Raw genomic sequence first — 144,179 nt, forward strand, 5'->3', positions numbered from 1 at the left:
CCCTGATACTACCACTCCGGGTGGGATGTAATAGAGATCTGCCGGAGGTGCGGCATAAGACTGATATTATTGTTGTTTAAAGTTGCAGTCTTTTAAAAGGCAAAGCCAACCTGTCTTTGCCTTGTAAATGACTGCAACTTTTAAAAAACAATTGAGATCAGTCTGCATCCCGCACCTCCGGCAGACTCGATCTTTATTACATCCCTCCCTTCATCACCAAAGGAGTTTAAACATTGTTTGTAATAATAAAGTTTTTCAATAAAGTTTGTATATGTTATGAACAACACTTTATTTTATTTACATTTAGTGTCTGTCAACATTTACTACATATTTACTAGTAAAACGGGCTGCTTACTATCCCACAAGCGCCGGTCATTATCTTTATAAAATCAATAACATCAATGTCCAGTCTTTTCCAGTCAATTTTGACCACCTCACAACTCACAAAATTGTTTCCACCACTATTGGCAATGGTTGCACTAAGCTACAGTAGCTGGCTGACTAAGCTACGTGACAGCAGTGGCACAAACACATGGCAGTTAAACTTCAAATATGGTACTCTTGGGGCTGAAGGTATTAGTGTGCACGTTGTAAAAAAATTTGATTTTAGTGCTAAACTCAAATTTTTTACAACTATCATATGTAATAGGGTGTAAAAACATGCAAGCTAGCATGATTCTTGCATTCCTGCAACTCACAATGGGAAAACTCGCATCTAGATGTTTTCCCTTGGAAAACATACAACTCAGCCAGTGTAATAGAGTACAAGATTTTAACTTGAACAGAATGAGTTACATAAAACTCGTAAAATAATAGACCTGCTTCAGGCAAGCCAGTTTAGTCTGAGCAGGTGCAGGTTTCACAGAAGCCTTCGCAGATCCATGAGGGCTTCTTTGTGTAACAGCTATTAAGGTGCTAAAATAAATAAAATAAAATGATGTATCCCCCCCATGAAAGCACAACCATCACCGGGCTGCGTGGACCAGTCCTGGTTGTGAAAATACAGGGGGAAAAGACATAGGGGTCCCCCATATTTTCAACAAACTCATTTTTTATTTTAACATTTTTTTTTAGCTTTTATGCACAGAAACATGCATGGATCTTAATGATCTGTGCATACTTCGGTCAAATTTGCACCTTGTAATGAAAGTCGCATTACAGTTTAACTCGCATGGCAGTCAAACTTGCACACACAAACTCGCAACCTATTACATTGTGAGTTGCGGGACAAACTTGCACCATCAAAGTGTGTAAGATGGTGCTGCTTTGTTACAATAAATCTAAATGTGTACAAAAAAAATTATAAAAAATTATTCAGAGACCAAAAAAAAAAAGAGATGGTTTTGGAAGCTACAGAACACCAGTAAAGTACTGTAATATGTGCTTGCTGTCAAACACACACACATACACAGTCCATAATGAAAAGTGGTGCACAATGGAATTGTCCTTGGGCCCTAACACCCACCCTTATGTTGTATATTATAAAGGAAATGCACAATTTAACAAACCAAGCAGATCAGCGACAGGGGCTGCCACTTTTGTGGCTGAATAGCTTGGTTTCTTTGGATCACCACAAAACAAGCTACCAATGGGCTTAAGGCGGCTAACAGTTTTGTTAATCATCACTATACTGGGAAGATGTCATTATCATCCTTATCCTCCTCACCCTCATCAGTGTTGTTATTATCATCATCATCATCATCATCATCATCATCATCATCACACAATATTAGCTCATACCCACTGGAATTCATCAATACAGAAGTCTCTGCACTTGGTTGCACTTGGCGGCAAAGGTTTTCCAATTGCTCACAAGGTTCCTGGTTGTGCTAAACACTCTTTTTCAGTACAGACTGGAGGGTGGGCAGCTTTAGTACATCAAAGCTAGTTTGAAAAAGGGTCTCCAAATTTCCTTTCTTTTCCACCCAGTAATCAAAAGGACTGTGTGACATGTAAATTCATACATTGTCATTAAAATAATCCTCCACTATTCGATTGATGTTTAGTTTATCAGATTGAGTCACAGTAGAGGTGTCACTGTTAGGAATTTTACATTATTCGGCAGCAAATTTTCCCTTTCTTATTAGAGGTGATCTTTTCTTTAACATTTGAAAAATATTGTTTGAATCTCTGGTGCCCTTTCTTAAACCTTATTTCAACCAGACCACCTTTAGTAGATCTTGAAGTACTATCATGAATGCTGGCAGCATAAACAGCACTAGTACTGGGTTGCTGCTCCTGCTCTTCTAATGACAGATCCATATCGACTCACAGCGCCCCCAGCATAAGCCGGATGGCACCCTAATGATGTTATATTTTTTAACAGACAAGTTTTATTGAAATTTTTTTTAACTGTGCCTGAAAGTCCTGAACACAAAAACAATGCCTTGCAATGCCCTTATTATAAGCCGGATGGCACCCTAATAATGACATTATATTTTTAAACACAAGTTTTATTGTAATTTTTTAAACTATGCCTGAAGACTTTGAACACACAATAAACTGCCTCATAACACTCCTAGTATAAGAGTGACAACCTAATGACATTATATTTTTAACACAGAAGTTTTATTGTAATTATTTTTTACTCTGCCTGAACACACAACAAACTGCTTCAGAGCACTCCTATTATAAGCATGACAAAGTTGTTATATATTTTAACAATAAAGTTTTACTGTAAAATGTTAAACTGTTTCTGAAGGCCGTGAACATACAACAAACTGCCTCACAGTGCTACTAGTATAAGCCAGGTGGCACCCTAATAATGACATTATATATTTTAACACACAAGGTTTATATTACATTTTTTTAACAGTGCCTGAAGGCCCTGTATGTCACAACCATAGTTATTGTACCTGGCGGTTCGCAGTCTCTGCCTGTGGGGGTGTTTTGGCGCGGTCCTAATGGTGGGGGTGCTGGTGTGTGGAGGTTGGCGTGACGTGCGTATGGTTGTTCCTAGGGTAAAGGCCATCTGGCGACAGGTGAGACTGGCATCGGTGCTGCGCTGGGGACTGCTTGGCACCACCATCTTGGTTTTGGGCAAGTGACCTGAATGGGCTAATCAGGTTGGAGCTTCTGCATGTGACTCTCAGCAGCCTATTATGCACTTTCCCATGGTACTTAAGGGTGTTCTGCATGCCCTCTAGTTGCCAGTGCAACTTGTGCACAGCGCAAGCTGTGTGAGAGTTCTCTGTGCTCCTTAGCTCAGTGTGATTATTGCAGTCCCAGCAGTGTTCCGTTTCCTGCTCTGTCTCCACCTCAGGCTGTTCCCAGACACCTGCATCTACCCTGCTATACCCCATTACTCACCCCATGGTATGTGATCCCTCCAGCTCTCTGGACTCAGTGCCCACTCCAGTACTTCAGACCTCTGTTCCTCAGTCACACCTCCATTGGACTTTGTTTTCTCTGCCTGACACCTGTTTCCAGCATCATTAATTGTACTTTGTTTTACCTGCCAGTCACTTGTTATTCAGCCACACATCACTTGGACTTTTTTAGTTTCTGCCAGTTTATACATTTATCACCGTTTCATGACTCATAATATTCCTATTAAACCTGCTGCATTTCAATACTGCAAACCTGTTCCAGTTTTCTCTCCTGCATCCACCCCGGGTTCAAAAAATAATCCAAACCTGACACTGTACAGTGTACACACAACAAACTGTCTCACAGTGGTCCTAATATAACAGTGACACCCTAATGCAAGGACAGACTAGGGCTCCAGAAAAGCCCTGGCAGTCCCCATGCTGTGTTGGCTTGCAAAAGGGATGTGGCTTAGTTGCTAAAGGGGAATGGTTAAGTTTTGGGAAGGTTTGCCAGGAGTCATAGGGGACTGGCCTCACTGCATGCCCCATTTTTCAGTATCCCAGCAGAACAGAGCACCAGTAGGTGGAGCCGATCGACCACATTTTAAGACCGCACCAGCCCACCAGGCCATCAGCCCTACTGGCATTTACCAGAAGAGCCAGAGGGCCAGTCTGTCCCTGCCTTAATTACGTTATAATAATTTTTCTTTTTGATTTATAAAAAAGTGCTACAGTAGGCTTTTTTTATATTAGTCACCCACAAAAAGCTAAAAATTAGGACTGCACTATAAAATATAATATCTCATAATATTTTATAGTGCAGTCCTAATTTGTAGCTTTTTGTGGGTGACTTTATTGCGACCAGGTGGTACTGGTCTATTTGGACTAGCAGCTTGAATTGTTTTATTTACACACCTATTTTATTAGCGCAAGGAGCTAGTTGGCGTTTTTGCTCCAACTAGATTTCAGTTTTCTTTTTTTATTTTAGTACAAGGCACAGTGCTGAAGTCCACTCCTATGGTGTTTTTTTTTTGCCTCACAGTGCTTCAGCAGCACACAGTGGCCCTGATTCAGACCTGCTCGCAGGTCTGAATGGTGTTTTATTTTATTTTTTTTGAGTCCGGCCTTCTGGCTGCTCGCTAAGCTGTGGGTGACCATCGGGCTTGCAACAAGACCCTTGTGGTAGGGTCTCGTCTGCCACAAGCCCCAGTGAGCTTTCGGCTCTAATAGAGCCATAAGCTCACTACTGACATCACTCGTGATGTCAGTAAGGCCACCCACAAATGGCAGGCGTTCCTTCAACATCGACAGCTGCCCATTTGTAGCGAGCCTTGGATTGCGTATGCGCAATTCCCCAACATCGACCCGCTTGCGAGCGGGTCTGAATCAGGCCCAGTGTCTCTATCATTCCTTTTTAACACAGTGCTCCTAATATTTTTATTTTTTTAGAAAAAAGTGCCCCAGTAGGCTTTTTTTTAGCAACAAACACAGTGCTGCAGTTCACTCCCATGGCATTTTTTTGTGCCTCACAGAGTGCTGCAGCTAACCCACAGTACACAGTGCTCCTGCCTTAGCAGTGCTCCTAACAGTTTTTTTGTATAGAAAGTGCCCCTACACCCACACCCTCTCCCTCCAGTCTCCAGTGTGAAATGGTGCCTGATCGCTCGGAAGGGCTTTACTATGCAATCCAACATACCCAAGATTAGACACCAGGAAGATGACATTTTACCTCATTTTTAGATCTGAACAAGGTAGGAAGACATAAAATCCAGCTCGGTTCGACTCGTAACCCCTAAGTTTAAGTGTGTTCAGTTTCCATGGAAACCTAACCACACATCTGTAGTTAAAAGTGCACAGTTTAAATGTCAGCTGTGGAAAGCATCTATTGTGTAAAAACTTTTATTATTATTTCAATAAAACACATACTTTTGCATATGGGTAAATTACATTTTCACTTAATAAACAATAAGGGGCATATTCAATTGGGGGAACTTCACACCTCTCATGCCAAATTTTGGATTACCGCGGGTATGCATGCTTCCGTCACCCATGGTATCCAATTTAAAACAAAGTGGTCATGGGGTTTTCAGAGCAGAAAACCCCACACCACGTAAAAAAGTAAATATAATAAAATTACACTTACTTGCCCAGGGGTCTCCGGTGGTCTCTATGGCTCCTGGTGGCCTCCCCTCTATTTTCTCACTGGGGAGGGGGCTGTTGGAGGCTCCAGGGGCTGCTGGGAGGCACAAGGGCTGCTGGGAGATGTAGTTCTCCCAGCACCCATTACGGGGGTGCATACTTACACTTGGGACTTACACACAAGGGGTCACACACACTCATGCACACACACTCACTCATAAACACTCACAAATACTCACACACTTGACATAATCACCGCTGCTGCAGGAGACTGGGTCCCGACGCTGAAGGGAGAAGACAGCTCTTCAGAAGGTTAGTATTACTGACTAATTAAGCTAATTGGAAACTTTCAATTGCTTAATTAGTCATTAGGAGGGGTGCCACCGGGGTCCCAGAGCATTTCCCAACCATTTTTCCTAAAATAATGGCTTTTAGGAAGAATTGGTCGTGCTCTGGAGGTGCACAAAAAAAACCTCCAAGCACTCAAAAAATCTAAAACCCTGCACCTAATTGAATAGCAAAAATCACGCACCAGCAGGCAAAACCCTGTGGGTGTAGGATTTTTGCTATTCTGCTATGTACTTCATATAAAATAATAATACATAAAATATTTCATTCACTGAACAAATAGAAAAAAGTATTTATTTTGGTCAAATATTCCAAAAATGACTGTAACATAGATGTAGGGTTTAACACTTTTGTGTTTCTAAATATATGGTAGTCCTATATGAAGAGTGCCGCAGAGAATTTGACCCAAAGTGTGATCCATTTGGCCAGGTGCCACCATCTTGGCAGAGGCAGACATATCCAACCCCCCAGTGATGGCCACGACAACCAACTGCGGTACATGAGTACTGTGGACAGGTTGCTCTGGGACTCCATGCCAAGCCCTGGACCTCGAAATCGAGGTCAGATGACATGCCCCTCAACTACTAGCATCCTCAGCCTGTGAAGATGGGGAGACGTCCCAAAAGTGGGCTCACTGTCTGGTTGCACACTTGGGGGACATAGCTATTTCACAGAAGGTAACAGTAATCAATAAAAAGGGAGAAAAACAATAAAAACATTAATTGATATATAAAATCACAAGCATGGGAAACAATTCATTTTACACTCAACTGTCCTTCAAGAGGTTTAAAAAAAATACTAAAACTGGGGACACACTGAAACGATGTTGGGCCAATATATGCCATTTCATAATGACATATCACCTACATTGATCAGTGTGTGTGCATTTTTGCATTCACCCATGGTCGTTAGCTATGGGCACCAGGTTTGATGTTCTGCGCATCAAACCTACTGATATCGCTAGAGGCCAGTGCATTGTTAATGAGTGATGTAACGGTGATTGTTACATCGTTCATTAAAGTCATCCATTATGGACGCACAATCACTGCTGACAGGCATTTGTTTAGATGTCGAATGCCCTTCGCTCCAGTGTGTACCTAGTATAAAAATTACATTATTTTTAACCACACTAGAAACCTAGTTTACATACTTGTTGCCCAGCCTTAAATGATTTAAGAAATTGTAATTTAATTTTACCAACCATTCTCTACAGAATAGTACTGTAGTATTACTATAGAGTGTATATTGGAGACTATAATTTACGACATTGCCCAACAATGTGTTTTTTTCTGTACAACTTCATCTAAAAAGTACCAAGCAGGATTTTAGCGTCTAAAGATGTAAAAGTGGGCGTACCTGTCTTTGCACTTTCAATTGCACACTTCTACACCAAAGAAAATGCTGATACTAGCATTAGCATAAAGTTGTAGATACAACTATGGCAAAATACGCTAGAGCAGTGTGGAACTCAACAGTAGCCTCATGGTGTCAGAGCAGAGCCAGTGCAAGGTTTCCAGGTACCCTAGGCAAAACTTCAGGTCATAAGACTGTGCAATTCCATGTGTCTGTACAGCCCCCTCCCAGTCACAGCCCAGGAACCTCAATACATTTCATGCCCCATGTATCTCAATCACAACTGCATACACTCTGTGCGGTTGCCGGACTATAGATAGACAGTAAAAAGGTTGACAATGACACCAGATGTTAGACAGTCAATAGGTCGACTGGGACAAAAGGTCGACACTAAAGGTCGTCATGTAAGAAGATCGGCATGTACAAATGGTCGACATAGTCAAAAGGTTGACATGAATATGGTCTACACAAAAATGGTTGACACATGATTTTTTTGTTTGTTAGGGTTAGGTTTAGGGTTAAGGTTAGACACTTACCAAAGGGTTAGGGTTAGGCACTTACCCCAATGATTAGGGTTAGGCATTTACCCTGATGGTTAGGGTTAGGCTCAAGGAGGGAGGGTTAGGGTTAGGCACTTACCGGAGGGTTAGGGTTAGGCACTAGAGGGGACGTTTAGGGAGAGGCACCTACCTTAATGGATAGGGTTAGGCACCAGGAGGGAGGATTATGATTAGGCACCAAAGGGAGGGTTAGGGTGCAGATTAGGGCAAAAACAAACAAACACATGTGTCGACTATTTTTGTGTCATCCACTTTCATGTCGACCTTTTGATCCTGTTTCAGACCTACTCGCTAAGCCGCAATCGCTTGCTGTCAAAAGGGGCTGTGTATGCAGATTCTGCGATTGCACTGTGTGGGGTAAGGACGCCCTCTATGTCTTAGAGAGCGGTGGCAGTAAGCGCACACTGGTGTATAAAGACGTCCACTTTTCTTTCTTAATACACGTCATCTCCCAGAAGTGTATGAATAATCGGTGACATCGAGAACCATCGGAGCTGCTCGCAGCTCTTGAAGTAGACCCTACCCCACTGCAAGCACTGCGATCAGTTCTGGCAAAAATACAACCAAGTGATGTGTTCAATGACACTTTTTTACTAATTATGCACACCCATTAAACTCAGTTTTGACGCTCAGACACGCCTGTGTTTGCACATCCACTCCCCGTTCACAAGCACCTTCCCCTGTCACCACCCACAAAGGTTGCTGTCACTCAAAGTAGCATCCAGTCTGTGTGCTACGAGCACACGATTCCCGGCCACAGTGATTGGTTCATGCATGCGTACTTTGACGCATACGCATGCGCAGATGTGCCATAATCGCCCCTAGCGACACATGTACCATACAAGTTTTCAGGGATGTTTATGAAGGCACAATAGCAAAACAAGGCTCAAAACTGTGAACATCTACATTGCGTGTGAAGTATTGGCAGAGGGAGAATACTTTGACAAACTGCGGTGAACTCATATTTAATTCATTCACTTATTGTTATTCATCATCTCTATGGGAAATAAAACCATCCTGGGAAATTGATCACATGCATTGAGTAGTCTAATACACAGAAAATTCTCCATTATGTTGTGATAGCTATGGAACCTACAGTAATAGTATATGTCAAATATCATGACCTATACATCTTTTAAAAAAACTCTTTTATTGAATAGATTCTCTTTATGTGGTTTCTTGCTATGGGTGGATTAGCAGGTGCAGCAGCTAATATAAGTATGACTCAAGGAAGTAAACTAAATTATTAGAATAGAAATGAACATGAAGTATCACAGTATAGCCCTGCTGCTGGTTTTCTGTGAGTGTGCTTCAGCATGGACCTTAACAACATCTTCCCCGCCTACAGGTTCCAGTGGTATGTATTTTTTTATATATAAATAGTTAATAATTTGAAAGCTCTTTAACTATTAGCATTAAATACTGATTTGGAATGTCTATTATACAGCACTGTAGCAGAGCCTTATTGCAGTCCTTAATGGGGATATACTATAATAAGCCCATCATGTTAGACTTTGGTACACCATCATCACCAATATACATGCACACTTCTATGGGTGGCAAAGAAAAATTTGTGATGTTAGTGAATGTAAAGTGCTGAGAAACTTTTTGATATCATCAACAATTGAATACCAGCGAATTAGGATAGAAGGTGACTTATTATAAGAACTTTAAGCCAACCAGCATATAGTTGTATGATTGTTTGAAAAAGAACCAGTGCACCAATTAAGTAACAGTATTATTATTATTATTATTATTATTATTATTATTATTATTATTATTAATTAGTTAGATTGATTCAAGTCCTCTCAAACACTATACAATTGTGACTGTATATTTTATTATGTAATATCAGATTTAATAATACAATTAAATTATGTTTTAATTTATCTAAATTAAACTAATTGTTTTTTTTTAAATATTTGTTTAACAGATAATCTTTGCTAATGCTTATTTATTCTCCATTATTAATGTAAACATTGTTTTAGATTAGTTCAGATTGGAACCATGCACTTTTGGGGTTTATACATATTTATATATATTTCAAGATTTCTTATTGGTGTAAGTTTACAATGGATATCGTCACCTAGTTTATGAAAGGCTCCAAAATATAGTAATTAATGCAGATTTTTTTTTTTATCATTGATTAAATAGTTCTTGTTGCTCACGATGTTAAAGAGCTCTACATGATGAACAAGGTGATCAGAACAAATTACACTTTACCTTGCTGATTTCAGTGATTTCACTTATACCTCTTTTCCACCAAAAACCCAAGTCCAACCTGGGTTTTCAGACATGGTTCCAACCTAGGTCAGACCCAGGTCAGACACTATTTACACAGCACCAACGATCTGGGTTATTCTCAGGTCAGCCCAATTCACACTGAACCCTGGTCTGCCCTGTTAAACTTGTGAGGCCATAAAAAGTGACTGCTCCACAACCACCAATCAGCTAATTTTAGGCATGACCCAGGACGTATAACCCTGGGTTTGACCCTGGTAGCTACCTGGGTTGGATTGCCGGGTCACTTGACCCGGGTTATTTTTCAGGGGCCCTTTTACACTGAGCTCGTAGACCCAGCAATAACCTGTGTTTTAGCTCTGGTGTAAAAGGGGCGAAACACAAAATAAATCAATTTGTCCTCTAATACAATGTAAACTGAATAGACCCCAAATTATCTCTTTAACAATGGTTGCTGCTCCTAACAGAATAATTCTGAACTATTCCCATTCATAAGCAAAATATAACAAGTCTCCTTAAGAGTGCAAGAATTGTCAAATGAGGGTAAATACTGTACATTATATTTATTAATAAAAAATAAGCATGCAATATATGATAACAATTTTTAATTCCTTATAGATATATGTAAAATATAAAATCTGGCTCCAAAGTGTACAGATGAGACCTCACACATACATGTACAGTATATATCAGATGATAACATTCCAAATGGAAATAAGAATGTTAGCGCTGTATGCCTTAAAGGTAACTCTTAATCCTGGAGGAATCCTGGTAATAGAGGTTTAAGGCTGATTTGATTCATCATATTGATCCTGTGTGTAGAATAGTGTTGTTTTGCCTTATTAGCTTAAAAACTCACATGTGATCCACGGCCAGTCAGTTAATTAGTAATGGTGTGTTAATAAACACAATAAGCTTTTGCTTGTAATGTGCCAAATGCCACTTCAAAAAATCCAGAGTATGAAGTTAGTAACACTGTCAAATATGTATGTGTGGCTGAGCCTACTTTATTAAAGTCTGTATCCCACAAGCTAGTGAGCTGCTTTATCTTCTTATCGCAACTAAGCTTTACAGCTTGTAGTGGGAATGCTGTCATACTGTAGATTGAGTGCGCTGTCATTGATGAATTGAAGGATCTCCTTTCACACACTGATGCTAAGAGGAAATGGGACTGTGGCCCTCAGAGCTATTTGCAATAAATATCTGTGATAAAGTATATCCTGCATAAAGCTATTGTTACATACTGCAGCCCAATACTTAAACTCATTTAGAAATTGCAATTTCCACATGATGTATGTAAAAAAGGGGCTTGAGACATATGTCCATAAATGACAGTAAATGACAAGTGTATAGTATGCACTATAAAATACCTTTTAAATGGAAAAATGACATTTTTCCTGATTCAGCACGGATCGCTATTGCGATTGTGCCTGCGTAATCTCACGTAATGCTGCTGCAAAAATATGCTACTGTCTGCAACTGTTCAGCAGCATAGAGAGGCCTACTGCTGCCTTCTCACATCTGTAATACCACGCAGTCCTGCGTATACATCGGTACCATAGAGGAACAATGGGCCATCACACACAGTTACAGCAGCCCTGACCTGCCGCAGAAATTGCAAGTCTCATTGTGCGCAGTGAGTACTCATGCTGCGTATGCAATCGCAGTGGCTAATTTATGCACGCCCATGCAATGGCATTCAAATGGACAGGCACGCCTGAGTTTCTCCGACCACTCTCCTGTCACCTCCCCAAATGCTCACGGCCTGTCACTCACTCTGCGATGGTTTCCTTTGTGCGTCCGTAATTACACTGCAATCATGGTACTCGCATAATGTGGTACATTTGCATGTGCAGTACTCAACCATCGGCCAATCTGCATAAGCAGTTGCAATTGAGATCAGTGCTGAATCAGGCCCATTGTCTGTTGTCTTCTTCTAATATTAATCCAGGTCACAATGAGTTCCCAGTGAGATTTCTCTTAATTGAGTAAATCGACTGACAGTGATAGAGAAACATGTACAAGATATCTGTTTATATCAGTATGTAACTGAACAAGGTGCAATAAATGATTACTAGTGAACATACAATATTGCTAATCATTCCTTTAAAATGTAGTTGTTACATTCACACAATGAAAATCATTTACAAAGCAAAAAATGCCCTCGGGACAATTCCCTTTCAATGTTTTGTGAACAAACTGATGAGATGAGTTGGGCAGAGTGACTGCATTCTTTGCTAAGTGAAGAGTACAGTATGGCCCTCATTCAGAGCCGTACGCTCTGAGCAGAGCGCACGCTCTGAATGAGGGCCGGGCTCCATTTTCATGGAGCGTCCTCCTGGACGCTCGTATAGCTGTGGGTCACCACCCACAGGCTATACGAGCGTGCATTTTGATGGCCGCGATGGTTGTGACCATCGCGACCATCGAAATTGCGAGCCGGAGCCTGCGGTTGAGGTTTTCAATCGCAAGCTCCGGAGTGATTTTGGCTCTATCAGAGCCAAAATCACTCCCATTGACATCACTAGTGATGTCAGTGGGCCGGCTTCTGACGGGAGGCGTTCCCGTGGGAACGCCCCCATCAGGGAGGCACGCCCCCGGCACGCCCACCAAAGGGGGCGTGCTGTCAATCAACATTGACAGCACGCCCCCTTTGATCGGACACAACGAGCGAAGGAAAGTCCTTCGCTCGTCGTGTCTGGCGCATGCGCACGACGGAGCTCCCTCCGTCGTGCACATGCTCAGTGCAGACCATCGACCCACTTGCGAGCGGACAGCCGCTCGCGAGTGGGTCTGAATCAGGCCCTATGTTCACTATTGTGATCAGTGTGGTACCCTGCTTACGGTGAATATATGGAGTGCATAAAGTGGTTGCAAGTTGGAGTTACATCTCTGATAGATCAATCTTCTGGATTCTTTGTTTGAAGGCACCTACTTATACCATGCCCCAGAAGAAAGGCAAGAGTTCTTCCACCGGACAAAGTAAATGCAAAAACAGGCTTGCGTGCACAAGAATGGACTATTTAATTTAACCGTCCCCAGCAGAGAACTGGGCAGCAGTATTACTATAAAACTACAGAATGTTTCTTGAAATTGTTTAAACCTACATCAAAACTGGATATTCACATAAACCTAACATAATATGCATTCTGCAAGCACTCCACAAATGTCATGTTAAGGAATGGAGGTTCATTTAAACCAATTACAAATGTATAGAGTGATATGAATTCTAATGAAAACTTTCTAAATTACCTGAACAGCAGTAATTCAGGTCACATCTTAGCCTTCATATGCACCTTGAAGTGTATATACAACTAGGAATAAGATAGCAATATTGCAGCGCTGATATGTATATAAAGGTCATAAGAAACAGGAGAGGGGAAGGTGGGAACTGAGATTCTGCACAGAGAAACAAAAAGTAAGTATTATAAATATGATTATGAAAATAAATAGATAGATAAACCAACCATATTGATATGTGCTTTGGAAGAAATACTTTGCAGTGATAATGGTGTTGATGGTGCACCCAATAGTCAGAAACAACAAATTGAAAAAAATTCCTACACAGGCAGGCCAAAGAGACTATTGTGTGTGGCACTCTTAGTTAATGAATTATAATAGTAGAGAAATTTAATAGTTTGTTCATTTAAAACATAAACTTTTAATAATACTTGTTAAAATAATAGTGTGCCAGACACCCAGAAAAATATGGTAAGGTGTCCACTATAAATATATAAAAAATATATTTTTTTGGATTGAAAAATCACTAGTTTTAATAGCAAAGCCCTGCTTTACAGAGAAAAACTTGATTTATAGCAGGAAAGATTAGGCGAAAGTAATATGAGCTATCTCTCTATCCCATATATGGAGAAAGAAAAGAGACTCACATATAGATATTTTGTCGTATAGATATATATATGTATAATAACAGCTACAAAATAACACTGGTAATATATAGTATCTTTTTTATGCATGGGATTACGATGAATAATCTAAATAATTACTATAAGACACCAAAGATTGTAAATCAGCTCAAAATATTGTAAAATAATGCGATTAATTTTTTCTAGTCAGAATTTGCAAGAAAATTGTATCAGGTCTATTATTTGTATCAACTCAGAATACTCTGCGAATAGTCTGAATCAAAATTATATTCAAGTGTCACACAATAAAAATGTGTACATATAAAAATTGATGAGAAATTGATATCATACAATTAAATTGTGTACATATAAAAATGAGAAGTTGGTACATAAATCACTTGCATATGTGGCACAAAAATAGACTTATGAGTGAAAAAATGTAAATAAATAAGAAAAGTCAAAACACTGCTAAGTGTCACCCCCACTTCTGCTTTTACATGGAAATAGTGCAAGCCGTGCAATGAGAGAGTGAGGAGACTGGTGTCTATAGAAGCAACAGCAATGGTAAGGTCTGTTAGGGCTCTGCCAGGTGTTAGATAGACCTTGTTACCATAAAGGCATTGCAGGGTTAAATGCGCCCAGGAGCAATCAGACCACTACCAGGAGAGATAGAGAAATATCTATTAGACCATGCACATAGTGTTTAAATACAAATAATTAGTCCAATACTATGCTGCTGTGTTCTCTTCCTGTCAGCAATGCACAAATCTATTAATCAAAAGCACAGTAGCGTCTACTTAGAATCGCACAGCGGCGATCACATGTCTCTATGCAGTACACCCAGCGGTTAAATGCACATCTCCCAAGTCAGATATAGAGGAATGCCCATAGTGAATCGCACAATAGTAATCATACATTGATACTCAGCTGACAAGCGCTGTAGTCAGGGCTGTAAGTCTCCAGCTCTCAGATAAGGCTTCCAGTCCGACTTAGGGAAAACCGACTCTGCAGACAAACATGCAGTTGCTGTCATGTGACCGTAATCAGCTGACAGGTACTCAGGTGGTAGGTGATTCAATAGCAAAGCCTAATTATTAAGATTATTCATCGTAACCCCATGCATAAAAAAGATACTATATATATTACCAGTGTTAACTTTGTAGCTGCTATTATACATATATATATATATATATATATATATATATATATATATATATCTATACGATAAAATATCTATATGTGAGTCTCTTTTCTTTTCTTTCTCCATATATGGGATGAGAGATAGCTCATATTACTTTCGCGTAATCTTTCCTGCTATTAATCAAGTTTTTCTCTGTAAAGCAGGGCTTTGCTATTAAAACTAGTGATTTTTCAATCCAAAAAAATATATTTTTTATATATTTATAGTGGACACCTTACCATATTTTTCAGGGTGTCTGGCACACTATTATTTTAACAAGTATTATTAAAAGTTTATGTTTTAAATGAACAAACTATTCAATTTCTCTACTATTATAATTCATTAACTAAGAGTGCCCCACACAATAGTCTCTTTGGCCTGCCTGTGCAGGAATTTTTTTCAATATGTATATAAAGGTATCACGGACTATGGGGTAAGTTTACTAAGATGGGAGTTCTATTAAGAAGTGATGTTGCCCATAGCAACTAATCAGATACCAGGTATTATCTTCTAGAAGGTGCTAGATAAATGAGAAGTAGAATCTAAATTGTTTGCTATGGGCAACATCATTCCTTAAATAGAACTCCCATCTTAGTAAATTTACCCCTATGTCTCTACAACAATGGACTTACCAATGGTTTTATTTCACAAATATACTATACTTAGTCAGGATGCTACTTCCCTTCCAATAGCTAAGTACAGACCTCACTCCAATGGGGCTCTCTGCATGAAACCATAAGTCTCAGCAAGTCTTCTTGTTTCAATCTCTCTCTGCTGCTTAGTGCTTTGTGTGCCTCACACTGCTCAATGGCATCCTCCAGCTCTCCTCTCTCCACAGCTCCATCTGTCATCCCTCCAATTTTTTTTTAATCATCTTTTTTTTAAATGTCTCTGGCGCTATGCAGTGTATTATCTGTGAGTGGAATAGGTCTTTACATAATACATTTAAGGTATTTAAATGATACCTTGCAACTGCAGGGTATCACATTAGTTTTACAGATCAGTGTAAAAATAAAATCTGATAATAAAAATAAATGGGGTGGAAGATTATAGAGATATTTCCAGTTTTTAAAAGGTCTTAACCTTTGCACTAGTTCAGAGTTCATGGCGATCAGGTTTTGTCTTATTCATTGATTGTAACACATTTTGCATTTTCATAGACTTAAGATGAAAATGCGTTTCAGGTCGAGTTATTATGTCTAATGTAAATAAAATATCTTTAAATACCCACAAGTGCTATATTTAATAATGACAGTATTAATGTCCCAACACTGTTTTGATTAGCTCAAATAATAAGGGAGTCTAAACTAAAGATGTGTGCAGACCCATGGCCCTCATTCAGACCCACTCGCAAGCGCCTATGCACTCGCAAGCAGGTTGATGGTGAGGGCCTGTACACAAACATAATGGCACTACAGTGGCAGACAGGAAGGCAGTTTAATAAACATTTTGACCCTATAGAATGTTTTCATTAATCAAGAACTAATAGCCTAAAAGTAAAAGCCTTATAGAAAATATAATATATTGGCAACACACTTCTCTAAAGCCGCTAATTTGTATGCTGCTAGTATTGTAGCAGCAAATAGTTACACTTTAAAAATATGAGTGGGGTCCTCCCCAAAACTAAATACCATTGCTGGACCTCTGAGCATGGTCTGGTATTTGTAAATCAGGGGAATAATGGTGCGAAGTTCCCCCTATTTTCCAATGACAAGCCCTGGGCTGAACTAGCCAGGGGCTAATGCTATAGCAAGGACACACAGCATGGGGTCCCCTGCCATTATGTTATTGAGCCCCAATCTGGTCAGCTCAGGGCCAGAATCCCTCAAAATGTTGGAACCATCCAAAAATGGAGTCCCTACCTCTGCATCTTTTTGGTGGTATTTGCAGGGGTAATGATAAATAAAGAGTTAATATTTTTTTACAGGCAGCCTACAAGTCCTAGCAAGCTTGATCTGGCATAATGGTACTTGTAAAAACAACAAGTGCCAACATGCCCGACATTAAGGGCCTGGTGGTGCTTGTAGTCCACCTGTCAACAAAATATTAAAATAAACACAAAGCACACACTTCCCCATTCATTTCTATGGAATGGGGAGTGCCCCCCAGTGGTAAAAATAACACATACAATTGTCCCCACACAGAGCCCATTCATGTTATGCCACACAGAGCCCATTTAGATTATGACACTCAGTAGTACCATTTATACACATTATGCCATGCAGTATAAGAGCCACTTATACATTATGCCACACAGTCATGCCCTTTACACTATACTGTAGTGCCCCTTACACATTATACCACACAGTAATGCCCTTTACAGATATGCCACATTGTAGTAGTACCCCAAATAACACATTATTCCACATAATAGTAGTGCCCCTTACACATTATGCCCCCCAGCAACTCACCTCCCCATGTCCCTAGAGCAGCCTCTCACCTCTCTCTGTGTGTCATCAGCAGCCAGCAGGTGTGGATATGGGGCCGGACCACCAGCTTAGTACAGCTGGCACACTGGCAGGCAGCGACAGACATGGACAGACAGCGATGGTGCTATTTGAATCTTGCGCCGGTTGATAGCCAATCAGAGATTGCAGACTGGCAGCCAATCAGGACCCTCCACTGCTGATTGACTGCCAGCCCATTAGCTCTGACTACCTCGTGACCTGTGGCACTGTCACTCCATGACTGCCTGCCAGTGTGCCAGCTGTAATCAGCTGGCAGGCCTGCACCAAATCAACATTGCTGACATCTGGGCCCCCCTCAACGGCCCTGACTGGACCAACCCACCTTGTGTGCGTGACTGTGTGCAGGGGGGGTGGCGAGCTACAGAGGCACCATAGCAGCCGCACCCCTTACACCCACGGTAGTTACACTACTGTTTGCAAGCATGTTAGAAAACAGTGGGGTTATTTTCAGGATCAATGGATTGGGGTTGTAATGGTTGTGCCTGTACATAGAATATTTTTTTTGGAGAAATGTACTCCTTGGGACTATGTAAGAACTATGGAGATGAAAAATGTTTTTCTGAATTTTTGTTTGTCTCTCTGTCTGTTTATTCCGACATCACACAAAAACTACGGGATGAATTTGGATTGCATTTTCAATATTGTATAGCTTAGTCACATAGAAAGAAACTGAGGTATGTATTATCGCAATGTGACATTAGGTAGAGGAGCAATAAAGGAAAAACCAGATGTTTGACACTCAGCACTGGCAGTGTGCAGGCTCTTCAAGCCAAAGATGACTACTGTAGATTTATAAAAATATATTTTTTGGGACACATATACTTTTAGGGACTGTTTATGAACTATAGAGATTAAAACAATGTTTTATTAGAATTTCCACTGGCTTCTCAAGTCCAAAATGACTATATATATATATATATATATATATATATATATTTTGCACACCGCTAACACAAACAGTTTTATATGTATGCTTATAGAAATACACACATATATATATATATATATATATATATATATATATATATTCAAGATCTCTTTTGTAGGAAAATCCAACTATATGTGAATCCAGTAGATGGCACACCAGGCCAAATACTACATCTCATAGAGTAACTGCTCATGGTGTTACTGTCTTTGATAAATTAGTCTGACTGAGCAATAACAGACATTCACGTGAGCGAAGCTGTGGGCAAAGTCTAGTTTTAAATATAATCTATACCATGTATAAAGTCCTCCTTTATTTAATATTTGATAAGGTATTGGATCTCCTTTTTATACATATTGGTTAATGAATTCTCAAGACACAAATTTATTATACTATTGAAGGTTTACTATAATATATATAATAAAAAAACAACGGAAACACACAGAATGATAATTGTTTTTATTACACATTTTTAGAGTTATGACATTCTATCTTTACCTATATATCTTTGTTTCAAACATATTTTGCTGACATTTGTCAACTATTGGACATCTTTTTAGTGTATGCAATGAAAACCACTTATATGTGTGCACCATTCTGAAACAACACTTTTCTTCTTCTTTTTCATGATTATTGATTATCTAGTATCTGATATCCATAATACAGGGTCCAAAAGACTAAGATAACTTATAATGAATACATGAAATTTAATAATGTGTGCAGATGATTGTACTTCTACATTGCTAGGGATAGGAAGTAGAAGTAATATGACAGGAAGTAACATATATGTAATACAAAACACATGAGATCCGACATTTCCGGGATTATGATGTTTTGCCTCACTTTGAGATCCAAATTTGCTGTGAGGAACTGAGCCAAACAATACCTCGGTTTCATTTGGAACCCCCAAATATGGGTGTTTTAAGAATTCACAGAATTTGTACCATTTATCTCTAGTTTGTGGAGGTGCTTCATTGAAGTGGACAAGCATCTTAAATTGCATCGGGAGAACAGAAGACCAAAGTGATGCACCACTGTAAAACCACAGTGTTTTGTGGTGAGCATCCAGTAAGCTTTATAAATGTGGTCCAGTGATGGCTGACCTGAGATTTCTGAGATTGTATGAATTCACTATAGGTACTTACCAATATTAGAAATAACTAAATACTTAATTATTTCTCAAATATCATCCTTCATAATTGTGCAACATTTAGACAATAGAAGATTGCTGATTATCACAATTATACATTAAATTTCTGCATATAATTCTAAGAATTTATTTCTGCTCAGAAGAGGGAATGAGGGTAAATAGCATTTATATCATTGTTATTTATTTTATCAGCTAAATTAAGATTTAAAAAATTGCAATTAAAAATGTAATCATATAAAAGTCCTTTTTTGGTAAATTAGGATTTGCTTCCATCATTATATTTTTCTGTTTCATTTTTATATAATTTGCATTGTTTAAAAATCTTACAGTATTGAGTATGTTCCAGAAATAAAATTCATTTAACTCATATATTTTTATATGTATCCTTTTCCCCTAGAATTCCCATCATTGACCTATGTTGTGGACACAAGCGGCTCAACTACTCTGTCTTTGCTACAAGAAGCCACCAGGATTCTTACTAACAGTCTTTTGGCATCATCTGACAATGTAACACGACAGTATACCTTGGTGGAATTCAATGATCCAAGTATGGAATTTTTACACAGTGAATAAATTACCATACACACACACAGGATACACATATATGGTTTGCAAAGGAAACATGATCAACTTTTACAGTTGAATGAAGATGACACAATGGCAGGACCGGACTGCCCATCTGGCATTTCTGGCAAATGTCAGAAGGGCTGATGGGCCAGTCTGGCTGCAAACCCCGGCCAAGCAGCTCCGCCTCCTAACACTCTGCTCAGCTGGGGATACTGAAAGACTGGCCATGAGGCATTGTCACGCCCCTTTTCAGTGAGACCACGACCCTTTTGTGGTACTGTTCTGCAGAAAACAGAAGAAATAAAATTAAGGTGCACACTTTAAGCACTAGAATACTGATAATCAAAACAGTTATAATATGGAATTTAAATAGGTTCTTAGTACATTTTTGGCCAAAAATGTATGTCTAATATCCCTAATACTGACACATTATATAAATTTATCCAGGACTTACCTATAATAGTGCCCATTACAATGTGTAGACTGCAATGCAAGTACCTATACAAACTTAAATCACTTAGGGACAGGAAGTAGGGGTGTTAGTCCAGGTAGAAGGAGTCTTGGCCTCCAGTTTACATTATGCACACATACAGAGGAAAAGGAGTATTAGATCACTAAACTCCTAGATGGGTGTGGCTGAACCAGATACAACTACACAAGGACAAATAGGGACTGCCTGATGGCACGGCATGTTTCTATGTACTTTTATTATGCTACAAGATCAGCTAAACATCACAAAACCAAACACAACAATACACAACACAGTGTGAGCAGTGTACTAGTGTGGCACATGTAGTCTGCAATTTTGCTTTGTAGTGTTACACACTGCAGACTTGCTCATTACAAGGAGTCTGTCAAACAATAATTAATGACAGAGACATAGTGGTGAGGGATAGAAGCACATCACTAAACCTGTTGTAGGTGTATCTTTTAATGTCTCTAGTGGCAAAGGCACTGGTATTCCTGGGCCATGAGGTATAAGGTGGATCACAGATGGGAGGTTTGTGTAGAAAATGATTTACTATTCTTTACATTGTAACCTTTTACATTGCAATAGCAAAAGTAATAGTCATCACTATAATTTCTGGGTTCCCTCCTAATCATAGAGACCCCAATATGGAAACTCTTTACATAGCTTTGACTACACAAATAGAACATACCTTATGTGGACTTATCCTGATCACCATGTTTCAACTTTTTCACATAGTTAGTAATGTTCCTCTGATGCTTTTTGATTGCAATTTCCCCACATATGTACTATAACAAAAGAAGGAAAGAAAAAGGATGCAACTGGGCAGGAAACACAGAAAGGGGCAGTAATACATTTGATAGATCATCACTGACAAACTGGATAAAAATTATATTTCTGATAGATTCTCTCCATGATGACTCATGGCTTAGTCACCGCACTGTCACTTACCCATCCACAAGTCTTTTTTATTAAAAAAAAAAATTATAGTAGATTTATCAAATTACTGTATATTAAATACTGTAAATACTGTAAACAAAGTGTAAAAAATAAAATATTAGGATACTACGCAATAATTTTAAAATTTTTGTATTTTTTAAATGAAATGTGTTACATTTATCCCAAGTTTGTGTAGGCATCATTTTACAATATCAGCACAAAAAATGATTATACCAATAAACCTCCCAGTGTCCCTTGCTCTGTACATTAATGGCACCCCGTAGCATAACAGAGTAGACTAACAGCATGGTGTGTAGCAGAATGATGCTGGGTGTAAATTTTGTCCAGTCAATTTACCAACCAGGAGAGAATACTCTCGGCCAGAGTGTATGTGATGCTAAGTGTGCTGCACAGTTGTGTGGTGTTGGTGGCAGCAAGTCCACACGTGGTAAAGCTTAATCAGTTCTTAGAAACCAGGTAGAAACAACAAGCAGACTAAAGACACAGATAACACAGGTGTAAAAGTAGTAATGATGCAGCCTGGAGCTTAAGGGTACTGCTGGACATTGAAGTGCACTGGTATTCTGAGTGGTAAATGCAACATCTGATCATAGTACTACAGTATGCCCCTTAACTATAGCAATGGAGATATAGTGTACTTGTGGTGAGCTAGTTGCATGGCTATTAGTTTGGGAGAATCTCAGAGTTGCGTCCATTTGGCAAGAACATTGAGAAAGACACGCCAACAGGGTCATACCTCCTGCTGAGCTATGACATATCCTAGAGAGTGCCAGCTCAGTTTCCTTGTATGCAGTGTGGATAGAGGCAGCGCAGGAGCCCTCCTCATCCAACATTTTAGTTTAATTTTGTAGAAAGATGGCTAATAACTGCAACAGCATGTACTCAACTGGACAGCATAATAGAAATACAGTTCATGTTCTGCCAAGGTTTGGGAACTTTTGCACATACACTGTATTTGAGAAAGTTCTAAAGATGGAGTTTCAATTTAATAAAGAAACATATCATAAAAGTGATGTGTTTTATATAGTGATTGTAATTATACAGTAACTGATTACAACTATTATGACTTCTATTTTCTTCAGGTGTCGGACCCCTCCGTGCCACCTGCTCCACCACAGACTTTGTCAATTACGTAAATTCGCTTTATGCCAGTGACGGTGGTGACTGTCCTGAATATGCAATGGCTGGACTGCTGCAAGCATTGGAAAATATTCCATCTGGTTCAGTGGTTGCATTAATCACAGATGCCTCAGCAAAGGATAGCAATGACAGTTACACAGTAAATCGCATATTTTCTCTTCTAGATTCTAAACAAGCAAAGGTAAGATAATTACACATTGACAAACTGGGACTTATGTAATAGGGTGCGATCTGGTGCCGCTGTGGGAACTCCTGTGGATCTTCCCATATTTTTAAAGTTGAAGACAGGCAGGCATTCCTGCAGCGGCACCACATCACACCCTACAAGAAGAAACATTATCTGTGAATAAAATGTGAAAAAGTGGGGGAATAATATCTAGAATGTTGATATTAACAATAACATACAAAATGATCATTCTTAAGTAAAAATCTGAATTTCAATCTTACAAATATTTTTTTATTTTTGTTATGAAGCTAGCAAAAGAGATCCAGTCGATTTCTGGTGTATGAATGAACTGTGCATGTACTGTAGCAGTGTGCAGGGCCGTAACAAGGGGTGTGCAACTGGTGGCACCACACATTGCGCAAGGCTCTGTAGGCTGCACAATCGCCAGTCCACAATCCTTGCTGTGCAGTGACACTACTGCAGTGAAGCTGTAGCAACTTTTAGATACTCCAGATGGGCACCCTGCAGTTTTTGCAGTAATCAAAGAGTCATTAGGAAGCTCTATTCACCACGGAAATTCCCCAATGCTGTCGGCCCCTCCCTCTCTGTGTGATGTAAAGAAATCATGCACGTGACATCATGACAACGGACACAGAGGGGGCTTTCCAGCACAAGGCAAATCTTAGCCCTGTTACAGTGCTGGCAGTGTGTTATGTGCAAGACTTTATTTCATATATTTCTATGTGTACATGCAAGTCATTTGTTTTTAGTGTCCTTAGTGTTTCTGTTTCTTTGTATGTGAATATTATTGTATGTATACATGTTAGATAAAAAGTAGCAAGAAAGTATGTGAGTCCTTTGGAATTACCTGGATTTCTGCATAAGTTGTTCAAAAAATGTAATCTACAGTAATTTTTATCTAAGTCATAAGAATAGACAAACAGTCTGCTCTAACTAATAACACACTAAAATATACATTTTGATGTCTATATTGAACGTACCATCTAAACATTTACAGTGCAGAGTGGCAAAATTATGTGGACCTTTGGATTTAATTACTGGTCTACTTTTGGTAGATAGAAACTCAACCAAATATTTCCGGTAGCTGAGAACATGTACAGTGTTTAGGAGGAATTTTGGACCATTCTTCCCTGGGCTACTCTAGAAGGCTAATTTTGTTCTGTTGAAGCCATTAAGTCGTTGATTTACTTTTGTTGATTATGTGATTTTCCTAATGCATCAAAAAATTTGTGTTGAACTTCAAATTACACACTCCTGCAAAATGTCTAGATACATTTTGGAATTAATATATCCATCAATGAGAGCAAATGGTGCAGACCTTGAGGCACCAGAGCAGACACAAACCGTGCGGCTCTCTCACCATACTATAATTTTGGTATAATGTTTTAATTTTGGTGTGCTGTACCTTTTCTTTTCTCCACACTGTTTATGTTACCTTTAACAGGTGTTGTTCCATAATAAGTAATATTCTCCAAACCAGTATACTTAAGAATTTGTCATTTTATTAATTAATTAAATAATTAGATCAAGCCCTTTTAACTGGGACATAGTCTCCCAGGGTTATAATGCAGGAATAACCATGATTGACATTGTCACACAGTACTTATACATTATTACAATATTCAGATTATACGCCCCTTTCATACACCCACTAACATTATCAGATAGACAAAGCTTATTTTTGTTAACTCCTCCTTAGCAATCAGACTCGAAACTGAATTCCTTTTGAGTGATACTCATGGAGTGCTGCATCCGATATTTAGTCAAAATAGTTTCCCCAGCACAAGGACACATATATGGGCATGATCTTGTTCACTTTGTTAGATAAACAGTTTCCCTAGGGTGCGGCCTTAAAGACATCACACTAGTTTCCATTTAAATCTGACTTTGGACAGAGAAACAAAATGGAAGTACCAATGCCCTATTAAATCTCATGTACTGCTTCATTATACAGCATAAAGCATATGTAAATATGGAATTATGTAAATTAGTCTTCGACAGCTCCACCCTTAGATAAGCACATTAATTACATGTGCTATATCTCGTCTCCATCTCTTGTATGTTTTCATTTTTAAAGTAGCCATCTGAATACAGCATAGGCCAACTACAAAGAAAAATCAGGATTAAGATTTCAAGAACAAACTTTGTCTGTACATAAAATATGTTAAAAAAAAATTTCTAAACCTGAAAATCAAAAGTTAGTATCTAATCATGATCATCATAAATCACTTTAGAGTCTCTATCACAATGTATTCATAGAAATTCTTCTTTTATAACATAAACCTCATTTATGCAATTGATAAGAATGGTTTCTTCATCTGTGGTGTCATTGGTCAAATAACTTCAACATTGAATTCCAAGATTTGAATAAAAGGTTCGATAAGATCCTCCAGTCTGTATAATCAAGCAGTCAATTATGTCCGGTGTTGTAGTAATAGTTCATTCCAGAATATTTTTAATAAATGCCCAACATATATGAATGTCTTATCATATAAAGTCCAGTATCATTGTTAATAAATTTGTCCAGTTCAATAATTTCATGTTGATTATACAAATATCCCCAATTATCATACGTAAGGATGTTAGCAAAGGTGTTTCCAACATGATGTCTTACTGAAGTATCAATCAGAGAAATTTATTTTTATTCACTGGATCAATATCCCTTATAAAACGTCAGGCATCCTGCAAAAGATCTTATCACAAATTATTATGAGTTATAACATAAAATTGTAGTATCAGTTTGCCTAAAAAAGAAATATCTTTTGAATTAATTGGCAATAATTTTTAAGCATACTTTCCTCATAGGTAATAAAGATTATCTGGTAACAAGAAAATAACATCAAACCCAAATATGGTAGTAATTAGCATTACTAACATGTCTGAACTATATGATCTGTATCACTATTTGGAACACTCAATATTGGAACTAATCCCTAGTAGTGTATAATCAAATTCCTCATTGTAAAAAATACATTGTACTTAATAAGTATTTAGTCCTTTTAAAATCTTCCTTACATTGTTCATTATAGCAAGGAATTTAAGGTTTGTACATAGTAAAGATTTTATTACAATATTATGACTCAACATTTTCTACTTGTATTGGACTAGTAAACATTCCTGTAGTTATTCAGATCTGAGGTGTAGTCTGCTTCATTTCATATACCTTCTTATTAAAACAAAATGGAATGCATTCACTTACATATGGAAATAACATAATTATTAGTGGATTTGTTAAGTTATAGTTATCAGTAACCCTTTTTCCTGTTTACAACCTTTTTTCACAATTCTCACATGTTTTTATGTTAATTATCTTAGTATTTTCAGTATATTTCAACTCAAGAATGGTTCCAGTTAATACTTTACTCATCAATGAATATTTTTGTAGAATTGGATACTCTTTTGAATAATATCCATACACCATAGTATACATCTTGCTTCTGGTTTAGTACAGTAAATGCCAATGCACTTTTTCAATAGATGATAAATCAGATTTCTGATACCGATCATTTTCCCTGCTTAGAAAAGAGGAAGGAAAGGACTTATTAGAATAACCCCATCATCCACACTACTGGATGTGTAGTCATACCAGACCATGAACCCTTGCTCGCCCTCTCTCCAAAATAAAAATAAGTCTCAATGTTGCAATAAACACGATTGTTTCCATCATGCAGCTAAGAAAAATGATGGTTCCGTTGTCATCAGTCTATATCATAGTCTATTGTGAGCAATAATCTCCATCTTCATTGAAGAGTTCTCATAGTCTTATATCACAGTCTTTATATCAGCACTTGAGTCTGAGAATAAGTCCCCTTTAAGCTCAGATCTCTCTCTGACCTTTTCTAATGTGAGCCGTGAATCCAGGTGTCCTTCTCAGCAACCTTTATAGCTGTATCTGTTGTCAGCATCACTTTGCCATGCCAAGGACCATCCCATTGATCTGTAAGGGAACCAGAATGTAATAAACTTCTCATCATACCATCATAGTCTCTAGACTGTATTTCATCTTCTGCATCAAATTATGTTAGTTGAATATCCTGTTGAGCTTCCCCAAAAGTCTTCTTGTTGTAGCTGCTTAGACAATTGTAAAAAATATTGCACAGTCAACTCATGTTGTAATCTTAAATCAGTCTTTCGTTTAGTAACATATCTTGATTGTAGTTCAAAAAAATTAATAATAAGGAGAGATTAAGATAAGGCTCAGGTTTGATTCTATTACTATGAAGCACCAACTGTAGGCCTTCAAACAATGCCATTCCTGTCTCTTTTGTAAGTTTAACTCATTTGTTTTTTATAACACCATTGTGTGTAACTTTCATTTTATTTCCATCATTTCACTTATTTGAAAAACTTCACCTGTATCTTTCAATAACACTTACAGTAAGCAAACTATACCTTACATACAAATTCCTCCAAAATGTCTTCTCTTAGCATTATGGAGCTATAAATTCAGTAAACTCCAAGAACATGCTAACACTATATTTTGAAACATCCTAAAACCTTAACAAGAACATACTTTAATCCTCTTTTTCGACATGCCCCACTCCTTTCTAATCGACATACTCCAAATCCTTCTCATCGACATACTTCAATCCTTCTTTTTTCTTCATTGGTAACTGAATAATATCAATTATCAATAGTACTTTGAAAATGTTTTAGTAGGTATCATTTTCTCTTCATTATTTATCATCTGATTTACATAAACATTCACATTTTCACTTTATCTCTGGCTCGAGCATACCAGTAAGATTGTACAATGTGATTCATATTATCTGCTCTTAAATGTACTAACCCATGAACATCTCTATATGGCTTGTATTCATTTCAATTCTACTCAAATACCCATTATTATCTTCTCTTGTAACAATGCTCTAATTTCCAGACATTGACCTTATTGTGAGAAGAATTTTCCTCATATTGTCTTAATTGATCAAATGTGATATCCTTAAACACCATCAACTGAGTTTCTATAACTGATTCATCATATGTACTTAAAATTACCTTTCATACTACCCTGTAAGCTAATATGTTACCTATGAGTTTGTACCCAACACTTAATTACTGCAACTTATTTTTAGTAAACATAATGCTTCTTTTAGTTCTTTAACTGTTTGTACATGTAAAATTGTAGTTCCCAAAAGCTATGCGGTAACCCCTATGCTTCCAATTGCTATAATCAATACTGTACATTACATCCAGCTAACTACGTTGATTGTAGTAGTCACTGTAATGCATACCCTGTAACCAAAAAAAACATTATGTCTCCGTCTGTAACAGTTATGATCAGTAAAGAGAACTAAGTCAGGATTATCTAATGACACTTTCCATTACTGAAAAATATTTTTATATTTCATTATTGCAAACATGTTCATTGTCTTCCTTTTTACTCACCATTAACCATAATCAACCATAATCCCCCCTGTTGAGGATAAAGAAGATCAATGTAATACGACATATGTAAGATTGATATGAGTCTAACATATTATCTCCCATTGAGAAAATCTGACTATAGGAACATGTTTAAGTTGAGCATTATTAAATATCTGCATAAAAGTATGTAACACAAATAGATGCAATTCAACTTAACAATAAATGCCACCCTTTAAGGATATAAATGTCTTCGAGCTGGTGGTAAACAACGTCCTGTATATTTAAAATTATCAGTATACAGTTGGATTTTGTCCCATTAAACTTTCAACTTGCTTCTGCAAAAGAAACATAATTGTTTGTTAATAGCTCTTATTGAAGTTTAAAATAACTTTGAATATAACCATAGATCACTGTTAGATAAGGACTGCGTCATCTGTAAGAATCATAAAAAATTTCAAATTATTTTGAAAATATTGTAAACTGTTTGTAAACTTTTTCAGAATATATCCTTTTGCTTTATTAAAACATTATGTAGATACTACGTATATACTAAAAAGTATGTCTCATAACCTTCTTTTATTAGTACTCTAGTTGAGGTACAAAAGAAACCTATGATGCAAGAATACAGACACATTTTCATGCTCTGAGATAGTTAAAGCATTTCCTTGAAAACTTATTTTTCCTTCTCCTCGGTGCAGCTTTTCGATCTGGGAGGGGTAGAGAGAGAGTTAAACTCACACTGATGCACAAAGTACACAGACAGACAGTTTCTCACTCTGAAAATATTGAAAGAACAAGTTAAACAGTTTGTCATTACAAAAGTTTGCAATCCTGCTCTGAACATAGGAAGTATATAGGATCATATTTATTAGACCCCTCTAATATAGATGAAGTATCTACACTCTTCTTATCTCATTCCTAATACTCCACAGAAACAGCATTCTCTTCAAACATTATATGCAAACATTATAATCCCTAGGTTTTCAAGACACATCCCTTCTTGATTGACATCCTACTTATATAATAATTCTTATACTGTGCACTTTTTTTGATTTTACCTCCATTCTTAGCTAACTAATCTGCTCCTTTGATTTTCAATATCATCTGTATGCAGACAATACTCAAATTTTCCCTATTCTCCCCAGATTTGTCACTAACTGTGCTCATGTGTGTCACTGTATATCTCTCCACCATTACATCTTGGAATGTCATCTCGCCACCTAAAAATTACTGTATCCACAACAGAATTAATTATATATCTACCAGCCAATAATAGTTACCATCCTGATATCTCTATAACTATTGACAACTTGATAACTCGACAATCAACCCCACTTCACAAGCTCACTGCCTTGGTGTCATCCTTGACTATAAACTGTCTAATGTTTCTCACATTCAACTGTCTCTAAATCCTGTTACATACATCCAAAAAACATAGCCAAAATTCGACCATATCTTACACAAGACAATGCAACAAATCTAGCACATGGAGTCATTATTTCCTCATTGACAATTGTAATAGTCTCATTATTGGTTTTCCCCACAATACAGCATTTTGAATATAGCTGTGAAGTTGAAATTTCTCAACAAACATTCAGTGTCTGCTAATCTAGTCTGTCTGACTCTCTATTGGCTGCCGGTCTTCTACCGTATTTAATTTAAAATACTTACACTCACAAATGACGCTATTAACCAAACCAAACCAACATACATCTCTTCACTTATATCCAAATATCTTCCAACCCAACATCTCTGTTCTGCACAAGATCTGTGTCTGTCCTCTCCTTGTTAAGTTGGCAATTATGTTAAAGTATTGTTCTTCCCACTCTAGATATTAAAATGCTGCCCTATTACGTTATGCATCATTCAACCTAGCCTTAAAAAGTCCCTTAAGCATGTAATCATGTGGAATCCTTTATGATTAGCAGCAACTGTCTTATTCTTATTTAGTCTGGTATAACGTAGCATTAAACATTTTGCTTATGGTCATTAATAACATCAACACTATTTTATCTCAAAAATCACATTTCTCTAAAAATTAGCTGTTTCCAAACTTTCTCTATTGGTTTATGTAACAATGATAATGTAATAAATATATGAGCCTTTATAGTTCTCTTGCTTTTGTAAACTCTGTCTTTTGTCTGGGACATTCTGAACTTATAAGAACTTTTCTTGGCAAACAATAACGTAAACTCTGCCTGTACTTTTCAGATACTGTGACAGCGCTTTGTTTTACAGATACTAAACACTATTTTAAAGATTTTTAAGAATATTTTTTTAAACATTACTGACACAATTATAGAAATAGCAATAGCAGCTGCAGCCTGCCATGGTGTTCCTAACAACATACATTTGTTTAAGAAATTTGTAGAGATTTAAAGACATACTTTATGCACGCGCACGGACTGATCTCTGCATTTAATTTAGAATTACTTATACTAATTACGTAAACATTACAAATTAACACTTAACGTTGCACTTTTTTTTTATTTCCATCCACTGGAATACACATTTTATCATCTCTTGTCATTTTAACACTCACCATAGAAACGCACATAGTCAGAATTAGCTTCCTAAGATCACCTGTTTTTCTTCAAGCAAATACAACCACATTTGTATTACCTCTTGCGACACGTCTGTCTGTCGAAAAACAGGTACATCTCCACATTTCATACATTCATGCTTCATACATTCTTCACTACACAAATATTAAATAAACCAAGAACTGTGAGTGATCAGATCACAGTATAAATTATTAAAGCATCTTAAACCAGTTAACTCTATTTTTTAGCAATATTACTTAAATGCAACAACACACAATATAAAATCATCTCTGAGTTCAACTTTAGCTAAACCACCTTCATCGCGTGGTACACCATTTCCTCTCATTACATAACATCTCGGAGCACAGAAACATACTTATATATACACATAATGTATATATATAATTAATTCTGATACTCACGAAGATTTTGGAGATTGGATGTCCCAGCTGCTGGCCAGACAGCAGGTACAGCCACTCCTCTCCCATTGTTGAGGTAGTGAGGAAATCTGACAGGTGCACAGGTAGATGATGGATGTCATAAAGTCGTAAGCAAGTGCCTCCAACTGTCTATGTTACCTTTAACAGGTGTTGTTCCATAATAAGTAATATTCTCCAAACCAGTATACTTAAGAATTTGTCATTTTATTAATTAATTAAATAATTAGATCAAGCCCTTTTAACTGGAACATATTCTCCCAGGGTTATAATGCAGGAATAACCATGATTGACATTGTCACACAGTACTTATACATTATTACAATATTCAGATTATACGCCCCTTTCATACACCCACTAACATTATCAGATAGACAAAGCTTATTTTTGTTAACTCCTCCTTAGCAATCAGACTCAAAATTGAATTCCTTTTGAGTGATACTCATGGAGTGCTGCATCCCATATTTAGTCAAAATAGTTTCCCCAGCACAAGGACACATATATGGGCATGATTTGTTAGATAAACAGTTTCCCTAGGGTGCGGCCTTAAAGACATCACACTAGTTTCCATTTAAATCTGAGTTTGGACAGAGAAACAAAATGGAAGTACCAATGCCCTGTTAAATCTCATGTACTGCTTCATTATACAGCATAAAGCATATGTAAATATGGAATTATGTAAATTAGTCTTTGACAACACATACAAGGGCAGTGTGTTCCTTCAAACAATTCAACTTACGTTTCATCTGTCCACAGAATATTTTGTCAGAAGAGCTGTGGAACATGCAGATGCTCTTTAGCAAACATCTAAAGTGCCACAATTTTTTCAAAGCACGGGATACCCCGACTTCAAGTTTGTATCTCTGGAAATTTTTCCTAGACACCATACTGATTTACTAGTACCCACAGGGGTCTAGTTGATTACATTACTAGCCACATATGGATGGTAGTTTTTTGTCTAGATACAAAACATAGGGAGCATTTGTCTCTACCTTTGCTTTCTAATTATCTATGTATTTTCTGTGGAATATTATAACAACTATTTCAGTGTAGTCTTGTTCAGAATACCACACTATTTATCTGTTTGAAATATGCAGACTGCTATTGTAAATATTAGGTGTGTGAATTACTAGATGTGCCCAATTAACTGCATGTGTCTGATGATCTCTGCGGATGTAGACACATGCTGTGATATCTATTATTTGACTACTATGTTTCTCACACCATCTGCATTAATAATTCTGTGAATATTCCAATTAGAAGAATTTTCCATGGACCATTAGCATATGTTGATATGTTGGATAAGAAATATCACTCCAGTTATATTATATATAAACATTATTTAGTAGTTCAGTCCTTCGATGGGACATTAAGGCATTTATGCTATAAATATTGACTGTGATTTATCATTCCCACTATAATCTGTATTGACATCTTTTCAGCATCCTTGAGGCATGTTTTGTGGGAGATCACAATGAATGATGTTCCTATTTAAGAGTGATTAAATGTGTTCCTAAACTCATGAGTCACACTTTTTCAATTCATGATTTTAGATAAGAAAATGTTTATGCAGACTGTTGATATGGTGCTTTATTGAGCACAATAGCTAATTTTCTCTTATTTTCTCTTATTAATGCATGGGAAACAATTGCAGTCTTGCAGCTATATAATCGTGAAGCTTTGTGATCATTTATGCCTAATCTGAGATGACTATAATGTTTTGTATGTTTCATTGGGCTCGATTCTATTCTGCGCAATGTGAATAGCTCCGGGAATCAGCTCCCGGAGCTATTCAATACACCGCACAGCTAACCCCAACTGAGGATTTTTTCTCGCACCCCTCTGGAGATGTGAGCAGAAATCCAACAAAAGTCTCGGCGCAAGGATGTTTTCTGCCCTTAGCGTTGGGAAAACAGCATCACGCCGGAAAGTTAGGTCGGGGATTGCCTGTTCTTGCTCCTTAAACAGGGTGTTTAGTTGTGATAATGGGTATTCTCCGACTAAACACTGCGCACAATTGAATAGCTCCAGGAGCTATCTCCCGGCGCTATTTACATCGCGGTCTATTGAATCGAGCCCATTGACTGTAACAATTTAATGTATCATTTTGGAACTGAGAAGGTGTAACATTTCTGACACTGGGATAGAAACAAAATATGAGTAGATAGCATTACCATCTCTGCATTGTAAGTAAAACCTTTGGCAGTACAGTTTATGACTATTGCCTGAGTTCTTCTGGAATACAAACTAATTGTTAATTAATATTATTATCTGTATCTGTAACATCAACACCTTTTCTATTTCTCTATTAACTGCTGACTATCTCAGGTTAAATAATTCTCTCATTGTGGGTCCAATGCAAATTGGTAAGACCTTCAACAGCAGAAATGAACACCTGAGCAACATCACTGTTACACTGTTGTTTCTAAGGGCAACCTGCCCTTCAATGATCTCTCACTCCTCATAGATGAGCTTAGGCCCAAGAGAGGATCAGCATAATTAGAAGTAGCAGCTTCTCTACCCTGACCATCCTTATTGTCTCCTAAAGATTATTTAATGTGGAGACAAACTGAAGTCCTGGGATTTCAGCAATCCTAGCATTATATCTATTTACTGTTTAACTGTTTGATATTTCGCCCTCAATAACTAGGTAAGGGGAACTAATACCTTTTAAATTTACACTTATGTTTATTTACTTAACTTGACATTTTTGTATACAACGTCAGTGATATTTGTTTGGTAGCAATCTGTATACTATTCAAACCAAATATCGGTTGTATGATTACCGTTATACACAGTGCATGTATTTACAAGGAATAGTGTGTACAGCAACTTTTTAAACTCATATTTAGTAAATCATTTTTGTCTATTATGACAGAGTAATACTTTAATAATTATATATTAAAAGTTAATTTTTAATACAATCATATCACATTCTTCAGAGTGCTCACCCAACAGAGTTCTTTTCTTTCTATCCTTATCTTGACACGTGGTTATGGAGTGCACAACACAGTCACACAGGCATGTTTTCTTTGTTAATGCATTGTGTGTTAGAGACTACACTGTGTTAATAAGAATAGTATGTATGATTTTTTTTTTGTTAAAGTAGTGTATAGAACAGGTGCATTTACTTATCATAAATACAAAAGGAATGAAAAAAGTACTCCTGGTCAATGGGACACACCTCAAATCAATTCATAAAATGTAACCTTTACTTAATACATTAAAAAGTGGGAATCAGCAAAATAGATGCATATGAAATAAGCAAAATATATCATATATAATAAATAATATATCATATATTGATCAAAAAAGAAGAAGAAAAAGTATGAATCGAATACAAATGTGGAAGTGGAAAACAAAGTGATGAAAACTGCAATAAATAGAAGTTCTACAAAATGTTTATATGTGATAATATAATGTGAAAAACACACAGGTTAAAACAGGAGGTTATTCCATTGCAGAGCATATACTTTCTGGACTTCATGTTATTCTCCCATTTTTTTCAGCAGTGTGTTTTTTGCTGCATTTCATATAAATGGATGTGATTACCACCATGAATGATCAGGGATCTAACTTATTTATTTTCTAAAATAAAGAATAGCTTGCAAAATTATGAATATACATGTAGTAATGTCACTAAATGTACTACTGATTAAATAAATAGTTTTAATGAAACATATTAAATCTATTCATTCAAAGGTCTTCATTTTTGGTGCCTACCCATGTGGCAGTACATCTGATTATGATTTTCAGGTTTACAATGACATTGCTTCTCATAGCTACGGACATGTTTTTCAAAATGTATACTCAAGCACCAAAGTAAGTAACATTTGTTTATATATTAGTTAACTGGCAGACAAATGTACCCCATCATTCCCTCTCCCCACCATCAGAATAAGTGCACAGATACAACATTTAAAATTATTACTAAATAATACATTGTGAGTGTTTCTGTGTTGAATCCCACTCAACTGGTTTTCTACAGTTTTATTGAACAAAGATTATATGGCAAAAATATAGGATAAAAATCTTTAACGCCCCTATTTTTATCCTATATTTTTGTATATTGTTCACTCAGGTCTGGGGTAGACCTATTAATTGTCTTTTAGGCTGCTTACTTAATTTTTGTGCACTGTTTCATTCGCTATATATATATATATAACTTTTGATAAAAGATTATATGGCAACCACAGGATCCAGGTGGCTTGGTCAAGAGTAAGTATATTCATATAATGTTTTTACAATCCTAATAAAACATTAGGAAGGGAGGATAAAGGGGTTCTCCCATTCTCCTTTGCCTCACAATAATTGATGTAAAATGTGTTGCATTTCTAATGCTGGGCATACACTATACAATTTTTTGTCAGATATCTGTCCAATCTGGCTGGTTGGAATGAAAACATGGTAATGTATGAGAGCAAATGACAGTTGATCATATGGTCTTAAAACCTGGAAAATGGCCAAAAACGATTGTTAAAATTTGTTAAATTCATGTGTTTTTAAGTTAACCAATTTGTCTGAATGACCATTTTTGTGTTTTCCAGTGTTTGTGAGCAAATGGTCGATTGTCATTTGCTCCTATATATTACCAGATTTTCATTCAAACCAGCCAGATTGGACAGATATCTGACATATTATTGTATAGTGTATGCCCTGCATAACTAATGGTAAGGAAAAGCTCAGAACCATGGTGAGAAGAACATAACTCATATGGCATCCAATTGTCAATGAAAAATGTAAAATATTGTCCCACAATAAGCAAAAATAAAAATTCCAAAGTGTTGGCGTTAAACTTATAAAGAAAAAACATTCATTGGGTGGATTTAAAACCCTTGATTTTTTATATATAGATGTATTTAGAGAGGCTGCACTCACTCATCCATTTGGCAGAATGCACGGCACACAAAAGTCTATTTCTGTATGCAACAAAGAGCCATCACATCCTATCGTATTTTAAAGATGTAATGTTTATCAAAAGTTTTAAAAAACATATTGTGTAAAACATAAATCCACTGATAAGTGGTAATTACAGGAATGACAGCATAGTTGTAAGCATTTATGATCAAATACTTATTAATCACAAATACTGTATAAGGTTGGTCATAGTGTGAGGCATCAAAGCATGTCACAACACAAATAAACCTCAGCGCTTATCCATACCTAGTGTTAGTAAGTGATTGTAAATGTAACAGTAGCCAGAGAACAACAAGTGTGGTATGCCAGTCCTCACAATTAGAAAGGTATAGAGCAAAGCACACTTATAACATTACACAAGCACTACACATTTAATAAAAAACAAAATGTTTATTCATTAAAAATAATATATACTTAAGAAACTAATTACTCCCAGGAGGATACAATAAAAAACAATAAACAATTATTTGTACCTAGTGACACTCTCACAAGAAATAATTAAAAGCAGTATGACATAAAAAAGGTAGCACTACAATATATAAACATTGTGTAATCTATAAACATTGTGTAAACTTCAGTCAACAAAAAACACATTGTTAATAAAAATCCATACAGTATAGTAAGTTCTCCAGCACTTAAATAACAGAAACAATAAGCAATAATTTGCAAATAAATAATCAACCGTATGCAACTTGCATATGTAGATAATTCAGAATCCAATAGTAGTGTTAGAGAACTTGAAATAACAGCTAGCCATGTTGGCCATAAAAAGACAGTATAAGTGCACCCACTCTGTTATAGAGATGTTTAGTGGCTGCTCCTTTAAAGCCTTACTCATGCAAGAGAGTCCTCCGGTTCCAGTCACATCCAATGTTATATAGGTGGATAGTAGCCGCAGGAATGTATCAGCATCAGATGGGGGCCCTTTCCGCTGTAAAATAAATAAGGCAGCAGCCAGCCGGTAGAGCCCTGCTGTGTATGACAGTCACACTGAAGCATCATATCAGTGTCAGGGTAGGAGTATACTACACCGTAATGAAGCAGATAGCAGCCAGTAAAAGAAGGATAAGTGTGTTAATCAGTACAGAGCGGTAGAGATGAAATGTGTAATCCAGCAGTCAGCAGCAATGGTTGAATAGGGAGATGTAAAGTCGGCAACAAACTGCAATGATGGCCTTTTTAAGAAACAGGTGTAAAAAGTCATCATAGGTACTGTTAAACGCTTTGAAGATAATCCCACACTAGGCTGGCAGAAACAAGATGACCACTTTAAAAAAATCAGAAACAGAATGGATCTACATCCTAAAAACTCTAAAAGCACATGGTCTGAATATAGACAGTGAATTAAATGCATTTCTAACATATTAGTTGTATATTATACAAGCAACATAAACAAGGCACTTAAAAGAATAAATAAAAAAACAAGGCATGAAAGAAACACCTTTTAATATTTTTATTCCATCATATACTAATGGGCAATCTGACATGAGCTATGGAACCTGCAGATATATTTTTTATATTTCTTTATTTTGTATTTATTTAAGCGCTGACCTTATTTTATTTCTTTTTTATGTATTTGATAGAATGTTCATTTAGAAAATAAACCAATTTAGATATGAGTACATTTTATGTGAGTCTTATTACATATATTTCTAGATCAATGATCACTAATATGCTAACACTAATGTAAATACATTGTTTTTTTAAACTAATTTTACATATTTCTTTTATTTTAGGTAGCAGATTTCCTTAACTTCTTCCTCCAGATTCCAATTAACAGCACAACACAATTGTTCTCCATTGATCAAGAAATTTACTATTATAGTACTTTTAATTTCTTTGTATCGATTAATTTTAGTTCACTAATAGTATCTACATCTTGTTCAAGCTGTTCATTCACCATTTACACACCTACTGGTAAGATTTCATTGTCTAGTTAAGTTTCAATGCTATAGTTTTAATCCTAAAGTTATGTGCTGTACAGTGACTAAGGGGGAGATGTACAGTAAGTAGAGATGGTAAGTGCCAAATGTGGTATAACTAGCGCTATTTGACTCTCACAACACACCTCAGTATGTATGAAAGCAGTTAACGTAGAGAAGAATTACTTTTCTCTAGGTTATCTGTAAAACCTCTGATGATTTTGCCATCACCAAATTATTGTATAAAGATGGAAAATCATCCAGACGTTATTAAAAATTATAACCGCACTTTTGTGGTTTATCGATTTTTCACATTACTTGCTGGCATCCCCGGGATCTCAGGCTGCGCACAAAATCTTGCAATGTTTGCAATATCTCATATGTGCACACTGGGGCCGGTCAGGTGAGACATAGCACTTTAGCACTAGGTAGATGTACTGTGGGTCTTGCATGGATCACCAGAGGGGGTAGTTAATACATATCTGCTTTCTGTTTTGCCTCGATAGCGGCATGATAAGTGGAGTTTTAGTAAATTTCCCCCTAAGTGACAATAGTTGAATAATGCTGCACGTTTCATCTACCACATAAGTTCAGCACCAAGATTTCTTACAAATTCCTATAAAGGACCAGTCTCTACTGCAAATAAATCAAGCAAATAATTCCACAGAGCATCTATACATAGGAATGTACTGCACTCATATTTAATATTACTTGTTTATACAAATGAATTCATAAAACCACAAGTTGATTCCACACTTGGAACTGAGTGAATATACCAGTTTGCCTTACCTATCCTACCAACAATCTCAGTATTTACGCAAGACCAAGCATCAGAATAGAAAAAAAAACAAATAGAGGCAAATGTAATAGGGTGAGAGTTTAGAAAATGTGAGAGTTTAGCAGTAACCTCTCACACTATTACATTGGACATGTTGTATTTTCAAAATGGGAAAACATCTGGATGAGAGTTTAAATCGCAAGAGTTTTTTGAGTCTGAAAAACATGTGAATTTGCATGTTCTCGGACTCTATTACAGTAGGTGAGTTTAGGAAATGTGAGAGTAAACTCTCATACTTTTTATGTTCCATGAACATTTGTGCTCTAGGCACATGCTGTGACACTTTGTACTTGTGTGACCAGGGCAGGTATAGGTTTCACGTGTTCTGCTAGTGCTAAGCACTCTAATTACATGAAGGTTTAATGCCTTGAATGAATTACCGTATATACTCGAGTATAAGTTGACCCGAATATAAGCCGAGGTACCTAATTTTACCACAAGAAACTGGGAAAACTTATTGACTCTAGTATAAGCCTAGGGTGGGAAATGCAGCAGCTGGTAGTGCCCCCAGTAGTAATCCCCCCTGGTAGTGCCCCCAGAAGTAATTCCCCCTGGTAGTGACCCCAGAAGTAATTCCCCCTGGTAGTGCCTGGTAGTGCCCCCAGAAGTAATTCCCCCTGGTAGTGCCTGGTAGTGCCCCCAGAAGTAATTCCCCCTGGTAGTGCCCCCAGTAGTAATCCCCCCCTGGTAGTGCCCCCAGTAGCAATCCCCCCCTGGTAGTGCCCCAGAAGTAATCCCCCCTGGTAATCCCCCCCTGGTAGTGCCCCCGTAATCCTAATAAAAATAAAAAAAAACACTTACCTGAAACCCCGCTCCTGGTCCGGCCACTTTGCATTATGGGAGAGACGTCATCATGATGTGTCTCCCATTACCCACTGCGGGAGCCGGAATATGGCTCCCGCAGTGGGAGCAGCAGTCGATGAGAGTCTGACAGACTCTCATCGGCTGCTGATTACAACAAACACACAGCTGCCAGCTCCAGTGGCTGTGTGTTTGGCAGTGTGTAGTGCTGACCGATCTCCGTCTGGTCAGTGCTACACACATGGTGCAACTGTGTCACAGAGACACAGTCTGCACCGCGGCCCGCATGGTACGCTACTCAGCTGCGTACCATACGGGCATCACTTGAGTATAAGCCGAGGGGGTGCTTTTTCAGCACATAAAATGTGCTGAAAAGCTCGGCTTATACACAAGTATATACGGTAGTTCCCACCTGACCCCAATAACTACTGCCTGTTGTTCACCTGTGGGTTGCAAGAGTATCAGGTCTTTTCTTGATGCCAGTCATTTGGCTCAGCAGATACTGTACAGGCTCCAACTCTGGTAATCATCTGTGTATCTGTGTATTCCCTCTGCTGCCTCAGACTCTGTTCCTGTATTCTTCACCTGGTGATGCTTGATCTTGGCCATTTAAGGACTCTTCCTGGCTGCCTCTGGTGATTACTGATCTAGTCCATTGCCTGGCCCTGCTCATTTGCCTCTCATATTTGCTCTCTTGGCTGTGACCTTGACCTCTCTTGTGCCAGTGTTTGTGTATGGCTGTATACTGTCTCAGAATTCCTTTGATATAGATATACCTTCAATTCTGTTATTTGACTTTGTAGTGCTGATTACTCTGCCTAGAGTTTCCATAAACTACTGGACATTACAGCATTTCTGTGTGTTTAGTTTTATAGTCTTAGGGGTCTATTTACTAAGCCTTGGAGGGAGATAAAGTGAACGGAGATAAAGTTCCAACCAATCAGCTCCTAACTGCCATGTCACAGGTGTTTGAAAAATTGTAGTTAGGAGCTGATTTATCTCCATTCACTTTATCTCCACCAAAGGCTTAGTAAATAGACCCATAGTTTCACATTCCTTGTTACATTTGTTATTTGGCTAATGCAATAGTATACTATGATTTTGCAAGTACTGTATACTATTGTTAGTCAGCATTGTTGTTCTTGTTATTCTTGTTATAACCCCTTAGATGCCTCACACCTGCAGTGCCTCTAACCGCATTATGGTTTTGTCAATTGCTTAGAATAGTTTTGCTTTAGTCTTAGAATAGTTTATATTTGGTTAGGTAAGTTAGCTCAGGTAGATATGGTAAGTCCAAAATAAGTTTAGCTTTGGTTAAGTAGTTTAGCCAAGGTAGAAAGTCTTAGGTCAGTTTATCTCTCTGTTAGGCAGTTTAGCCTAGGTAAATACGTTTTAGATCAGTTTAGCTTTGGTTAGGCAGATTAGAGCAGGTAGATAAATTTTAAGTTAGATCAGTTTAGCTTTGGATAGGAAGATTAGAGCAGGTAGATAAGTCTTAAATTAGATGAGTTTAGCTTTAGTTAGGCAGATTAGAGCAGATAGATACATCTTAGATCAGTTTTGCTTTGGTTAGGCAGATTAGAGCAGATAGATACATCTTAGATTGGTTTAGCTTTGGTTAGGCAGATTAGAGCAGATAGATACATCTTAAATAAATTTAGCTTTAGTTAGGCAGATAAGAGCTGGTAGATATCTTATAATAATTTAGCTTCGGGTTGACAGTTTAGATAGGGTTATTTGTATACACTGCTGTGTCATTCTGCATTGTGTATTGTAGCACATTCAACAATTTGAAATATTTATGTTACTCCTTACCAATGACCTAATACAGGAGCTGTGACGTGGTCAATAAAGCAGACAAGTACATTCTGCCTCGTGTCGGCCTCTTGTGGATACATTGCCTGGCTTATTATCCACATCCTATAGTAGGAGGTTGTTCACTATAGTAAATAAATATATTGTTTTAGTGTAAAACATCTCTGGTCATGACACACAGCTTCAATAAATACAGGAATGACTTGGACAACAACCATTTATGTACCTCTATGTATGTTTTATCACTGCACCCATGGGACCCATTGTACAGCTCTTACCATTATGTATATGTATTGTTACAGCACTTACATAGTTTTAAAATAAAACCTGATGTTACCTGAGCTATATAACTATATTGCTCTATGTTAGGTAGACCTAGTCTAATTGATAATCAATTAAACTTACATAATTTATTTTGTACAATTGATCTTATTATTATTATTATTATTATTATTATTATTAAGTATTTTTTATTAAAGTGACCAATCCATTCACTTTTACATATTTTTATGCTAACGATTAATATTTTTCTGAGTTTAAAGCTCCAAACATTGAAAACTTCAAATAAAGACAAATAAATTCAAATATACAGTAGTTTTGAATCTTTACATAATGTAGCAGCAATGCTAATTTATAACTACTATCAGCTGAAGGAATCATAGCACAAGCAGCCAAAAGCAGCCAATCAGATGCTACTAGACCATGCTATGGTGTCATCATCATCATCATCATCATGTATCCTTATACCAGGCCTCTAATACCCACAACAAATACATTAATTAAGGAATGTACCTGGAGATACGTCCAAGTCTCACCAGGTTAAATCTACAGGGGGCGTATTATGCTAACATAAACTGTTCTCAATTTACACTTGCACTCTCATATACAAACTGTTCAAACCTTCTGTGTTTATAGGTGTCCAAGCAGATGGCAATACTATTTTGTCAGAATACTGGGGTTCATTATTGTATGTGGAAAATCCTAGCATTGGACTTTGGACAATCAGTGTATATGCAGGAGGTTCTTATTCTTTACGTGTTTTGGGATTCACAGGTACTTTACAAAAACAGATTAATTAAGTTCAGTATCAATTGTGAAAGTCACAGAATAACTATGATTTTTTTATTATTGATTCCACCTTTAATTCTACACATTGAAAAGTATTCTCCTCCTTTTCCCATTACTAGAACTATGGGTCATATTTACTAAAGTGCTGGTTTTTAGAAGTGGAGATGTTGCCCATAGCAACCAATCAGATTCTGTTTTTTATCGAAGGTGCTAGTTAAATGATAAGTAGAATCTGATTGGTTGCTATGGGCAGCAATTCCACTTCTAAAAACTCACACTTTAGTAAATATACCCCTATGAGAGGATTACATGTATATCCCACTTTTTTTCTTCTCTATAATTAACTTATTGAACTACAGTATAGTGCAAAATAAATAACATTTTCAATTCCTCCCAGATTAATTCAATTTATCATATATGGGAATAACAGGAACAGCACTTTGCAGATCACATCTGTACCTAAAAACTGATGCCATGTCGAACCATTGGTGAATGTTTTGCAGAACACTCCTTTATACAGTATAGTTTTAATTTTTTATAGATATACATTATAAGATATTAGTCCTCATTACTTGACTAACTGGAACATGCGATAATAACAAAGCATATTTATATCTAGAGAAAAACAGTGGGGAATATTTATCATGTAATTTATCTTATAATTACATATTGTTGAAAAAAGACATTATGTTTAGCACCCATTTATCATAAAAATTCTTGCTGGCGAAAAGGTTTGCAATAAAGTGATCGCCAGAGGGGAGGACTGTGGAGTCTGTTGGTGAGCGATCTTTGGATCCCTCTCTGGAAATGTCCTCTTCATAGGACAACAATGCTAATACCATCTTTTGATGACCTTAACTTATTTGGCTAATTTTTGTTAAGCTTAGCTTTTCAGACCTTGTTAAATTGTCCAGACCACTGTTTGTAGTGGGTAGGAGATAAGTATTCCTAGGGGGTCATCATCCTGATACCCCCCTCCCCACATGAATCTGCCACTATGCCTAACACGGGAGATATTTCTGAATTTTCAGTATTATCCATTTCTTGGATTGCATTACTTAAACCAAGTATAAACAGCCATTCCTTTATGGTTTTAGCTTTAAAAAATAGTCCCCAATAACATTTTTAAAAAGGTAATTTTTTGTACATTTTAGAGAGTGAGAAATGATAGATGATTTTAAAACCAGTGACATAAAAATAACTAATTTTCAGTGAATAAGTTCTTTACAAGGAGTCAGAGCAGAGCTGGTAATGACCAGTGTATTGTCCTAGGCAAAATTTTAGTTAGTTCCCATTAAATTATATTGTGCATGGAATGGCATGACGATTGGTTCCCCCTTGAAGCAATGGCACCTTATATATTTGTATATATGACTTATGCTCAGTGCTGGCTCTGAGGCAGAGCTCTTCCAGTGGTGGATGGGAGGGATGAGGGTCACAATTATTGCGCTTGAAATTACTTTTTTTCTGTTCTCTCTTCTTTTTTTTTAGATAACAACAACATTACATCAAGTAAGTTTTTTACATTACATATTTTAAAGTTGAACAAATAAATACAAAAATATGTAATTTAAGATAAATAAATACAGCTTAGTATTATTTTACATCTTCATTGTGGCTCCATTCAATGGATGCATGTACACATTTCACAGTCCATTAAAACTCTGTTAGTAATTGGGTTGCTAATCATTTGACTGCAGAAATAATTTTATTTAATTCTAAAATTATATTTGACTCCTTAAAAATACTACTTACATTTATTTTGGATTACTGGCAACTGACACTTTGTTTGAGATGTGTCTGTATTCCTAAATTACCTCCGTTATCCAGTCTTGTTTTATGGTTGTATTACTTCTCTGTACCTTAAGATTGTCATCTTAATTAATATTGTGGCATATAGTACCATAGTACCATTATTGTTTCTTCTGGAAAAAAAAAAAACAGATTTTATATATACACATATATATATATATATATATATATATATATATATATATACTGTATATTTTACCAATAAATACTAATTTTATTTTTTCTACTTTTTTTTGAAGATGTCATCACAACATGTAAGTATTTATCCGTGTAAATTTAATACATGTACATTCACAAGCTCCCCAGCCCACTTTCCAACAGCTATCAGAACTATGGGGTACTATGACAGTGTCCTCTGTAGTTCTAGAGTATTCACCTCCACTGATGCTGCACTATATCCTCTCCCTACTGTACTTTGACAGCAACGGTAAGAGGAGATGGAAAAGCATTGTGTTAGTCTCTAATACAGGTTCGAATTGTCCAGAGCTTTGGCTCTATCCAATCAGCACCTGTAATAGAAATACTTCAAACAGAGCAGGTGCTTTGTCAAGACTCCAGAGTTGTAGATGTGGAAGCAGACCAAGTGCCATCTGAATTACAATGGGACCCCACATGTCTGCTAAATGGCAGGAGAGGGTCTGGTGACTATAAATTCTTTATTTGTGACCAAATAAATAATTTAAATTGTAGTGTGATTGTTTCCCAAAACAATATAACTTGCCTTTACATAGCATTACATCCATATAACATACAGTAGGTGACACTGAAGGGCAGTATGACGTGACATGTACTAATAAAGAACTACTGTACATTTTGGGCTGCTAAGCCAGGGCTGAGTTTCAAGAGTGCTTATATTTTAAGTGTAACTAGAATTTTTAAATTGAAGCCGGAGTTATTCAGGAGTTATTACTAACTATACTTCTACCTGGGAAAGACTGTGATGTGATTTTTAATTTCTTATCATCCACAGGTAATCTAACTACTGCTCCCTACATATCTTGCTGCTTGGTGTTTCTTTAACACAGCCTTTAAAATTGCTAGGTAATCTAACTACTGCTCCCTACATATCTTGCTGCTTGGTGTTTCTTTAACACAGCCTTTAAAATTGCTAGGTAATCTAACTACTGCTCCCTACATATCTTGCTGCTTGGTGTTTCATTTACACAGCCTTTAAAATTGCTAGGTAATCTAACTATAGAGAAATTCATATAGTTTTAAAATCTGTACCAAGGCAGGAAGTTACTCTGTATCTGTGTTTGCGGGTTTATCCTCTCAACATTTGTTTATTTGCTTGCTGACCCTTTACTGTTTGGGGTGGGGTAGAATCAGTGTGGACACCTGGTATCAGCCATACTTATTACTTACATTTTGGGCTGCTAAGCCAGGGCTGTGTTTGCAAGAGTGCTTATATTTTAAGTGCTTAATTTAAAGTGTAACTAGAATTTTTAAATTGAAACCGGAGTTATTCAGGAGTTAAACATGAGGAGAACAGAAGGAGAACCTGAATTCCCAATGCTGCTCACATCCCTCCTGACCTCCTCATGCAATCTGCTTATCCACCCCAACTATGCCATACTGAACGACGCAGCAAATTGACCCCTCTGATGGACCTTGGTTGTGGCCCCAAATATTGAGGCTTGGTGAAATTTGGATCAACTCATTGTCCTTTCCTCTTAAGTTTAAACTAACCTTTCCATAAATGTTATACTACTGTCACCCTTGTATCCAGCCCCTGTGTCACCCCTGTCTGTCTGCCCCCTCCCCTTAGAATGTAAGCTATCACGAGCAGGGCCCTCTTCCCTCATGTGCTTCTCCTTCACTTGATTATACTTTAATATACAACAGTACCCCACCCTTGGTTGCTGACACCATGCTGCTTATCTAAGTGTTATGCTGCAATGTATTAATAATGTATCTGTCCTGCATTGTTTGTACTTTTAATAACAGTTTTCTTGTGTGCTCATTTGTTTATGTAAATTGTAAGGTGCTGCGGAACCCTTGTGGCACCATATAAATAAAGGATAATAATAATAAAGTCCTGAGAACACCCTCTAGATGGATAAAAATGAACAATGACACATTGTAAGGTACAGACAGTAAATTTCAGCTACAGTACTGTAGTTATGGGATCTTTAATCAAGGAACCTATTATCTGGAAATGTACTAAAAATTTAAAACAACACGTAAATAATTTACTGCTCTGATTATAACAAACACACCAAAACTAATCTTCAAGTGTTTCCTCTTAAAATCACTGTGAAGAGCACTACTATACAATGCAATGTGGAAGCTAAAGTCAGTGGCTGTGTTGTGAAAAACAGCCCACAACCCACATATTCATAATTTTATATTAGAAAAATGGACCTGTCATATGCAAGGTCACTTCAGCTCAACCCACTCAACCACATCATCCCATACCCCCCACCCCTGTTGCTGTACTTTCCTGTCCACCTATCCTTTCATGGTGGTCTGTCCTATCTCCATAGCTGTAGTGGGAGCCATTGGGTGGGCTCTCCATAGCATCTTACCATGCATGACTGAGATGGGTCAAATAACTCTGATTTAATTCATTCATATAGACTAAAAAAATATCCACATCAATCTGACTTTATATTTCTAATTATCATTATACTTTATTTGTCATTTGTAACAGATATTTGCTCAAAGTGTGACATCAATGCTTCTTGTAGAAAAAACCTACTTTCCCATACATGTGTCTGCAATGAGGGCTTCAGTGGTGATGGACATGTATGTTATGACATTAATGAATGTAACTACTACTATTACTACTGGATGAGTCCTTGCAGCCCTGGTTATTGCATCAATACTTATGGCTCATACGACTGTGTATGCCCATCTGGCTATATATCAGTAAATAAAACATGTGTCGATGTAGATGAGTGTTCAAGACCAGAATTAAATGGCTGCCATGCGTTAGCCAATTGTTCTAATTACTATGGATCCTATTCATGCTTTTGCCCAGCTGGATATTTTGGAGATGGATTTTATTGTGAGATAGATGAATGCACAAGAGATGTCTGTGGGTTTGCCAGAGAATGCACTAAATCCAAAGGGTCCCATACCTGCCGTGATCCATGTGACGGCTATACTACACTAAATGAGCCTTCCAGGAGCACATCTTATTATGACTACTACTTTTACTACTACTATTATTGGTATTATGGACGATCAGACTATTACCTTAATGGATGGTACCGTTTTGAAGGCAGTGGAGGAATCCGTATGCCAGAGTTCTGTCCCTCTCCAAATAGTTGCTACACCAGGAGCCCCATATGGTTAAATGGAACACATCCTGATCAATCTGATGGCATTGTAAATCAAACAGCTTGTATTATGAACAGTGATCTTTGCTGCTATTGGACATCAAATGTACAGATTAAAGCCTGTCCCGGAAACTATCATATATATAAGCTCAGTGGAATTCCAAACTATTATGCCGGATATTGTACAGGTAAGTAAAGTCAGCTATGTTTATAATGGATATGTGCTATTAGTACTTATTTAAAGTGACAGAGATAAAAATAATTTCATCAAGGTGTTGATTTTTGGACATCAATGCTAGAAACTGTAACTCTACTATCTCAGTGACTGCAGCCATAGATTACCATCCACAATAAATTAAGGGTAGTCTTTCAGTATAATTCTGGCCCCCCCACTTGACCCTACCAAAGCTCCAGCCCCCATGTCAGAGAAAGCTACAAAGTTATAGCACAAATCAATTACATCTATACTTTCCTTACTTAAAATTGATGTATTAATTAACAAAAAGTATACCAAAACAAAATTTTAAAAACATTGTAATAAAAATATTTTTTTGTTGTTGTTAGGACAGCTCCTCATGTGCTATAAGGAGTATTGAAAACGATGAGTTTTCATATGCAAAAAACTATTTACCTCTTTGGGGGTCTATTTATCAAGCGTCTGAATATTGTTAGTGTGATTTCTGTCTCACACTTGCACAGCAATGATGAAAGTGTATTTATTGGGCAGTTCACACATGCCCAGTATGGAGACAAGTACAGCTATTTGTTGCTCATATGTGGGCTCTCCTGCTAACACGAGCACTGTAAACTCTATGATTGGAGAAAAGCCTTACACTGGAAAATGATGTTTCCCTCAAGGGCTCATTAGAACTTTGCAGGGGGATCAGATTTCCTAACAGTACATTGAAAGACATCTCAAGGTGGGTGTCTGGTAATACAGGTTGAGTTTCCCATATCCAAAATGCTTGGCACCAGGGGTATTTTGGATATTGGAATATTCAGTATTTTGGATATTTGCATATCATAATGAAATATCTTGGGAATGAGACCCAAATCTAAACAAAGAATGCATTTATGATTTATATACACCTTCTACACACAGCCTGCAGGTAATTTTATACAATAGTTTTAATAATTTTGTGGCTCAAACAAAGTTTGTGTACATACATTAATTTAATGTATGTTTCATATACACTTTATGCACACTGACTGAAGGTTAAACAAAGTTGACTGCCTTAAACAAAGTTTGTGTACATTGAACCATCAAAAAGCAAAGGTTTCACTTTCTCAGTCATGCTAAAAATATTCCGTATTTCGGTATATTGCGTATTTCGGAATATTTGGATATGGGAGACTCAACCTGTAATTTGCTGTGACACTTATTTCTGTATCACTGTGATACATACTGTAATAAATTGTACCACTGAAAGAGAGCTATACTAGCAATAGACAACATTACAATTAAGACACCTACTTGGTTCTGTAAAACCCTGGTCCAAAGCAGTCGTGGACTAAAGTAAGCAGTCAGTAGGATTTAGCTAGAGTGACCAGCAATAAGGTACTGCAGCAGCTACACATTACACAGAATCCTAAGCAGCTCCAGGTGAAGAAGAAGGCATCTGGTGGTGGCAGAGATTCTTCTCCAACAACTGTGGCACCGCAATGAAGCAATTGACACTTAGGCATAAATTTGCTAAAGTGAGAATTTTTAGAAGTGAGTTTTAGAAGAGATGTTGCCCAAAGCAACCAATCAGATTCTAGCTATTATCTTCTAGAAGGTGCTAGTTAAATGTTAAGTAGAATCTGATTGGTTGCTATGGGCAACATCTCTACTAATACTTCTAAAACTCTCACTTTAGTAAATTAACCCCTTAGAGAGGAATTACATTTGCACCAATAAGGCGATAACTTTTTGTGCGTTAATGAAGAAATATGTCTGTAGCCCCCGAAAAGACAAAGTGACTTAGGATAACAGTATAGAAGTGTATTAGTGGCCACAATAAACATTTTGGGAGTTTTTAAATTGTGTCAAATGGCTGTTATATGCATTTTTCTAAATCAGTCAAATAATGATAGAAAGCAAGAGTGTTTTAGCAAAATAAATGTTTATGTAAATTGGTGGTGCATACAAATGCCTATACCTATATATTTGTGTCATTGAAAGACACTTTTAAAAATCATTAAAATTACGCTTCTAACACCCACCTGCAATCTTAAATACACCTATCCCATTCTTTGAAGGACCCCCATATACATGTCCCACATCAATTAACCCATTTTCCTGCACCTTGAACTTCATCACCCCATAAATTAAGTAATTACTTGCCAAATTAAGCTAATTAACAAATTATTTTTACATAATTAGTCATTAAGGAGGTTGTCCAAGTGTTTTTTACATTAAAATAGAGATTTTCCCTAACTTATCACCTGCTCAGGAGGTGGTGATAATAACTAATTAGCGATAAATGCTATGGAGAATTTGCACCAGCGAAAACGGCAGCTAATAGGATTGTGCGATCAGTATTTAGTCGCACGATAAAATTGTTTTGAGAAAAGCGGGATATCGCGGCTAATTGAATTACCCCTTAGTGGGAAATTCAATTAAATGTGAAATTGGTAATGTGCCCTTGGTATGGCTTGAAATGGTAGCACATCACATTCACATTGCAAATGCTTTACTTTCAGTTTTGGACCTGGCAAAGTTACCCAGCATATGTTGCCATTGGGCCATGCATCTGCAAGTGGCCATTACTTGACCGGGATCTAAAGGCTCCTTTCATAAAAAAATATATATATTCTAGTCTATAGGCTGCAATGGCTAATGCCATCAAAATATGGCATTAGCTATCGTGAGGAAGATCTGAAAATCTAACCTTTGCAGAGCTTGATACATTTTGCCCTATTGCAGTCCCCCAAGATATCTATGGGGACTTCTGTGGCAGTGAAAAATAGATCATAGCAGATTTCTCAGCTATCTACTATATGTATATATAGTGTATGTTAATACATACAGGGGAAACTTAGAGGCTTATTTAGTCACAGACGCAGTTAGTTGCTATTGACCAATGTTTTTGGGACTGTGCATGCACCAAAGCTGCAGTGTCCATGTGCTGTGATGCTGCTGTGGCTATGATGACAGTTTCAGGGTGGGATGGGTGCATGCTTAAGAAAATGGTGGCATGTTACCTCCATTTCTGGTGCATGCTGAAGCCAGCGACTGACTTATCAGACTTCTCTGGCCTTGGCAAGTGGGCATTCTGAGCAACCTTAGAGTTGTGCAAATAATTGATGGTCTTACTGATTTGATCCGAAGCTCCGTCTTTGGACACAGGTAGCCGATCTGAGAAGCCAGCAGTTGGCACCATTTTACAAAAGATGCCTCCTGCTGCATTAACATAACTTTCTCAGATCCACTACACCCGAAGTCAAACAGTAGCACTGATCACTTCTGGGTCAATCTCTGAATCAGGACCTTAAGGCCTGATTCAAAGATGGACACAATGCTGATGTTTATGAAGTTGAACAATTATCAGTGGTCTGAGTCGCACTACACATGCATCAAGTTAATTTACCGTTAGCTGTTTCAGCAAATATTTTCCCATAGTGTGATTGACAGATAGGGAGCATTTGGGGGAGGAAATGGGGGAGTGTTGGCAAAAACACAGGCATGTTGCTACCAATTTAGGAGCATGACGGATATAGCAACTGTGAACCCAAACACAGTAAAAATTAGCTGCGGGGTAAACCCTGTTGCTAATTGAAATCCTGCCTTAGATTATATTTGTATGGTATATGGTATCAATGATTTGATGAGTCCATGCTGTGCCTGTAGTGGCACAAATTTAAAAGGTAATTTGCTATTTTTACACTTTTGATTCATTTGCTTCTTACTTTAATGTTCTGTTTGATGTTTGCCAGCTGATCAAACTAAATAGTCAAAAATAAATTACGTTTTCTATATTATTCAGATGTGTGTCTATATAATTATTTTTAAATTAATTTTAACAGTACTGTTTTTCAAATTAATTAAGCTTAATAAAACATGTTCCTCTTAAGATGCAGCTACAGTGGCAGATTCTTGCTCATGTGCTGATGACGAAGAATGTAAACTAGTTGGTGGGCGATACAGTTGCTACTGCAAACATACTGCTGATGAATATGGCAAGTATAAAAAAAAAATATCTGTAAAGAACATAAAACATAGCAATATGTCTTTCAATGCATTCCCAGAAGTGGTGTTGTAGTACAATTGGTAAAAGAAAAAGTGGAAACTCAATGCACTGTCACGAATCACTTAGGATGGGGATAGCAATGAGATATATGCATACTTGCTGACCTTTTGGCTGTCTCCTCCGAGACATTATGAAGGCGAGCTTGGTGGAGGTGGGAAGGTGTGAGTATGATGGTGGGCAGGGCTCGGCTGATTTTGGTTGGTCTGGGGGCATGATGAACCAATACCATCATCATAGCCCCACCCCCACTATGCAATCCTGAAATTAACGGAATTATTGAGTGGGGGTGGAGCCATGATGACACGATACAACTTGAAGTGCTGGCCTGTGCTGCCCACTTCACTGGGGAAGTGAGAGGCTGTGGCCAGGTGTCCCCAAACCCGGGAGACTTGTCCACCCCTCCAGGTGGCTGGGATTTCCACTTGATTTTCAGGAGCCTCCAGGCCATTCCGTATCAATATTTGTAAGAGGAAATCTTCAATCAAACATAAAATTACAAATGAAAATAAATTTGTACACTTCTGCTGCTTTTAGAAATAGGGTAGTCACCCAAATCACATCAGAGAGCAATCAATATGTAGCAAAAGGTAACAGTGCAATATTGTGCAAAGACAAAAAAACAATGAAAAGACAATGAAAAAGAACCATGTGAGATAAGCACTCATTGGTGTATATTTAATAAATGTCTAGGACATATAATTTAAAAGCAATAATAAAACATGCATATACATAGTTAACATATAGGAAATAAATTTTGTAGTAATATGTGCCAGATAATTATAGATTACTTATTCTAGAGTCCACTAAAAGAGCTTGAAAATTGGTGTTAGTAGTGTAAATTTGCGAATGTAATGGAACTTTTATGGCACCTTATAAATAAAAACATTATACAACTTAAGATGGCATTACAATGGAGATCAGAGTTTCCTCAGTGACTACAGAGGACTACTCTTCCCTACAGTATGTGTCACTCACTGGCCAGTCACACACGCTTCCTCAGGCTCTGGTGGGTGGAGTTGTGGCTCTGGGTTACAGGGTGTCACTTGCTGGCTGGAGGGGTGAATGTATCTGGAGCTTACATTCTGCAGTTTTGGAGGTTTGCTGGTCACGTGACAGCTGCAACCTATAATATTCTCTCCTAGGAAAGGCAGCCTATGTAAATCTGCTGTTTCTACAGCACATTGTCAGACCCTTGTCTGCCACTTTGGGGTATATTTACTAAAGTGCGAGTTTTTTAAAAGTGGAACTGTTGCCCACAGCAACCAATCAGATTCTACTTATCATTTATCTAGCACCTTTTAAAAGATAAAAGCTTGAGTCTGATTGTTTGGTATGGGCAACAACTCCACTTCTAAAAACCCACACTTTAGTAAATATACCCCTTTGTGTCAAGAGGTTCTGATTACCAAGCTCCTATTCTGTTGCTTTGGTTTTTCCTTCCTTGTTCCTGTGATTCCTCCAGAGTTCTCAGCTTTCTCTGGTCGCTCTATTTTATATCCAGCTGTCTGCACCATTGGATACAAATTCTTCAGTGGTTCCCTCTGTTTCTTCCTGTGAGTAATGCAATTCATCCTGACACTGGGCCTGATTCAGAGGTGGTCTCAATGTCGATGTCAAATGTACAGTAGTGGAGTGATATTTTGGTAATTCACCAATGCTGCACAGTGCATGGACGCGCACGGTGATGGATAAGAGGTGACGGATGCAGTATGGATTTATTCACAAAGAGAGTGACAGGTAGTCAGCATTTGGTATAGGTAATGGGAAGTGACTGTTGTGACCATTTTCTAGCAGCACCATAGTGAGCCTCTGCAAATTTGATCGCAGTTGGAGAGTCCCTTGCGTCTCAGTTGAGAGGGACATTCTGAGAGAGCATAGGGCTGCTCAGTAGTTTGGTATCACCCAATGTTTCTTCCTCTTTTGTACATAAGCAGCGGATACTGTGTGAGACACTTGAGGTGGGCCTCTCTGTGCACAAGACATCAGATGCTAGGCAGATGCAAGTCCCCGGAGACTTGTGCCAGCACTGTCGACTCCACCTCTGTGACAGGAGCCGAGTGATGCAGGAGAATATGACACTGCAGCACTCAGCTCTTGTCACTGTGGAAGAGCAGGCATTTCAGTGTCATGTTCCCACACCCCCATTGTGATGCCACTGAGCATGATTACAATGGCCCTGATTCAGAGCTGCACACAATGCCAATGTTAGCACAGGTGAGCAATTATTTGCTACTGTGCATGCGCAAAGATTTAGCAAACTCCTTTGGCGCATGCATTCCACTGAGTGTACACTGTTTCCTATGGGAGCACAGGCATTTGGAATGGTGAAGCAAAATCATGGAAATTCCTAGGTGGTGACTGTTAGGAAGGCCTGAAATGCATGCAAAACAAGACTGTCTCATGGGTGTGTTATGGGAGAGTCACGGGCTTGTCAGTGAAAGTGGATGTGTTTTCAAATGCAGAGCCACAGCCACTGAGGCCATGTTTACATGAATTTAAGGAGACATTGCGTCTGCCATAGGATGGTGCAAGGTTCGATGTTGCATGTGATCGTTTGCTGATGTTGAAGTGTTCAGAACCACTGGTGGAGCTGCACCCTTCATGGTCATTGAAAGTGGGTGTCCCAGGTGTCTGGTGTATGCTATCACAAAAGAGAAAGACTAATACTCGCATTTGCAGATTATTGCTGCACAATCTTGGCTGCATTAGCTTCCAGCTCTGAATCAGGCTTAATAAGTTTACTTATTTAACCAGTCTAGCTGATACCAGTACCCAATGAGTATGGATGGGGTTTCCTAGGGAAATGGTGTTACTATTTAGACTAATCTGGGAAGGGAGGGGTTACTGGGAGATGAATATGTCTCCTTCATTTACACTAAGCATTGTCTGACTTGTCCTAGTTGGGCAAACAGTTCCAGTCATGAACACACATGGTGGACAGTGCTTTGGTAGCACCTGGTGGTGGTGGTTGGGGTTGTGTGTGTGTTGGGGGTCTTTGGTATTTCCCTAGTTTTAGCCATTGCTGGACAACTATGATTTCATCTACATGTGAATCAGAAGCCCCTTTTGCAGCTGTTCCCCTGAATGACACTCATCAGAGCTGCAGCACCTGAATGGATTCCACTGCATCTACGTATTAAATAAGTAGATACGATTTAAGTAAGGGGTGGAGAGAGGAGTAAATACGGTAGGGAGTAAAACTATTTCTTAAAGGGGAACCAATGTAAAATATTTCTTTAAAGTGATTATTATTGGTTGAGCTTCACATTACATTCATTTGACAGTCAGCACATTCTGTTTATTTAGATTCAGTTATTTATTCTTCCTGTGCTTTGGAAGCTGTCAGGCATAAAATAAATCACTATCCAACATGACTCTCTCTCTGCAGTCTTACAGAAGCATTACTTCTTATTTAGCAAGTTCTTTCTGCTGATTATCAGCAGACTGTGCATGTACCTCATACAGCAATTTCTAACTGGTAATGCACTGCATCATGCACCTTGACAGAGGATCTGAGAGTGAACAGTCCTCTACATATGAGCCCAGAGGACTCAGTTCATGAACAGGCATTTCTTGGAGCCAACTGGGCTACTACTTTCAAAATACATAAAAAAAGATCCATGTTGGGGAGTGTAATAATAATGTCATGGATGTGTAGCCAGACTTCTGGGCTTGTTTGAGGAATGTGTACAGAGAAAGGATGTATGTTTATGGCAGATCTTTTGCATCCAGCATGGGCTAGAGGGTGTGGCATGTTAGGACGACATTTATCATGTCGACGTGCATCAGGTCAACATGATAATGTCAACATGGTTGAAATGTTGACTTGGTTATCATGTCGACAGTGACCATGTCGACAGTATTCATGTCTACACGAATAACATATTGACATTATAGAATGCCGACCTAGCATCCCTGGTGTCCCAGTGGTCACATACCTAGTCTCGGTGACTGCAGTGGCTCCAGCGCATTTCTGGTGGACATGTCAGCAGTACTTCAGATGGAGACCTCTGAGGAGTGGCAGTTCTAGTAAGTATTATTCCCCTAATCATTAATCCTAATCCCTAACTTTCCCCCTAGTGTCTATCCCTAACCCCCATTTTTCCCCACAGCCTAAGCCTAACCTCCACCTACAGCCTAACCCTAACCCTCCTGGTGATACCTAACACTAAACGTTGCCATTCTGAGAATGCTTACATTTCACATGGCAACTTTTCACTTGTTAACATTGTGAACATGTCGACATGTTGAACCATGTTGACATTGTGGTGTCGACATAATCACTGTTACCAGATTCTAGGCTAGATGTAAGTGCCTATACTAATGATGATGGTTGCAGCTGTGGGCAGGAAAAATGTGGGTCAGGGGACCATATGCAAGGAGAAGGTTGAATACTCCTATAGACAGATGGATACTTGTTCTAACATAAAGCAGTATTTTAGACTGCCACAGTTGTTCACATTTGTGGCACTTTCGATTCAACACAAGCCAATGCTAAGCATATTCTAAGCTTTTATTGCAAAAGAAACATTACAGAAAAATAAAAAGGATTTATTTTTCAGTATACTGAGTGAGATAGAAATAATGCCAATTGTTGATTAAAACATGTCCAGAACACCATATTAACATAGTCTCACAATGTTGTGCTTTCTTTTTCTAGCCTTACAAGACTTGCGTCCTGAGCTGACATGTGGGAATCAGGAAATAAAAGCTACTCTCCAGAAGTGTCACCTGCAAAAGTTCAATTTGAACACCAAAAACGTGCACCTGAGAGACAGGAGCTGCACAGGATTTTCAGATTTTCACATGAAAAATACCATAACTGTAGTATCTGTCTTAAAACATGGAGTGTGTGGAAATGAGTTGATGGTAAGTGTTTCCAGGGCTGTATTATAGGCGGGGTGGACATGGTGACACACTTTGGGGGCACCCACACTGCCGTGAACATTCCGGGCCACTGTACAACGTCTCTGGCCAACTCCCGGCTGGCAGCAGACATCACTGCAGTGACAGCACACTCCATCACTGATAGACAGCGGCTGACAATGGCAGTGTATTGGCAGGGGGCAGGGTCTAATGCCGTGAAGTGTCTGCCCCCATTAGAAGCCTCCCCTTCTACCTGATGATGTACATAGAGGTAGGGAAGTGTGTTTGCACTCATCCGACTGTCCCTTCCTCCCTCCCTCTCTCTCTCCCTCTGTCTCTCTCCCCCTCCTCTTTCTCTAACTCTCTCATGACTTCACTCTCTATCTTCCTCCCTGTCTCTATCTCCCTTTCTCTCTCTCTCTCTCTCTCTCTCTCTCTCTCTATCTCTCAATATCTATCTTGTTCTCTCTCTCCCTCCCCCTCCCTTCCTCTTTTCCTCTATCTCACTCTCGCTCCCATCTCCCTCTCTATGGGCGGCATGTACTAAAGGGGAAAATGCAAAAAAAAAAACCGTTTTTGGGGGTTTTACCACATTCCCATATGTACAATGCATCAGAATGTGATGCATTCCGGTGCTTCATCCTGATGGGTAATGCCATCTTCAGGTGGCATTACCCCATAGAACCCTATTGGCTTCTAATCAAATGCGGTATGTACCTAAAGATAGGTGGGATGTACCACATCATTGCTGTGATGCTTAGTACATCCCACCCTATGTCTCACTCCCTCCCCTCTCTGTCTCCCTCCCTGTCCCTCTCTCTCTCTCTCTAACCCCCCCATCCAAAATCCTGCATTTGCCCCTAGCAATGTACTAGATCATGTCCGCTAAACTGATGGGAGTCAGTTCCCAGTAGTGTTGTGGACATAATATAGTTTACTGCGATCTTTGCTGGTCATTGGAGAGTCTAGAGACAAGGTAAGGGGCATAGTAGTCATTGTGTGGGGCCATAGCAAATTTATTGATGGGCCGCCCATAACTTAGTTGCCCCAGAACCCCACAAGCCTAAATTAGGCCATGAATGTTTCCCATAAATTAAATAATCTAAAAGAGTTTGGCATACATAAAAGCTACTAAATTATGGACCAGATTACTTTTTTTTCACAAAAACTCCCTTGATTTGTGATAACCCAAACTAATTTGCTGCTTTATTGTTTCACACTATAACCCAAACAGTAACTGTAACAGTACTTTACAACTTTTTGGATCTTCCCTCTGGGAGATCCTGGAGAGGCGTTCCAAGGGCCAAGTGCAGGGAGTGTGGTGACACAAATCATGTCATCATGGCCCTGCCTCCATGATATAATGCAGCAAATCACAACATCATGCCAGGGGAAGTGGAGCCATGATGCAGCAAATCACACAATTGATGTAAGTGGCCAGCTTTTAGGAGGGTTCCCTGCTCTCCAAGAGTCATTGAGCCTTGACACCTGGTTTGGCCTTTTGCCTGTTTAGCACATTTGTCCAATACTTGCTGATTTGTTACTGTTTAACTGATCTTAAAAGGTTGACTGTTTGATTGCATTTGCCTCGTGTTTCCCATTTGCTGTAGCCACAATGATCAGTGACTACAATTGTATGTACAAGACATAGGGGCAGTGGAGCACCTACATAAGGGAAAGAGGACACTATAGGCTAAGACAATGACTAATCTGGCTATTATTGTGTGAGTACCAGCAGTCATGTATACAGCTAGCCTGCCTCCAACAGTCAGCAGGCCACTGATTGCTGGCCTTCCCAGTTAGAATCCTTAACAGGACCCAGCTGGTCCCAGCCTCAGGTTAGAGATGATATAACACACCTCTGAGGTGTTACCACCAACCTCTAGCATCAATGCCTCATGCTGGGAATCACCTATCATCCAGCTATGACAAGAACCTGCTGAGTGCACTCCTCCAGTGCCTGAGTATCAATTGTGTTCTACATAGGTGCTCCTGCTCCAGATCTATACTCTCCAGTAACGTTTCCAGTGTTGTTTAAACTCCAGTGTACCATTTCTTTGACAGCAGCACATCCATACCCGCCTTTCCATCTGCAGTGTTTCCTCATACCAGCTAAATCTGGGTACATTTTAAATGATATGTGTACCCAGCGATGTGATGGGTGACTGCATGGGTGACGGGCTAACATACAGATGTGTCCTCTTACATCCTTTCCAATCACACTACAAACATGCACATGCATAATGCCATACGATTACCTGCAGAGGTATCCGCTATGGTACGCTGTGGCACACTGGAATCGTACCATGCAATCCTATGGAGTCGCAGTGCGCTTATGCACTCATGGGTGCATGCCTCGTGCCATGTGTGGCACAATTTGCCACATACGCAGCCAAGATGCAAGAGCACAGATCTGTATAGGGATGCCAGTACACATCAAGTGATCTGGTGCCCGACTGTCTGATATGTCGGAACCAGCTGCATCCAACTGCATGGGCCATCAGTCGCATTGTCAGATTGAGCTGCATTTAGGGCTGACCTGATGATGCGACTGACGACCAAACGGGAGCGCACATGGCCCAACATAGTGGGTACACATTAGGAGATTTTGACAATATATCAGACCAATCTGTTGTATCAGCCTAAATATCATCTAATGTGTACCTACCGTAAGTACTGTTGCTTTCATGGTGGGAACCAACTACACTGGACTGAAACCTGTGCCCTTATTGAATAAAATCCTTATCCTCTTGCAGGGATTCTTGGTGAAGTCCAGTAGGGGAATTCGCGCCAGGGTATTTGGTTGTGCTAATTCCAATTATCATCTGTATGTGTGTGTACACTAATAAAGTTTTATACTTTTAAGTAATTTTGATCTTAATACACCCCAAGGAATGCTCTTCTTTTTCTAGCTGTAAATGTGAATTGTTTCTTGTTTGAGCTAAAGGTAGCACTTCATACGATATAAATAACATAAATATTGTTAAGTGGAATTGGATATGGAAATATAGGAAGATAGAATCAGGAGGACAGAAAATATTGATATAGGAAGACTGGTGTGGGTTGTGTTTTTTTGGGGTGTTGAATATTCAGTCTAATTGCATGCAATTATTTGTAATATTCTTGGTAATAATCTCATTAGTAATAGTCCTTTCATTATACAGAACAACAAGACACATATTATCTACAAAAACACAATTTACCTATCCAAGGACTCATTAGTTGGCGGAGAGGATATTGCCAGTATAGAGTATTCTTGTGTATACCCTCTGGACATAGAGCTCTCTCTTGAAACAGCTCTTCGGCCCTTTTCAAGGTACTGTAAATATGTAATAGTGTGTATAAACTATTATTAACAAATAATATTATGACATCTATTAAATGCAAAGTTCTTCTAAGAATTGTCTTCATGCTATTTGTCTCAAATAGTGTTATTTTATTGTAGCTAATGCATGCTCATCTTAACTCCCCATTATTCAGTACTGCAGGGTACAAATTAACTTTAAAATAAGAAGAAATAAAGTAAGCCTTATGTAGTGGACTCACTGGGGGGTGCAGGGAGTGAGGATCGCACCAGGTGTCACCATCTGAGTGGGTGACACGAAAATGATGGCTCCTCCTCAGTGAACAGGATCCTAGCACTGCACTGTGACAGTTATTGTGCAGCACCTGGCTCTTGGTCACTGAGGAGGAGTCTGCAGTGGGGGGAGAGTATCTGGGGACAGCCAGGCATCTCCTGGAGTGCTGGACATAACCCAAGAGTGAGTTTGCCCCACCCCTTTTTTGAAGAGGAGAGCTTGAGAGTTTCCCTCTCAGCACATGAACATGGCATCTATTCAGTGCAGAGAGGGACAGGGGGCATGTCCGCAGCTCCCAGGGTGCTTGACATGCCCCTACCATGTTAAAAACAAGGCATGGCTTGCTGACATGGCTTTTCCCTTCTTTTGATAGTTGGTTGGTTTGTGATATATTACATCTCGTGAATACCTCCCATCATTGGAGGGCTCATCAGAAGGAAAGGGGGGTTGGAGGGGTGACTGGTTGGATTTGCTATGCCTCTGATAAGCATGCCTATCCCCTCTTGATGGGCATTTTTATCTATTTTGAAATGTCATTTTTATGCAGCATCTGCCTCCACAGTATGTTATAGTGCAAATCAGGACTAGATGAAACAGAAGTGGTCATCTAGGCTACCAATGTTTAGAGGATTCCTAGATTACTGAATGAGTGAAATACTATCAATCATTCGTTGTCTTTATTGTGACATTGAGGGGCAACAAACAACAGATTCTAACCAGTGAAACTGACTATTCTGCGTCCCCATGTTGGAAATGTTCTGGGAGTGCAATGCAAGATTCTCCTGCTACAACCTGGAGAATTCTTAAAACTGTTGCTATATCCTATTAACAGGGATGACAAACAAAGGAACTGCATGCTAATGTATACTAACAGCCTGATTATAAACAAGGTCATTTCTAAGCTTTGCAATTAATAACTATATGACTTATGGATATTTTGTACAGCTGTACAATCATTATAAGTTTTTGTGAATAGGACATTAAATTCTTGTTTAAAGTTATACAGTTTGCACAATAGGATGAATTTGTGATATTTAAGCTACATATCTTATTTTGAGATAATTATTTATTATATTGTAATTTCTTTACACCAGTGCTGTGCTAAATGTATATTATTTTTTAACTGTATTAAATTGAATTAATCTTACAACCAGCACTTCTTTATTTCTTTCTTCATTTCTAACGAATGTAGGTAGTCAGATCTATATAATTAAATAAGATAAGTGCCAAGATTTGTTAATTTTAGTTGTACAATGGTACTGTATGTGATATTCACAGCACTCCCACTTTATATACAGTACACATAAAAAATCACCTTCTAAAATCAATGGCCCTCATTCAGAGCCGTACGCTCTGAGCAGAGCGCATGCTCTGAATGAGGGCCGCCCTCCATAATTATGGAGCATCCTCCTGGACGCTCGTATAGCTGTGGGTCACCACCCACAGCCTATACGAGTGTGCAGTTTGATGGCCGCGATGGTCTTGACCATCGCGACCATCGCCACTGCGAGCCGGAGCCTGCGGTTGAGTTTTTCAACCGCAAGGCCCAGAGTGATTTTGGCTCTATCAGAGCCAAAATCACTCCCACTGACATCACTAGTGATGTCAGTGGGCCGGCTTCTGAAGGTAGGCATTCCCTTGGGAACATCCCCGTCAGGGAGGCACGCCCCCGGCACGCCCACCAAAGGGGGCGTGCTGTCAATCAACATCGACAGCACGCCCCCTTTGATCAGACACAACGAGTGAACGAAAGTCCTTCGCTCGTCGCGTCTGGCGCATGCGCACGACGGATCTCCCGCCGTTGTGCGCATGCTCAGTGCACAACATCGACCCACTTGCGAGCGGACAGCCGCTTGCAAGTGGGTCTGAATCAGGGCCAATGACTTTAGATGGTGATTTTCCTCTTTGTGAATTGACTTTAAAGCTGCATACACATGTAAAGATTTTCCATCAAACCAGCCAACTAGTTGATTGGTTGGAATGAAAATCTGGTAAGGTATGAAAGCAAATGACAATCAGCAATTTGCTCCCAAACACCGGAAAATGGACAAAAACTGTTGTTTGAACAAATTGTTTAGATCAAACATTTAACAAACTTGTCTGATGACCATTTTCATCTGTTTTCTGGCATTTAGGAGCTAATTGCTGATCATCAGTTACTCCCATACATTACCAGATTTTCATTCTAACCAATCAACTAGTTGGATGGTTGGGCAAAATATCTTTAAGTGTGCATGCAGCTTAACTTTTTGCTATAATTTCACCATTCAGTGATCTATTACCAAAGAACAATGACATTATTCACCCAGCACTAAGAAATGTTTGATTATGACATAGCCTAACAAAGACTTTATTTATTACTACAGCTCAGTTGATTTTAGTGTGGAAGGCACAGGACAGTTATTGGCAACTATTGCTCTCTATGAAGACTCAAGTTACAAGATACCCTATGAGGGCTCAGAGGTTCTTCTGACATCCAAATCCATCTTGTACATTGGAATAATTCTAAAATCAGCTGATAATGCTTACTATTCTGTAGTGATGAAAAACTGCTATGCTACACCTTCAAAAGACTCATCTACCTCTGCAAAATACTATTTGATTAGAAATAGGTAAGTCACAGAAAAGTCTAATTTATTTAATGGTGTCTAAGAAGTACATTTTTAAGTTCTAATGAGTTTTATCCAAATTACAGTACTATCTCTTTACTTTTTAAATTTGCCATTATTGCACAAGGGTGGTTCAATGAATAAGGTAATAAGACCTCTCATTGTGTAAATTTATTCAACTTGTACTGTACATACATGTATAATCAATAGCATGGCATTGATACAGATTATTTTGCCACATAGTCCTCATACATTCCAAGCATTTGTTCCAATGGTACAACAAGGCATCTATCCCGGCATAGAAGAAAACAGTGTCAAGCATCTGAAGCTAGGACACGACAGCTTGCTGACCACTGTTGGTTGTGAATTGTCTTTCACCCAGGTGCTTCTTCAATTATCCAAAGAGATGGATATCACTCAGTGCTGTTAGGGCTGTAGGGAGGATGGTCCAGTATCTCCCAATGGTAGCAATGTAACAGCTCATGCATGTGATTGGCATTATTATGCAGCAATATGATGCCTGTTTGCAGCTACCCAGGCCATTTTCAACAAATTGCCCTCCACAACCAGCTCAATGTGTCACAACAGCGGACAGCATTCATAGTATCTCCCTTGGTGAAGAAATCAAGAGGAAGCACACCCTTGTGGTCCCAAAACTCAGTCGCCATGACCTTCTTTGCTGGTGGAGTTGTTTAGAATTTATTTGAAGGTGGGGAAGATGCATGTTTCCATGTCATGGATGCTTGCTTCATCTCCAGTGTCAGATGATGCCCTCACATTTCATCTAATATGGTATAAGAAGCTCTTGGAAAATGATTGTATATCTGTATTATGTCTTATGCTGGTAAATGAGTATATAATACATGTAATAAATGCCTGCAGATCCACTTGAAAAAATAATAATATTAATAATAATAAATAAATAAATGTAAATGAAAAATAACCAAATTAAATAATTAAAATGAATAATAATAAATGATGAATGATAAAAAGTAAAGAAACAAATAAAAGAAACAAATAAAGGGAATGAAAAAAACAAATAGATGTTTAGGCTCTTTTGCGGGGATGATGGGTGCCCGCTGCTTTAGTGCAATGCACACTGGTATCTGTTCCTCTCTTACCCTGAGACACAGAGTTGTCCTTTTATGCAGATAAACATTCGATGCTTAACGCTGGATGGACTCTGCACTTTGTCTGTAGAGCTGGGGTGGTGGTCTACTTTGGCTCGCTCCCGTTCTGCATGCAGGGGTTGCAGCTCAATCTACTCCGATCTCTGCTGTGCATCTGGCAAACTCTCTGGCTAATAGCTCTATTTAGGATAGAGCCAGCGGCTTGTCAGTGGTTAGGGCTCCAACGCGTTTTGTCCACGTGATGGACTTTGTCAAGGAACCGGGCTGTTGGTAGTTGCTTCAATTTTTACTCAGTGAGTCTCAAGTCCAGCAAAAAGTTTTGGGAGAGCTGTATTTCAGCTCTTAAATGGTAAAGTTGGATAGTCTCCCTAATAGTTGGTAAGGGTGGTAAATGGTACAAAGACATCTTTCCAAGATGGAACACAATACAGGATATACAGGTGGGGGAGCACAATACAGATGGGGACACATTTGGCATGAAAGGACAAAACAGATATTACAGACTGGGGGGCAAATGGGGAGTCTGATAGGCTTTTTTAAGAGACATGTGGGAAATGCTTAGACTTAGAGGAGATATTTTTCCATATTCGCTCCGCCTCATGTCAAAAGCTGGTTACGCCACTGCTTGTAGTGACTATTTTCAGTATCAAGTCTAATCATATTCAAATTCTGAATCAAGCTAATTATCTCATTGTTGTTGGACAATGATGTTTTACAGCTGTCCCGGCAAGCAGGACTCTACTATTAAAGTGATTGAAAATGGAAACTCTCAATATGGACGCTTTTCAGTTCAGCTGTTTGGATATGTCAAGGATTCAAACATTGTCTATTTGCACTGTGAAATTCATATTTGTGATAAGACCAATGAGACATGCACACCTGTAAGTACAAGCCAAATCAAATAAATTTTGTGCAAACTATCTTACAATTTAGAGTCGTGGGGTACACTGCACAAGAAAATTATTGGAATAACAATTGTATTATAGCTGTTGGTGAGGATACTTTGTTTTGCTCTTCAACAAAGAGGTCTTCTGGCCTCACAGACTTCCCTTACATAGGGGAGGATTTACGAAGTAGCGGCTTCTGCAAGCCGCTGCTTCCCAGCAGGTTGAAGATCCTTATTTGTATCAGCACCCGGAGTCAGTGTAAAGTGCTGCATGCTATACACTGAAGTTGGGTGTCATTTTAAAAAAGGAGCTCCAACCCACCTGAAAGCAGCGCCTTGCAGAAGCCGCTGCTTTGCAAATTCTCCCCAATGTGTCTCTGTTTTGGATAGTCTTCTGTAAAGTGTCTGGAAATTTCACTGAACTTATCATGCAGGTGTCACCCTCAGTTGAAGAGCCTGCTGGAGCATGCTATATAACCCCTCAAGCAAGTTCTGTGATTCTTTTTCTCAGATGTTTTTGATGATTGGCCCAATTGCTATTTATCTAGGACCATTATGGTGCAGGACTCCGCAGTGTTCTATTCATTATCCCGTAACCAGGGTTCCACCCAGTGGTCATCGCATTTTCCCATGTCCCCTCTAGGGTTTCTTCTGTAGTTAACCATTTACAGAACTCTAGGCACTGTGGCAAATGCTGCTTGAGCAGATTCTTCCTTCATAATTCTCCAACCCATCCACTTTGGTTTCATCCTACATCATTGTACCTACAGTACTCCAACCCATGAACTCCAACCCATTAACTTCAATTTTGTTCCTCATGATCTGTCCTCTCACACTTAAGGGGATATGTATTAAGCCTTGGAGAGAGATAAAGTGGAGATGTTGCACAAAACAACTAATCAGCATCTAATTGTATTTGATAGACTGTGTTAGATAAAAGACTGTTACAAACTGATTGGTTATTTTGGCCAATTTCTACACTTTATCTCTCTCCAAGGCTTGATTCAATTTGGCCAGTCATGGTTTATCTCTAATAACTAACCTAAACATGTGGTTCTCTCTTTGGCGATACTATAATTATGACACATATCAATAACAATTATGTGCATGGCTTATGATCATCACAATTCATCCTACCAACATTGCTCTTAAGAACCCCATACATTTGTATGTCCTAATAATGATGAGGGGGGTCCCCAGGAGAATTAACTGAGTCTGATATCAATTTAGGATTTTGTTTTACTGTTCCTCATTATTAATAAAGAAGGAGCACAATTATTTTACATGAACAGTGTGTTTAAGAAACTGTAACTTAAACATAGATTTGTGAGCAAGTTTATATAGAGCAATCTTGTATATTCATGTTCCTGCTGTGTGTTCTGTTGCCTGTGGGGAGATTTTAGCTATGGCTTCAAAAGACCTTTCATGTGAAGTACAATATTTCATGCCATCCTGTGTGCAGAACAAAGAAAATAGTTAATAGTATAGTTTTTAAAATGTTGCACATATCCTTAATATACTGTACCTGTGGGATATGGAAACAAATATATAACTTATTCTCTTCTGCTAGCCACTCTAAAATATGTTACACTTTAAATGAAACATTCAACTGAACCCCAAACTAGTATATGTAAATGGTGTTATAATATATATAAATGTGTTTTCCTGAATTCACAATCATTCGGATTTCTTCTTTTAGTCCTGCACTGGAATGAGGGCTCTCAGTGCTAACAATGCAGCTGCAGATAAAACTTTGTCTTTGGGGCCTATAGTTAAGCAAGGTATGTTTACTTGTTGTTATACCAAATCATAACATAATGAAATAACAAAAATAAATCAGTTTCCAGGTGCAATGTATTGCTGAATTTAAACAAGTAATATGTGGTACTATCTATCTGACATTACAATCTCCATTACTTTTTGTATTTTAGTAGTATAAGTATTCTCTCAACCTATATTAAAAACTAACCAACTAAATAAATAAATAAGACAACCTCAATTACAAATACTGCCAATTACAGGATTCATAGAACACATGAACATGAGATTACCCTTTAAATAATGCATATTAATTTGTAATCCAAATTGTATAAGAAAAAATTGTCAAAATTGTATTTGATGTATTGAATTAGAGGAATTGTATAGCACAGCATGTTGACATTGAAAAATATTAATCTTGCCAGGGACTAAAATGTCTAGGGATCATTCATTTAAAGACGGGACTTTCCCTGGAAATGACGGAGAATTGATATTTTAGAGCTTTTTTTATCTATTGAAAAAAAACATGCCCATGTCCTTAACTATGCTTTACTCAAAATGAGAAAATATTTCTTTACAAAAATATTTTATAAATAATTCAAGCAATGTAATTTTTCTAAATTACATTATTAACTTATCATTTATTAACAAAGACAGGTTATAAAAAAGATGCATTATAATTAAATGTATGGCTAGGAGAAACATCTCTTGTAAAGTTCAATAATCTTTTAAATGGTATATTATTTAACCGGATAGCATTATTTACCTATCTACCTTCCAGCATTACCAAATTAATCCAGGGCATAATGATTGCAGTTTAGTATCACTTAAAATCTTGATTGCATTAAACTTAACACTATATACTGTAAAGTACATAAAACTGTAAAAAAATGCTTACAACACTTTTTCATATTTTAATGCCAAAATTGATATTAATGGTAAGAAAAAGAATCTTGAATGAAATACATGTGGTATGGTGGAACTGGAGGTAGTTTGGGTGGGTTAAGGGGAGCCTAGTGTGTACTGATTTTTTTAATGTGATGAGTTATATACAGTAAAATACTGAGTTATGTACAGTATGATACAGTATAACACGCAGTACAAGTAGTTAGGCCATGTTTTCTACAGTAATTACATTTTTATTCTCTCTGTAGATGAAGCTCCCACAATCACAGAGAAACCAATCTATAATGGTGAGTATTTATTGTTTAATTACTGTACTGTAGTCACAATGAAAGTGAGTATGTAACTTCACTCATATATGGAACTGGTTTTATTTCACTGCTGGTGTCAACTAGACTCAAAGGGGTTTACTGCCCAAAATCCACTGTTTCATGGCACCTTCATACATTATCCTGAGCTGCTCTGAAATGCCCTTCTCAGTGTCCTATTATCCTGTATGTTCTACATTTTAATCCCAAATGTAGTTTTACTGTTCAGCAATCTTCAGAGCAGTAACTAGACTTTTTGGTGCCCTGTGCCAGAAAGCATTGTTGCCCCCCCCCCCTCTATATTTCAAATCGGGACATAACCCCCCCGAAAAAGGAAGGGCCAGGGAAGAGATAGGGGAGAAAATAAGAGGAAGCTACAAGTGAGAATGATAATAAACAGGAAAATTGGCAGGTCAAAACAGCACCCCCTGCCCTGCGATGCCCTGTGATATGGCACTGGTCGCACTACCCTGTTACGGCCCTGGTACACAATAACTTCACCTTTTTCTTTGTATAAATTTAAATTGTTATATCTAGTTCTGAAAACAAAGTCATTTCACAAATGAACAGAATAAGCATTTGAAGACCTGTCCAGAGTAGAGAAGTTGCTATATACAGTATCTTGTAACAACCTGTAACTCTAAGGGGCATACCCCTTAGCTATAAGTGAGAATGCTAATAAATAGAAAATTCATAGGCCCAAACAGCGCCATGGCACAGGTTGCTCCACCCTAGTTACGGCCCTGGCAATTTTATACCACATTTACCTGTATTCTAATTAGCAAAATGAGCTTTGTATTTCTGCTGTGGTAAAAATCCAGCATTGCACTAGGAGATAAAATAGCCCATAACTGAATAATAGTATTTGTTTTCTCCTATGTTACTTGCGCTTGTCTATTTACTAGATTTTCTCATGGAAATCAAATGCATCATTTATTTTCTATCTAGCAGACGTCCTGTCCTATTCTATTCTATTATTCTCTAATAATGTATCTTCCCCTCTAATGTGTTTCTAATTTGGTTTAGCAAATGTAAAAATTCTCATACTGTAAGTTTCCTACCTCCTTTGACAAATACATCCTCCAGACAGTGGTATATCTCTGAATGTCCATGGAATGTCAATGACATACTGTAAATACTTAATAAATCCATGCATCATATTAGATAATAGGGAAGGGAAATTTAGTTGGTTGTAGGTAGGTGCTAGGTATGCCCTCCATAGTGCAAGCTACTCCCCACAGCACAGGCCACACCTCATGCACAGACTATCCCCCTACATCACTAGTCACACCCCCACAGCACTGGTCACACACCCTGTGGTGGCACACAATAGACCATTCATGATTTTCAGACCCAGGCCTATGTGGACCTTGGTCCGGCACAGTCTGTCTGTAATCCCACATCAGCAGGAGAGCTACAAGTAATCTAAACCTGCAAATCTGGCAATAGACAGGTAGATGGAATAAATCCTGGACATCTATACATTTAAAATCACTTTTTCTCAACGTAGTTCTAAACATGAGGCTCTAGCTACTCATCCCAAACATTCACTTGGCACAAGGGTTAGATAGGACACCCAACATTGCATCACTGCTGGTGAGGAGGGTCAGGAATAAACCTCCAGGTACTGTAGTTGTGTTGCTATTTTAACAAATATCTAAACACTGCATTGGGGTAATTATTAAATAATTACATTGTGCACCTAATGTGATGGAGGCCAGGTAAAACTTATTTGCAGGGAGAATGCTGTGATTGCTACTGAAATGGTCTCAATATAACTGCTAAAGCAATAGACCTAGCAACAGTACTATAGGGAACGCTGAAAGCACTTGACCAAGAGGCTAGTGAGTTCTATCTAAAAATGGGTTCCCCACCTTCTGAACCCACTGCACCTCATATAGTACCACTTCTAAATGAGCATCGATTCAGCATGCTTAGAAGAGACTCATTAAAAGCCTAGAATGCTGTACAAAATGTAAAGCAGTAATTTTACTTCATTATGAGGTGCAATGCTTGAAGTAAATGTACAGTATCCAGGTAACTATCTATATGATTTTGTCTAACCTCTGTACTTCTATCAAAACAAGACATTCCTGCTGAACACTGACATAATTGTAGGTCATTGAAGAGCTGGTACAAAAGTATGTTGATTAGTTAGATGTACAGAGCAGACAAAACAATTTATAGGTGAGATTAAAATAATTTATCACCAATATCTGACAATATCTACTGCCTTCCCTGTTCCATTTACTAATACTGTATCTCCATTACTGAATTAAAAGTCTTAAGTTTTGGTCAGAAACAGAAGAGCATGCATTTATGTTGAAATAAAAATTGTAAATACATAAATATTAATGTAAGATACCCCAATTCTGCATGTACTGTAGAATTGGCAGTGCATAATTACAGTATGTTTTTCTTTCTCGATCTCTTTTAGGGGCAACCTCCCTGATGGCTAACATGGCAGCTGTAGTTGTATTCCTAACATGGAACATGCTATTTTATATTTTCAGTTAGTAATGGTCCTGCGGAGCAACATATAAAGTATTGCAGTTATAGTGATTTATAATTTATGTGCCTTTGTATACTGTACAACCCTTCTCTTGAAATGACTAAGTATTTAGTTCAAATTCCAGTGATAAATATATATTATCTTTAATATAATTATTTAATCTTTATGGGTCCTGCTGAAGTTGTTTAACAGCATTTGAAAGTTTGCATGTAAGTTAAAAACTGATAATCAACTTAAAACAATTATATAAAACCAGATTGAAAACATCATTTTTGTTGTTTTTGTTTTTAAAGCTATATGACATGATTCGTGGTGTCAACAAAAGGCACCAGCGGAAATGAGAAATGGAGTTTAAACCAGACAGATTTTCCTTAATCAGGCTTGGACATTTTTTAAAGAAAACAGGGGTAACAAATGTAACAGCGGTGTCAGCAGTAACAGCAGTAATACACAGAGTAAGTGGTATATGTAAGAAGAGACAGCAGTGCAACAGTGGGAGTAACTGCAGTGCACAGACCCCAGAGGAACATATGCTACGTGTCTGTGCAGTAATCATCACACACTCTAGATGGAGTAATGACGTGGAGTCCCACATACTTAGTAACATGTCCTGGTGGCCACCTAGGTAAAGTTGGCTAATCGACTTCAGTGAAGCATAGGAGATTATGCTGGAGCACACTCCCCTTAACATATCTCTGTGTCCTGACAATAGAATACCATATGAAAGAGTCTGGAAGAGCTACATTAGATATAATTAGATACAATGTACAGCCTGTAACTGTACTTTGAGTGTACTATGGATATAGTCCTGTGGAATTGGTAAGAATCTCTTAGGTTCAGAGTCAAAACTCACCACACACATGTAGAAGGAACATTATATAATAAAAGTAACTTGTGATAAAAATGATGTCTTCCCTCTGTCACTGCCACTGATATAATTAACAAATTTCCCTAATATCAGGGCCTTGTATATCATGCACTTTCACCTTAGTGAGAGCTGTCCTGCACACTCACAGAAATTATGTGGTCTAATGTCAAGAATCTCAAGAGACTAGGGATAACCATTGATCATTGATGGTTAGCCACAATGGTTAATGGTTTTGCCATTGATGGAAAAGAGCCAATGGTTCCACATAATTAAAATTGATGGCTGCCTACCCACCCCTACATCATTAAGCCCCACACAGCACCTGATTTGCCCACAGCCTACCATTCCCACAGCAGGGATGACCCATCAATGGGTGCAAACCATTAGTACTGAGAAAATTAAAGCTTTGGTTTAATATTTGTGCTCAATTTTGTCCAACAAGGTCAATTTAAGTTACTTCATAATGTGATATACAGTATATAAAATTCCAACATCTCCTCATCATGAACATTGTAACATCAACTGGTTCACATGATAATCAGGGTCCTAATCTCTGTAAGTGAGGATTGTGGTGCCAGATAATGTGTGGATCTCTTTCTATATGCAAAATTAGTCAAAACACTTTGCGCAATAGTGCACAGCACTTTACTACATATCAGCTGATGCTAAAATAATGGGCAAAGGGTGTGTAAACACCAGTTTTCATGTTAGTTTATTAAAAAACAATATTGATAAATAATCCCATTAAAATTGCTTTATAAATTTTGGTCAATCCTACTGTAGGTCTAATTACATAAATAAGGCTCTTTATCACTATTAGATAAAGAGGATGATAGAGATGTACAAGTTTTATTATCATCTGCATTGCCATCATGGGCTAGTCATTCCATAGTTATATGTGTTTAACTCATATCTACAAGGTCACTGGCTTGGTTTAAGGTAAAACTTGTTACATGCAATTTATCATTCTCTATACTGGACATTCAATACCATAGGCAAATGCAGGGGGTGGGGGTTCCAGTTGCTTGGAAACTCCCTCCCCAGGCCACACCATGTCCACTATAGAAATAGTAATATAGAATTTTATTAGTGCTGCTTGTTCTTCTTAGTATCACAAATGAAGTAATTAGCACCACCTGTGCATTTTTGGTGTCTGCCAGTAATAAATACATCTGTGAACCAACTAGGAGATCTGGAACACATGCAGAGTTAGGTGAGCACTGCTATAGACCATCAATAGACTTAATTATTAATACCATAAAATAATATCTAGTTCATGATGAGACCAATATGTACATATATGTCCAGGGCAGTGCTAGGTTCTTCTGTCCGGACTAGCTCCAATGCTCTAGAATGGTGCCCACATCTGAAATAAAAACATTAATCTCAGGCAGTATGGTCCTACTGCTACATTTAATGGCTTATTGTGATCACTGGTCCTCTATATATGCTGTAATTATGACACACATTGCACTTTGTATGATACATATTAAAGCTGGTTATATGATAATTAGACCCCCTTCATGGACTGGCCACACTCGCTCCAAAATCAAGCACTTGGAAACCCCCCTCTATAAATCCTGCGTTTGCCACTGAATAGATTTAATATCAGAGTCCCCACTAAAAGAGCCACTCAATAAAAGGGATGGGCTGACTATGATAGTGACGAGCAAAGATTTTATTTCTAAGCTAATCAGTGCATTGTAATAACTACACCAAGTAAAATTACAGTGTATAGTCATGTGACATGTACACTTAGATAGGTAATATGACTTGAGATGTGTGCAGATCCCCATATTTTGGTTTTGCCAAAATCACCCTATAGGTTTTAGGGGTGCCAAAACCACCCTTAAGTGTTTTGGTTTTGAATCTGGATTTCTTCCAAAATTGATAAAAACAGCTTAAATCATGTAATTTTAGCATATGTTTGTTCCTACAGTATTACTAACATCAATAACTTTCATTTCCAGTCACTTTTAACCACCTCACAGCTCACAATATTGTTTTCAGTCTTCACCCATATTGGCCAAAAGTTGCAGTGAGTTGACTGGCTAAACCAAGTGACAGAGCAGTTTTAAAAAAATATATAACATATCTAGGAAACATAGTGGCACTGGAATGGTAGACAGGATGGCAATTTAATTTATACTAAACAATGCTATAGAATGTTTTAATTAATAAATAACTAGATCAGAGGCCAGAGGTCAGCACAGGCAAATGGAGGTGGAGTACTATTTAGTGAAATCCAGGTAAAGCATTTACTTATTGATTGATTGATTGATTGATTAATTGATTAGTGTTAATAATTTAACTATAAAAAAGTAAATCAGAGAAATGGAAAGCACTGTTACAAAACAAGCATCCAAAATCCCAATGAGGTTGTTTGACTGATAAATTGATTGATGACTACTGACTATAACTATAAATGAAAACTAATTTTATATTTAGAACAATCCTTAAAAAAGTTAAGATCCAAATGAGATTGATTGATTAATTGATTGATTAGTGTTAATAAATTAACTATAAAAAAGTAAATTGAAATGTAAAATAAAACACTACCAAAAAACAAGCATCCGAAAGCCCAGTGAGGTTGACTCATTGATTGGTTGATTAATTCATTGATTATGGAATATAACTATACATTAAAAATAATTTGATAAATGGAACAAATCATTAAAAAACAAGAATCCAAATGAGATTGACTGATTTTTTGATTAATTGATTGATTAGTGTTAATTATTTAACTATAAATAAAGAAATCAGAGAAAAGGAGAAGTTAACACTACCAAAAATCATCCAAAAGCCCAATGAAGTTGATTGACTGACTGATTGTTTGATTAGTTAATATACTACTTTCCATTAAAAAGTTAAGAATCCAAATTATATTGATTAAATGATTGATTAGCATTAAGAAATTAACTATAAAAAAGTAAGTTGTAATGGAAAAGAAAACACTGCCAAAAAACAAGCATCCAAAAGCCCAGTGATGTTGATTGATTGATCGATTACAGAAAATAACTATAAATTAAAAATAATTTGTTAAATTGAACAAATCATTAAAAACAAGAATCCAAATGAGATTGACTGTTTGATTAATTGATTGATTAGGGTTATTTATTTAACTATAAAAAAAGGAAATTTGAGAAATGGAAAAGTTAAAACTACCAAAAAACAAGCATCCAAAAGCCCATTGAGTATAAGCTCTGTGGCGCTGCAGGCCATACCCCAGTATATGTTTCTGTACCCCAGTGTATCCATATAAGCACTGTGCATTTGTGTCATTGCTCTGATGCTTACTTTTTGTTTTTGTTTCATACTATATTTATTTAAACTAAAATCACAAATAGGTTTAGAAAATACTATTATGCCATTTTTTAACCTTGATTTGTAGATACCAACCTGGTTAGCTTGGCTTTCCTTGATCATAACAGCCATGTTTGGTAAGATGCAACTCATGCACCACATGGAGAGGCTATTATGTGATGGTATCTGGAGATGTTCTCCCTCCTCCCCTCCCAGACTTCCCATACATAATCCCAGAAGCACAAAGATAAGAGATGTTTAGTACCAGACTTTAAATTCCTCTGCCCCCTTCCTGTTCAGAGCCTTTATTTTGTGTGCTGCCACATTAATAGTTCATCCACCCATTGAAGAATCGAAATGGGCAGACATGACACCAGCATTATTCCTGCCTGTGGGAGGGCCCAAAGACAATTCCATCTTGCACCGCTTTTCATTGCATTATGCACTGTTTGGGGCATTGCTGACTGTTTTTTTGTGTAGATGACAAACATTATTGTTATAGTTTATTAAACTGCCATCCTGTCTGCCACTGCAGTGCCATTATCTTTCCTAGATGTGCCATGTTGGTAATTGAACTGCCACAGCCACTGAAGTCTTTGATATGCGGTTGCTGATTGCCAAAAATGTCCAAAAATTTTTATGGCCACAGACAGCATCTTCTGCTTGCCTTTTTCATTTTTTAGAAACTAAGATGTGTTGTGCACTAATTGATAATATATATCTGAAAGATATAAAAATATAAAAGTATATAATAGGGATATGGTAGAACCCACACAAAGATCAAGACACCATTTTTAATATCATATAGTGTTTATATATGTATTCTGCATAAAAGTAACAATACTATAACAATAAAAATACAACAATACACCCACATTAATAATCTAGTAAAAGCAGCATGAATATTAGCAGCATCCCGCTGGAATCTAATGCACTATAATAAGAAATCCTTAGATTCCAGTCCTGAACCATCAATAGTCAGCTTTGAAAAGTACAATTCTGTATATATAAGTGCAAATTTAGTGTCCACATGGGAACCTCACCACATCCAACCGGAAATGGACAAAGAAGTCCGTCTCGTGCTGATAATAACACTGTTTGTGCAGTGGTGGCTGGGTGTCCCAATAATTTCATGGGCAGAAGTCAAGTCAGTATGTGATGGCCCCAATTGTACTGGTGATTCATTCCCTTAAATCGCAGACCTCCAATCTGTCCATGTATATATTCCACAATGGAAGCAAATGATAGTAACTATCAAAGGCCACTTTTCAAATGGAAGATCCAGTGTTAGTACAATTCCTCTGACTGTTTTCGCTCCACTGCTGGAAGCTTTATCAAAGAGCATATTTTTTGAAAAAAATTCAGAACCACTAAAGAGCTCAACTGGGGCTGCTGTGAATGATTAAAATATTTTTTTGGACATGCCTCCCCTCCTCCCTCAAAAATTTGCTTTGGAATCCAAAACTTAAATTAAATTTACTACAAATCAACCCTTCCTTTCCCTGCCTTCAACTACATACATACTCCATCTCCCTTACGCCTCTTGATTAATGGAAACATTTGTTTCCTGACGTACCATGTTGGAAGTTGAACTGCCACGTGTTTGTGCTGCCCAGCGATGCCACTTAGCTTAGTCAGCCAGCTAGCTTGGTGCAACTTTTTGGCCTGTACTGGATGAAAACAATATTGTGAGCTGTGAGGTGGTCATAATTAACTGGAAACAAGTGGAAATGAATGTTATTGAGGTTAATAATATTGTAGGAATAAAAAAACCCACATTATGTGATTTTAGCATTTTTTTTATCAATTTTTGAAAAAAATACAGATCCAAAACCAAAATACATGAGTTTGGTTTTGTAAAACCAAAACCACAACACTACAGTTAATGCATATCCAGAAACAAAACATGGGGCTCAGCACACAACTCTAGTTCCAGCCTGTCCTGGAGACAATGATTGCTAGCAAGATTGCTTAGACCTTGTTAACTATTGAATGCTAGTCTGCAAAGTATATAACCCTTTGTGTACTAGTATGAGAATTTTATCCTTTGACTAACAGATATCATAAAGCATCTCTCCAGGTATTGTGAATCTATAAGTCCCAGCATGATCTACCAGCTGATTGGTGGGAGGGTTTGCTGGGACTTGTAGTTTCACAAGAGCTGGAGAGCCACAGATTGACCAGGCCTGCCTTAGAATGTAATCAGAGTGTGCATTGGTGAGCAAGTTAGGTTCTCTCTGACTTGTGAAAATAGATAATTGGAAGCAAAAGTTTGTGTGGGAAAAAAAACAAAAAAACTTTTATTGTGATAAACACCATTGTGAAACATCAGTGTATACTATATTTAGATTTTTGGTGTAGTTAGCTAATCTGCAACCTAAAGGTAGGTAAAATAGTTGGGGTGATTACATCATTGGGTGACATAACCTTGAATTTTGTCATAGGTGGGTCACAATCTTAAATAATGCTCCCTGGATATTATTTTCCTGGTTGTAGAAGACTCAGCTAAGGAGCTTACTAAAATGAGAGAAAAATATGATTCGAAAAAACCCTTTAGAGTTCACTGACATCAGTACAAAAGAAGTATTTTGACTATCAACCTGTCTTCCAACATACTTTACCCATATGAAAGCTTTGTTTTAAATAAAGGACCTTCTATTGTACCTATAGGGCCTTTTAACAGCTTTGAGTGAAAAGTAGATCTCTCAAGACACACTAGAAATCTTAAATTAAAAGAATAATTCTCTATTTCTGCTCCAGAAGTGATGCCTTTGGGACATAATCATCCTTTTAAGGCGAAATCCAACTTTAAACCCCAGTTCCACAATCTACCGATCAGAAGCTACATTCATACATTACAAACAAAACTTATGAATGGTCCAATGGGCGCTGTCCTTATATTTAAATCCAATATGTAATGTAGGGTCTTCCTCTCAGAAAAGAGAAGAGAAACAATAACAAAGTCTGTATATTAATCCAATATAATGTGGATGGTGTTGAAATAAACTGGTGATTAACTCACCTACTCTAAGTGAGATGCATTTATCAAAAGGTATCTTTAAGTTTTCCTCCTTAGTATAAATGAAAGGGTGTTGCACACAGATGTCCCCCTTGGGGAAATGAACTCACCTGGGCTCAGGTGTAAGTATTCCTCAAAAGGTATCTTTGTGTATCCCACAACTGGTCATCTCAATTGGTTCACCCCTCCAGGTATACAGCCAGCGGTACCATACAGTGAATTCCCAATATTAATAAAAGTCCTCCACAAAAAATAGTGTGTCATAGAATGCAGGCATCAATATTCTTGATTAAAAAAAATGTTTTAATTCCACCAGACAAAATATCCATAAAAGACACAAAACATAAAAATAGTCTAATACAAAAAATAAGGTCGTTCCAATAGGTATGGTCACATAAACAACTCTTGTCCCACTCACCCGGAATGAGTGCAACACAAGCAGATCTTAAAAGTTAAAAGAAAAAAGATATGGCCATCCAGATGGAGGATCCCTTACCACCTGATGCCTGCATTCTATGACACACTATTTTTTGTGGAGGACTTTATTAATATTGTGAATTCGCTGTATGGTTCCGCTTGCTGTATACCTGGAGGGTACACTGAATACAGTATAAGAAATATATATTAGAAATATATCAGGGGTCTGCGCTGGTGAAATATAAGGGGATATTTCAGCTGCCTGATGACAACCAGTTTATAACCACAAAGAACCAGAAAGAAATACAATAATGTGAAAAGTAGGTAGTGTACATTATTTATTTATTTATTAACAGTTTCTTATATAGCGCAGCATATTCCGTTGTGCTTTACAATTGATAGACACTATAACCTATGTTGGGGACCCAGTAGGTATCTCTGAGCTTGCACTCTCACTATTACTGCATAACCTTGACTGGTAGTACACTAGTATCAGGATTGTGATCGCATAGATTCTCAAGTCCTGATGTTGTAAGGGCAGAGCTAACTATAATATTTACAATGAATATTCTATCACTCTGCCTGTTAAACCATACACCTCTCTCCTGCCACCACCCATGGTAAATAAAGGAACCACAGGCCCCCTAAGACTCTATCACAGTTGCAAAGGTTTGGCAATATAGACTACCATGTAGATAGATGGCCTCCCCTCACTTCTAGCAATAAATAATAGATATAGCATAAACATTGTGATCTAATAGCCTCCTCAAAGTATGGATTCTGGAGCATTAATGAAAATAGACTAATAAGCAACCTTTATTTACAAAATAAAGTACAATGCTTAGTTGCAGAAATGATATATGGAAAACTTGTTACAGATTACATAGACAAACATGAGACATTACACTTGGCTTTTTCTGAGGTTGGGGGGAACAAAAGGAAAATTAAGTTCAAGGCTTCAACTCAGATGTGATCCCTCAAAGTCTGACAAAATGCAACATGCTCCCAAACCTTTTTCATCATCTGTTCCCCCTCCCATAGTGAGGTCATGAGCACATCTCTAACTGGCTGAGCACCATGATCCACATAACTTTTAACCAAAGTACAAAATGTACATAATTATCTGTTTGTATTAGCTAAATCAAATATTGTATATTTACAGTAATCTATTATTTAGCTATAATATAAGTGTAGACAAGACCATTCTGTGTAATTGGTTAGATAACTCATGTCTTCCAAACCATACATTCTAGTGACTCCCAGATTAAATTTAGACCCACATACAGACTTCCAGTATATTCCTATGATTTTGGAAAATCACAGCTGTTATAGAAATACCAAATTTAGATACAGTGCAGAGCCCATATGATTTCATTTTAAACAACGTGGTCACATACCATGTTGCACCCCAAATCTAGGAATAGTGAGTGTCGTGGATTAGTGCTTTCTGTTTATTTGATTTTTTTAAATTAATCATTTTGTGATCACATTTTCTCATGCACCCTTTTAACCTGTTTAATCTAGCTTGTGTCAACTGTTTTCCTAGGTGCATTACAAAAGGTGTGCTTGTTAACTGCCTCACCTTTAAAAGCAAACTTTCTGTGAGCTGTAAACCAGATATCATACCTTGAGTTTAACACTAGATATTTGACTGTCACAAAGCAGTCACACTTTGTCCATAAGTTATATTCCTCCAAATTTTCATAGAATAAAATTAACTGCATAGCATATGTTATCCTTGTAAGCAATATTTAATGACACACATAAAATTAATTAAAAAATTATGAACATAAATGGCAATACATTAAAAGTCTTGATCAAAGAAAGCATTGAAATATTACCAAAGCAGGAAGTTCAAGGAAGTGATAGTATAAAATAAAGTTTGGGGGTTCTAGATCCTCCTTTCTTAAATCCTTGGATAGTTCTGCAAGAGCTGGTTAGGAATCCTCCTGCTTAACAGTCATGGAGAATATAGGCCAATACTGCCAAGGAGTTTTGAGTAATAAACTCTTTTCCAGGCAATATGACTTAATGCTAATGTGGTGCTCCTTATATACCCATATTCATAAGCAGAGGCACTGAGAGGGGGGAGAGGGCACTAATTATCAGGGCTTGTTGAAGGCCCCCTGGATTTGCACCGGGCTGAGGGAATCATAGCATCCCACTCCCCAGCATACAGAGCTGTGAAGCCCAATGCTGGTTGTGTAAATATGGGGGATACCAACATCAATTCTCCCCCATATTTTCACAACCAGGACCATATCAGGAGCCTGTTGCTGGTTATGTAAAATAGGGGGGACCCCTGCGTCATTTTTCTCTGATAGTTTCACAACCAGGACCAGCTCAAAAGTCCAGTGCTGATTGTGCAAAATACATGGGACCCCTATGCTTTTTCCCCTACATTTCACAACAAGGACTGGCTCAAAAAAAACTGGCGCTGGTTGAGCTTTGGGGGGGGCACACATTTTTCCCAAATTTTTAACCCTTTGTTTACTTTTACAAACACAGAAGCAGTGCATAGATAACACTGATTTGTGCAGGTATCTGCAAACACGCTGTGATGTTATCAAAATTGTCTAAAAAGTACTGGAAAATAAATGTTATTGAGGTTACTAATACTGTAGGAACAAAAACTGTCCAAAATTGTGTGGCCTTAGCTGTTTTTATCAATTTTCGAAAAAAATACAGATCCAAAACCAAAACATGTGAGGGCAGTTTTGACAAAACCAAAACCGATGACGAATTAGAACCAAAACCAAAACACATCCCTAGATTTTTTCTAAATGAAAATGGTGTGTGTGATAACTGTATGGAAGTGTTTAAAGATTGGAGTTGAAATATGTCATGTGACTCCCAATTGCTTCCCATAAAGATTGGTCTTTTGTATGTGATGCAGTTAATATACCAACACCCGGGATGCCAACAGCCGGAATCCTGATCAGCATGGGAAGACTGGCGACGGAATCCCGATATAGCTGGAGATGCCAATGCCAGAATCCCGATAGCCAGCATCCAAAACATAAGTATGGTTGGCCAGGTAGGTGTTAGCCATGTGGGGGAGGGTTAGGTTTATGTGCTCTGGGGGGAGTTAGGGTTAGGCTACAGGAGGTGGGAGGTTAGTTAGGCTCCAGACAGGGGCGTTAGGCACCACTGGGGGGAGGTTAGGGTTGGGCACTAAGGGGGAGAGTTAGGTTTAGGCACTAAGGGGGGAGCATAAGGTTTAGGCACTATAGGGAGGAGCATTCGGTTTAGGCACTTACTGGGAAGGTTAGGGTAAGTGTGCGGTGTAGGGAGGATTAGTATCAGGGTGCAGAGAGGGTTAGGGGATAAATAGGACACTACTTACCAGTCCCCTGTCTGGATTGTAAGCATCAAGATGCCGCTGTCAGTATATTGACAGTCGGCATCCCAAGTGTCGGGATATCATACCCAACCCCTTTGTATACGAAATTGTTCTTAATGAGTAAAGATTAGCATTAGTTATTTGTTGCTGTATCTGATTTGCCCATTTGTTTGGTCAGCCATTGGAGCCTTTTTTAGTTGCCATATGCCTATTTTTATATGTTGGACCGTATGCATTTAAGGCTGGAACATGGTGTATGGCTACTTCCTACTACTGTTTCTGGTTATTTAGGTGTATGGGATTATTAGTTGCTTTAAATACTGTGTATCCACATATGCACACTCTGATGTGCTTCACATACTTTATGTCACACTATAAATAAAGTTTATTATTATTAATAATAATATTAATAATAATAATACTACATGTTGAGTCATGGAAAAGTCATAAAAAATCACCATTAAAGACAGATTTTTTTTTGTTATAGTAACAAACCACATCCCACAGAGAACCTTATTGGATGCACAATTTACAAATCAGTAGTGAGGAAGATTAGAGGAAGCTTTCCCACCATTTTCATAAATTACTTACAAAGGGGCTGATTCAGCAGTGAATGCAAATGCACTGCTGAACGCAGATTCCCGATAATCGGGAATCTGCGCGTACGCAGGACCTATTCTGCAAATGTGCAGAATGGGTCCTGATAAGATGGATGCAATCCCTTGAATGCCTCTGCCTGATTGATAGGCAGAGGCATTTAAGGGGTGGTGCAGGGGTGGGGTCAACCTGTGTTCCTGGAAATGGGGCATGTCTGCCCCTTTTTCTAGGAGTGGCCAGCCCAGGGACTGCGTGGACGTATGCAGTCTGCTGGGCTCGGAAGCCAGCTCACTCACCTGGCTGGCTGCCTCCACTATCATGACCATCAACCAGTGCTGGGATCGCAAATGCAGCAGAGGGTGTCATACACCTTCTGCTGCCAGGGCAGCAACATTTATATATATATATATATATATATATATATATATATACATATATATGTATGCACACATACAAGCACATTAATATATATATATATATATATATATATATATATATATATATATACACACATTAATATATCTATCACATATATAAATACATATATATACACACATACAAACACACTAATATGTAATATATATGCACACACATTAATATTATATATATATATATATATATATATATATATACACATTAATATATACATAACATATATACACACACATTAAAATATATATATATATATATATATATATATATATATATATATATATATTATACATACACATACTATATGAAAAAATATATATATATACACACACACATATATATATATATATATATATATATATACATAAATATACATTATATGTATATATATACACATATACATATATATATATATATATATATATATAGACACTCACATATTTATATACATACACACACATATATATATATACTCTGTATGTATATATAATATTAACACAAATATATGCATGTGAGTGCCCCAGCGCTGCCCTTCTCCCAGCCTGAGCTAACTTACTGAGAGACTCATTCTTGTTGGTTGTCTCTGGTCAGCCAGGCTGGAGTGCAAGTCGACAGGGCTGTCCTGAGTCCTGGTCTGTGCAGTTACTATACAGTGCTAGGTGAAGTGGTGCCTGCCTTTCATGCCTGCCTGGACCGATGGGCGCTGGGCGGCAGGCAGGGAAAATGGAGGCAGAGCCGTGAGTTGTCACTCACAGCTATGCTTCGCAAGGGATGATGGGAGGAGTGGCAGCGGCCGGGCATGCACAGCATCCACGGCCTCCAGCAGCAGCTGCCATCTTCCTTGTCCTTTGTGGTCAGAATGAACTTCTATGCAGAAGCTCATTCTGACCAGGCTCCTATCTGACTACTGCCCTACTGGATCGGAGCTCCAATCGCGGTGGCGGGGGGGGGGGCAGCTACAGAGCTGTGGAATGTCATTAGGCATTCCAGATGCCCTAGGCATTTGCTTAGAATGCCTACGCCTAGGGCTGGCTCTGGTGGTCTCCCCCTTGTAGTGCCCCCAGTAGTGGCCTCCCCCTTGTAGTGCGGTAGATACACATATTAAAAAAACCCACTTACCTGAATCCCCGCTCCCACCGCCGCCATCCGCTACTCCATTTGTCCTCCAAGGGCGCCTGCTCTGCATTATGGGAGAGACGTCATGATGTATCTCCCATTACCCACTGCAGGAGACAGAAGATGGAGCGGCTCCTGCAGTAGGCGCAGCAGCATCATTGAGAGTCTGACAGCCTCTCATTGGCTGTTAATTAAAACAAACACACAGCTGCCGGAGCCAGTGGCTGTGTGTTGTCAGTCACTGTGTAGCGCTGACCGAACTCCGTCCGGTCAGCGCTACACGCGTGGTGCAGCTGTGTCACAGTGACACAGACTGCCCGCAGCCCACCTCTGACTATCAGTGAAGACAATGAAATATTGAGATATAAATTTAAAGATCAACGTCTATGGCCTCAGTTAACAGATAATCTGAGATGCAAATTAGTAAAACATGGACATTAGCAACAGAAAGATGCAAATTTCACTCTCGACACATAGTGACAGATGGCAATTTAGCCATAATTGGCTTTTTAATACTGTACCTATAATGGTTAATACTGTAGTTGATCGAACATGACTAATGTATTCAGAGATGCAAAGAGCTGTCTTTTGTTTTACCTATATTCTTTTTGGTAATAAGTCTCCATTCACTCCAAGTATTGCAAATTCTCAGAAAGGCTTTTTCTGTGCCAATATCAATTTAGCTCTTCATGTGACCTCATTGGCCAACTCAATTTCTGACAATATATGAAATAGAGCGAAAGCTTTGCAGTGATGGGTAGGTCAAAGTAATATTAATGGACAGAGGAGGGGATGTATGAAGGGGGTGGCTAATGGGAAGTAAAGTCTGGTCCTGCTTCACCCATTACTGAGTTGAAGCAAGTCCAGGCACCGCCCGCATGTATTAAAATTTGTTTGACCAAGAGGGAGAGTGCTAATTCACATGTCCAGCGTATTGCGCTTGCTCTCTTCTGGTTGTTTGACCAGCGCTTGCATCCTTTCTGCACATGTGCCAGTAATTTTCTCCCTGCAACGCCTGGGCTTTGTTTGTTAAAAAAAACATCTTTATTGTTTTTGTATGCACATTCTCCGGCTGTCGGTTCCAAGAGCTAGGGATAGAGCTGTGTGGTGAGGCAATGACAGCTGCAGTTGTTGAAATCGATAGCTGCAGTTGTCGATATGGTCACTGCCACTTCGGCACCCTATAAAGGGATAGTGGCACCAATAATAACAGGTGCGCAAGAAGTATTGAACCTCCCATTCATCCCATTATCACCTGTGATTGGTTTTGATACTTGATGAAAGAGCATATATCAAGAATACAAGTATGAAAAACCATGTGGCCATACTACAAAAAGTGTCTTGCCACAAATTGGTAAAATTTCCATTCTTCTAATTATTGTGAATATTTATTAAACCTTCTAAAGAGAACAAGTGTAGTGTAGGTGTTGCCAACCTGTTTCTAGCTATTATGTTATAGAATGCACTAGATAAAAGATAGCTGGAATGTTATTGGTTGTTAAAGCAAGACCGTCACTTGTCCTCTTTAGATGGTTTTGATAATTTTCCCCAACAGTATGTTTTTTTAATTGACTGTTGGTATCTTACTTGTAGCTAGTTTTTTGCTATGACTACAAACAGAAAGTCAGAGAGGTCCGCTCTGCTGTTCTCCTAACATTGTAAATATGTAATGAAATAAACTGAGTAGTCAAATAGAATAAGATTGGACAAGTATTGTCGCTATTCTATTGTTGTCCTTCACCAATAATGAACTTGTTTCTCAGCAATATGATGTGATCCAGAATACACAGAAAGGTCACAATTCCACATTGGTGTAAAGTGTGTTGTTACTTGTAAAATAATGGATTTATTACCATATCTGTCTTGTTCAGAAAACTATCCCTTATAATACATTCATTTTAAATCTGTATTAAAAGTTATAAAATCCAGAAAGTAATACCATGCATGACTACATGGCACTAATAAGCTTTTGTTGTAAAACACTTTGGTATGCTACAACAGATTAAATTACTAATCATGCTTTTGTGTGTCCCGACTAAACAAACTTTTCAGGAATGCAATGACTACCCAAAAGTGTCTGTGTGGGTAAAAGCAGCTTGTTTTGGTGTAATTTCCATAGAGATGATTTTTCCTTGTAAGAAACTAGATGTAATATATTGTAGTTAGTAACCATTTAATAAATATTAATATATATTTTTAATAAATATTTTTTCATAACTGATTATATGCTTGCAAATTTTTCTACAGATTTTAAACAGCTTCTGTGAATGCTGTACATTCAATGCTGCATAAACAATTTTCAAATGCAGCACAGCATTTGTATTTTAGGGGTATATGTACAAATAATCGCGGAACTGCCATGATTTTTAATGAAAACATCCCCACTATGTGCAAATGGAAACTCGCAGGGACAGCAGATGTGGTAATCGCTGTCCCTGTGAATTATATCCCCAGCAAATTGTAGAAGTCTTTCACAGAAGTGAAAGACTACTCCGGGAAAGCTGTCACTGCGCAGGCACAGCCAATCAGCTCCTAACTGTCAAGTTACAGATTGTGTTTGAAAAATGACAGTTGGGAGCTGATTGGCTGGGACTTATATTTCTCAATTTTATCTCTCTCCAATAGACCCCCAGGTGTGATCTGTATAGTATGTAGCATGTTTAGGATTAACTCAAAGTGAGAGCAGATTTTTCATGCCAGCAACAAAAAGGCTTGTACATGAAAAGCTCTATATGGTGGAAGAACATAGGAGCATGTTATCCTCTACTGTGAGAAATTTGTAATACAATCCATTATCACATCATCAAACCCACTTTCAAAAACTGTATCTTAATCCAAATTATTTATCTGTCCCTTGTTGCTATGCTTTTTCTTCAATATTATTGGAATACCTCATTGGTAAGGATACAGATGGTGTGGTGCTGGAGTTACCTCTGTGGTGAATCAACTTTATGACATTTTACTCTGTTGGCAATTCCTAATTCAGGGTTATTTAGGTTAGGACAGAATTGCAAAGCTGCACGGAAGCAGCTTTGCAATTCCATCCTTGCAGTTATGTTAATGCAGCCGGAGGCGTCTTGCCTCCTGCATGCATTAATGATCTGACCTGTGTCTGTGGACACAGCATTGTATCATCTGCATACTCCCTAGCCAACTAAGTGACCATGGGGTCATGCAGGCTGGCCATCGCAGATGAGAGAAAGAGGCCAGGATGTCTCCATTAGCCCATAGAGATCCTGGCCTCTTCCCTCCCCCCCACCAGAAAAACCAACACACCTTTGTTTTGGGAAACAGAGTTTGTCACTGCCCCCAAATGGCAGCAGACTGTCAATCACTCTGCATGTAAGCACACAGGACCTGTACTGCCCACAGGCATGAACTTCTGAATAAGGCCTTCTCCATGCTTGGCAGAGAGACAAGAGTTCCCCAACCAGACATAGAAAATGAGAAATTAAATTTAGGCAAAAACAATCTAAATTTATTTCCAGTAACCCCAAATTACTGGAATGGGTCACTGCTATGCAATAATTGTTTTGGTTCAATAAACAATAAACACACGATAAGCCATATAAATTACAATAACACAAGCTATTAACCTTTTCCTAATTGACTATTGCTTATACTAAATGAGCAAAATTATTTCCACATTAGTAAAATGTCCCAATGACTTAATACAGATGACATATCATTGATAATCCGGGTTACGGTTAACTCTTTGTGCACTTGCTAGGGCCCTAATGAGTATTTACAATTAAAGATCAAAGAGCAATGATGCAGTGTTGATAAATAAAGTAGGAGCAGTGTTTCTGAGGGGGGTATTCATTATGTTAATTATCAGGGGCCCAGCGGCTTGGTTTTCTATGTGGCAGTACAAGTCTCAACCACTCTTAAATGTTTCTTTGTCTCTTCCTCTCTCAATGTACAAATGCAAAAATAATTATCAGGGTGCTGGTCTAACTGGTGACAATAAATCACTAATCAAATTGTAACTTTCTAAAGGGTATTGCTCCCTTTGGGCTCTATTTACTACAATCCGCATATTGAATGCGGATTGTAGTGTGATATTACCGAGTGAATTCGCATTGCGAATTCAGGCAATATCACAGGGATTTACTATAAATCCCTTGCAGGGACAGAGCTTGCGATAAAGCTCTGTCCCTGCGGATCCCATCCGCACTCTAGTTGCAGTATTTTCAGAAAAAATACAGTGACTAAGAGCCCGCGCATGCGCCGACCGACCACCGCTACTACCCCCCCACCGACGCTAAGCCCCGCCCCCGACGCTAAGCCCCGCCCCATGCAATTGCGGACCCCCGTGACCCCCCCTCCCCCCCCTGCGACCCCCCCTCCCTTCATTACACTTACCTGCATCCTCCTGGCCTCCGGTGATCTTCTCCGGGCTTCCCGATCAGGTGATCTCCCATACTGCACTGGGACCCGATCACCTGATGACCGGGCCCCAGTGCACTGTGGGAGACCAGCTGACCGGAGAGGAGCCATCACCGGAGGCCCGATCACCGGTCCCTGGATTCAGGTAAGGAAAAAAAAAATGTTTAATTTTTTTTTCTTTTTTTTACAGTAATCAGCTTGCGGTCTACTTAGACCACACAGCTGATTACTGGTACCGGCTCCCGCCTCTGCTCTCTCCGTTAGAGCAGAGTGGGAGCCCGGTAACTGGGGGAGACCCTGGATAAGGCCACCTCCAGGTGGCGTTATTATCACAGGGCTTCCCCCGGTATTTTTTTACAATTTATTTTTAGTAACTTGCACACAGATCACATTTCCCATTACAATTATGGGAAATGCGATCTGCTTTACTAAAAATAAGTGATACTGGGGGTTGGAGTAGAATTTTACTAATTCTACTCCAATTGCCCTGTAATAACTACAGGTGAAACTAAAATAATGTGAAAAGGGTGTGAAAACACCCTTTTTCACTTTATTTTAGTAAAAATAATGTTAATAAATAGAGCCCTCTGACTTAATAGAAATTATCTTTATGAAAAGACTTCATAAAAAGAAAGCACTATTCAATTACTTGGAATTAAAATATTAAATTTTATTAAAAATAACAAACTTCACATAATAAAAAACACAAAAAAATAATTATAAACTGAAGCAATAGAATTATTAGATTCAAGAATTAGTGTAATAGTTCTGAATCCAATATACTCAAAAAATTCTTAAAATCCTACACATTAATTAATAATCCTATGAGCTTGTTGGTAAAAATATTATTCTTGTAGGCAAATGGTTTCTGAAAATGTCACTCTCAACACATATTGGTTTTCTGTTCCTTTTCACACCTTGTTAATCATGCATTAATTGATAGTATGCAGCCAGCAGCCAATTTCACATTTATAAGAACACTTTTTTCTTGAAAGCATGATGATTAAAAAACCATTAATAAGGCCTTATTTAATTAATTAAAAAAAAATACTTTATACACAGTTACTTATACCTCTTTTCCACCAAAAAACTGGGACCTACCTGGGTTTTTGGACATGGTTCCAACCCAGGTCAGACCCCATTTACACTGCACCTTCGATCTCGGTTACTCCCAGGTCAGCCCTGTTCACACTGAACCCAGGCCTGGCCTGCTAAACCTGTGAGGTCATAAAAAGTGGGAGGTGAGTGCTCCACAGCCACCAATCAGCTCATTTTAGGCATGACCCAGGTCGGATAACCCGGGTCGCGCTGTTTACACTGCACCATTACCCAGGTCCATCCTGGGTCCAACCCTGGTACCTACCTGGGTTGGATTTCTGGGTCACTTGACCCAGGTTATTTTTCAGGGACTCTTTTACACTGAGCTGCGACCCGGGTAGACCCAGCAAAAACCTAGGTTTTTGCTCTGGTGTAAAAGGGGTATTAGTAACTATAAATTCCAATTGGCTAGTAGGATCCTTTTCACAACTTGTTAGTTATATATTTGTTTTTACTTTGTAAAACTGCATTCAGTCTATCATATAAATCAATCTCTGGCAGGCTCCTTGTAAAAGCTGAATATAGACACAGTCCAGGTCCCCAGTAAGTAAGGTTAATCACTTATACCTCCTGCTGCTGGTATTTATCAATTCTACAGCCAGGTCTAAAGAGATATTAAAAAGTGGATACTTCTCATCTGGGTCCAAACAGCCTCCTCAGAGTGATAGGGGTATTGAATAATGGGTTTCTCCGCCTACAAACAGCATCAGCAGCTTCCTCAGATACCTTCTTACTTGCAAAGTGATGTGAATAGGATGCACAAGCATCTTCTGTTGATTAAAATGATATGTGGTATGTCTAGAATCTGTGTGCGACTGCAGTTGTATCTGTATGCAAAATGCTATGTTACTGTGTCAGCAGCCACATCTATTCAGCATAAGCTATGTGTGTGATCTACTGTATTTGCATCACTTGCAAATAAAATGCATTTTAATGGAAAAGTTGCACTAAAAGACGCTCTGTGCTAACGAGTCGTGCCACAGCATGGCACAACTAGATTGACTGTTTAATGCACAAGGACGCTAAATGTATGTGGACACATCTGTGTATATAATACACTTGCTACATATCAGTTCTTGCCATTTGCTAATATTCTACTGTAGCTGATGTATTTTGCTCTTCATAATATTAAAAATATAATATAGTTTTTTTTATGAGGACTATAAGGATGATGATGATGTTTATGTTAAATCTAATAGTGATATTAATAATGCATACAAGTACTTTATTTGATTTATGTATTTTATTTATTTGGTTTTGGCTTACAGAAATCTGTTGTACGTTCTTGTATAGGTGAAAAGAACAATCATCCAGGTTTCCCTTTTCCTGCTTTACTTTCGTGTTCACATGACTGCCCCACAGTAGTGTAAGTTACATTAGTCTTCACTATGGTTGTCAATCGTGTATACAATTAGAGCCCTTTGTGCTTTAGCATTGTACTTTCACCTGGGTTTATTCTCTTACCTGGCAATTTATTTTGAAAAGGAAAGTATAGACAGAATGATATACCATTTGTTACCGTGTTTGCAATATAAAGTTATACAAATGAGAGTTTTGAATTACAGAAGTGCTATGACATTAAGACTATTGTGCTGGATTCAATCAGAGCAGGTTTTTCCCTGGCTTCATTCCAATACTATCTTCTGAATGTCAGAAATGATGCTGTTGCTACATAGAGTACAGTACTGCTTGTGATATGCCAATATGCCCAGGAAAATGATTCAGAATGACCTTTCCTAGTGAGTGATGTCTGATAACAAATGGGCCAAGGTGATGATAAAACATGTGTTTTATTTTCTGTTTGTTATGCCCATCTATTTTTTATTCATTATTATGCTTAATATTATTACCATGGTCATTCCTGTCCATCTTTGCAGGATAGGGACAATTTCCCCTTCAAATCATTGCTCCCTCACTTCCCTTCATCATTTACGAGAATACTGGACAGCCATATTTTTTAAATGATCAAGGTCATTCATTTAGCATAAATGCTCAAGGATAACAATGAGTACTCCTGGGGTATACAGTATTTACAAGAGGTCGATTTGGATTGAATCAGTTTTTTATTTTAGTCAATTGTTGATTTTGCAAATCGGAGATTTACTAAAGTCTAAACTGACTGAAAAATTGACCAAAACCCTGACTTTCGAACATCAGACCAGCTTCGATACATTTACATTGACAACTTTAGTATCCCCAGATTTACTAATGGTCAGTTTTAAAATCAAATTCATATCGAGCACAAACCTGACAACAACACAACCAAACAATATACCTGTCTGTGGCAGGATAGTTTGGAAGAAGCATGCACTGCTTCTTTTGGTTAAAAGCAATTAGAGTTAACAATTTGAAATATACATTGTGGGGTACCCATATATCCATAACCAGCCCTGGACCTTTCACCCTGTTCTGGTCATGGAAATAGGGGGAAAACTGGCATGGGGATCCATTGATCTCCCATTATCCAACACCAGGCGGAACCAGCCGGGGGCCTACACTATATCAGGGAGACATACAGCATAGGGCCCCCCTCCCATAATGTAAAAATAGACACAAACTGTTCAGCCCAGGGATGGAAATCCTTGGAAAGTCAGGAGCCCCCAAATAAATTCAGCCCAAGCTCTTCCCCGTATCTCTGGTTGCAGCAAATGCGGGGGTAATTGTGTAATTACAGTGGGAATACAGGTCACGGCAAGCCTTCCTGGCATGTCAGCACTTGTTCAACTGCCAACATGGCCGGAGATGAAAGGCCTGCTGGCACCTGTAGTCCCACTGTAAAGAAAAGTATAACAATAATGATATAACACATACAGTAACTGTGTTGACCCTGGCTTTGAACCTGATTCTTAATGAAGGGTCCACCAAAGAGTAAATGAGTCTTACTGTGTGCTAAAAGCATTCTCCTTGCATGGTTTCATCAAAGGCTGAAAGACCCAAAACAAAGGACATCAGGGTTCCCGCTGTGTGCACAGTGGTAGCCTGCCACTCCACAGATCCCAGAGAACCTACACTAAGGTGCAATTTTTACTTTTCATTCATACTGGAAATTCCTCTAACATGACTGTGATTATCACAGCTGTGATCACTACTATTCCAGCTGGAAACACTTATGTATTTTTCACTGTTACACATGCAGAGATGGACTGGGGTTGTAGATCAGCTCTGGCAGTCGCTCATGAAGGGGGTGTTCCACGAGTCATGGGGGCCTGGCCTTGCGGAATGCCCTCTCTCTTCCTGGCCTATCACTGCTGACCCCCATTCCCTCCCCCTGATCTCGTATCATGTATCCAGCGGCATTAGGTGGAGGCACTTCCGCACTCCTCGAGCCGGCCCTGAGGCCATCGGCCCTCGTGGCATTTTCCAGAATGGCCAGTCTGGCCCTGCACACAAGTGTCACTATTGTAAATTATTATATTTTGACACTTTTTTTTACACTAAAGCACATTTTGTGTTTATTAGATGTTGTTATTGTTGTTTATTTGTTTGTATTCAACATTTGATTATTTTAATCATATCTAATAAAGTTATATTTTACGATTTAATAATCCATCTACCAGTTTGCTCTCAAGTAAGTGAGTACATTGGTTCTCCCCAATACTATGACCCAGCACAAACCGTGCAGCAAAATCATTTACAGTATAGTTAAGAAAGCCAAAAAATAATACGCATCTGGTGTCTCTGTATTTGTAATGCCTGAAAGCAGACAGAACAGCCCTTTTAACTCTCCCTTTTGGTTCTGTCCTTTGTTCACTCAGGTCTCACTTTTATCCCTGGTTCTGGTTCGCACCCTGCAAGTTTCAATGGTGCAACTAATGGTGGTGTTTAAATACACTCCAGGTGGTATTACAGCATGTGCAGAAGCTGACAGTGAGCCTCTCTGTCCTTCCACATTCATACACATGGATATACACCAGGGAAGGGCTTTGTAGCGGCATTTGTATAAAGATGAATTAGGCCCTTTGTCCCTAACAAAAGTGTTTTTGAGTTGGGGTTACAGTACTAGTAGTAGTAATTATAAGATACTGTAATTAACAACATATTTATTCCATCACCTACTGTATGTAAACTGAAAAATATGAATTCTGATTGAAAAGCAATGAGACTGCCTGTTTTTCTGTCCTATAGGTAGATGTGGTGACGCTATGCAGGTTATTGTGAAGCTCATACATGGATGTGTCTGAAACTGCGGTTGGACTGCCATAGTCTTCTTTGTTTGGTCACAGCGAGGGAAAGATCCTCATACGTTTTGTCTTGGCGGACAAGGAAGACGTGTCTGTGATATTACATCAGAGATGTGTGATTGAATTTTGTATTACAATTGGAAAAAGCAGAAATTAAACTTATGAAATGTAATGGAAAGCATACGGTGGAGAATCAATTAGCCACGCTGCAGTATTTCGATGGTGGAAGTACTTCAAAGAGGGACCAGGCTGGTTAAGTGTTATGTGTCATAGTGTTACCTTTATATTAAAAAAATAATAGGCATCTGGTGTCTCTTTATTTGTAATGCCTGAAAGTAGACAGAACAGGCCTTTCAACTCTGCCTTGTGTTCACTCAGCTTTAACTGAGCACAGATAGCATAATGGTAGCACAGACGGTGTAATGGTTAGCATTACTGCCTCACAGCACTGAGGTTGTGGGTTTAATTCCCACCATGGCCCTAACTGTGTGGAGTTTGTATACTCTCCCTGCGCATGCATGAGTTTCCTCCCACACTCCAAATATATACAGGTATGCTAATTGGCTCCCAACAAAATTATCCCTTGTGTGTGTGTGAGCATGTGATAGGGAATATAGATTGTAAGCTCCACTGGTGCATGGACTAATGTGAATGGCCATATATTCTCTGTAAAGCGCTGCAGAATATGTGTGCGCTAAATGAGTAACTGGTAATAAATAATATATTGCATTTAATATCTTGTTTCTCTTTTATTTCTTTCTCTCTCCCTTTCCAGTTTATATTCTTTCTCCTTTTTTTCTAAAAGTGTTCTATTTGCTCCATGTGGCCATGTTCCATCTCTGATGTAATGCTCCCCCGCCCCCTAAGGCTTGATGAAGGCCTCCTGACCTCTCAAATATGTGGCACATGGCCAGTGTCAGTGCACAAAGTGGCCCTTCAGCAGGACACTGCAGGGGTTGTGGGGGAGAAAATCTTGATCCATGGCTTCCCCATCTGGGCTGCAGGCCTGGCTTGTGAGGGATGCCATGAGTAATGCTGCACTCCTCACCTGGCCACTCAGTCCCTTTCATCTGCATCCAGGCAGCTGTCTGTGCCCATGGCTAACCCCTCCCCCATGGAGCAGTGCCTATTTTGGGTGCTCCTGTAAACGCTGTACTACTCTTGAGGCCCCCACAGCTGGGGTCAGCTAGCTCCTGGATGTTTTGGTGCCTCATGATGGTGTACCAGCAGCTGCCTCAAGTAATGCTTATGCTCCCCCCTCTGGGTACTGCAGGAGTGGGGCTGCCTTATGCAGCTCCATCTCCACTATAGTCACCCAGAGACCCCAAACTTATTGCTCCTTTTGCAGTTGTGCATTCAGGTATATTCAGAGCAATCAAGCATTGCCCAGTACTTGGAGGATTTTTTGTTGATGGAACCAGCAGATAGTGAAATTTAAAGGGATCTGATTTTCTTTAGCCCAAACACATTTCTCTGTTACGGAAGTTTCCATTATGTGAGAAAAGACCAAAGAGCCCATAACTTGATTGTCCTACATAGATAACGAGATTGATAGTGTTAGGGCTTTGCTGCTTGCTGTCTGAAAAGGTTCATTGTTTGCATGAGTTATTGGATTTAGGTTTCACTGAAGCAGGGTGTGTTAGGTTTGCTTAATGTTATGTGTTGTGTTATTCCCATGGGTAGGGTTTTGTTGATTGGTAAAGGCCACCACTGATGTCAAGAAGGTTTACGCATTTTGCCGGATTTTATGTGCAACTTTAACAAAATTTGAATATGGCTTCCCCAACAGGTTGCCAGCACCAAGCTTCAGTTAATTACAGATGCTTGAAGCTTTTCTTTATAACATTTTTTAATTTCTTAAGTTTAGTTTGGAAGTCATTTTTATGGTGGCAGACTAGGACCTAGTCTTCATCTCAGGGAGCGACCAGTGCTAGGCCAAATATATGGAGGTAATACTGCCTAAACTGGTCTGCACTGGGGTAGAATTTCACCCCATTTATTTAAATATTATTACTGGGCTTTGGCCAAGATAGCACTGCTTTTCACTGCCACCATAATTAATTATTCAATAACATTTTGATCAATAAATGACTGTGAGCTAATTTTTTCAAAAACTTCTCTAATCGAGTCTTTTTTAATTTTGTTAAGTTTAGTAGCATAATAAAACCAATGGGTGACTTAAAATATCTGAACACTTAACTGAGTTTGAGAAAATATAAGCACCCTTTTTTGTAATTCTTACTGTTTGGGTTGGTCAATGGTCAAATATTTGATTCATGGCAGTTAACTGTCAATCTATTTTAGCTAGCTTAATGTTGGCTAAACTAAATGACAGAACAGCAGCACATACACGTGGCAGTTTAAAAGAATATATAGCACATCTATGAAACATAATGGCATTGCAGTGGCAGATAAAATGGCAGTCTAATAAACTTTATGATCCTATAGAATTTTTTTAATAAACAAGAACAAGATCAGTTACCCGAGGTCAGCATAGGTAAATTGAGGTGAAGTATTTAGTGGAAGCCAGGTAAAGCATTAATTGATTACAGTATTAATATAACTGTAAAAAAATTGGAGACATGGAAACACAATTAAAAAACAAGCTTCAAAAATACCAATGAGATTTTTTAAAGTGGAAACTAAAATTAAACAGCACATCACAGGACAATCCAAGAGATTCAAGGCAGAGTACAACACAACTAAAATTCATTCGGCACTTATCTCAGGTATCCTTATGGTGTGCAAAAGAACTCCTAATTGCAATTATAAACTTTTTGTTTTGACCACAGCCTCTCCCTCCACACTCCTGTGTGAAATGGCACCTGATGAGAAGGGAGAGACTCTTATACCCCTTTCCACCTAAATTCCGGGTCTGACCCGGAGTTGGAACAAAGGCCCTGATTCAGAGCCGGACGCTCTGACCAGAGTGCTCGCTCTGAATCAGGGCCCACCTCCATAATTATGGAGCATCCTCCTGGATGCTCGTATATCTGTGGGTCACCACCCACAGCATATACGAGCGTGCAGGATGATGGTCGCGATGGTCTTGACCATCGCCACTGCGAGCCGGAGCCGGTGGTTGAGTTTCTCAACCGCAAGGCCCGGAGTGATTTTGGCTCTATCAGATGATGTCATCTCCAAGCGCCACTGAAGCCAGACCAATCGGCTGGCTAGCAGCACACTCCAGGTCATCGTGACCTGGAGTGCGCTGTTCTCCCAGCAGAGTTTCACAGGCTATGCCCGTGTTAAACCCTGCTAGTTACCTGGGTTGGATTGCCGGGTCACTCGACCCGGTGATCCAACTCTCACCCCTTTTACACCAGGGAGCTGCCCGGGTTAACCCTTCAAAAACCCGGGTTTTAGCTCCGGTGTAAAAGGGGTATAATATGCATTTCAATGCTTGCTAGATCCCACTCTGGGAAGATGACATTTTGGCTCATTTTGGGATCAAAAATTTGAGGGAAGAAACAAGCTGGGATTCGGATTCACTTGGATCAACTAAGCTTGGGTGTGTTTGAACTGCTCATCTATATTAGAAATGATTACATGCCAGTAGGAAAAGGTGCACACAGATACAGGCATTTCTAAATCATAATAAATTAACTACAGTACTTAAGCCTTGAAGATCGTGGAGGCTACTGAACCGTTACTAATTCTGTTTGTTACACCCCCTAGACCTTTGAAGGTGCATACACACATGATTTTTTTAACGATTATCGTTAACGATATTGTTTATCATTCAATAGTTGAAAAAATCTTTCTAAGTTAAAATGATGGACGATTATCATTCACATTTGTAGTTTGTAGTTCAGTCAGACTTACCAACTCAACAATTTTCATCAAGGGAACATGCAAAAATCGTTTGTAGTTCAAAAAAAATCGTTCATTACACTTTAAAAAATCTGACAATCTGACAGATAATCTGACAGAAAATCGTTCATAAAATCGTTAATAACAAAATCATTGTGTGTGTATGCAGCTTTACTAATACTTCTCTGACTTCTACCTTCTTTTCTTTACTTGAGTCCCTTCTCTCCTTGTGTACTTCTTCCCCTTCCAATACCTGCTTACTGTCCCCCATGTTTTACCCTCCTTTTCTTCCTTTTTTCTCTTTTTGTTTTTTCCTCTCTCTATGAGAACTGGTGGCGGGAATAGTCTATGGGGCATATACAATTGGGTGCGAGGTTTAGCGAGTTAAAATCCTCATGCACCTCGCACCCAATTCCAGAGCACCGTGGGTATGTGCGCTCCCGCTACCTGTGGCATTCAATTTAAAAAATAGTGGTCGCTGGGTTTTCAGCTCTGAAAACATCACGCCGCGTAAAATGTAAAATAAAAAAATGCACTTACCTGGCAGGGGTCTCCGTGTCTCCCGGCGGCCTCCCCTCTCTCTTCTTACTGGAGAGGGGGCTGCTGGGAGTCCCAGGGCTGATGGGAGGAGCAAGGGCTGCTGGGAGATGTAGTTCTCCCAGCACCCATTCCAGGGGGGCCACACACACCGCACCGGGGGTCTCACAAACACTCATGCATACACACACACACACTCATACACACTTACATACAGCACACACACTGACATACTCACCCTGCTGCGGAAGAGCCGGCTCCCAACACTGGATGCAGAAGATGAGAAGACAGCGCTTCACAAGGTGAGTAATTATGGGCTAATTAAGCTAATTGGATACTTCCATTTGCTTAATTAGTCCTCAGGGGGGGCACCACGGTGGTGTCAAAGCAAGTCCCGGTGATTTTTCCTAAAAACATCGATTTTAGGAAAAATAACGATTGTTCAGGAGGTGGGTGGAATAAAACCTCCCGGTGCGTGATTTTTTAAAAAAAACCACACACCTAATAGAATAGCAAAACAGTCGCACCTGCAGGGAAAACCTCGCAGGTGCATTTTTTTTTGCTATTCTTGCACACAATTGCATATGCCCCTATGTATTTGGGACCTCAGCATTGTTTTCTGCCAGCCTCCTCTTCATAACTCAGGTTATTGCTAATTTATTTGTAGCTCCAGATCTCAGAACTTTATTATTCAGTATTTAGTAGAGCTCTAAGTGTTTTATTTTACACTGCTGTACGTATTATTTGTCTTGACACCTACAGGGGAAAATGCAGGATTTTTAGGGGGGGTTTCTATCATATATACATATATATATATATATATATATATACTCACACACATTAAATATATATGTATACACATATGTATATATATATATATATAAACACTGTGTGTATGTGAGAGAGGAGTACTGTGTGTAGGGGTGCTGTGCAGCCGGGTGTACTGACCTTCCTTTCTTATGTCCATTCAACCATCTTCTAAGCGTGGGGGGTGGCATGGAGCAACTGCTGCCATTGTATTGTGTGAGCCAGACTCCCAGTGATCACCATGCTGTGCTGCACCCTGCTTCCGGGTCTCAAGTTGCGTGGCTGATTGAGGATGTTGCTTCAAGTCCAGTCTGGGAGCAGGGGAAGACTGTGTGCATCCCTTGCTGCTGCTGCTCCTGGGCAGTGGGCGGGGCCTGGCAATCCCGGGAAGAGGCGGTGTGAGCCGGCCAGTGTCTGTGTGGCTTGACGGAGCTACCAGCTGGCAGAGGAAACAGCGCGGTGGGGACTGGTTGAGATGGCACCGGCGATTGGCTGCTGTGGTGCTCTGCACGTAGCACAGCCATACACTACAGAACCTGCTCAAATTTTGCGATCACTGGGTTCATCAGGGGGGGTTTCTGGGTACTTAGAAACCCCCTTGTGTGCGCTAATGACCTAGATACTTTTAGTTGATTGTGTTTGATTCTGCCTGCAAATCAATTATCCATTGTCATTATACCAAACATTTTCTTATATAACACCACCACCTAGTGGTGGTTTAAGACACTCTGTTGGTTTTTGTGTTTCCTCACAGTTTGCTACTGAATGCTGTCTACAATATTATTAACCTGTACAGGATTGACTGTTTATACACACTCCCACCTAGTGGTGGCATCATATTACTGAAGTTTTGTAATTTAACTGATTTATAGCTCTGCACTTTCACTTGGGGGTAAATATACGAACGTTCGATTAGAGATTAATTTTTATGGATCACTGAAATCTCCTGAGATCAAATTGAACTTGAACAGCAAAATCCCTCAGCAAATATCAAATTTACTAAGAATGGATTTTGCTTTCGATTTTCAACTTGAATTCGATCTTGTTTCACTTTAAGAAGGGATTTGCTTTTCGATTTTGCATGCCCATGTCCAAATTGAACTTCAAATCCCACTCCAAAACTAATTTCAAAACCCCAAATGATTAGAACTGCTTCATGCTTTCAATATCAGCATGAACAGTTAATTTTGCCATAGATACATGCATACATAATTGAGATGCATGTATGTATCTTACGGTAACAAGCTTGTAAAGAGTTACTGTTAAAAAAAAAATTTACACGCACACACCGTGACAGTATAGTTTTATTACATACATACACACTCACACATACTCACCTACATTACCTGGACTGGTTCCTTTCTCCCCATAGGCATCCATACTCTTGGTAAAATAAAAAGAGAGAAACGCGATCCACACAACAGGTAACAACCACGATGGTTGGTACTTCCCAAATGAAGAGCTGAGATGCGGTTTCTCCCTTTATGGTGCCATGTCTGAGCGTTCATTGGCTGAGAGAGGTCGGCCCCACCTCTCTCAGCCAATGAATGGCTCCCTCCATTGAAGTCAAGTCTTTATTAATTGATAACCTCAGCTTTTGCTTGGAGTTATGTTTACTGATTCATTAAATGTATTACTGCTTAGTGCAAGTGTTAGCTGTCTTGCCAATATTGTTTTGTGATAAGAAACGTGTACGAATTAATATTGGCACGCAGGTAGAGGATACACGTATATAAATTTGTGTTTTTCTTGATAATTTAATTCAATCTTACTCCCAAGATTACAATGTAATTGTCATATTAATGTTTTGAGTAGCTTAATTACCATTATTAATACTGTTAAAATTTCACATACCTGTATTATTGCAAATTTGATATTTTTGATTTTGTATGCCTTTCTGAACCCACTCAGACACACCTCTGGTTCTGTGTGATGTGTTATGGACAAATACGTCCATAAGAATTTTTCTAACAAATTGTCTAGAGAGCCTGATTCATAACCAATCGCAACTGAGATTACACACAGAATCAGCTGATTGTTGCGTTCTGTGCATGCGTATGCATCTTGAAGACTTCAGTGTCATCAGATCGCAGTGACTATGCTTACCAATCGCAGATTGACAGGAAGTGACCATTTGGGGGTGGGGATGGGGGGTGGTCAAAGAAATGTAGGCATGCCAGTGTGTTTGAACGTCGTTACAGGATACAAGGGTATGCATAAATTAGCCACTGCTATGCCGTACGCAGCTTGGGCTTTCACTTTGTGCAATGAGGTTACCAACCTCTAAATAAGGTCTGCAAGTGTGCATGAGGCTCTGATGGTACTCAATGTTACTGATGGTTTTGCAGACATGCAAAGTATTACAACTATGTGTAATGTAAAGCGGACGTTCTTATGTTTGGCTGTGACGTCATTACGATTGCAATCATTAACAAATTTTCACAGTGTTTCACAGTGAGACTGTATGAGTAATTGCAGTTGGATCGCAATAGCAATCCGTAATGAATCGGGCCCAGAGCCAACAAATCTTCAGTGAAATCCAACCCTCCATCTTTCTCATCAGGGGATGCCTTAGTGGCAAGTCCTTCACCTGAAGACACCTCTCCTGAGCATCCTTCAGTTACGGAAATGGCCCAAGAACTTTAGAAATCATTATGCCTCAATTTGAGAAAAAAAATTGAGAATATACAGACACTTTTTGATATGGCACTGGACCAAATTGAGGCTAACTCCTCTAGACTTAACTATCTAGAGCAAAGAGTCAGTGACTCTGACTTCATACCCTCCAAAATTCCTCTGATACTCTAAAAAACCCCAGTCCAGGCCATGCAAGCCAAGATACTGTAGATGACCTGGAAAATAGACACAGGAAGAATAACCTCTGGTTTATTGCAATTTCTGTAACACACTTTTCAGAATTCTTCACCAACTCAGTTTTTGGAGCTCTTAACATCTCTGATAATTAATTGGTCCGGCATATTAAAATAGCTGGTCCAGATAGGCCTGACACTGCCACTAAGCAAAGACCAAAATTTCTAGACTACCACATGAAGGAGCAAATTTTTTGTGCCTACCGCAAAATTCCCTAACTAGTGATTGATAGCAGTAGTGGAGTTACCACTAGGTAACAAAGGTGGGCGCTTATAGTCCAGCAGGTCCAGGGGGTCCATTGACAGGGCTGTATATAGCAAGAGATATGGTAAGAACTTACCTTTGTTATCTCTGTTTCTATGAAGTCCATAGGGTCCACAGGGTTGACTTTGGGGTATAGGTTGGGAACCAAGGCCCTCATTCAGAGCCGCTCGTAAGCGGACGTTCGCTTGTAGTCATCCGATGTTGTACAACCACGCATGCATTGGTGTAACAGTGCGCATGTGCGTACGGCTGATTGCGATCATTTTTTCAGTCGGTCATCAAACAGAGAACAGGAAGTGACATGTCAAATGTGATTGACAGAACTGTCCATTTTGGGGCGGTGACAGGGGTGGAGATGGAAAAACGCAGGCATGTCGAGGCATTTTTTGGGCATACATAAATTATCTGATGCAAGCGACCAATGTGAACGGAAAAAGTCATACTCCATTGTCTGATCCAATTTTCAGTAAGACTGCTCGCTCAGCTTGTGGTCTGGGATAGTCTACCGCAATGACGATGGTCTCTTCGTCCTTCCCTGCGCTCATCGATGGATTGTCGATTTATCAATTGAGGCCACAGAAACAATCATCTTTTAATTGTTAATCTGCTTGTAAGGTGTTTCGCTAATAGCATTTTTTTAGTAGCTAAAATCCGAACGCAGGTGAACTACTCAGCTGCTAATTTCGGCCTAATACAATCAATTAGCAGACATGTTTTTTTTTTTTTGGGTGTATTTTGAAATATTTGTAAGTGTTTTTTTTGTAGTTAAACAATATTGTATGCATGTTTTATTTTTGTGCGAATATTTTATGGCCAAAGAAACCATTTTTTTTTTATCAGTGTTTTTTAATTTTTTTATTTTTTTTAACCCTTGATTTGTTGCAAATTCAAAAATGTTTCTCGTTCCGTTGTATTGTTTGTAATTTTGTTGGATGGATTACCTTTTAACCAGTTTTGTAAGAAATAAACAATAGATTTGAGCAGATTTTAAACTGTTTTTATTCTAATTTTTTTTTTTTTTCAGACAAAAAATTAAAAACACGTAAATAAACATAAATTGGTTGTTTGGCCACACACATAAAATAAGTGGCATTTCAGACACAAACAAATTACAATTTTAAAAACAATTCACAAGAAAGGAGAGGGAGGTTTTGGCCATTAAGGAATATGGGGCAAACACAGAAATGGATTGTGGGGAAATTAGCCAGTGCTGTCATCGCCTTTTAGGGCATTTGGGCAGGGTTGGGAGTGAGCCGGAATGGGTCCGGTAGGTCCTTCGCCTGGCCTGTCCAGAGGCAGATGTTGGGGCTTCTGGACTAGGCATAGGGCTAGGTACATTTGGAGGGATGGCTGTTGTTGTGCCCGAGGTGGAGGGTCCTGATGTTCTGGCAGGAAGGGAGGCCGGCTCCAACATGTGGTGGCGAACGAGCTGCTCCAGGGCATTAGCAATTTGCACGTTGGCCACAGAATTTGCCTCCAGGGCATCCGCCACCCATAGCAGACTGGCGTCCAGCCTCAGCAGAATCTCGGTCTGTAGATCCATTTTAATATTGAGATCACTGAGGAGGGCCACTGCCTACGAGGGGGAAGTCCCTGGACTGTCTTCCACAGGGTCCCCAGCCGGATCTACTGCTTCCTCCCCTGCAGATCCAGAAGAAATTCTGTGGCCAAAGCTCACCTCTGGAGCAGACTCATCCGCCTGTGTCTCTGTGATAAAAAAGAGAAAAGAGTCAAATTACAATCTAGATATTTTCCCAAAAACATTTCAGAGTTGTAAACATTACAACATTTACCTGGGTCAACATGAGGAGCTGCAAAGTCTGGCATGTCGGTATCCATGTTCGACACGCCAAACACCTCCTCATCCTGCACACACCCCTGTGCCAGCTCCTCCAAATCAGTGAGCTCAAGTGACACAGGGGTGGGACCCCCACCTGTCCCCCTTGCATGCCTATCCCTATCTGCAAGTTTTTGTTTCAGGCGATATTTGAAGTCGCTCCATCTGTTGTATAAAAAGTTGGCATTATTACTCCAGTATTTTGACCTGTAAACACCTTTTAGTCAAATGTAGTTTGTACGTACCGGCGTTTGACCTCCCGGGTTGAACGTTCCAACTCGCTCACCCCATTGACAGCACTGGCTTTGTCGTCCCACATTTTCCACTTCTGGCTTTCACCCATATTGCTTGCTGCCTGGGGCAGGGTGTCATTGCACATTTGGACCAAAACATCCATCTCCTTCCTTGTGAATTGTGGCTGCCTTTTTTTTGGCTTGTTTAGTTGGCCTACTAGGTCCAGCAGCCTCTTCCATGTCATCCTCAACACCTTTTTTTTAAAATAAACAAAAAAATATAATGTAAAATGTTTTAAAAAATATTGTTAATCAATAATTTTCCACCAAATAAAAAATACTTACCTGGCGCCTCTTGGCCAGTACCTTGCTGCTCTGTAGTTATTTTTGACTCAACTACAGCAGACCGATTTGGGATTTCTGTGACGTTTTTATACCTGCGTCAGCATTATTCGGCCGCATCATTGATTGTGCGCTCCTATTCTCCGTCCTTAATTTGAGCGGGAAAATAAAGACTATTTATGTCTTGGTGTGACTCGAGTCGTGGTGGCATGTTATGATTGTTGGAGGTTTTGCGTTGGAGTGGATTGTTGGCTGATTGTGGAGTAGAAGGAGGAATTTTTTGGTGTGATCTTTTTGTTTTTTTTCTTACTTCTTTCTTTTTCGTTCGCTTTTTTTTTTATTGTTTGGCTTTTTTGGGGGGATTTTTTGAGTAAGTATTTTCAAAAACCACCGTAAAAATTAATAGTAAATAGTTTTCCAATTTTTTAATTTTTTTGTTTTGTTTTTTACAGTTATTTTGGCATTGCCCCAGTGACGTTTTTGAACTTTGGGATATTTGTCTGTTTTTGGTTTCATGAATTTACAAATTCGATGTGTTGGTCTTTGCATATGTTTCGCAAAGTACTGTTGTTTATTTTCTTGGAACAATCATGTCTTCCCACTAAATGTCGCGTAATATTTTGCGAACTAATGTTTGAGTGGTTTTAACTGTAAAAGTAGCGTACTATGTGTCCTTATTTACCGGTAAAAGTAGCGTACTATTTAGCCAACTAATGTGTCTTGATTTCACTGTAAAAGTATCGTACTATTTTGCGAACTAATGTGTCCTTATTTACCGGTAAAATTACCGTACTATTTAGCCAACTAATGTGTCTTGATTTAACTGTAAAAGAAGCGTACTATTTTGCGAACTAATGTGTCCTTATTTACCAGTAAAAGTAGAGTACTATTTAGCCAACTAATGTGTCTTGATTTAACTGTAAAAGTAGCGTACTATTTTGCTAACTAATGTGTCCTTATTTACCGGTAAAAGTAGCGTACAATTTAGACAACAAATGTGTTTTGAATTTTTCAGTGTAAAATCATGTCATACCACTAAATGTTGCATAATATTTTCAGAACTAATGTGTCCTCCATTCTCTATTTTTCACCCCAAGAAATTTGATTACAATCATAGTTTCATAAATTAATCTTAAATATATTTTCTACTTTTGAAATGTAGATTGTTCAGCACATGACACGTCCCAGGCCTGTAAGCATCTTTGGATTTCTTTGAAAAGATAAGTATATTTTTCTTTACACATTTGTCTAAAACAATAACTACCTGGCTTACCATTTCAGGTTGATGTTGGTCGTATTATATTGGCCATGGTTCCAGAACCCGACCAACCTCAACTTCGTCCCAGGCGTAGGCCTCGTAGGCATGCAAGGCCCCAGATATATAGAACACATGTCATCCTTTTTGGAATGGTAGATGATGAGGTGTTAAGGCGATACCGTCTTCCGCCACAAATCATCATAGACACTCTCTCATTAATAGAGAGTGATCTTGAACAGCAAATTAACAGTCCTACATCAATACCACCAATTATGCATTTAATGTCGGTGTTACATTTTTGTGCCTCAGGATCCTTTCAAACCACAGTGGGAATAGTGGCAGGAATTTCCCAATCCTCCTTTTCAAGGATCCTGAGGGCAGTGATGAAAGCACTTTTTAAACACCTCCATCATTTTATTAAAATGCCATTGAATATGGGTTCCCTTAGTGCGGTGAAGGCTAATTTTTATCAAATTGCTGCCTTCCCACACATCATAGGGGTTGTGGATGGTACTCACATACCACTTCAGCCTCCAGCAAGTCTGGAGGCAATATGTTGGAACCGAAAGCACTTTCATTCACTGAATGTAATGGTGGTATGTGATGCCTCCCTCCAGATCCTGTCCCAGAATGCCAAATTCCCCGGGAGTGCACATGATTCCTTCATCATCCGGCAATCAGGGCTTTTGGCACAAATTAAACAATCTACAAGTTGGTGATGCATGGCTTCTGGGCAAGTTGACACCTTCTGTTGAAAACAATGCAAAGCTTGGTACCCAATAGTCCTGATGTAATATTTTATATTTTCACAGGAGACAGTGGATACCCTTGCACGCCCTGGCTGCTCACTCCTTATTTGGTTCCCACACCATGGCCACAAAGTCAGTATAATTCCGCACTTACAGCCACCAGGCAGGTGGTGGAGTGCTGTATCGGCCTTTTAAAAGGCCGATTCAGATGCCTCCTCCACTCTGGTGGCGACTCATGTATTTGCCGGATATGGTTTAGAAAATTGTGGTCCTGTGTGGGATATTTCACAACATCGCCATAAGGAGTGGTGTCCCAATGCAGCCAGAGGATGCCTAACCTGAGGACGGCCCCCCAAGGTTGGTCAGAGGTCAGTATGTGGGGGGGCCATACGCGATGACATTGTGGCCAGATTTTTTAGATAATTATTTGCAAAAATTCATTTCATTGACACAATGTAGACATGTAATATTTTAATGTACAATTTAAATTTTTTTGTTTGTTTGTTTTTACTTTTATTCCATAAAATTACCTTCAAAAACGATGCATACTACCTGATCCCAAAAAATGACATCATGTGAACACATTGGATATAACTTCTGGAACAATGATTTCTTCTCCTCATTTGTGGATTCATGTTGGCATGCTACTTCTTCAAACAGTTCTTGATTGTTGTTGTTATTTTGGGCTTTTTGGTGTTGTTTGGATTTTTGTGTGTGTTTTCACTGTGTGAATTGATTGTGACAATTCACTTTGTGTTTGTTATTTGTGTGCATTAAATTTTGTTTTAACATTAAACAAACGTTTCCTTGGTAAATTACAAGCAAGTGTAACCTGGTCCAAAAAAGGCAAACTTGCTTAATGGCTAATCCTGTAATGTGTTAAATTGTAAAGTATTTTACCCTGCTTTGTGGCTAAAAACAAACACCAAAGTTATTATGGTGATTCAGTTTGTTTTCCAAACTAGGCCTAAGCATGTTTGTTTAAATTTTTACATTACCCACACAAAACATAAAAATAATTTTGAAGATAATTCTACAAACCTATTGGTATTGTTAGGTGTTGAATGTGCCAGCTTACATACTTCCTTGAGCTTTCTACAATCTAATCTACATTACTTAAAAACTCAGGCTAAAATAGTCGACTTATGTAAGGATCAACAATCAAAGATTTACAGACAAGGAATGAGACTTAAATAAATCAAAATATATTTTATTTTTGAAAACAGTTTTTCATGTGAAAAAACAAAATTAGTGGTGCAGGAGCGCCAACAGGTGGTCCAAGACCACGAGCATGCCTACTACATGGTCCCTCAAGCTCTGCAAGCCTGCATACATTTGTGCGTTCCACCTCTCGTCCTCTGTGGGTTTAAAAAATGTGGGGATTACTAAAATGACACCTTAATTTATATGTTAACAAACAACTTAAAAATCAGACTATACAAAAAAACAAGAAAAAAACATAGACAAAAGAAAAGTAATGCGAAACGCTAAGATTGACTAAAAACAAAAAACAAAAATTGAAATCAAATGTCAACAAAAAATAGGGACAACTACGCCAAAATACTACATTTGTTGGTACCGTAAACAAGAAAGACACAAGTATGAGTGTTTGGACATGTGTCATATGTGTAAGGGGAAAACATCCTAGACATTGTTTCACAAAGATATATATCCAAAACATTAGAAATACTTTACAAATTTGAACTGCACAGGGAAAAGGACAACATCAACAAAAAACAAAAAAATGCAAAAACAACCATAGTTTAAAAGGGAAACATACCGGGCATAATGATGACTGGGCCTGGAGCCCCAAAATCGTCCTCCTCAGAGGTGGGCCAGTGATGCACAGATGGAGTAGGGGTGATTTGTGAGGAAGTAGAGGGTGATGAAAAGAAAGGGGGGGTGGAGGGGAGGGTGAGGAAAAGAGAGGGGGGGTGGAGGGGAGGGTGAAGTTGGTGGGAAGGGAATGTGAGGAGAGGGAGGGGCCTCATGGTCTGCCAGGTCTGGGATGGAGGGGGAATTTGGGGAAGAGTGGGGAGAGGATGATTGGGTGGGAGTGGGGGATAGGGGACGAGCACGCCATCGGAGACGGTGTAGACGCTGTAGTCTGCGCTCTGCCCCTAAATGATGTTGATAAATTTTAATTAGTACATATTTAATAGTTTGATTACAAAATTTAAACACAAAAAATAATAATAAAAAAAACAGGGCTATACGGTAAACATGCACATGCATGTATGTCAAAAAGAAAGAAACAGGGCTATACGGGAAACATGCACACGCAGGTAGGTCCAAAAGAAAGAAACAGGGCTATACGGGAAACATGCACACGCAGGTATGCTTACATTTGAAATAAAATACCCCAAAAAACTTACTTTCTTGGATTTGCTGATGCAAATTGGCCAACAAGCGTGGGGATTGGCGCCGCAGATCCGACCACCTTCTCTCGAGTTGGCCGATATTCCTGCGGTAGCCAATCATACGCAGGTGGCGCCGCACCTCCGCATAGGCAAGCCGCTTGCGGAGGTTAATGATGGGGGCAGGATGGTCCGTTATTCTCCGGTCCATCACATCTGTGAGGACAAGGAGTTCACGGCGACAAAAAGCGGCGGCGCTCATGATGGCAATGATTTTTTTTTACAAAAAACAGTTTTAATAAAGGTCCTAGAAAAAATTTGATTGGATAATGTACTTTGTAAATTAACAGAAACTATTCTATTGGTTAATGTATGAGTCATGTGACCTACACACTCACAAATATAATGTGAGTTATGATAGGCTTGATACAGTGACATGTGTTAGCTAATTTAAATATTAATAAAAGAGGAAAAATCGGCCATTAAAAAAAACGCACAGCAATAGTAGCATTCAAACAAACTTTTAAATTTGAAAAACCATCCCCTTGGTACAAACGTACGTATTCTGCGGAAGGAATGACACACACGAACAATAATAAAGTTTATTGACATTTTAAAAAAAAATGGATTGCAAACATGAGAATAACCATTATGCTAATGAATATACTGATTGCTATTAATCAATTCAAGTATGTTTGCTGAATGAAAGCAGGCAATCGAAAACTGACAGGCCCACTTCCGGATTTGACTTGTGCGAGCGTTCCCTGCAACCATAGAGGAGACGGACGGTCGCTATTTTGAATGTTCGCTAGCTAGGGAGGGGTTGGGAGACTATGGGGCGGAAGATTAGCTGCGAGCGAACATACGAGCGAGCGCTTGAATTTAAATTTTTTCGCTCGTACGCAGAATGAACGAACGGCCACTTGCGTCTGGCTCTGAATCAGGCCCCAAATCCGGGCACCACACAGTTAAAGCTTTTAGATCCCAGGATGCACTGGGTCCACTCTCCCTATAACCCCACCCCCAAGCCAGAGGCACCTCAGTTTGTAAGTAGCCAAAGGCCAGGGGAGGAAAGAAAGAGAGAGAAGACTGAAACACTCAATAACCATACTCACAGAGAAGGAGACGGGAAACCGGTGACCAGTAACAGCACATATGAAGCCAGGTGCGTCACGGCGGGCGACCTGTGGACCCTATGGACTTCATAGAAACAGACATAACAAAGGTAAGTTCTTACCATATCTCTTGTTTTCTACTTCAGGGTCCATAGGGGGTCCACAGGGTTGACCTTGGGGATGTCCCAAAGCAGTACTAATAAGGGTGGGGATGCTCCTGTGCTGAGAGGAGAATCCGTCGCCCAAAGGAAGCATCCTTAAAGGCAAAGGAAACCAATGCATAGAACCTTAAAAAGGTGTGGACAGAAGACCCCAAGGCCACCTTGCAAGGCAGAATAGCCGAGGTGCCACAGCGATCCACCCACAAGGTGCCCACAGCCCATGTAGAATTTGTATCAATCAAAACAGAAAGGCCTATCCTATATGTAGGCCCCTGAGAGTCATACAAAGTCATCTAACCAATGTCAAATTATTGGCCGGCCATCCTTTCCTGTGAAATCCAAAGACCACAAATAAAGAGTCTGATTCCCTAAAGGAACCTGAACGGATCACATAAATCCAGAGAGGCTGGACCACAGTCAATGAGGCCACACCAGCCGAGAGGACTGGTGACTAAAATGTCAGTACCATAAGTTCCAGAACAATATGGAACTTAAAAACCACTTTAAGAAAAGGCACAGGGTGAGTACAACTCACACCCCTGACATTGCAAACCATCCAGTAGAGGGAGCCACGTGAGAATGCTCCCTACTCCGTCACTCTCCTGGTGGATGTAAACGCCATAAGAGAGAGAGAGAGCCTAAGCTATAGGCCAAATAATGTCTATCAAAGCTAGTGGTTCAAATGAAGGTCCCAGGAGGGCACGAAGAACCACTACTAAATCTCAAGGAGCCCCTAAGGGAGATAAAGGGAGGCATAATCCAGAACACCCTGAAGGATGAACCGAATACCAGAGAGTGGAGCAATTCCACATCAAAACCATACTGACAGTGCAGAGATCCACACTCTCAGGAAGGCCAGGCAGAGGTTGAGACCCAAGCCAGCTGTAAGGAATGCCAAAACTTCTGGAAATCCTAATCACCGGAGGATCGTTGCGACAAGTACGATACCATAAGAATTATGTATGCCACAGTCTGTGGTAGACCCTAGCAAAAGCTGGCCTATGCGCTCTAAACATTTCAATGATGACAGAGCCAGGGAAGCCTTAGGACCACATTAGGGATGCAGTCAAAGACAAATGATCCATGTCCAGGGAAAAACAAGGACCCTGAGAAAACAGGTCCAGATAGTGAAGCAGCAGGAACGGAGCATCGATGGGGAGACTCTGAAAATGTAAGTACTGGTAAAAGTGACGTCTGAGAGGATCTCGAGCCACCAGAAGAAAAGCCCCTCCATCTATAATGAAAACTTCCAAAGACCTCGAGGAAAAAGGGAGACCGGAGGACACAGGTACACAAAGTGGAAGGACCACTTCACTTACAAATAGTCACTGAAGGTCGCTTCAGTACCCCAAGTGCTGGACTGTAACACCGGTAGTGTGTGATAGTAAGAAGGCCAAGAGGATCACCTCATGGAGGCCCCCTCTGCTCACCAGGAGTGGAAACCTCTCTTGGAGAAGAGACTAGTCCCCGAGATGCACGTCGTGACGGCTGAGGAAACCCACTTCCCAATGGAGAGCTCCTGGAATGAACACTGCAGAGATGGCCGGGAGGAGACCCTCGGACTATGTCCGAATGTGTGACATTCCTGTCATTGCCACCGAATGACCAGTGCTGCCTAGATGGAAGTCACTGTTGTGTCACAGTCGGACTGAACCCTTCCAGGTTTTCAGTGAAATATGTGTTAGGCCAGAGTGAAGGCCCAATACAGCCTAAAGTTCCAACAAGTTAATTGGCAGGGCGGAATCGACAGACGTCCAACTGCCCCGAAACGAATGCGGACCAGACATTGTCCATAGCAAAGAATACCCTGCTGGACGAGATGGCCATAGCAACCCAGACAGAGACCGACTCGCCTCTGGAGAGAGCATCATCGTTTGAACAGTGATCCGATGGAAAAAACTCGTTCCATCTGTAGAGAAGCCAATTATGGCAAAGCCTGGAATGGAACTGAGCATATTCCACCCTTCCAAAGGTAGACACTCTGGATTTTTGACCACGCATCACAGAATGTAAAGACATATGTCGACTGCGTAGACATCCGCGCACTCCTGAAGAGTGGAGATCTTGTCTTACGCCAGAATAATTCTCAGATTCTGAGAATCCAGCAGGGCTCCTAGGTGAAGAATACCCTGTGAGGGATGCAGGGAGGACTCTTTCCCCATTGATTAAACATCTGGGCCATGAAGAAGCCATGGTTATCCTGACCTGGCTGTAAAGTACCTGGTGATCCTGCTAAGAGCAAGAGGCCATCCAGATACTGGAGCAGTCGGATAAACTGAGCAGGTGAACTGTCAGCAAATCCATAAAGCTGGTAAACCCTGGGGCTGAGGACAGTTCCAAAAGGCAGAGCCCGAAAATTGCAAGTGTTTCTATGGCACAGCAAACCTGAGCTCATGCTGATGAGAGGGCTCTATATGTACCCGTAGGTATGTGTCCTGAATATTCCGAGATATCATAAAGGCCCCAGGTTCCAAACATTGGATGATGGAGCATTGTGGACTCCTCCTGAGTCCAGGCGGAATCGGTATGAAATATCGCCGGCCGCATGACTGATTCCTGGCAGCGCCTGACCGACAAAAGCAGAGTTCCCGGCAGCGGAAGCCCAACAGCACTGGAAATCCTGATCATTGTTAAGGTAAGTATAAACTAACCTAACCTAACCCCCTAACCCTCCATGGGGGTGCCTAACCCTAACCTCCCCCCCAAGTGCCTAACCCTAATCCCCCCTCTAAGTGCCTAACCATAACCCCCCTTCCCTGCTGCCTAAACCCTAAATCCCCCCTGGGGGTGCCTAACCCTAACCCTCCCCCTAGCTTAACCCTAACACTCCCAGGGGGGTGCCTAACCCAAAGTCCCCCCCAGGTTCCATAAACCTAACCATCCCCCCGTGGCTGTCTGCTCGCGGCGCCCGGCATCCCTTCAATCAGGATGCTGGGCGCCTGTCTCCTGGCGTCAGGGAAATGAAAGGCGTCTAGATATAGACGCCCCGCATTTCACCCTCACCGGGATATGACAGTCGGGAAGCCAGTTGTAAGTATTAAGGCAGCTGGATTCCCAATTGTATACTGTCCAGGCACCCTTAAAATCTGATTCAGGGATTTGAGACAGAGGATAGGTAAATGAGGACCAGTCGGCCACTGCCCCAGAAAGAAAGTAGAACAACCAGCCCCTCACTGAGATAGTGAGGGTGGCCTAAATAGCTCTGCTTACCACAAAGACTGTATAGCTTTCTGGATTTGTAAGGCCCTGAATGGGTCTGAAGAAGGGCCCATGTAAAAACACCTGTGAGGAGGCCACCTGAGCAATGAGAGGCCATACCCATGAGAGATTACAACTCCTACCCAAGCATCCGTGGTGACTTGACACCAGCACTGGGTGAACTGAGAAAGTCGGTATCTCACTCTGGAATCCCCCAGATGTAGACCTGACCTGTCAGACTGAAGGTTTATCCTTAAGCTTAGAAGCAGAGTCATCTGGAAGCCCAGATCTGCAAGTACTGGATATGGTGGCCCTCGTGGAGGACAACAGCCTAGGAAAAACAGGCCTTTAGGCTGACCCTGAGGACCAAAAGACTTAACAGATTTAGGGCCTGAAAATGACCCACTCGCGAGTGCTGAACGCTCGCAAGCGGGTCGATGGTGCCCTAGTGCGCATGCGCACGACGGAGGGAGCTCCGTTGTGCGCATGCACGAGACCCAAATAATGATGGGGTAGCCTTCGTTATGGGTCTCGCACCAAAGGGGGCATGCTGTTGATGGTGAGAGACAGCACGTCCCCTTTGGTGGGCATGCCAGGGGCGTGGCTGCCAGATGGAGGCGTTCCCATGGAAACGCCTACCATCTGGGGCCGGCCCCACTGACATCACTAGTGATGTCAGTGGGAGTGATTTGGGCTCTGATAGAGCCAAAATCACTCCAGGGCTTGCGGTCACTGAGACCCTACCGCAGGGTCTCGTCGCAAGCCCGATGGTCCCGATGGTCTTGACCATCGTGACCATCATCATGGATGCTTGCATAAGCTGTGGGTGGTAACCCACAGCTATGCGAGCATCCAAGAGGCCGCTCCAATGTTAGGTAGGAGGGCCCTGATCCAGAGCGAGCACTCTGGTCAGAGCATCCAGCTCTGAATCAGGCCCTCAGTCCGATTGTAGTGGGAGTAGCTAAAGATGGTATCTTCCCATTAGTGATACTGCCACTGGTGCAACAATCTTGTCAAGGTCAGGACCAAACAAGATCTTCCCCATAGATGATGTCTGCACCTCTGCTTTCACAGAGCGCAGCCATAGGGTATTGCGGTTGATGAAGTCGCAGCCAAAACCCTGAAGGTTAGAAGACTGGCATCCAATGTAGGTATTCCCACATATGACAACTGCATATTTTATGTGAGCGGCAAAAGACATTTGAACCCCAGATGTGTTTTAGGGGAAAAACTTTACAAATGCATCAGCCCAGTATGCAATAGTATTAACCCACCATGCGATGGCCATGGTAGGATGGGCAATAGCCCCTGAAAGCGAGTATATTGATTTCAGGCAAAGTTACCACTTACGGATCCGTAAAATCCATCCAGGCCGGGATGGGAGGCGTATTAATGTTTGTAATCAGACGATTATCATACAAATCCACCCCAGCAGGTGATTTCTATTACTTGTGATGACCCTGAGGGAATGGGAAACAAGAGGCCTTTGAGACTACTCGTATCTGGCGACAGCCAGACTCCCGCCCTGAGATCCACCCACTGGACAGAAATGGGGAATGTATGTTACAGGTGCAGAATTTACATTCTCTATATCCAGAATGGACGTGGCTACCAGCCCCAAAGCAGGGATAATAATAATACTTAAAATCGGCTCTCCCCATGTGAAAGAGAAAGAGCCCAATACATCATCCAGTTCATGGCATAGCCAACTGGAAAGTAACCATGCCATTTTGTATTTGGTGATGGACGCTCTGTAAGAGCATAGCTGTGGGTTGACACCAACAGCTATAGCAAGCGGCCAGGTTGATGGTCGCGATGGTCTTACCATCGCGACCATCGGGCTTGCGACAAGACCCTTGTGGTAGGGTCTTGTGGCTTCAAGCCCCAGAGAGCTTCCTGCTCTAATAGAGCAAGAAGCTCTCCCACTGACATCACTGGTGATGTCAAAGGGGCCGCCCACAAATGGCAGGCATTTTCTTGGGAACGCCTCTAATTGTGAAGCCACTCCCAAGCCATGCCTACCAAATGGGGTGAGCTGTCAATCACCATCGACAGCTTGCCCCCTTTGGTGCGAGACCTGGAGTGACGGAGCACCTGTCGTTAGCCGGGGCTCGCGCAAGCGCACGACGGAGCCAGCTCTGTCGTGCACATGCCCAGTGGGCAAACATCAACCCAGTTGCGAGCACTCAGCGCTTGAATCCAGGTCTGAATCAGGCCCAGTATCCATTAAACATCTGCCTGCTATTATCGGGGGGGACTTGTTACAGACACTGACTGGGATATAATATATGTCATTAGAATTTTATACTCTAAAAGTACTGTGTATGTATATGAGATGGGGGCCTGTTTGCTACAATCAGGAAGGGGAGCCTCGGATATATAATGCTGTCACAATGATTGAGGAGTGTAATATTATAAGGGATGGGGATCTGCTAGGCTACTACAATTAGTGAGGGGGAGGGGGTATTTACTTACTTAAGTATGTTCTAATAATTTATATATATTATTATCATTATTTCTATACTCATTGGTATTTAAATCATGTCTTTATAATATGTACATTATCACAAGTAACATAAGCAGTTATAATGCTGTGTTTAGTTTTGCTATATGACTGCTGTTAATATAAGACTGTTACTTTTTTTTTCCACGGGTTTTTGTTGTATATGAAGCACTTCTATTTTCCTTCAACCATGTATCCTTCAAGGTGTTTGGGTCAGTGCATCGCCAGTGAGTTTCCTGTAGGAAAACTATATCAGGGCGGTATTTCTTAAGGTGGCATAAAACGTTTGATAGGAGTATTTAACCCTTCTACATTCCAGGATATAAATGTGAGATCATGTTTAATCATAGTATCCTGAGGTGTCTGTTTATACCTAGTAGTCATTAACCTATACCAACAACAGGAAAACCATTAAAAAGATACCATCTAAGAAAATCCCCAAACCCATCCCAAAGAGCAAGCCAGGGGAATCCCAATAATACGGACCATAAACATTTGCATAGAATGAAATCTAGTATATACCCAACAATTGCAATAACAATAAATATATTATAGAAAAACAATCTGTCAAATTTTAAGAAACTTAACTGAACCCAGTATGACAGCCCAAAAGATTGTCGCAATAAGAATAAAAATTCAGCAAGGTTAGAGAAAACCAAAACAGAAAAAACAGCATGGGAGCCACTAGAACCTCTGAAGAAAAAAAGGAAGAAAAAGAGGCTCCCCATTACATATTGAAAACATACATTATCGACAATAAACCCAAAACAACATAATATTAGCAAAATCAGCATTGCAAAGCAAAGAAAGACACTATCAGCCATTATAAACAGTAATACAATACTTAGCATCGATGTAATGGAATCAGTCATTGTCATCCATGGAGACATGGGGGGGAGCAGATCCCATTGATTTTAGAAAGTTCTGTGCAGCAGGTGGAGAGTCCAGATAATACGGTTTACCATTATTGATGATCTGTAGTTTAGCAGGATAGAGTAAGGAAAACTGTATGCCTTTGTAGAACAAGTCCTTACAGATTGGTGAGAATTCCCGCCATTTAGAGGAGACCTGAAAGGAAAAATGTTGAAATAGGAGAAGTTTAGAACCTTCGTAGGATAAGTTGTTGAGTTTGCATTATGCTTCCAGGATCTTCACCTTATCAAGGTAATTTAATCATTTGAAAATTACTGGACATGGACGTTGCTGTGTCTGTTGTCGATCTGGACCTACTCGGTGCGCCCTTTCAACTATTAAAGATGAGGATCCAGAAATTACTCCCAGGGTTACAGGAAGCCAATTAGAGACTATGGCGTGAAGATCTTTAGGTCTTACTGACTCAGGAAAACCTATTAGACGCAGATTGTTACGTCTGTTATGGTTTTCTAAGTCTTCAACCTTGTCGTTTAAAGCCGCTATGGTGGTGTCTTGAGAATGTAACAGAGATATACAGTGCCCCCAATGCAGAACCCCCAGTAGTGTACATTATACAGTGCCCCCAGTAGTGTCCATTATACAGTGCCAACAATAGTGCCCCTATTAGTGCATATTATACAGTGCCCCAGTAATGTCCTTTATAAGTGCCCCTAGTAGTACCCCTTATACAGTCCCCCCAGTAGTAGTGCCTTGTACACATAAAACACACACAGACACACATAATTTACTTACCAAATCCTGCGCCCATTGCTGTCTTCTCCTCCGGTCCTGCTCGGCACTATGGGAGAGACTTCAACCATTTCAGGAGCCAAAAGGTGGAGCTCATGAGTGAGCTCCAGCCCAGCTCCGGCCCTAGGTGCAACAGGCAATAAGAGTCTGTGTGACTCTTATTGGCTGCAGTGCTAAAACAAACACACCACCACCTGTGGCTTTGTGTTTGTTTTAGTGTGCAGTGCCGCGGACCACACTGCCCTGGACTGATGGTGCCCAGGGCATGTGCCTCACCATTACACCACTGTATGTTAAACTGTTTTCTGCGAGCACCATTATGTTCCATGGTGCTTGCTTGGTTTATGGTACTGATTGGAATTTTTTTTCTGTTTTGGAATGTTTGTGCTCTGCTCACTCATTCCTCCTCCCCTCTGTATTTGACTCTCTCTGAAATTTTTGCAATGCTTTCTTTCACCCATATCTCCCTGCTTGCTAGGACAGGGAACGGTTATTTTCTTGATATCTCTGACTTTGCATATTCACCATCGGGCAGGGATTGGTTAATATGGTGGTGGCTTTCCTTCCTCCTCAGAAACACATTTTAAAATTTTATCTTGGAATGTGGGAGGCCTAAATTCCTCTATCAACCACTTAACTGAAGTGGTCATATGGAAGGCAAACACCGCCAGCTGTGCTTCATCTGATAAGGTGCAATATCACTGCCCCCTGTTTCTGAAGAGAAAATTTGTTCTACACATGTGCAGGAATCCCCGGACTCTCCTGCGGACCAGGGAATTTCTGATCTGTTTTGCTGGAAAAATCTTAAGATAAGTGGTTAAACACAAGAGAGTGGACTCTCATTTAAAATGCTTTTACCCCCAGATAATCCTACATCAGGAAACACACTGGGTTGACAACCCCCTCTTAGATAAGCAGCCCACCCCACAACACCCAACTTCCCCTGCGTGGAAGCGAGTCCAACTCATGAGGTCAACCCTCTGGCTCATGGACATCTGGCTTCTTCAGAATCCCATTTTTTTATATTCTATTCAGGAGATAAGAGATCTGCATTGCTGCCTCACATCGGTGGGGTTGTGAGTTTGGTTCCCACCACTGCCCTACCACTGTGGAGTTTGCATATTTAGGTACTGCATGCATATACTCACCCAGTTTTCAAAAGGGGAGATTTATTATTATTTCTGTTCCTTCTCTAACTTTTATTAAATGAGATATTGGCCTTCAGCTGCTACCACCAGTTCCCATTCTTTTAATATACAGATGTTCTGTTGTATTGTCTCATTTTGGCCTTTGTCTACGGTCAGAGGTCATTTTAGAATTTCACTGACTCCGAATTTTTCATCTTTGACTGTTCCCTTCCACTGATCACATTGATGGTGGATATACCCTGGGGCCCATAGTCATATGAATGTCACCTGTCTGCATGCTGGGTCTGCTGATGTTGCTGGATTTGGAGACATTGTGTTTTTAGTGCTTTTGCTATATCATTGTTTTCATGTAATCTGTATAACTGGCTACCTACTGTATATTAAATTGGCTACATGTCTCTAAACCTGTCCACTGTTCACTGCCACCCTCTGGTATTCTATGCCTAATGCTACATTGTGGGATTCTAGCTGCTTGCTCCTTTTTCCTATGTCTCAGGGTATCTATATCTGTTGTCTAATTTGTGCTTGCCCACAGCCAATGTCTACAGGGTTTTTTCTATGACATAGGTGTTCGGCTTAGTGGAGGATTTTGTTATCTGGGGGCGGTCCCACCTCTTGCAAGGGCAACCATTGCAAGGTCTTCCTCCTCAGTTTGGGACTTATGAATTTTCACTCTTCTCCCTTGATGACTAGTATATACAGCATGTTCACAGTTAGACTTACGGCCCTTATTGCAGTTGGGGATTCCATTGCATGCAGGCACCCTGGGAGGCATTGGTGTCCTTGGTGCCCTCTGGCTCATGCCAACAGAACTGGGGGTCATCCCATTCTGCTGGGGTCTCTGCGACATAGCGTGTCCTGTGCAAATGTTACCATATGGAGTGGCTGCACTGCTGGCTGTGGCTCCAAACGGCTCCTGTGTTTGGGTTTTGTCACTGGTCTGCTTAATTCCAGTATGGGCATCCTGTCTCCTTTTATGTGGGTGTTGGTAGGTGTGCAGGTTGTGCGGGCAACTTTTGGGAGGGTTTTTAGTTTACAGTATGTGTGTTTGTTTCTCTCTACTACATCTTCTCTTCTGTTGCTGTTCCCTCTCCTAGTACTGCTCCCCCTCCTGGAGGTCTCTCTTCTGTTCCTCTTTTTCAGATATAGATTGTGGTGTCATGTTTGGTGTTTGGCTGTCAAATTGTCTTCTTTGCCTCCTGTGGGGCTCATGTCAGAAGTCTTCAGGTAAGTGCTATGCAGATTTATCGGGCTGGGTTAGCTCTCGCTTTACAGATGTCATGAGGTATAGTGCCTTGCATTAGTTGCTAAGTATGGCGCTTGCATAGTTGGTTGTTGTGACATACTGTAGATACACTTTTAGTGGGGATGCAGCTTTTCACTGGGGTCAAGTAACAAACTATTTCAGAAAATTCCTATTCATGGCAGATGCTTACCATTTACCATATCTCTTTATATTTGTTGTGCGGCCATGTCTGGAATTGGGCTATTATTGTTGCAAGGTAAAGTAAGGGCCACTGGAGTAATGTTATATGTTGTTAAATTGCTTTCCATTGCTTCCTGGTGTCAGGATGTAGATAGCAGCAATGTGCTGTCTCCCATGGCAGCCACTCCACTCTCAATTTTGCATTGTGGTGTAGTCTACTATTGAATATTACTTTGATTTCTCATCTGTAGCTATGAGTCATTGCAAGTTTGTTCTGGTGCCTTTACTTTGCTTAATTTTCTTACTTCACTGCTAAGTTTTATGCTTGCTGTTTACCACAGGAGTAGGTTGTGCAGCTTTGGTATGCTCTTGTCTTGTCCTAGCAGGTGGACAGGTTGCTTTTTAACAAAGTCTATAGTTGCTGGGATTGTTTACTCGCTCATTCGTCATGTTCCTGGCTGGGTCGGTGGGGTGAGGACCTATATTGATTTAGTTTTATTGTATTGGGGCTACTGGGAGTAAGCAAACTGTTCTGTTTCCCACTTTCTATTATGAACTCCCAAAGGAATCTTCAACCCCTCGGGTTAATATGTTGGTGTCCATGATGTACAGTATAAATGGCTATGAACTCGTAAGCTAGTACGGAGTGTTGGCAAAGTCCCAAATCAAAGGTGCATAGTTTAACCCATCTGCAGTCTTTGCCATGGACCCCTCAAGGCAGATTGGACTTTGCATTGTTCAACGGGGAGGTTGCGGCCCCCTGGCTGGATAACTCAGTACTAGCACAGAGACAAGTATGTCCAGCTGTAGTAATGCCGGATTCTCACTGGAAGATGGCAGGACCAGCAATGCAGGATTGAATCTGGATCGTAGCAGGCCAGCTACTCAGGATTCTAGCTGGTAAATGGCAGGACCATCATTGCAGGAATGAAACTGGATCATAGCAGGTACTGGAACGAACAGGAGCACTGGCAAAAAGAGGAATACAGGCACCAGGAACATGGACCAGGGGCTCACGCTGCAAGGAATAAGATATAACCGGCAATGTGTTGCAGTGCACACAGGAATATAAGGGAGAGGAACCATTCAGCCCCAGACAAGCCCTCTAATAAACAGAATCTTATGCAGCTGGAACACTGCATCTCTCCTCATCTAGCTCCAGACCCTACAACTCCACACAGCCACCAGGCATCCTGTTGCCTAGCGACTGGCTGGGAGGTGATGGTTGGAACTGTCCTGATGTCCTGGTCTCCTGGCAATGACTGGGATGCTCGGTAAGGATGAGCTGCGGAAGCTCATAACAGTATTCCCCGTTGAGAAGGGGCCAACAAACCATTAGAACCTGGCTTCTATTGAAATTCTTTAAATAATTATTTCTTCAATTTTTGGGCATGCAAACATCTCTCAGGAGACCAAGACCCTCATTCAGAGATGCTCATAAGCGGCTGTACGCTCGTAGCGGTCCGATGTTGTCAAACCACGCATGCATCGGTGTAACAGTGCGTGTGTGCGTACGGCTGATTGCGATCATTTTTTCAGTCGTTCGTCGAATAGCGAACAGGAAGTGACATGTCAAATGTGATTGACAGAACTGTCCGTTTTGGGGCGGTGACGGGGGTGGAGATGGGAAAACGCAGGCGTAGCGAGGCGTTTTTTGGGCATACATACATTATCTGATCGAATGGCCAATGTGAACAGAAAAAGTGTTACGTCACTGTCTGATCAACTTTCCATTCAAACTGCTCGCATAGCTTGTGGTCTGGTATTCTTTACCACAATGATGATAGTCTCTTTGTTCCTCCCGCGGCTCATCGATGGTTTCCCGATTGATCAATTGAGGCCTCAAAAACAATCAGTTTAGAATTGCAAAAATGCTTGTAAGGTGTTTAGCAAATAGCCTTTTGTTACTAGCAAAAAACCATACGCAGGTGAACTACTCAGCTGCTGATTTCTGGGTTAGACAATCAATTAGCTTTCAAATGTATTTTACCTTTGCGTGTTTTTGCCAACTTTCATTTTTTTTTTTTTTTAGGGCAACAATATTGTACGCAGGTTTGTTGTTTTTCTTCATTTTTTAGGGGCCAAGAAAACAATCGTCCTTTTGTTTTTAGATAAGTGTTAATTAAAACTCCTACATGGTTTTTAACCCTTGTTTTTAAAAAAAATAAATAAATTGTTTACATTTCCATTGTATTGTTTGTAATTTTGTTAGTTTTAGAATGAATTAACTATAGATTTTTTCAGTTTTTCAAATTATTTTTATTTTGATACACAATTTTTTTTAAGTGTTTTTTTTCAAATTTAAAATATGGATAACTCTAAAAAAAAAAAAAAAATTAGAGAAATGCACAAATAAAAAAAGTGGCATTTTCAAACCACAAACAAACAAACGAAATTTAAAAACAATTCACAAGAAGGGAGAGGGAGGTTTTGGCCATTAATGAATATGGGGTAAACACAGAAGGAATGTGGGAAATTTAGCCAGTGCTGTCATTGCCTTTTGGCCCGTTTGGCTGGGGTAGGGAGGGAGCCTGAATGGGTCCGGGAGGTCCTTCAGCTGTCCTGTCCAGAGGCAGATGTTGGGGCCTCTGGACTAGGCATAGGGCTAGGCACATTTGGAGGGATGGCTGTTGTTGTACCAGAGGTGGAGGATCCTGATGTTCCGGCAGGAAGGGAGGCCGGCTCCAACATCTGCTGGTGAACGAGCTGCTCCAGGGCATTTGCAATCCGGATGTTGGCCCCAGTATTTGCCTCCAGGGCCTGCGCAATGGTCACGTTGGCCACAACACTTTGCTCCAGGGCCTGCGCCACCCATAGCAGACTGGTATCCAGCTTCACCAGAATCTCAGTGTGCAGATCCGTTTTAATATTGAGATCAGTGAGGAAGGCCACTGCCTGCGAGGGGGATTGCCCTGGACTGTCTTCCACAGGGTCCCCAGCCAGATCTACTGGTTCCTCCCCTGCAGAGCCAGCAGAAGTTCTGCAGCCAAAGCTCCCCTCTGGAGCAGACTCATCCGCCTGTGTCTCTGTGAAAAAAAAGAGAAAATAATAACATTATAATCTAGATATTGTCCAAAACACATTTCGGAGTTATTAACATTACTACATTTACCTGAGGCAACATGAGGAGCCGCAAAGTCGGGCATGTCGGTATCCATGTTCGACACGCCAAACACCTCCTCATCCTGCACACACCCCTGTGCCATCTCCTCCAAATCAGTGAGCTCCAGTGCCACAGGGGTGGGACCCCACCTGTCCCCCCTGCATGCCTAGCCCTATCAGCCAGTTTTTGCTTCAGCCGATATTTGAAATCGCTCCATCTGTGGGTTAAAATGTTGTCATTATTCCGGCAGTATTTGGACCTGTAAACACTTTTTATTAAAATGTAGTTTGTACGTACAGTCGTTTGACGAACTGGGTTGCTCGTTCAAACTCACCAACCCTATTGACAGCACTGGCTATGTCATCCCACATTTTCCATTTCTGGCTTGCACCCATATTCCTTGCTGCCTGGGGCATGGTGTCAACGCACATTTGGACCAAAACCTCCATCTCCGTTCTTGTGAATTGTGGCTGGCGTTTTTTTTTGGTGGCTTTTCTTGGCCTGCTAGGGCCAGCAGCCTCTTCCATTACATCCTCAACACCTTTTTGGTTTTTGGAAATAAAATTTTTAATGTAAAATGTGCCTAAAATGTTGGTTCTACAAAATCCTTTAGGGCCAAAAATACAAATACTTACCTGGCACCTCTTGGCCAGTGCTTTGCTGCTCTGTAGCCATTTTGGAGTTTCAGGTCTCACTACAGCAGACCGATTAGGGTTTTCAGTGACGTTTTTATACATGCGTCAGCATTATTCGGTCGCATCATTGATTGTGCGCTCCTATTGTCCGTCCGTAATTTGAGTGGGAAAATAGACTATTTATGGCTTGGTGTGACTCGAGTCGAGGTGGCGGGTGAGGAATGTTGGAGGTTTGACGGAGGAGGTGTTTGTGTGCGGTTTTTGTAGTGCAGAGTTTGGAGTTTAAGATTGTGTTTTTTTTTTAATTGTCATACTTATTTTTTTTACGTTCGCTTTTTGTTTATTGTTTACCTTTTGATTTTGGAGTTTTTGAGTAAGTCTTTTTCCAAACCACCGTAAATAATAATAGTAAATATTTAAAAAATGTTAGTCCTTATGTTGTTGTTTTTTTGACAGTTATTTTGGCCTTGCCCCCTTGACGTTTTTGGACTTTGGGTTATTTGTCTGTTTTTGGTAAGTGCTTTTATTTTCATTAAGTTACAATTTCGATGTATTGGTCCTCGCAAATGTTTCGCTAAGTGTTTTTTTGGGGGGTTGGACGACCAATCATGTCTTCCCACTAAATATAGCATACTCTTTTGCGAAATATTGTTTGAGTTGTTTTTATTTTTAACTGAACGTACTATTTAGCGCACTAATGTCTCCTTATTGAACAGTAAAAGTAGCGTAATATTTAACGAACTCATGTGTCCTGTTTCAACTGTAAAAAATGCGTACTATTTAGCGCACTATTGTGTTTTTATTATTTCAGTGTAAAATCATGTTTGACCAATAAATGTAGCGTGTGTTTTCCCAAACTAATGTGTGCTCCCTTCTCATTTTTTAGGCCTAAAAAATTTGAACACAATCCAAGTTTGCCCAATAATAACTAAATATATTTTCAACTTTTGAAATGTAGGTTGTTCTACTCATGACAAGACCCCGGCCTGTAAGCATCTTTGGATTTCTTAAAAAAGATAAGTATATTTTTCTTTTCAAATTTTTTGAAAATAACTACCTGGCTTACCATTTGAGGTTGATGTTGGTCGTATTACCTTGGCCATGGTTCCAGAACCCGACCAACCTCAACTTCGTCCCGGGTGAAGGCCTCATAGGCGTGCAAGGCCCGAGATATATAGAACATGTGTCACTCTTTTTGGAATGCCTGATGATGAGGTTTTACGACGATATCGTCTTCCTCCACAAATCATCCTAGACACTCTCTCATTAATAGAGAGTGATCTTGAATGGCAAATTAACAGTCCTACAGCAATACCACCACTTATGCAATTAATGTCGGTGTTACATTTCTGTGCCTCAGGATCCTTTCAAACCACAGTGGGAGTAGTTGCCGGAATCTCTGAATCCTCCTTTTCAAGGATCCTGAGGGCAGTGATGGAGGCCATTTTCAAACACCTCCATCATTTTATTAATATGCCATTGGATATGGGTTCACTTAGTGTGGCAAAGGCCAATTTTTACCAAATAGCTGGCTTCCCACACATCATAGGGGTTGTGGATGGCACTCACATACCACTTCAGCCTCCAGCAAGGCTGGAGGCTATTTATAGGAACCGAAAACACTTTCATTCCCTGAATGTAATGGTGGTATGTGATGCCTCCATCCAGATCCTGTCCCTGAATGCCAAATTCCACGGGAGTGCACATGATTCCTTCGTCATCCAGCAATCGGGGATTTGGCCCAAATTAGACAACCTACAAGCTGGTGATGCATGGCTTCTGGGTAAGTTGACACCTTCTGTTGAAACTAATGCAAAGCTTGTTACACAATGGTTGTGATTGTTATATTTGTCTTTTCACAGGAGACAGTGGTTATCCTTGCACGCCCTGGCTGCTCACTCCTTATTTGGCTCCCACACCAGGGCCACAAAGTGAGTTTAATTCTGCACTTACAGCCACCAGGCAGGTGGTGGAGCACTGTATCTGCCTTTTAAAAGGCCGATTCAGATGCCTCCACCGCTCTGGTGGCGAACTCATGTATTTGCCGGCTATGGTTTCTAAAATTGTGGTCCTGTGTGGGATACTTCACAACATCGCCATAAGGAGTGGTGTCCCAATGCAGCCAGAGGAGGCCTTGCCTGAGGAGGGCCCCCCCGAGGTTGGTCGGAGGTCAGTATGTGGGGGGGCCATACGCGATGATGTGGTGGCCAGATATTTTAGGTAATTATTGTTGCAAATTTAGTAAATTGACACAATGTAGACATGTAAGATTGTAATGAGCAATTGTAATTTTTTTTTCATTGTTTTTTCTTGTATTCCCTTAAATTCCACGGAAAAACGATGCCTACTCCCTGATCCACAAAATTGTCTTCATGTTGCCACATTGGATATAACTTCGGGAACAATTAATTCCTTGCCTCATTTGTGGATTCATGTTCGCCTGTTACTTCTTCCACCAGTTCTTGATTGATTGTTTTTTTTTTGTTTTGGGTGTAGGTTTTTTTGGTAGTGTGTTTTCACTGTGTGAATTGGTAGTCACAATTCACTTTTGGTTTATTATTTGTGTGTAATAAATTTTTGCTTGACGTTAAAAAGACTTTTCCTTGGTAAATTACAAGCACGTGTAACGTGGGCCAAAACAAACAAATTTTCGTAATGGCTAATCCTGTAATGGTTTAAATTGTTAAGTATTTTAACAGGCTTTGTGGCTAAAAACAAACACCAAAGATATTATGGTGAAACAGTATGTCTTCTAAACTAGGCCTAAGCAGGTTTGAATTTATATTTACATTACCCACCCAAAGGTAGCAAAAAAAATGCTGGTATTTCTAAAAACCTATTGGTATTGTTAGGTGTTTAATGTGGCAGCTTTCATACTTACTAGAGCTTTGTCAAATCTAATTTACCTTACTTTAAAAAACATGCTCAAATAGTCGACTTAGGGAAGGTTAAACAATGTAATATTTACAGACAAGGAATGAGACTTGTTAAAATACAACGCAATTTTAATTGAACAGACATTATTTGTGGGTGAAAACCAAAAAAAAATTAACGACGAAGGTCAGCCGAAATGTGGTCAAGGACCACAAGCATGGCAATTAGATGTGCCCGCAAGGCTTGCAATCCTGCCTGCATTGATTGCAGCCACCTCTGCTCCTCTGTGGGAATTAAAAAATGTGTGGATTAATAAAATGACAACTTATATTAGATGTTTTAAAAACAAAACAAAAAAAGACTATAGTTTAAACAAAGATACAGTTTATTTGACAAAAACAAAGTACTGGCAAATGAAAAGATGGGAGAAATACAAACTTAAAAATTTACACACAAAAAGCCAACCCAAAAAAGGGCGAAGTATGCCAAAAAAATACATTTGTTGGTACGGTAAACAAGAAATACACAAGTATGAGTGTTTTAATATGTCAGTGGTAAACATCCAAGACATTGTCTATAAAAAATTTTTTTGAAAAAATTGAAAATAATGAAACATTTAGAAATGCACAGGCAAAAGGACAACATCAACCAAAAAGCCAAAAAAACAAAAACAAGCATAGTTTAAAAGGGAAACATACCGGTCATCTGAAATCCGGGTCTGGAAGCCCCGACATCCACCTCCTCTGAGGTGGGCCAGTGCTGGTCCAAAGAAGGAGGGGAGATTTGGCTCATGGAGGAGGGCGAAGAAAAGAGGGGGGGAGGGAGGTTGAATTTTGCAGGTTTGGAAAATTGGGAGAGGGAGGGGCCTCAGGTACTGGCCAGTCTGGGGTGGAGGGGGAATTGGGGGAAGGTTGGAGAGAGGTGTTTTGGCTGGGAGTGGGTGATAGGGGATGAGCCCGTTGTCTCCTTCGATGTGTATGCCAGAGTCTGCGCTCAGCCCCTAAATGATGGTTGAAAAATGTTTAGGTTTTTTTTTGGGGGGTTGGGAACAAATGTACCACGCCAAAAATGTAAAAACAGTACAACAACTGGAAACATGCACACGCAGGTAGGTATGCAAAAAAAACCCACAAAATAGAAATAAACACTTACTTGCTTCTATCTGCATCTGCAAACATGCCAGCAGGTGTGGCGTGCGGCAGCGCAGATCCGATCACCTGCACTCTAACTGCCCGATATTTCGGCGACAGCCGAAGGAGCGCAGGTGGTGGTGAACCTCTGCGTATGCCATACGCTTCAGGCGGTTGGTGATGGGGGGAGGCTGGCTTGTAACCCGCCGGTCCATCACCTCGGTGAGGACCAATAGCTCCCGCCTAGTAAATGCGGAGGCTCTCATGATGGCAATGATTTTTTTAACTCAAAACAGTTTTAATAAAGGCCATAGAAAATTTTTTATTGGCTAATGTACTTTGTAAATTAACAGGAACCATTCTATTGGTTATTGTATGAGTCATGTGTCCTACAGGCTCAAAAATATAATGTGAGTTATGATAGGCTTCATGCAGTGACATGCGTAAGCTAATTTAAATAAACAAATTAAAACACTAAAATATGCCTATCACAAACACAGGAAAACAATAGTATCCATCCTAAAAAGAAGTAATTTTGATAAAGTAAACCATTGGTGAAACCGTACGTATTCTGCGGGAAAAATGACACACACTGACAAGAATAAAGTTTATTGAAATTGAAAAAAACAAAAGTTTGAAAACATGTGAAGAGCAATTAAGCTAATTAATATATTGATTGGCATTTTGCAGAATGAAAGAGCAGGTAATCGAAATCTGACAGGCCCACTTCCGGAATTGACTTGTGCGAGTGTCCAAAGCAACCAAAGAGGAGACGAACGGTCACTATTTTGAAAGGTCGCAAGCTAGAGGAGGGGTTGGAAGAATATGGGGCGGAAGGTTAGCTACGAGCGAACATATGAGCGAGCGCTTAAATTTTTTCGCTTGTACGGCGGATGAGCGAACGGACACTTGCGTCTGGGTCTGAATCAGGCCCCAAGACCTCTATTTCAGCCTGTAGCCTTTCCAGTGAACCAAGAACTTGACTTGACAATGGACTAGTTTGGAATCCAAGATCTTTTTCCACAACATATTCTAAATTATTCTGAACCAAAACTGGAGATGGTTTCTGGACATGGCCAATCCTAAACCTGGAGTAACAAAAGGCTGGTTTGATGAAAGAACAATAAAATGTGTTAATAATCTTAAGGGCCCCAGGCAACTAAAGATGAAAAACCACAGGATTAATTAGTCCAATGATCCAAAAAGGGCCAATTAATTTAGGACCAAACTTTTGAGATGGTTGACGAAGATTGATATTTATAGTAGATAGCCAAACCATGTCTCTCACTTTAAATATACAAGGTTTTTGTGTCTTCCATAAAAAAAATTTCACCGAAATGAAACACTTTTTAAGGCTTCATGTACTTCCAGATTCCTCTAAAATGGCCCACCAAACTGGAATTAGCCCTCAATTTCTGTACTGGATCAAAAGCATTGGCTTTAGATTGATATCCAAAATTACTGAAGAATGGAGACATCTTCAATGCATAGTGACAGGAAATATTGTACGAGAATTCAGTCAAATGCAGATACTTGAACCAATCATTATGGCATTTGGACTCAAAGAAATTAAGATATTGTTCCAGAGATTGGTTCACCCATTCCGTCTGTCCATTAGATTGAGGATGATAGCCGGAAGAAAAAATAAGATGAATTCCCAGGTTGGAACAGAACATCCTCCAGAATTTAGCGATGAACTGGGTCCCTATGTTGGAGACGATATCTTTAGGCAAACCATGTAATGTCAGACAATTCCACCAGAACTGCCTCACACAAATTTTTGTGAATAAACAAATGTCCAGGAGGAGTTTCTGGTAGTGCTTGTGACTGGGCAGACAAAACTTGAGTGATCAGATTCTGGGTTAAAACAGCATGAATCACAATAGGAGAGTCCGGACACTTTGAATCCTGTATAGGCTGAAAACTGTGGGATAAGGCATATGCCTTAAATTTTTTTAGCCCTGGCCTGAATGTGATGACAAAGTTAAATCTGGTGAAAAACAATGCCCACCGAGCTTCTCTGGGATTCAGGGCCTCATTCAGAGGTGGTCGGAGGATGCAAGCGGTCGCTCAGAAACTGGGCGGCCACTTGCATCCTGACCGCCCACCTCTATTGCGGTCTTTAGACTGTGGGTTTACACCCACAGCTCTAATGACCACTCGGGTGATGATCGCAATGGTCAGAGACCATCGCGACCATCGGGGCTTATGACGAGACCCTAGGGTAGGGTCTCACTTGTCGTAAGCCCTGGAGAGCTTCTGGCTCTAGTGATGTCAGTGGGGCCTCCCCCAAATGGCAGGTGTTCCCATGGGAATGCCTCCATTTGGACTGCCACCCCCCCGGCCCACCTTCCAAACGGGGCGAGCTGTCAATCAACATTGACAGCTCGCCCCCTTTGGAAAGAGACCTGCTACGACCAGCACTGTCGGTCATAGCGGGTCTCACGCATGCGCACGAGGGAGCCAGCTCCCTCGTGTGCATGCGCACTGGCAAAACATCGAGGCGGCCGTGCGGTCGTAGACCGTACGGCCGCCTCTGAATAAGGTCCTCAGTCTCTTAGCAGCATCTATATAATACAAATTTTTATGATCAGTATAGACAGTAACCACATTTAGTCCCTTCCAGCTAATGATGCCAGTCCTCAAAACCCATTTATGGCAAGATGTTCTCGGTTTCCCACATCATAATTCCTCTCAGCAGAGGAAAATTTCTGGGAGAGGAAAGCACAAGGATGAACATTCAAGTCCAAGGAATCCTTTTGTGACAGGACTGACCCTGCTTCTGAAGCATCAACTTCTAAGACAAGGAACATCCGGATTAGGGTGCTGGTGAACTGGTGCAGACGGAAATGCTTTTTTTAGGTAATTGGCCCTGCTAGTGTGGGTTCCCTCCTTACTTGGTTACTGTTCACATTGCTCAGTGGGTTAGTGCGCATAAGCACTCCCTTTATATGTGGAAAGTGCATTGGCACTGCTGGTGTGGTGGTACTAACATGTTTCCAGATAGAGTCCAGCTTACAGAAGTTGGGTACATTTATTTTTGGAGTGTGTCTTAGGGTTTTAGATTTGAGTTTATGGTGGTGGGCTTGGCTCTTGTTTGGTGCCTCACATGGTGGGAAAGAACTTCAGCAGGAGGTCAGAGAACTGATTAAAAGGCACTACCATTTGATATACCTTTTGGCTAATTGTCCCTATGGGGGTGAGCAGCCTTGGGGCCATATTCAAATTGAGGCGTTAAGTCCAGATTTGCGGTAATTTACCGCCGATGATGTCATTATCGCCTGTTTTAGTTTTACCCCATATTCAATTTGAAAGACTTTCCGCCTAGGCGTTAAGTCAATGCAATGTAACAGGCGGTAAAGTATCGCCTATGAATGGCAGGCGTTATAAAGTGCAGAATTGGGGTTTTGGGGTGCAACATTTTGGGAACCCCCATGCAGCCTTCAGACAGTCCCCCAAAGGTAATCTGTGTCAAAAAATAAACTTAAGGGCACGCCAAAAATTTACTTTGAAAAAGGGGGTGGAAAAAAAAAGTTGGGGTACAAACTTAAAAAATAGCAAACTTGACTCTGGGGGGGTCCACAAGTAAGCCCCAAGTGTTTTTTTGATTGCAGGTGTTTGCGGCAGGTGAGTTTTTCACAATTTTTTTAAGTCACTTTAGCAACTTTAAAATATGCTGAACCCCATTTTCAAGTACCCCAAATTTGATGGCCATAGTTGTTTTGCCCTAAAAAAACTTCTAAATGCTCTTCTGCATCACCTTATTCGAAGTCGCATTTATGCACCTGCCGCGGCTATTAGCAACCCTGACTTCCTTCAGTAGTTAAAAATGGGGGTATCCATAGTGATCCCCCATGTCTACACATCTTTAGGGGGGGTCCCTAGAATATTTCCCAAAAATTCCCATTTTATTTAACCTGTAAAAAAAAGTAGTAAAAATTTACAAAAAAAATGACATAAGGCCCCCCCCCAAAAGTCAAACCAGCCCCAGGCTTGCCAGCCAGTGGTGGTTTCTAAAGATATGGGGAACAAAAAGTGTAGGGTTCCACCATATTTTAGAAACCAACACCAGGCTGCAGGGACTAGTGCTAGTTTTAAATATAGGGGGCAAAAGACCAGCAACAGACCCAACCGACCGTGGTGTAATGCCACAGCCCAGAGACCCAATCACCGTTTTTTTACAGGTATAAACACAAAGGGAATTTTAGGGAAAAAATCCAGGAAACCCTCTAAAGATGTTTAGACATAGGGGATCACTATGGGTACCCCCATTTTTATCTCCTAAAGAAAGTCGGGATTTGTAATAGCCGCCAGCAGGTGCATTTTTGCTGAATTTTTAAAAAATGACTTTAGGAACTTAAAAATATGCTAGTACCCATTTTCATGTACCCCAAATTTGATGGACCATTTTTAAAAATGAAAAAAATAAGCAAAATGCTCTTCTGCATCACTTCTTCAAAGTCGGGAAAAAAAAACACCTGCCACAGCTATTTAAAAACCCGACTTTCTTTTGCAGCCCAAAACAGGGGTACCCATAGTGATTCCCCATGTCTGGACATCTTTAGGGGGGTCCTAGGATTATTTCCCGAAAATTCCCGTTTTTTTACCGCTGATCAAAGTATCGCCGGGTCCCGTTTTCGCCTACTTTCAAATTGAATACGGGGATACGCGGGCACACACATGATAATTTAACGCCTGGAAAACAGGCAAAGTCGGCATTAAGTCCAGGCCGCGTTAAATTAATGCGGCTCAGCTCAAATTGAATACGGGCCTTGGTTGGACATTTGAAGGTATTAGTGAGTCTCTTGTGACCTTTGGACTTGCTGGGAGGGCAGTTGGCACTGCAAGTTTTTCTAGTCATTTGGTAGTCATTGACCTCTGATGGCTGCTTTTTCTTTTGGTTGCCACCGCAGTTCTGTTATTGATTTATTAACTGATAATAAATAAAAATGCCAACCAGTTTAAATGCCACACCTGTCTCCATATCATTATTATTAGTATAAGTGAATGTATAGGAGTGTTTAAATATGAATAAGTTTATGTACTAGTGTCATTTGCCAATATGATGTTTTTGAAGACTGTGGGCATCCATGTGTGCATGATGGAACTTAGGGCCTGATTCAGACCCACACGCTAGGAAGCAATTGAACGCAGACGGACGATGTTTGCATTGTGTGCATGCATACACATCGCAGTGCACGTCCTTGAACCAATCTGTGCGTTTGGGAAGCGCTTGCTTGCTGCGCCAAGACAGCCCAGCTGAATGAGTGACAGGACAAGCCATTTGTAGGTGGTGACAGGAGTTGGTAAATGAAAATGGGGGAGTGGTGGTGCGAATATAGGCATGCCTGAGTGTCTTAACGCTATTTCAGAAGCATGCATAATTAAGACGTAGCATCATAGTACACGTCACTTGGCTGAATTTTACATTGAAGTGCTTGTAGAGCTTACAGTAGGGTATGGTCTGTTACAAGTGCTGAGTATGCATCTGATGGTTCTTGATGGCACCGATGGTTGCATACACTGGAGATGATGTGCATAAGTGGGTATCTTAAGACAGGCTGGTGGGCATCTGCATGCACAGCGTGATTGCATGCCAAGACATAGTGGGCGTGCTAATGCCTTGCCATGCAATCACCTGCTTTGCTGTGGGTTTTTCCAGATTTGCATACGCTGGCTGCGTGCGAACGCACCTAGCGAGCGGGTCTGAATTGAGCCCTTAAACCCCTAGGCTATAGGACAGTGGTACTTTACAACTGCATGGATACTGGAGGATTAATATTGTTTCACAGTGTAGCCAATGGTAGAGTTATAGGTCATGGTTATAGGAGGCTATACCCGGGTCCTGCATTTGGGTTCCATCACTGGCCTGCTTCCTTCCCTGCCAGTGTGTTTTTTGTGCGGGCCCTATTTACTTGCAGTTGAGAAGGTTAATTGGTCCTGCTAGTGTGGGTTCCCTACTTACTTGGTTAGTGTTCATATTGCTCAGTGGTTTAGTGTGCATATGCACTCCCTTTATGCATGGAATGGGCATTGGCACTGCTGGTGTGGTGGTAGTGTTTCTACTTACATTTTGCCAGATGGGGCCCATCTTACTGAAGTTGGTGTTCGTCTATTTTTGGAGCATGTCTTAAGCTGCATACACACGCAAAGATTTTCTGTCCAACCATCCAACTAAGTGATTAGTTGGAATGAAAATCTGGTAAGGTTTGAAAGCAAATGACAATCAGCAATTTGCTCCCAAACACCAAAAAATGGACAAAAATAGTTGTTTGAACAAATTGTTTAGATCAAACATTTAACAAACTTGTCTGACGACCGTTTTCATCTGTTTTCTGGCATTTAGGAGCTAATTGCTGATCATCAGTTACTCCCATACCTTAAAAGGTTTTCATTCCAACCAATCAACTAGTTGGATGGTTGGACAGTAAATCTTTACGTGTGTATGCAGCTTAAGGGTTTTGTGTAGCCAAGGGTTATAGGAGGAGCTACAGTTTACTTAGGGCATATACAGGCAGGAAGCTGCCTCTTTTCAGCTTCATCTATGCCCTATTTTTCTTTGGCATTGGGTGGTAAAGAACTGCAGCTGGGAGGCCAGTGAACAGATTTTGTCTGCTTGTCCATACCAGGCTTTTGAAGGTATGAGGGAGTATTATGTGAGCTATGGACTTGCTGGGTTGGCTATTGGCTCTGCCAGTTTTACAAGTCATCTGATTGGGTAGTTACTAATCTCTGATGGCTGATGTTTCTTTCAGTCACCACCATAGTTAATTTTTTGATTGAATGATAACTAATAAAAAGGCCAACCAGTTTAAAGGCCACATACTTTATATCTCTGTGTTGTTATTATTAGTATAAGTTTATGTTGAGAAGTGTTTGTTTATATATGCATAAGTTTATGTGCTAATGTGAACTGCTGATAGGGCATTTATTCTGTGATAGATAATCGTAGTGGTATCATGTGGATGATATAGTACAGTTTAAGGAATATGATGCTTTTTAAAACAGTTGCTTGGCCCAATAGAGACAAAGGCAAATTAGTCCAGTCCTCTAATTGTTTACTAATCTTACGCAATAAGGGGGAAAATTGGATTTGCATAAATCTACCAATCTAGAAGGAATAAATGTGCCTAAATATTTAAAAGCTGAGGATAGCAATAAACAGCAAACTGTTGAATAAATGACTATGCAACAGAAGCTCTACCTGCTGGTAGAATTTAAGATTTCACAGACGTAATCTTACGTCCTGAGAAAGCTTCAACCACCAAAAAATTATGATCAGTGGCAAACGCAGGTGTTTTATGGGGGTTTCAATATATATATATATATATATATATATATATATATATATATATATATTCTCCTGTCAAATGTTCATCAACCCTGATGCCTTCAGGGAAAAATCCATGTAGACAATCAACATGTTTGTACCTTGACAAAGGGACAGGTGCATCCCGAAATGTTGGTGGTGTTACAACAGTGTATGTAATACAAATTTGGCATTTATACAAGTCTCTGAGTGCCACAGCTTGTTTGTGTTGATCATATATATATATATATACACACATATATATATATATATATGTATATATACTTTTGCTTATTTATGTTGTTGACTTGGTGGTTTAGCAACCAGCATCACCTTTCAATACATGTGATCTGACTTGTTGTTTCTTTGTTTGTGTACCCAGCTGTTCTGGCTACCTAGCAACCAGCATCTCCACTATAGGCCAGCTTTGTCACAGGGTGTGGTTCTCTCAGTGTCCTGGCCAGATGCATCACTATGACATCATTGTTTGGAGTCATTGTGAGCAGTGGGCGGTGACAAGGATGGTCCTACAGGTATTTAGTAAGTTATCTTGTATTCACTTGTATCTTGCACCCTGACGAAAATGCATGACCCAATACAGCATTGAAATGTTGGTCACTCACCCCGTGAGTCTGTCTTTTTTCCTGAGTGCCCCCATTATGGATATATCATAAATTTCTCTGCACCTTGTGTACAGCAAACTGGAAGGCACCAGATTTTAGGTATTTATTGCAGTGTTTGCACATATTGAGGAGTGCCGCTTTTCTAAAGTTCATATATATATACACCGTATACATATATATATTAGGGGTGTGCACCGGCCACTTTTCGTGTTTTGTGTTTTGGTTTTGGATCTGGATCTTTCTTCGTGTTTTGGATCTGGATTGGTTTTGCCAAAACCACCCTTCCGTGTTTTGGGTTCTGGGTTTTGTGTTTTGGATCTGTATTTTTTTTTTAAAAAGCATAAAAACAGCTAAAATCACAGAATGTGTTGGTCTTTCTGCTCCTATGCTATTATTAACCTCAATAACCTTAATTTCCACTCATTTCCAGTCTATTCTGAACACCTCACACCTCACAATAGTGTTTTTATGTCCAAAAGGTTGCACCGAGTTAGCTGGATGACTATGCTAAGCGACACGAGTGGGCGGCACAAACACGTGACCCATCTAGGAGTGATACTGCAGTGGCAGACAGGATGGCAGTTTGAAAAACTAGGCCCCAAACTGTACATAATGCAAAGAAAAAAAAGAGGTGCAAGATGGAATTGTCCTTGGGCCCTCCCACCCACCCTTATGTTGTATAAACAGGACATGCACACTTTAACAAAGCAATCATTTCAGCACCAGGGTCTGCCACACAACTGTGGCTGATATGATTGGTTCATTTGTGCCCCCTCAAAACAAGCTGGCAATTAATCTGTCCCTGCACAAACTGGCTCTACGGAGGCAAGATGTCGTCCTCATCCTCCTCATCCACCGATTCCTCACCCTCTTCAGTGTTGTGTACATCCTCATCCTCACAGAGTATTAACTCGTCCACACTGGAATCCACCACCACAGGTCCCTCTGTACGTTCTGGAGGCTGGTCTCCATGGAAGAGTTGATAATTCATTTTGATGAACATCATCTTCTCCACATTTTGTGGAAGCAACCTCCTAAGCCTTTCGCTGACAAGGTTCCCGGCTGCACTAAACACTCTTTCGGAGTACACACTGGAGGGGAGGGCAACTCAGGTAAAATAGAGCCAGTTTGTACAGGGGCCTCCAAATTACCCCTTTTTCCTGCCAGTACAGGTATGGACTGTCTAACATGCATACTTGGATGCTGTCACCAATGTAATCCTCCACCATTCTATCAATGGTGACACTATCATATGTAGTGACAGTAGACATGTAAGAAATTGTTGCCAGGTCCTTCAGTCCGGACCAGATGTCCAAACTTGGTCCTGCCTGCCCTGCATCACCGCCAGCGGGTTGCTTAGGATACCTAAGTTTTTTCCTGGCAGCCCCAGTTGCAGGTGAAAATGAAGAAGGAGCTGTTGACGTGTCACGTTCCACTTCAGCTGACAGTGTGTTCACCAGCAGGTCTTTGCACCTCTGCAGGCTTGTGTCAGCTGGAAAGAGAGACACCACATAGGCTTTAAACCTAGGATCGAGCACGGTGGCCAAAATGTAGTGGTCTGATTTCAACAGATTGACCACCCTGGAATCCTGGCAAAGCGAATGAAGGGCTTCATCCACAAGTCCCACATGCCGAGCGGAATCGCTCCATCTTAGCTCCTCCTTCCCTTTCTCCAGCTGCTTCTGCAAAAGCCTGATGAGGGGAATGACCTGACTCAAGCTGGCAGTGTCTGAACTGACTTCACGTGTGGCAAGTTCGAAGGGCTGGAGAACCTTGCACAACACGTAAATCATTCTCCACTGCGCTTGAGTCAGGTGCATACCCCTCCTTTGACTATGTCATAGGTGGATGTATAGGCTTGAATTGCCTTTTGCTGCTCCTCCATCCTCTGAAGCATATAGAGGATTGAGTTCCACCGTGTCATAACCTCTTGCTTCAGGTGATGGCGGGGCAGGTTCAAGAGTGTTTGCTGGTGCTCCAGTCTTCGGCACGCAGTCGCTGAATGGCAAAAGTGGCCAGAAATTTTTTGGGCCACCCAAAGCATCTCCTGCACGCCCCTGTCGCTTTTCAGAAAATTCTGCACCACCAAGTTTATTGTGTGAGCAAAATATGGGACATGCTGGAATTTGCCCAGATGTAATGCCCGCACAATATTGGTGGCGTTGTCAGATATCACAAATCCCCAGGAGAGTCTAAGTGGGGTAAGCCACTGGGTGATGATTTCCCTCAGTTTCTCTAAGAGGTTGTCGGCGGTGTGCCTCTTACTGAAACCAGTGATACACAGTGTAGCCTGCCTTGGAATGAGCTGGCATTTCTGAGATGCTGCTACTGGTGACGTTGCTGCTGTTGCTGTGTAAGGTGATACATCTACCCAGTGGGCTGTCACAGTCATATAGTCCTTAGTCTGCCCTGTTCCACTTGTCCACATGTCTGTGGTTAAGTGGACATTGGGTACAACGGCATTTTTCAGGACACTGAGGACACTTTTTCTGACATTTCTGTACAGTCTCGGTATTGCCTGCCTAGTGAAGTGGAATCTAGACGGGATTTGGAACCGGGGACACACTACCTCCATCATTTGTCTAAATCCCACTGCACTAATGGCGGATACCGGATGCACGTCTAACACCAACATAGCAGTCAAGGCCTCAGTTATACGTTTTGCTTCAGGATGACTGCTGTCGTACTTCATCCTCCTCGCTAAGGACTGTTGGAGGGTCAATTGTTAAGTAAAAGTAGTGGTGTTCCTACTTCCTCTCTGGGATGATGAACGACTCCCAGCAGCAGCAACAGCAGCAGCGGCAGCAGGAGGCGTAGCAATGCAGGATCCTCCGGAGGAATCCCGGATAGGAGAGTCAGTCATGCCAGTGACATGGCCTGCAGGACTACTTCCGATCCTGACTAAGGAGGAAATTGACGAGGAGGGAGTTGACAGTGTGGTTTGCAGGTGCTTGGATACAACAGGACAACGGGATTTAGGTGTCCCTGGACTGCTTACGGTCTTAGCCAAAGTTTCTGAACTTGACAGTAACTTTTTATGAACGTGCTGCAGGTGCCGTATAAGGGAGGATGTTCCTAGGTGGTTAACATCCCTAACCCTGCTTATTCCACCTTTACATATGGTACATATGGCAAGACAGTTGTTGTCTGGATTTGGATAGAAATATTGCCAGACCAAAGAGGTGGAATGTTTGGTCTTCTGCCCAGGCATGACCGTGATGGGTTTTTTCATCCCACGGACAACAACTGTCTCCCCTGGAGCCTGATTTAAACAAACCACATCGCCATCAGAATCCTCCTCGCCAACTTCCTCCTCAGCACCAGCTACACCAGTATCCTCATCCTGTTGTACTTCAACAGTGACATCTTCAATTTGCAAATCAGCAAGTGGACTGTGGGTGATCCTTTCAGCTCTTGCAGAGGGCGTGCAAATGGTGGAAAGAGCCACCTCTTCCCATCCAGTGCTGGGAAGGTCAGGCATCGCAACCACCACCACACTTGGACTCTCCTTGGGGATTTGTGATATCTTCTTAGAACGCACAGTTCTTTGCTGTGCTTTTGCCAGCTTAACTTGTTTGATTTTTTTAGTGGGAGGAGGGCTTCCATAGTCATGTGAAGCTGAACCACTAGTCATGAACATAGGGAAAGACCTTAGCCATTCCTTGCCACTCTGTGTCGTAAATGGCATATTGGCAGGTTTACGTTTCTCTTCAGATGATTTAAATGTTTTTTTCAAGGTCATTTTCCTGAACTTTGTCATTTCTGATTGTATGTGCCCTCTACTATGACATTGGGCATCGGCCTTGGCAGACGACGTTGATGGCATGTTATCGGCTATGTCATTACTAGTGGCAGCAGCTTCAGCACTAGGAGGAAGTGGTTCTTAATCTTTCCCTATTTTATTTTTGTCTGAGAAAGATTGGTTCTCCATTTATGTTATATTGATATATACGTGCGGCAAAGGTGCACACAAACACAGAAAATAATTTTTTATTTTTGTTGGAGACTAGTGCACTTTGTGGTTTACACCACCCTTTAAGAAATGAGCCAGTCGGCCCTTTACTTATGGGACACAGGCGCACGCTTGGCACTAATTTGTTGATGCACGTGCGGCTACTGTGCACACAATTCACAAACACAAAAAAATATATATTTTTATTTTGTTTGGAGTGCCCTTTGGGGGTTACAGCACCCTTTAATGGACAAGCCCACTGGCCTTTTAATTATAGGACAAAGGTGCACTCTTGGCGCTGCTCCTTCGTTGATGCATGTGCAGCCACAGTGCACACAATTCACAAACACAGAAAAATATATATTTTTATTTTGTTTGGAGTGCCCTTTGGTGGTTACAGCACCCTTTAACGGACAAGCCAGCCGGCCTTTTACTTATGGGACATAGGCGCATGCTTGGCGCTGCTCCTTCGTTGATGAAAATGCAGCCACAGTGCACACAATTCACAAACAAAGAAAAATATTTTTTTTATTTTGTTTGGAGTGCACTTTGGGGGACCAGAACCCTTTAACAGACAAGCCAGCTGGCCTTTTACTTATGGGACACAGGCGCACGCTTGGCGCTGCTCCTTCGTTGATGCACGTGCAGCCACAGTGCACACAATTCACAAACACAGAAAAATATATTTTTTTATTTTGTTTGGAGTGCCCTTTGGGGTTTACAGCACCCTTCAGCAGAAAAGCCAGCCAGCCTTTTACTTTTGGGACACAGGCGCACGCTTGGCGCTGCTCCTTCGTTGATGCCCGGTCAGCCACAGTGCACACAATTCACAATCACAGAATAATATATTTTTTTATTTTGTTTGGAGTGCCCTTTGGGGGTTACAGCACACTTTAACGGACAAGCCAGCTGGCCTTTTACTTATGGGACACAGGCGCACGCTTGGCGCTGCTCCTTCGTTGATGCACGTGCAGCCACAGTGCACACAATTCACAAACACAGAAAAATATATATATTTTTTTTATTGGAGAGCCTTTTGGGGGATACAGCACCGTTTAATGGACAAGCCAGCTGGCCTTTTACTTATGGGACACAGGTGCACGCTTGGCGCTGCTCCTTCGTTGATGCCCGATCAGCCACAGTGCACACAATTCACAAACACAGAAAAAAATATTTTTTTATCTTGTTTGGAGTGCCCTTTTGGGGTTACCGCACCCTTTAGCGGACAAGCCAGCTGGCCTTTTACTTATGGGACACAGGCGCACGCTTGGTGCTGCTCCTTCGTTGATGCACTTGCAGCCACAGTGCACACAATTCACGAACACAGAAAAAAATATTTTTTTATTTTGTTTGGAGTGCCCTTTGGGGGCTACAGCACCCTTTAATGGACAAGCCAGCTGGCCTTTTACTTATGGGACACAGGCGCACGCTTGGCGCTGCTCCTTCGCTGATTCACGTGCAGCCACAGTGCACACAATTCACAAACACAGAAAAATATATTTTTTTATTTTGTTTGGAGTGCCCTTTGGGGGTTACAGCACCCTTAACGGTCAATCCAGCCAGCCCTTTATTTATGGGACACAGGCGTACGCTTGGCACTACTTTGTTGATGCACGTGCGGCTACTGCGCACACAATTCACAAACACTGAAAATATTTATTTATTTTGTCTGGAGTGTACTTTGGGGGTTACAGCACCCTTTAATGGACAAGCCAGCCGGCCTTTTACTTATGGGACACAGGTGCACGCTTGGCACTACTTTGTTGATGCACATGCAGCTACTGCACACACAATTCACAAACACAGAAAATATTTTTTATTTTGATTTGAGTGTACTCTGGCGATTACAGCAACCTTTAACGGACAAGCCAACCGGCCTTTTACTTATGGGACACAGGCGCATGCTTGGCGCTGCTCCTTCGTTGATGAACATGCAGCGACAGTGCACACAATTCACAAACACAGTAAAATATATTTTTTTATTTTGTTTGGAGCGCCCTTTTGGGGTTACAGCACCCTTTAACGGACAAGCCAGCCAGCCTTTTACTTATGGGACATAGGCGCACGCTTGGCACTGCTCCTTCATTGATGCACGCGCAGCCACAGTGCACACAATTCACAAACAAAGAAAAATATATTTTTTTATTTTGTTTGGAGTGCCCTTTGATGGTTACAGCACCCTTTACCAGACAAGCCAGCTGGCCTTTTACTTATGGGACACAGGCGCACGCTTGGCGCTGCTCCTTCGTTGATGCACGTGCAGCCACAGTGCACACCTTTCACAAACACAGAAAAATATATTTTTTTATTTTGTTTGGAGTGCCCTTTAGTGGACCAGCATCCTTTAACGGACAAGCCAGCTGGCCTTTTACTTATGGGACACAGGCGCACGCTTGGCGCTGCTCCTTCGTTGATGCATGTGCAGCCACAGTGCACCCAATTCACAAACACAGAAAAATATATTTTTTTATTTTGTTTGGAGTGCCCTTTGGGGGTTACAGCACCCTTTAATGGACAAGCCAGCTGGGTTTTTACTTATGGGACACAGGCGCACGTTTGGCGCTGCTCCTTCATTGATGCACGTGCAGCCACATTGCACCCAATTCACAAACACAGAAAAATATATTTTTTTATTTTGTTTGGAGTGCCCTTTGGGGATTACAGCACCCTTCAGCAGACAAGCCAGCCGGCCTTTTACTTTTGGGACACAGGCGCATGCCTGGCACTGCTCCTTTGTTGATGCACGTGCAGCCACAGTGCACACAATTCACAAACACAGAATAATATATTTTTTTATTTTGTTTGGAGTGCCCTTTGGGGGTTACAGCACGCTTTAACGGACAATCCAGCCAGCCTTTTACTTATGGGACACAGGCACATGCTTGGTGCTGCTCCTTCGTTGATGCACGTGCAGCCACAATGCACACAATTCACAAACACAGAAAAAAATATTTTTTTATCTTGTTTAGAGTGCCCTTTGGGGGTTACAGTACCCTTTAACGGACAAGACAGCCGGGCTTTTACTAATGGGATAAAGGCGCACGCTTGGCGCTGCTCCTTTGTTGATGCACGTGCAGCCACAGTGCACACAATTCACAAACACAGAAAAATATATATTTTTATTTTGTTTGTAGTGCCCTTTGGGGGTTACAGCACCCTTTAATGGACAAGCCAGCTGGCCTTTTACTTATGGGACACAGGCGCATGCTTGGCGCTGCTCCTTCGTTGATGCCCGGGCAGCCACAGTGCACACAATTCACAAATACAGAAAAAAATATTTTTTTATCTTGTTGGGAGTGCCCTTTGGGGGTTACAGTACCCTTTAACGGACAAGACAGCCGGGCTTTTACTAATGGGATACAGGCGCACGCTTGGCGCTGCTCCTTTGTTGATGCACGTGCAGCCACAGTGCACACAATTCACAAACACAGAAAAAAATATATATTTATTTTGTTTGGAGTGCCCTTTGTGGTTTACAGCACCCTTTAGTGGACAAGCCTGCTGGCCTTTTACTTATGGGACACAGGCGCACACTTGGCGCTGCTCCTTCGTTAATGCACGTGCAGCCACAGTGCACACAATTCACAAACACAGAAAAATATATTTTTTAATTTTGTTTGGAGAGCCCTTTGGGGGTTACAGCACCCATTAATGGACAAGCCAGCTGGCATTATACTTATGGGACACAGGCGCACGCTTGGCACTGCTCCTTCGTTGATGCAAGTGCAGCTACAGTGCAAACCATTCACAAACACAGAAAAATATATTTTTTAATTTTGTTTGGAGTGCCCTTTTGTTGGACCTGCACCCTTTAACGGACAAGCCAGCCGGCCTCTTACTTATGGGACACAGGCGCACGATTGGCACTGCTCCTTCGTTGATGCACGAGCAGCCACAGTGCACCCAATTCACAAACAAAGAAAAATATATATTTTTATTTTGTTTGGAGTGCCCTTTGGGGGTTACAGCACACTTTAACGGAAAAGCCAGCCGGCCTTTTACTTATGTGACACAGGCGCACGCTTGGTGCTGCTCCTTTGTTAATGCACGTGCAGCCACAGTGCACACAATTCACAAACACAGAAAAATATTTATTTTTATTTTGTGTGGAGTGCCCTTTGGGGTTTACAGCACCCTTTAGCGGACAAGCCTGCTGGTCTTTTACTTATGGGACACAGGCGCACGCTTGGCGCTGCTCCTTCGTTGATGCACGTGCAGCCACAGTGCACACAATTCACAACCGCAGAAAAAAATATTTTTTTATTTTGTTTGGAGTGCTCTTTGGGGGTTACAGCACCCTTTAACGGATAAGCCAGCCAGCCTTTTACTTATGGGACACAGGTGCACGCTTGGCGCTGCTCCTACGCTGATGCACGTGCAGCCACAGTGCACACAATTCACAAACACAGAAAAATATATATATTTTTTTTGATTGGAGTGCCCTTTGGGGGTTACAGCACCCTTTAGCTGTCAATCCAGCCGGCCCTTTATTTATGGGACACAGGCACACGCTTGGCGCTGCTCCTTCGTTAATGCACGTGCAGCCACAGTGCACACAATTCACAAACACAGAAAAATATATTTTTTAATTTTGTTTGGAGTGCCCTTTAGGGGTTACAGCACCCTTTAATGGACAAGCCAGCTGGCATTTTACTTATGGGACACAGGCGCACGCTTGGCGCTGCTCCTACGCTGATGCACGTGCAGCCACAGTGCACACCATTCACAAACACAGAAAAATATATTTTTTTTGTTTTGAGTGCCCTTTGGGGTTACAGCACCCATTAATGGACAAGCCAGCCAGCCTTTTACTTATGGGACACAGGCACACGCTTGGCGCTGCTCCTTCGTTAATGCACGTGCAGCCACAGTGCACACAATTCACAAACACAGAAAAATATATTTTTTAATTTTGTTTGGAGTGCCCTTTAGGGGTTACAGCACCCTTTAATGGACAAGCCAGCTGGCATTTTACTTATGGGACACAGGCGCACGCTTGGCACTGCTCCTTCGTTGATGCAAGTGCAGCTACAGTGCACACAATTCACAAACACAGAAAAATATA

The 144,179-nt window shown here is 40.1% G+C and overlaps 1 protein-coding gene across 1 annotated transcript; it reads left to right on the forward strand.

Annotated features, from left to right (window-relative positions):
• Positions 1 to 8,965: 8,965 nt before the first annotated feature.
• Positions 8,966 to 70,710, forward strand: LOC148538921 (uromodulin-like). Its single transcript, XM_088452098.1, has 19 exons — positions 8,966 to 9,065; positions 19,933 to 20,082; positions 22,614 to 22,852; positions 34,908 to 35,027; positions 37,859 to 38,039; positions 42,414 to 42,551; positions 44,058 to 44,078; positions 44,618 to 44,632; positions 45,349 to 45,380; positions 46,472 to 46,538; positions 46,921 to 47,850; positions 51,719 to 51,823; positions 56,555 to 56,763; positions 59,925 to 60,076; positions 62,705 to 62,950; positions 64,796 to 64,958; positions 66,663 to 66,744; positions 67,876 to 67,914; positions 70,370 to 70,710. Exons 1-19 carry the CDS (start codon positions 8,966 to 8,968, stop codon positions 70,447 to 70,449), a joined length of 3,069 nt encoding a protein of 1,022 aa, XP_088308224.1. The 3' UTR covers positions 70,450 to 70,710.
• Positions 70,711 to 144,179: the final 73,469 nt, after the last annotated feature.

Source organism: Taudactylus pleione, unplaced genomic scaffold (assembly GCF_031769625.1).
Source record: "Taudactylus pleione unplaced genomic scaffold, aTauple2 ptg000032l, whole genome shotgun sequence".
Lineage (NCBI taxonomy): Eukaryota > Metazoa > Chordata > Amphibia > Anura > Myobatrachidae > Taudactylus > Taudactylus pleione.

What these genes read in the sequence shown, in the direction of transcription:
- LOC148538921 (XM_088452098.1), top strand. Translation starts at nt 8,966, where the DNA reads ATGAACATGAAGTATCACAGTATAGCCCTGCTGCTGGTTTTCTGTGAG. An exon ending in GGTGGAATTCAATGATCCAA is followed by an intron (nt 20,083 to 22,613) that starts GTATGGAATTTT and finishes TATTTTCTTCAG; the next exon opens with GTGTCGGACCCCTCCGTGCC. An exon ending in GGAACCTATTATCTGGAAAT is followed by an intron (nt 46,539 to 46,920) that starts GTACTAAAAATT and finishes TGCATGACTGAG; the next exon opens with ATGGGTCAAATAACTCTGAT.